Source organism: Labrus mixtus, chromosome 11, assembly GCF_963584025.1.
Source record: "Labrus mixtus chromosome 11, fLabMix1.1, whole genome shotgun sequence".
In the NCBI taxonomy this organism is placed as follows: domain Eukaryota; kingdom Metazoa; phylum Chordata; class Actinopteri; order Labriformes; family Labridae; genus Labrus; species Labrus mixtus.
In genome coordinates this window covers 24,916,196-25,044,028 of record NC_083622.1, presented here as the reverse complement: position 1 = coordinate 25,044,028, position 127,833 = coordinate 24,916,196, and the positions used below count along the sequence as shown (strand labels likewise).

The 127,833-nt window shown below is 39.2% G+C and overlaps 5 protein-coding genes and 1 long non-coding RNA gene across 12 annotated transcripts; 3 read left to right on the top strand and 3 right to left on the bottom strand.

Moving 5' to 3' along the window:
* Window positions 1-6,391: 6,391 nt before the first annotated feature.
* Window positions 6,392-16,419, top strand: zgc:110410 (uncharacterized protein LOC553618 homolog). Of its 2 annotated transcripts, none has more exons than XM_061051048.1 (11): window positions 6,392-6,512; window positions 7,338-7,489; window positions 8,278-8,443; window positions 8,869-8,947; window positions 9,395-9,448; window positions 9,742-9,832; window positions 9,985-10,022; window positions 10,640-10,727; window positions 13,579-13,668; window positions 14,277-14,324; window positions 14,929-16,419. In XM_061051048.1, the coding sequence occupies exons 2-11, from the start codon at window positions 7,385-7,387 to the stop codon at window positions 15,079-15,081; spliced, it is 912 nt and encodes a 303-aa protein (XP_060907031.1). In that variant the 5' UTR covers window positions 6,392-6,512; window positions 7,338-7,384; the 3' UTR covers window positions 15,082-16,419. The 2 variants fall into 2 exon arrangements, with proteins under 2 accessions (XP_060907031.1, XP_060907032.1); XM_061051049.1 differs by lacking the exon at window positions 6,392-6,512 and adding an exon at window positions 6,545-6,678.
* Window positions 15,512-47,230, bottom strand: LOC132984273 (ankyrin repeat and IBR domain-containing protein 1-like). Of its 2 annotated transcripts, none has more exons than XM_061051036.1 (20): window positions 47,073-47,230; window positions 44,101-44,384; window positions 42,823-43,123; window positions 41,577-41,759; window positions 40,755-40,872; window positions 37,005-37,213; window positions 34,101-34,189; window positions 33,871-34,015; window positions 32,904-33,070; window positions 31,129-31,217; window positions 30,177-30,307; window positions 27,424-27,558; window positions 26,053-26,139; window positions 25,581-25,647; window positions 24,831-24,976; window positions 24,149-24,327; window positions 23,937-23,988; window positions 20,375-20,486; window positions 19,649-19,692; window positions 15,512-18,693 (listed from the first exon to the last, which is right to left on the bottom strand). In XM_061051036.1, the coding sequence occupies exons 2-20, from the start codon at window positions 44,286-44,288 to the stop codon at window positions 17,779-17,781; spliced, it is 3,357 nt and encodes a 1,118-aa protein (XP_060907019.1). In that variant the 5' UTR covers window positions 44,289-44,384; window positions 47,073-47,230; the 3' UTR covers window positions 15,512-17,778. The 2 variants fall into 2 exon arrangements, with proteins under 2 accessions (XP_060907019.1, XP_060907020.1); XM_061051037.1 differs by lacking the exon at window positions 47,073-47,230 and adding an exon at window positions 44,558-44,636.
* Window positions 24,290-29,186, top strand: LOC132984281 (uncharacterized). The gene is made up of 2 exons (XR_009674910.1): window positions 24,290-24,374; window positions 28,727-29,186. It is a non-coding gene; the product is annotated as an uncharacterized LOC132984281 (long non-coding RNA).
* Window positions 47,231-48,631: 1,401 nt separating the features above from the next.
* Window positions 48,632-53,712, bottom strand: eomesb (eomesodermin homolog b). Of its 3 annotated transcripts, XM_061051034.1 has the most exons (8): window positions 53,508-53,712; window positions 51,654-52,342; window positions 51,350-51,504; window positions 51,011-51,132; window positions 50,332-50,490; window positions 50,072-50,133; window positions 49,500-49,825; window positions 48,632-49,421 (listed from the first exon to the last, which is right to left on the bottom strand). In XM_061051034.1, exons 2-8 carry the CDS (start codon window positions 52,175-52,177, stop codon window positions 49,057-49,059), a joined length of 1,713 nt encoding a protein of 570 aa, XP_060907017.1. In that variant the 5' UTR covers window positions 52,178-52,342; window positions 53,508-53,712; the 3' UTR covers window positions 48,632-49,056. The 3 variants fall into 3 exon arrangements, with proteins under 3 accessions (XP_060907017.1, XP_060907015.1, XP_060907016.1); XM_061051032.1 differs by having other exon boundaries at window positions 48,632-49,825; XM_061051033.1 differs by having other exon boundaries at window positions 48,632-49,825; window positions 53,576-53,702.
* Window positions 53,713-67,502: 13,790 nt separating this feature from the next.
* Window positions 67,503-73,897, top strand: cmc1 (C-x(9)-C motif containing 1). The gene is made up of 4 exons (XM_061051050.1): window positions 67,503-67,635; window positions 68,011-68,103; window positions 72,933-73,023; window positions 73,103-73,897. The coding sequence occupies exons 1-4, from the start codon at window positions 67,608-67,610 to the stop codon at window positions 73,221-73,223; spliced, it is 333 nt and encodes a 110-aa protein (XP_060907033.1). The 5' UTR covers window positions 67,503-67,607; the 3' UTR covers window positions 73,224-73,897.
* A 2,062-nt stretch (window positions 73,898-75,959) lies between these two features.
* Window positions 75,960-88,099, bottom strand: azi2 (5-azacytidine induced 2). 3 transcript variants are annotated; one of them, XM_061051029.1, is made up of 8 exons: window positions 87,949-88,099; window positions 84,977-85,220; window positions 84,214-84,330; window positions 83,863-83,968; window positions 82,967-83,100; window positions 82,537-82,601; window positions 80,634-80,758; window positions 75,960-78,242 (listed from the first exon to the last, which is right to left on the bottom strand). In XM_061051029.1, the coding sequence occupies exons 2-8, from the start codon at window positions 85,193-85,195 to the stop codon at window positions 77,812-77,814; spliced, it is 1,197 nt and encodes a 398-aa protein (XP_060907012.1). In that variant the 5' UTR covers window positions 85,196-85,220; window positions 87,949-88,099; the 3' UTR covers window positions 75,960-77,811. The 3 variants fall into 3 exon arrangements, with proteins under 3 accessions (XP_060907012.1, XP_060907014.1, XP_060907013.1); XM_061051031.1 differs by having other exon boundaries at window positions 83,869-83,968; XM_061051030.1 differs by lacking the exon at window positions 87,949-88,099 and adding an exon at window positions 87,143-87,563.
* Window positions 88,100-127,833: the final 39,734 nt, after the last annotated feature.

The window sequence follows — 127,833 nt, the reverse complement described above, 5'->3', positions numbered from 1 at the left end:
GGAAATAATATTTGGATTTGGAAGTAAACTAGTTTGTCCAGTAAAATATCAGGCTACCTTGGATTTAACCATCCAGTGTTCATCATCAGACACAACCCTTCACTTCACTGGTGTTGATCACTGGCTGCTTCTTGTTAGATCACACAGCCTTGTTAAATGCTGTCCCCACTCTGTCTGGTTGATATGTTACAAATAAGTAATAAGTTAATAATGATAAAAGCTCCTGTGAGGACTTTTTAACTGGTTATGAAAGAGACAGAAAGCCATGCTGTTGTCTCTATATGACCTAAAAATTTCAGACAATCAACAACAAGGTTGATCATCTCTGTACGGTTTCTTTAAGTGCTTGTAACCAGTTCTGCTTGGTACAGTAGGTGTCAGATAATGTGAGTTTGAGATTCAATGGCAGGGAGTAGTTTGTTCCAAAGCCAGTTTTAAGTTTCATAATTGGCAACCCCAAGAGATTGTGGTCGGATTAACTAAGAGTTCGATCCATGATGCAAGGGGTTAAAGTTTCAGAGATATAAACGTTGGGCTGAGCTGTGAAATACTGATGTTTTAATGTTTCAAATACTGTACATGGGCCAGATGTGGCCATCAAACAGCACCGTGTTGTTCCTATAACCTTGCGGTTGAGTAATTTATTGCTTTAAATGTAATTAAGGTTTCTTGAGCTCATTTCTGATTTAGATTGGCAGCCAGTGCAGTGTGGCTAAAGCTGGTGAAATGTGAGATCTGTGATTAGTCTTCATAGTCTGGCTGCTGCATTTTACCCAAGTTGAAGTGGTATCAGAGTGGACTGACTTCGGCTGGTAAAAAAGAATTGCAAAAATTGAGCCGGCATGTCAGCAAAGAGATAATACGCAGCACTTTTACCACAGTGGGTAACCAAATGAAAATCATCTCACAGGAGATTTGAACAACATGATGTTGTTTTTAAGACACATGACATACTTTGTTCTATTTCTTAAAAAAGCAGAGATAAGCCAGCAATAGTGTAAAATATCATCACGCCCTGGGTTTGTTTTCCGCCTGTCCCTCTGAATTTTATGGGTCACCTGCCGCCACAGGTCTGCAGGTCTGCAGCAGGAACACGTAAGAACCTGGAGACTTTCCCTTCATGACGCTTGGTTTGGACCCTGAGGGATTTCACAGAGCTACGGCCTATATTTGACCTGGCAGCATGTAGCCAGCCTGTCAGACACTACCGCAGCTTAGAAGAAACTTTCCCTAAATCCTTTCTTGGCATCATGACTCTTCACTCCACTCTGAATGAGCTCCAACATCCCAAACTCAGCATCCCAAAATCATCAGAAAAAGGAGCAGTCAGATTGTGTTCAGAGCCATCTGCTGAGGGTAAGATCAGTTCAATCAGGGGAGGCCTTTTTCAACAGCGGCTTAAAGAGAGATCAAACAAATTTATTGACGAGATTGGAGATATGTTGAAGATATGAAGTCTGCTGTGATTAGACCCCATCGAGACGTCATTCTTTTTAAAGCATATAGAGATGCATGAGATGAAAAGGAATATGCCCCCTTGGAGTCTAGACACTGGAGAGGTGATGAAGGGGTGAAGAGCATTGCTTGAGATTTGGATGAATGTTGTACGGATCTTCTTCTGAGCTTGTTGGAAGGATCCCTGGGAGCTGAATGTGATGTGGATTGGAGGTGAATGTGGTACAAAAGGAGAGTTTTGATTTGCGTAAAATGTCAACTGACAGCAACAAAGAGAGGAAAAGCTTTCAACCTTGACAGCTCACAGGGGCAGAGGCTAAATGCTATCTGTTAAAGTGAAAGATTGAAACAGCTGAAGTTTGCTGATAAGTTTGGAGCAGTAAGAAAGTCAGCCTGAGGATGTCAGGTCATCCTGTTCTCAGAAAATACACACATTTTTATGTCCGGACAGACGTGTCCGAGAAACACAAAATGGATAATACATCTGGTGCTTGTTAAATTGACTTGTCACAGTAAAAATAATTTCCACACAACACTGTTTCATCGTTGGAAACAAGATAAAAGAATTTGAGTAGTTAGAGATGCTGGTGATACTTTAAAAAAATAACTAACACCACACTCTTGGTCAGCACTGTGTGTTGGACTGAATTAACTTGAGACATCTTTGAATTCTGTTTAGCTGTCTCATTATTGTATATGAAAACTTGTGGAGTTTATTTGCAGTGAGCATGAATAATGCAATAATGGATTTTATTATCAGTGATGATAATGTGACAGATTTCAGTTTTTGTTTGTAAAAGTAGCACACTGGGGCAACAACTTTATCTAGAGTTGAATAAAAAGTTAATTTGATGGTGTCTTTTGGAAGTAAAAACAGAATTTTAATAGTTTATCTATTTCCTCTCCGAGAAAAAACTTTAGGTTTTATAAATGAAATCTTTCTATGGATGCTTATGAAGAAGGACTTCTGCTGTCTGACTCTTTGTCTCACAGCTGACGTCAACACTGACATCAGCTGTGATACATCACTTTACTATCATACATATCATCACGCTGTCAATCTTAATCATCCGTCACGGTGTTTTATTGTTCCACATAAAAAAAAGATCAGAATATGATTAACTGGGTAAAATACCTGAACATTAAAACAACTGTGATACATGGGGCGCCACTCTCACCGATCTCAGTGCATCATGTTATATAAAAATGGATGCGTCCAGGAGTACCTTTGTTGTGTTCACTAATACCAGGCGATAAAAACACACGTGCTAGTTTGTGGGTGAAAATAAAATGACATGTCTACAGATAAAACTTTCACAATACAATTTGTGTATATGATTAATTTAATTGCACAAAAACAGGAATGAGTTCCCATTTTACCACTATAGTGTACAGCTTAAACCAGCAGCCATGTTAGATTTTAGCTGGGGCTACTGAAGGTTCTCAGAGTTTCCACGTCACAATTCCCACTCCAGGGGGTTTTCCTGACGATGTGTCAGACTGGCAACTCAGAATTTACGACTTCCAAGATCAAATGGAACACGCCATAATCCTAACAGGCATACGGTAACTGCAGGCTCATGTTGTCAGTGTGTTGCAACGAATGCTGGGCAACAGAGAGGGCATATTGTTACATTGTGAGGTAAGCACAATAAAACATGTAAGTTGAAAAGAAAGCAGTTGGACCAGCTAACTACTAACTATCCCCTTGTGTCAGAAATGTCCACACTGCTCTAAGGAGTCCTTTAGATCTTGAAAAGATGTTCTTTGCTTCTGACGCTTTCCTTCGGAGACACAGGGTTATACTTGTAACCTAAAGTTCTGTTCACATCATAATAGACTCCTCTTATTAAGTCTGTGTATTTGGTTACATGTGCTGTCTTTGGCATCTCACTGTAATAGCATTATTCAAAAACCTGATCTTTGAGTTTATGCCTTTCACAGATCCACAGTGATATCAGATAGACATCACATTTCCTTTTAATTTGGTTATTTTCCAGACATATTGTGACAGAGCTGCAGATGAAAATACTTCTATTCTCCAGGATCACATCAATGAATGTGGTTAAGGGTATATCTGCGACAGTTGATATTAATCAATCAGGCTCCTTATTATATACTTATGACTGAGATTACGATCATTTTTTTCTATAATTGAGTAATGTAGAGCTTATTGTAGACACAGCTAATGTTAATTCTGACGCTAATAAGATAAATACGTCTGCAGTTTAGTGCTCTCTGCTACACTAATGTAATATATTAAATCAACAAATGGATAACAATCATTTATTCTCTTAATTATGTCCATTGAGTTAAGCTGACTGCAGTTGGACCTTTTGTCTTGCACTCACTTGCTAAACAAGATAACGACAGTCTTTCTGGGAGACAGTGCAACACTATTTAAACCTCACAGTAAGTCAAAATATTGTGTCAGGATTGTTCATTTAAATGCAATAGTTTTCCTCCTTGACAAAGTTGCACCAGCTGATGTTATTAAAAGGAACACAGTGCAGCGTGTCTCATTATTTACAGTAACACTTGCAGTTCCCTTGTGCAGTGCGAGACATTGTGGAAGTCTCCAATCAGCCATACATCCTGCTGAAACTCTGCATTAGCAGCTCCTGGAGGGTTGTAAATTAGAAATGAAGAGGCATCTAGTGACACGGACCTCCAGACCTGCACCAGGGCTCTCAAAGGCCCCCCACACGAAACACCACTTCAATTCTCCAAATAAATCCTTCTGTGGTCGGAGTGACCTGGAAGCAGTAATTCACGACTGCACGCAGTGAAAAGAGAGTCACATGACTGCTACATCTCTGCTTCTCCTCTGACACCAGAACACTCCCCTCTGTGATCCCGTCTCCCACAAGCCCTGAAGAGCATCACGTCAGTCTGACAAAACAGAGCTGTCACGGGCTGCATTGAGACAGAAAACAGATCCTCTCTGTCTGTCTGTCTGTCTGTCTGTTACAGTTTGTCTGTCTGCACCTTGACAGAGAACAAGTCCTGTCTGTCTGTCTGTCTGACTGTCTGTCTGTCTGTCTGTCTGTCTGTCTGTCTGTCTGTCTGTCTGTCTGACTGACTGTCTGTCTGTCTGTCTGTCTGTCTGACTGACTGTCTGTCTGTCTGTTTGACTGTCTGTCTGTATGCACCAGAGAACAAATTATGTCTGTCCTTATCCATCTATCTATATATCCATCCATCCTCTCATGGCATGTATCACTTTGTGTCCACGGCTCTGTGCTCTGCACACGTTCTGCTCCGTGAGGCTTCATGTGTGTGCCTGCTGTTTGGTCAGTGGTCAGACCATCAGATCTGTGTTAAACGTAGCCTCACTCTGGGCTCTGCTCTGGCTGCTGTGTCAACACAGGCTGGATTTCAACTGCCTGCTCAAATGTGACTGTTTGTTGTGTCGTCCATTCAAATCCCATTCAGATCTCATGAATAGGTGAGAGTGGGCTCGTCAGATTTGAGCAGGCGCTGTAAATCCAAGCCGTGTTGACTGACACACAAATCAGCAGAGAACAGAGAGAGAATGTCTATTTGTCACACAAAAGCTCTCTTTCCTTTGAAATATGATGCTCATGCTGCTTTGTGGCAAGACTTTTTTGGTTCTTCTGTCTTAAATGAATCTTTATATCTGCTGTCAAAGTGGAAAAAAACAAATCCTTTGTGTTAGCATTACTGAAAGAAACAAAAAAGATCACATGTAGGTGAGGGTGTTGAAGGATTTGATCCAGTTTAAGTGATCTCTCTGGAGGATTTGCTGCTGCTGCTGCTGCTCGTGTATGGAGGTGGCAGCAGTTGAAGTGGGAAAGCCACAACCAAATCACAGCAATTAGTAGGAGAAGCACAGGAGAATAGTGCCCCCCAGTGTTTGCTTTTATACAGGATGATTAGTTTCTTCTCTGCTGCTGTGAAACAATTACATACAAAACTCCTTCTAAGTAGATATTCTAGTTTTTCATGATGTGCACTTATTCTGTGTATTTTATTTATGATTTTGGCACCAGTATACCATGAAAACTCAAATTTGATTGCTTGTCCATTAATTTAGAATCCATTTTATCAATCTGTTGTAGCCTTATTGTGTTTGAGTTTGTGTCAAAACCCAAGCAGTTTCTGAGTGTTCGGAGGTCTTTTAGACTCTTTGTTTGATCATCTGTGACATGAAAATGGGCCAGCTGCCATCTAGAGGTATGTAAGTATGTCGTCATTAAAAAAGTGAAGTATAGTCCCTGTGAATATATCATTAAAACATGAAATGTTTTGACATGTAGGTGTAATCAAATGTAATTGAGGCTAAGAAGGGGCTTATTTGAAAATGACTAGATAGAATTGAATAATCCTGCACTAGTAATTCATTCATAGATTCAGTCTGTAGTGGATCTCTTCTAGTGTTGATCCCTCATGGAGAAGCACGAAGACTGTTTTGACCTACATTACTTCCAATATGTCTTTACCTATTTCTCTGTGCTGTGACTCAATACCCATGAGCCCTTTGCTTTGTTGTATTCACAGCATTCTTCATTCATTCTGCTGCCCATCAGTGGATGCTTTCCATCTGCAGGTTGCCATTAATGTGTAACCAAGGTGAACCCGGAAGGTCACATGACTCACAGGACTTCACAGGTTGCCATTCTGTTCAGCATTTGCCTTTTTGTTTAATACTGGATGAAACTTATCAGGCGTGTCACGCACAGCAGCCTAATGATATATCATTACAGGAAATTGAAAATTTTAAGCATACCATTTTTGAAATGTGTGAAAGACAGTATTAATTTGCTCTTAATGCCTGTGTAGATCAGTATCAATGAAAGAAAAAAGGTGAGGACACGATTTGCTCTGATAAAGTGGCAGGCAGCTTGGTCGGTTTAATGACATTTTAAGAACTTCATTTGAATATCCCATCGAGCCTAATGAGGGATACATCCTCTCCCCCGGAGCTAAAGTCCTGTCTCTGTGGGAACCGGCTGATAGCAGGTAGACTTTGCCCTGAAGGGGAAGAGACGCAACAGGAAGAGCAGCAGGGCAGATTTATGGCCGTCACAGCCGAGGTAAGACACAACACAATGGATTAGAGGCGTAATTCATTGATTTATCTGAACAGACTTGGGTGAAACAACATTTGATTACTTTATTAAAGACATGTAACACAGCAGGGGATATTTTGAAAGCGATTCATTCTTCATATTACGAGAGTCATGTTCAAGGGCCATGTTGGTATGTAAGTCTACCTTAAGTCATTGAAATGTATTTATATTTACTTTGCTCTGTTAAACACTTGTTTAAGTTTGAAGCTGAGACAGTGAAGCACAAAGTAAAATGTAGTTTTAGTTGGGAGAATATTAGTACGAGTTAGGGTTAGTCAAGACTCACTCTACAGGGAGTTTATTTTGTTATGCTTAAACCGCCATATATATTTTTAAGTGCTGATGTTCTTTATAACTTGGGTGGAGGCTCTTTTACTGACTTTGTGACAATGTCGTTAACTTTAACTTTATTTCTATGAATCCGTTCCTCTCATGTCTTCACTCTATTTAAAACAGAATCCTGACAGAATGACTCCGTGTGTCTTTCTGATGACAACTAATTTTCCTAAGAGATCAATTAACCACAACCTATTTGGCCATTAAATATACATACAGCTCTATTAAATGGAGGCTTAGGGCCATAATTATGGATGTTAGTCATGGATGGCTCTCAGTGTTTGTGTGATGCATCATTTTGTAATTACCCATTTATTTGTTCCACTCTGACATTGCCCCATTTGGCAATTCAACATCACTGATGAAAGCGCTGATGCTGTTCCAAAGGGTGCTTTTGTTTTCGGAGCGAATGACCTTAACTTACCTGTAACTCTGACTGTTCTTGTCTCTCAGTTTTGTGCTTCAGTTGAAAAGAACATCTGAAAACTTTTCAAAAAGGGATGGATCAGAGTAAAAGCAGCAGTGATGAGGGTTATGGACCTCGCCCCCCTCCGTACAACGCTCAGGACTATGGACAGAACTCTTACCCGGGGATGAGCTATCAGGTTGGTTTTTGTTTCAAAACGTCTTTGTCTGCCTCATTTGGGAAGTAAATTCAGTGTAGGTTATATGTCCAATTATGTCCTACTTAAACAGAGTAGCTAAATCACACCCGATCAATCTGAAGGAAATGAATCATCAAATAGTTTGATATAGGATGTATTGTTTTGGTGAGTTTCTTCTTTAAAGGCTTTATATGTGATTTTTCACACTTAAATATAATATAAATCAAGTATATCCTCTGAAAATAACTCTGTGAGTCATGACTGTCTACAATGGGTGTAACACCCGAGTCCCGCTGTCTGTGATGTTTTCAGAGTTTTCAGAGTCCTATCTTCAGTTTGTTTACATCGCCGGGACGTCCGGCTGACTCCTCCCCTCACGTATAAAAGTTGTTTAATTGAGGGACTAGAGAAAAGAAGAATAACATACTGTACTCACTGCTTAACTGTGTTTCTAGATCACGTTCATTTCAGGTAAATTTACATGCAGTGTGAAGATACGAGCATAATAAAGATCGCTAGCATTAGCATGCTAACACAACAATGCACCGCAAATTGTTTTGGTTTCATGCTGGTGCTCAAGGGCGACATCTGCTGGATCAAAAAATCACATATGAAGCTTTTAATGTAAAGATTTGCTGCTTATCATTATTTTGCAAAGTAAACATTCAATAACACTTTTTTGACTGATGTTCCTCATGCAAAGAAGAGAGTGATCATTAGGAATCAATGACTTTGTTTGAAGGGTTTCTTGACCCCTTGTGTGGTTGTTCTTGGTTGTGATGGACCAGGTGGGGAAAGGGAACATTGCGGTGGTCTCCCCTCCTGCCACCTATGACAACATGGTCCACCCTGAGGCCATGGCTGCAGCTGGAGGTGACCAGCACTACACTCCTCCACCAGACTACTCCAACGGCTCTGAGGACAACGTCTTCAGTGATGGTGCCATACGAAGAGGTGAAGATGGAGAAATGGGAATAGGATGATACAGAAAATGAGAGAATCTTCTGTGTTTTTTTATTTCCGTTGTAAGAGCTGAAAAAAGGATGAGAAAAGTTGACTCCCTCATTTGCTCAGCAGTGTTTTCTTGAAATTGATTTGAAATTGAAAATAGTTTTTCCTGATCTCTGCGGCGGTACCCTGCCTCAGCTTCTCACCTCCCACGCAACACAAATCAATTTAAATGAGAAGATGAAATGTGGGTTTGGAGAAAACAAAAGCATTTTGAAATGTTATGCAGGATAAACAACCTCAGCTGACTGTCTCCTTCACTGTGGCAGATTTTATTTTTATTTTTTTAAAGATGTTGTTGTCTGTCTCCTTCCTGCCTGTCTATCTCTTGTCCTGTCTTGTCTCACTCAGTCCTTTTTTTTTCTGCTCAGGTTTCATAAGAAAAGTCTACTTGATCTTGATGGTTCAGCTGTTAGTGACTGTCGGGATCATCTGTGCTTTTCTTTACTGGTGAGGCACCACCACATACTCAAACAAGACATGAGTCCATGTCAGGCACCTTTCAGTCTCCCACATTTTGAGCAGTCTGTCCGGATGTAAAAGAACCCAGAGTCACACAGTAGCACTATACCTGTCCTCACTAAAACTTTTGAACACACACGCCTCCAGTAGTCAAGTCGTCATAAATATGTGAGGTGAGACAAAATGGTAGATAATAAAAGAGCATTTCTCACACATAATATTTTTGCTCGCAGTCAATTGAAAGCTTTATATGTTTTGTATAATGGATGTAGCTGAACGCTTCTACAGTCATTCCTTTTCATAAATTGTATGCAGCTCCCCTGTGCACAATGCTCTGTCCTCTGTTAATATTTAATACAATTATTCTACAAGCCGTTTAAATAAACAGCACCTCTATTAAACCCTTCCTCCTTCTCTTTTCTTATCGACTAACAGGGAAGATCTCCGAGAATGGACATTTGACAACTACTGGTTTACCTATGCTATGATGTAAGTCATCAAAAACATACATTTTTAAGATCTAGACGCTGATTCCTCCTATCAATCCATTTGTTCACTGCCAAACTGTATTCCCGGTTTGTGAGGCACATTAATAAAAATGTTGCTCATGGAAATCTATAGCGGTAAATCACAAACTGTCGCCCAATCCGAAGAGCTGCCAGCAACACTGTGCATAAATAATGCACTCAGTGATTCCACATACCCAACACAGTCATTTTTTCTGCTGTTTATAGCCTGTTTATTTGCTATTTACGATACACTCTATATTCTCTGTGAAACAGGGCGACAACGCTGGTGCTCATCTTGGCCATGGCCTGCTGCAACAACCTCCGCCGTAAAGTCCCCTTCAATTTCATCGCCCTGGGCCTGTTTGTGAGTCGACGCAGTTCCAGCCAGGCATCAAATTAAACCCCCAGCTCACCTGCTCTATTCCACACTTGTTTTTTTGTCTTGTATTTACTTTCCATTTGTCTCTCCATCTCTCTCTCTCTCTCTCTCTCTCTCTCTCTCTCTCTGTGCCTCAGACTATTGCAGAGGGCCTGATGCTTGGATCCATTGCAGCGTGAGTGTTTGTTTCCAAGGATGAATCCCCACCTGATGCTGATTCATTTACACAATAATAACCAGGTTTGATCCGTATCTGATGGCGGATTTCATTCCAGCAATGAAGCCATCAAACCTGCTAAGATGTTATCATGGCGGCTTCACTATATCAGAAAGCTCATGGAATACATTTTTTTTTAGCTGAAGATGAATAAGAAGCGTTACAAATACTTTTCTGTCCCCCTTAACCCCTTACCATCTGATATAGTTATTCTCTCTGACAGAAAATGCATTATTTAGAGTCTGACTGTCAACATAACAGCGAAGTTATTGTATTTATGGGACATTTCTATAACTGATGCCGTATTATAATTGATATGAAATAAAAATAGGAAATGCATAATGCACTGCACATCCAGGGGGGATCCCTGCCCTCCCTATAGTTGAAACACTACAGACAGACTATTAAATGCAATAAAAAAAGGACATTTCTTATAAAGAAAGTTCAAAGTTATGTTTCCCTTTCAGAGGAGCACAACACCCTGCTGTTCGTCTCCATGTTTGCACTCTGACTGCTGAGTGCATTCATTTAATATTTCCCCACTGCATATATGTTTTTTATATTTCTCTCTGCAGGTTGTTTAATGCTGAAGCCGTCCTGTGGGCAGTGGGGGCCACAGCGCTGGTGTCGTTCTCCTTGACTGTATTTGCCATGCAGTCAAAGGTAAGATCTGTCACACACTCTGAACTCACTTTCAGAGCAACCAAAGGTGAAATTTCACAAAGTGCAGTCAGTGGTAAAAGTCCTTACAGAGAGTTTGAGCTGTGTTTTCTGTGCACTCAGAGGGAAAAGTGATAATCTGAGCTGTTGGCCAGGTTTCCTCATGCAGTGTTTGCTTAATGCAGCCAGCAGCAAAGGGGTTTTAAAACTCTGATGCGTATGCTGTCCAGGCAGAACTATGATTACTGCTGAGATCAGAGTATTTGTCAATCAAGTTAATTCCTGCTGTCCATGATAGGGACAAATTTAAACCTCTGGCTTGTCCTCATTCTGGCAAAGGCTCCCTTGCCATAAATCTTCACCTCAGAAATGGCCTGCCGCCTTTTGTTATTAGCTAAATCCACAAGTTTTCTTTTCTTTCTTTTTTGTCTTTCTGTTTCTCCATGAACAGTCTCATTAGGCAAACACAGTCAAAAGTGGTCCTTTCAGGGACTCACTGAGATGATTTCAGATGCTTTTTGTGCAGTAAAAGTAAGCCCTGAAATAGATCCAAACCATTATTTTGTGAATAAAAAGTTTGCTATTTCTTTCGTTCAGTTGACAAGTTGAAGTGTTTAGTGTTTACTGTGAATTGTTTTACATAAAAGTTCCCACTCCTTTCTTGTGTGTGTGTGTGTGTGTATGTGTGTCTGTATGTGTATGTTTGTATGTATGTGTGTGTGTGTGTGTATGTGTGTGTGTCTGTATGTGTATGTTTGTATGTATGTGTGTGTGTGTGTGTATGTGTGTGTGTCTGTATGTGTATGTTTGTATGTATGTGTGTGTGTGTGTGTGTGTCTGTATGTGTATGTTTGTATGTATGTGTGTGTGTGTGTGTGTGTGTGTGTGTGTGTGTGTGTGTGTGTGTGTGTCTGTATGTGTATGTTTGTATGTATGTGTGTGTGTGTGTGTGTGTGTGTGTGTGTGTGTGTGTGTGTGTGTGTGTCTCTGTATGTGTATGTTTGTATGTATGTGTGTGTGTGTGTGTGTGTGTGTGTGTGTGTGTGTCTGTATGTGTATGTTTGTATGTATGTGTGTGTGTGTGTGTGTGTGTGTGTGTGTCTCTGTATGTGTATGTTTGTATGTATATGTGTGTGTGTGTGTGTGTGTGTGTGTGTGTGTGTGTGTGTGTGTCTGTATGTGTATGTTTGTATGTATGTGTGTGTGTGTGTGTGTGTGTGTGTGTGTGTGTGTGTGTGTGTGTGTGTCTCTGTATGTGTGTGTGTGTGTGTGTGTGTGTGTGTGTGTGTGTGTGTGTGTGTGTGTGTGTGTGTCTGTATGTGTATGTTTGTATGTATGTGTGTGTCTGTGTGTGTGTGTGTGTAGGTGTGTATGTGTCTGTGTGTGTGTGTGTGTGTGTGTGTGTGTGTGTGTCTGTGTGTGTGTCTGTATGTGTATGTGTATATTTGTGTGTGTGTGTGTGTGTGTGTGTGTGTGTGTGTGTGTGTGTGTGTGTGTGTGTGTCTGTATGTGTATGTTTGTATGTATGTGTGTGTGTGTGTGTGTGTGTGTGTGTGTGTGTGTGTGTGTCTCTGTATGTGTATGTTTGTATGTATATGTGTGTGTGTGTGTGTGTGTGTGTGTCTCTGTATGTGTATGTTTGTAAGTATGTGTGTGTGTGTGTGTGTGTGTGTGTGTGTGTGTGTGTGTGTCTGTATGTGTGTGTGTGTGTGTGTGTGTCTGTGTGTGTCTGTGTGTGTGTCTGTATGTGTATGTGTATATTTGTGTGTGTGTGTGTGTGTCTGTGTGTGTGTGTGTGTCTGTGTGTGTGTCTGTATGTGTATGTGTATGTTTGTATGTGTGTGTGTGACATTTGAAACGTCAAAGCTGATAACATGTTGCGATGTTGTATTAGCTACAATCAATGTGCACCAGTGAGGAGACGTTTTGAGAATCACTTGATTGATAGTTTAGCGTGCTGCTTCATAATTGGCTCATATTCAGAAAAAAATGTAATCATACAGTCAGTTGGGCAAAACATTAGACAAGTATAAAAGATGTTGTCCAAATGCAGAGTGCATCTTCAAATCTTTAAAATGCTGTTTCACATATTTTACAACTTATTGCATCTAAATGAGCTGCAGACGTTTAATTTCCACTGCTTAGATTCAATTCAGCTTTTAAGAAAATGATCATACATGGAATATTTCTATTTTAAATGCTCTTTTTTTTAGTCTATGATAAAAAAGGTGTATGAATCAGGTTGAACCAGCCTGCATATAGGGAGAACTGTGATTTGGCTGCATCCTTAAGCCCCAGGCATACTCTTTATGTGCTGAGTGAGGGGTCATAATGGCAAACACTTTTGGTTTATGTTTTTTTTATGAATCCACGTTCACTTTGCAGATCCCTGCACCTCTAACTCTGTGCGCAGAGCTTTTTTTTTTTTTTAATCTCTGTCACTTTGATATAAATGTCATACAGTCTGCCTTGCATGTTTAGCTCACTGCTCCTCAGGTGCTCAGTGTTAGAGATTCTCCTGTTGTACCTGCCATCTTTTTAACTGTCTCAGTGAAAAGGGCACGCAGGCCAAAAGGTCACCTCCCCTTTCATCCTCTGTGCCAGCTTGTTGATTAATTATCCAGCATCATTATATCCAGAATCGTTAGGATTTTCTTGTGTGTTGGACTGCAATATGTCTTCATCATTTAGTAATCTGTGGCGCCTCACAGCACAGCTGCAATGCAGGCGACCTTGAGCGCCCCGGCTTTTATGGCAATGATGGGCGTAAATGAGAGATGTTCTGCAGTTTTCTGTTTTAGAGGCTTGTCACATTCTGTTCTTCTCTCTTCTTCCCCCCTTTTTATGTCACCAGTGGGACTTCACTGCCGCAAGTGGGAGCCTGTGGGTGTTTGCCTGGACCCTTTTGTCTTTTGGAATGCTTTGTGCAATCCTCCGATCGCAGGTAGATCAAGAAGATGCTGTTTACACCTGTGTTTGCAATGAGGACAGGTTTGAAATGAATTTTGAGTCAGAGGCAGACAGTCCATACAGACTCACAGTTTTTATCCCCAGAATGTCCCGGCACTGACCTGTGTGCTCAGCAGACTGTAAAGATGCTCTGATCTCAGCCTGATGCATCTAAATGTACATTGCCATCTGAGGCGCCTGTTTGTGTTGAAGCCTGAAGCAGAGAACAGACAAATGAGCCTCTCACTGATTTAAAAAATCTATTTTTACACAACAACAAATTGACTGGAACACACCATAAACACTGCTTTCTTAAAGCGTACTGTTTGTGACCATTATCAGCCTTTTAAATCATGTTTTCTGTAGGAATTACTACTATGGAAAAAGGGCATGCTCACTTTCACATTACTGATAAGGCTAAATATTTATTCATAACAAGCAGACTATATCCTCTCAAACAAAATCATTTCAAATCCTTTTTCCATTGTGGACTTTTTAGAGCCTCTCTATCTATCCTCTCTATTTGTTGAAGAAATAATCATAAATCAGTCTGTTGTGTTGCTGAATGCCCCTGTGAAACTGTGTCTCTCCTTTCTTCAACAGTATGTTTACATCGTCTATGCCTGCCTGGGAACCCTCGTGTTTTCTTTGGTAAGTTATCACAGACTCTAACAACACAATATGGCTTTTTGTAGCACAGTTTGACAAACAAACGGACTGAAAACGACATTTTTAAGCAGAAGAACGTCGTCAACAAAAAGGTTCAATGTCAAGTCGAAGTATTCCATGGAAGTGGAGAGTAGCCTTCCTCTATTGTCTGTCAGGGTAGTTAGCGTACAGAGAGAGACTCTAATGTCCTCATGCCCTTTAATTTCAATTATTCACCGCTTAACAGCAGTGGGCTTCATTTTCACAGCCACCTCTCTGCTTGCCTTTGGCATTAACAGCAAATGTTGTGACCCTTCCCGTCAGCTGGTGGAACAAACTGCGAGTGCACACAGGGCTGATCAGGCTGTCAGCAGCGAGTCACAACTTATTTTCAGCTGCACGGCTCTCAACTACACGATTATTTACACGGCCTGTTTATCAGCACAGTCGCCCCTCTCTCAAAGATAAGAAATACTGCCCAATTTTTTTTCTCCCCGAACTCTTCTTGTAACCAGCTTCCTGTCTCTTTCATCACACGAATGCTGCTGCCGCTGCCTTCAGACGTCAGTGCTGAAGCATCTCATCTCTTTCTGTCTTCTCTCTGCAGTATTTGGTGTTTGATACCCAGCTTATCCTGGGGGGGAAACACAAGAAGTATGAAATCTCTCCAGAGGAGTATGTGTTCGCTGCTCTGAACCTCTATTTGGACATTGTCTCCCTGTTCCTCATGCTGCTGCAGCTCATCAGCCTCTGCCGCTAACATTCAACTTCAGGACATCTTCCCTACAGAAACACTGACACCACTGTTAGTTTAGTATCATTACACAGCTCTGCAGGACTATCTGGAAGATGTCGTTTTGTAGTCACAAATCACAGTTTATTTTATTCTTAATGAGACATTATTTTCCAGTGTTGGCTTGTTTTTCTATCCAAAACATTGAATTGACTTTAAATCTTGTTTTTAAGAAGATTTTCTGCAGTGAGAAACACAGTTGGACTTACATATCTTGTAATGATAGTTGCATGCAGCTTAAATACTTCTGGAAACCAATTCCAAAATCTGAACTCACTCCATTAAATAAGACAATGTGTCTCATTCATCAGTGCTATGAAACAAGGTTGGTGCTCTGGTCTTTTTTTCTCTCTACAAAGTATGGTATGTACTGTTTCCCAATGACAACGAGGACATGTTTAAACTCAACTCAGTTTATTGGCATCGCACATCAAACAGTTTTCATATAAAGAGGGAATGTATCAAGTATAGACTATGAAAGTGCAAATAGCATTTCAAGGATTAGTTGCTTTACAATAGAAAACCTCGATGAGTTACAAAATGTTTAATGTAGTTTTAAAATAAATCCCCTGGACATAAGAGGTGTATAACAAAACAAGTACAAATTCCATGAAGTCTTGAACCCTTTTCATGCACAGGTTACCTCCTCTGTTTAACCCACTAACATTCACCAGCAGAGTCAGCTCCACTAACACTATGGCACACAGTTTGACAACTTCAAGACACTTTCAAAGCAATCACTGTCTTCAGGTTTAATGTGGCTCAATGTCTGCCCGGAGAAAAAAAAAAAAAAGGTAATTTAGTTCAGACATCAGTCTGTACAGATACTCTTAATTCACAACAGTCACACACTGATCAGTGTGTTTCATTTCATATTGGTCATTCACAATCCACTTTCTTGAATGGATCTCATTTTAAATAAATATCTGATTTGTATTGCAACTTTCCTCAATTTTAGTGTCTTTAGGCCAAATACACAGTATACAAAGAGCAGGTGAATTCTTTCCAATGTCAATAGAGTGATTTAAAAAAAACAACTGTTTCAAAATGTAGGGCAGGAATAAAAAAAATATTTTAAAGTGTTTTGGGAACATGATTAGAAGGGCTACAATAACAATAACTTCAGTGTTATCCATCACATAATACTACTAGAACCAACAAAAAGCCTCATGCTACAATTACTTGAGATGGAAAACAATCAATATCTTATGTTTGCACACTATATGAGAGAAATCATTTTAAGGTAATAGGTGTTTGTTTAGTTTACACTGTAAATATTGTGTAGTTATCACTGAGAAATGTGTGTGAAAATAAAAAGGATAATGGTGATTGACATACAGTAAAGGCACTATTTCTCTAACTATGTAGAGAACTGTTACAAAGACACAACCCCCCCCCCCCCCACCCCCCCGTTCGAGATGCAATTCACAATTATGAATTCTCTACGCACTCCCCTGCAGGGCTTAACAAAGGCTTTGCTTATATTACACTTAAGTAAGACCCAGAGATAAATGACAGTGACTCACACAAGTCTGAAAGGGATTGCTTGATTATCTCCTTTAGCGGCCTTTTCTGCTGTATACAAACCAGACTGCTCACTGTCTCCTGGTCTGTCACGCTCACATCCAGCTGCAGTACTTAAACATTCATTTAAAACATGAAGCTAAAGTGGGATTCAGGATGGAGTGAACTGGTTGACACTGAGCAGCCCCTATGGGCCTGTCAGCGCTCCTTGTTTCAGACAATCAAGAGACATTTCCCTTCAGAGGTGAGTTAGGATTGAGGCCTTGAGATAGTAATAAAAAAACATTGTAAAGTCAATTTTGAAATGTTTTCAGGCAGGCCACCAGCTTTTTCATTTGAATAATTAATCTCAATTGTTCGGTGAGAATGTTTCACATAATAAAGAACACAACCATAATGGTCCTGAACCACAGATTTACACAGCACACTACAGCTTTTAGATTTGAAAATACCACTCAGCCGCAATCTCAAATAAGAATATGGCTCGAGACTTTCAACATTGAAGTTCAGCTGAGTCGTTGAGATTGTAATAAGCAGGCACAATTTGCTTTGAAGGATCCACTTGGTGACTGCAAATTGTGCTTTTGCTAGTCAGTGTTTGGCACCTTTAAAGTAGGCATGACTGGACAGGGGTGAGAAGTACTTCCCAGCCTGCACCCCACAGGTTCAATGTTAGAGCACAACAGTATTCTGCTTGTATGCACAGATGAAAAACCTCCATCAGACCTGATTCTTTCACATACAGTAGGCTTTAACTCCAGTGGAAAAAATATTATACGTGCACTCCTCAGTCTCTAAATCTGCCTTAAAAATTTGTTCAGAAAAAGCTACTTCTTTAGATATCTATTAGCAATCACTGAATCAATAGAGGAAAATATCCTTCAAAACCATTATCTCTCATTCAGTTAGTGCTTTCTTTCAGGAGGGCCTACAATACAGTGAAAAAAGGAAGCCAATCTAATTGCAATGCTAGAGTCTAAATTCTTCTCCCCCCGACTTTCCAACAAACACATTCTTCATTCTGTTTACATTCCACCTTAATAGCTACAACACAATTCCTATACTTGACATCTATAGTGGGTTTTTTTGGCCTTTCAAAAAAAAAAAGAAAGAAACTTCTCCCAAACTCATCCAAACAATTCAAACCAAGTGTATTTGCTCCTCCCACTCAGAGGAGCTGCTGCTGGGCATGTGGTCAGAGTCACACTGTGGAGTGTCGACGTGGCACACCTTTGAGCTCCGCTCCACTTGGCCTCCGCTCGCATCCAGGTTGGCCATGTAAGGTAGTGCTGTGGTGTCCAGGCCCACCAGATCTAACTGTGTCGGCCTCTCAGCGACGACACACTCCTTCTCCTCCACGTCGCTCCGTCTCTGAGAGCGGAAAACCACGTCTGACAGCAATTCCTGAGGTTTCCTGCTTTCAGACGGATCAATTCCGATTTTCTCTTCATCTTGCAGGCACGCCCCACTCCCGCCTGCATGGAGTGTGCCGAGGATTGAGTCAGTGTCAGAGGAGGAGGGGGTGGCAAGGGTGATGCCTTGGGGATTCATGTCATGGAACCAGGCCATGATGTTGCCCAGCAGGTTAGCATTTGCTGCTAAAGCAGAGGAGGAGGAAGGATCGTGGCTGCCACATGTGGTCGAGTCTAATGTGTCACTGGAAGAGGAGAAGAGGCCTGTGGATGAGTTGCTGCCGCCTGGACCCACGGGTATGGGCACAGAGGCCCTGTAGGCCCGGTGGTGAGTGTCACAGTGCTGCACAGAGGTGTGAACACCAGCAGAGTACTGGCTGCTGATGTTGATGTTGCCTAGTCTGGCTAAGTTATCTCCCAGCTCCAGCAGTTCTGAGCTGCTGAGAGAAGCTCTAGGGAGTACGTCTACACCTGAAGCACTCTGTTCAAGTCTAGACGGCAGGGAGGTGCCAATAGCACCAAGTGAGGCTTCATGGGAAAGAACGTCAAGGTTTGATCCGTTCCCTGCCATCCCCGACTCCTGGAGGGAGAGCTGAATGGCCAGAAGAATGTTAGGGTCATCATCATCCAGAGAACCCAGACCCTGCAAGAAAGTACACAATGTACAGTGTCAGCACTGCAGACTGAACTCATATGGATCAGCAGTTCCACACCAAATCCAACCTGTAACACCTATAGGCAAGAAAAGTTAAAGCAGCAGAAGGTTAGAATTACAGACATCATTAAGCTGAGCTCCATCTGTGGACAGAAAAAAATAAGTTGCTGCACTTTCTACAGTTGTGCCTCCTTTAGCAGCTGTCTTAGTCTTTTTTATTTTTTATAGTCACTTTGTATAAAGTATATTTCTCAGAATTTTATCAATCCAGACTTTGACTCAGCCTTAGTCCATTTACAAATATGCACTTATATCTACATATATATATATATGAGAAGACACGGTCATTTCCTAAAACAGTAAAGAACTGAAGTATCTTACACATTACTGTAACCAGTGTAAGTCGTGCATTAGTGGGAAATTATTGTTATTACAGCTGCTGAAAGTGTCAGGAAACAAACTTTCGTTTTTTTTTTTCCACTTACGCTAGCTCATTGACTTGGATTGAATCTTTTTCACACAACAATGGAGGTCTTTACATCCCAAAACTGCGCACTCTGTTTAAACTTTTTTAGTATATAATGTTTGTTCTTTACCATCGAATAGTGACACCAAAGGCAGGTCCAGACTCCTTGAGAATTCATCTTCTAGTCTTGGACTACATGTTTAAGTTTTTTCAGTATTTAATAATCTTTAGTAACATCTCCCCTGAACACCAACTATTGATTCTATTTGGTATCTTTGTTATCGTTCTGCAGAGGGCAAAATGGAAGTCTTAGAAAAATTATAAAGATTACATTTACATACAGAGAAAAATGTTGTTAGTGTTATGAAACCACGGAGTATGTAATGAGGAAAACGTCCTTCAGCTAAACTGATGCTGAACTTTATCTTTGGACAGAAATGTTTGAAAGGCTGATGTGATAATGGTAACTGCACTCACCATCAGAGGACCGTGTCTCCGCCCAACTCCAATGTCCTGTGTGTCTTTGAGAAAAAAGAAATTGACAAAAATGCCCACAGTCAAAAAACCGTCATTAGACAAAATGTCGATAGAGGTGGATAGCAATAAGCCATTGCTAATTACCACTTTTAGGAAATCATTAACATTTCAGTGAACACAGCAAAATGATGAGGTAATAACAACCTGACAGCATTTGTGCCTTCAGCATTTTCACAGGAAATTCAATAATTCACAATCTTTATCTGAAATCAATTCATCCTTCCTGGCACAAGAGAGACTGGCTTCAAAACTGCAAACTCTGTCCATCTTTAACTCCACATGGACAAAAACAAAGAAGAGCTGTGACAGACAAGACTCATGGATTAGAAATATTGGCTTCTTAATCTTGTTCACTTTAAATTGAAGCCAAGAGGATCAATTGTTTGAGAAGTATATTCATCATTTTTACTAGAAATACAAAAAGCAGACATTGCATTCAAGTTTTACTTTATGTTCATGATAATCACCCTCAACCTTTCATTCTCTCACCCGCTCTCTTATTTTCTGATCTCTCCACTGTCAGTATCACAAAAAACAAACCAGTCAGAACCAGAAATTGTTAGTTCACTAACCTCGCAGATATAAGTGAAGAACTTGTGCACATAAAACCCAGTGGGAAAAAACCTGAAGAATGAGAGGGATAATCCTGTTTGTCCTCTGGCATACCTGAAGTGCTGTCGCTGGGGTCATCGGGGTCAGGTGTGTTGCTACGGAGACTGGACATGTCACCCCGTCTCCGCTGCCTATGTCTCCGTCTGTACTGGAACTCTGCATACTCCTTAAGCAAAGAAAAAAATCACAAATCTACTGATTCAGATATATCATAAGCTAACTGCAATTTATCCAGTCCAGCTCGAAGTCAAAAACATATTGCTTTCTGATTCTGAAAAGTTGCAACGTGCTGCTGATCTGAGGGCTCTGGTTATTTCCCTTGATTCACATCAAAGCTTTTGTTATAAACATTTGATAGGTGAATTTGTAGAGTTTGTGTTATATGTGGTCTGAGTTTTCTTTCCCGGGAAATATCATCACCAAGAGAATGACTCACTTTCACCTCCGGACCAAACCTTCGTTCATTAGAGTTTAGTCTAGTCTGAAGCCGAGAGGAACACACGCTCGCTGGAAGGGAATTGGAATTGAAGCAACATGAAGACGAGATGTTTGAAAACATAGTTCTGCATGTATGCTCGACTAATCTCAGAAGCAATCAGAATACGTAATCGAAGTGGAAATGTTGTTACTAAAAAAATTAAATCAAATTTTTATAAATAGTGAGTTTTGATACCACTGATAAGAATGAAACTAAATCAAATATTCATCATGTACAGTAGTTGTGTACACATATGTACATATGAACATCTGGTTAATTGAAAGGGATAATTTAGAATTATTTTAATTGGTAGAAATTGTACCTCCACCAGAAAAGAATATAATTTGAGACGCATTTCTGAGCTAACAAGCTAACCTTTGTTTGAGTCGAGAAACAGCCTCCTGCCTGAGTTTCAGTTGGATTAAAGATGCATTGAGAACCTTAAATCCATCAAGAACAGAACGCTGTAATACACTGAGACGAGCTGACTCTATGACTCAGCTCCTGTTTGATCTGTGAGCTAATGGGCAGACTTACTGGTTTAGCTAACTTCTAATTCTGAGTCTTTGAATGTTGAAACTAATACTTCTTTAAAGTTACTGATATATATGCATGGCCACTCCATCCTATATATTATTCTCCCTCATGAAAAATGCCCTGGGATATAATCAAAATACATTCTCTATTCAATCATCTCATACATTTGCAAAAGGCATCGAGTCACATGTAATCAAAAGCCTGTCAGCGACTGTCTTTCATGTTTCCAGCTCTCTAAAAATAGCCCACCATGAAGTGATCTGCCGGCATTGTAAGAGCCACAGACCATCTGTAGCTGTGCCTGTGAGGCAGTGTCATCAGGCTTTGATTATTACTATGCTGTTCCCATTAACTACTGCAGCTGAGAGGCAGAGGCGCTTAATTAGGGGGCCCAAATAAAAACCTGCTTTTTTAGAAGGTGGTTTGGTGTTCAGCATCTGGTGGCAACATTAACTGTGAACTTTCTAACAGATAAATGTGCCCAAAATAATTTGTTGACAACGATAAAAATATTGCAGCCTTGTTTGTTATTTAGATCCTGCAGGAGATGAGGAGGCGGAGGTGAGATGAGTTTGCCATTGATTATTTGTTTTTTAAAAGCCACATTGTTGAAGAGTGCCCTTAGCTTGATTCAATCTTTTATTGTGGCTTGTATACAGTATGTTACCTGTTGAATATTCTTCAGTTAGTTGAGGACTACATTTTTCTGAAGAATTGATAAATGTATAGCACAGTGAAGTAAACAAATAAAAACAGTTTAAGGTCTGACAGGGATGATAGTCAGAGGTGGAGACAGACTGTATTCCTACTTTAACTTCCTTTCATTCCCTATGTGAGACAGCAGATAGGACTGTGTCAGAATCCTGTTCAAACACTGATTGCTACTTCACTTTGTAGGTGTGCTCAACCCCAGCTGACAGTGATAGAGCAGGTAACCTGTAACACAATTTAAAGAGACTTAAGATTGTATAATCTGCAGACAACAGAGTATCTGTCGGGATCATGTGAACTGATTTCTGTTATCTTGTTAAAGTGCTTTATACAGTATAATAGAACTTTCTCTCATTTACAGAAAGAGACATCACACAGCCGCCGAGGATGTCTGAAAACCTTCCCCATGTGTTTTTTTTTTGTGCGTCTTTTGCAGACACGCTTCAAAGTTATGTGTTCAAGCTTCCTAGTTTGCTGCTTTGGTTTGGATAAAAACAATATTTGTCCAGCAGTGAAATGTTTGCTCAGTAAACCTTAAGCAAACAAAAGCTTTATAGAGCTTTGACTCTGCCTGACTGCATGGTGCTGAGCAGGCAAAGAATAAGAAGTTTCACAAGTCATTCATCAAACTGGCAGACTGATCTTGTCATTTGTTTTCCTGTCAATTGGGAAATGCCCGCTTTATGCTGTTAAAAGATGTGCACAATAACCCGAGAGGCTGAAGTTTGATGTAAAATTTGCATATTTGTGTCGTGTTTTTAACACTTCAGACGGAGGCGACACTGAGAGCCTGAGGAGTGATGGAGCTGCTGAGCTGAGTGAATGTGTTCCAGATGAAAAGCCTCCATGTCTAAAAACTGCTGCAGTCGAGAAACTAAACAATAACAGAAACTGCAATGTATTGACTTATACGCCAGTAATGAGTGTGTGCATCAAGCTGTGCAGGAAAAAGCAGGGAGGTCAATAATCAAACCATTATGTGGTCGACAGTTTTATGACTGTAAAAGTTAACTATAAACGCCCGGTGTTAATGCACAATCATTGGAAGCAACCTGCTTAGGTGTCTGCCAGAGTGCTGTGCTTTTCATCACTCCGACTGGGAGCACAGGGGAACACTGAACCATCTGGCTCGCTGCAGTGTGTTGAATAACACGGTGATCTGTTGGTCATCATGGCTTCTCAGTGCTCTGACACAGCCAATGTAGCACTAATAGAAAAGGTATAATGCAGTGCTGTTTCACTACATGACACAACAATCATGATTTATTTTTCTGTAATTAGTTAATAACTAGACCATTCTGAATCAAATCAAGCGCTCCCTGTTTACAGATTAACTGTCGGACCAATCGTAGGAACCTTTCAAGGCCCACTGAGCAGCTGTAAACATGGGTGTGATTGTAGGTGAGAGCTTCATGTATAGTAGAAGTGCATCATTTCTAAGAGTAATAAAGTCATTTTGCTGCATGTATTGGTGATGTTATAAATAATGAGTCCAGTATTATGACTGACAAAAGTCCACAGACAAAGTTTAATGACTTCTTATAGGGTTTTGAATTTGGTGTTTACTCTAAAGTATACTACAGCTGAAATCTGATTTTTTTAACAAGCCATAATTTTTGTTCGAGTCTGAAACATTCCTCTTTGAAAGCGATCTGTATTAACTAAGACATTACTGATTATTTCTGCCGTATTCTCCTCTGTTCCACTTTAAGTTTACAAATATTAAATCCCAAAAAATGAAATTTGCATGCGAGTGCAAAATCTGATCTGTGTCAGGCTGTTATATTAAGTATCAAATCAAGCGTTGGGTTAATGTTGTTGTTTTGACAGCACAGTTGACATTTCAACTAACAAGCCTTCAGTGAAACTAATGAGGGCTTGTTTTGTTACCTCAGGTGATGCGAAGCCTAAATACTCCCAGTCCCACGTCCCGCCTGCAAAACTGCAAGAAAGGAAGAGACAGACAGATTGTTGAGAAGTGCAGAGATGTGAGTAATTGCTGATTTTTGTTAGCTAATTAGGCAATTTGATCACTTTAAACTAATGTTTTTTCATTGCTAAGATTAGATTATACATTAAAGCCTACATTTCTGTTAAGTTACCTGCGCCTGGGGGCCTCAGGAGAGTCGTTAGGGGCCACTCCTCGGGCTACTGATGCCAGGAACTCCTGCCTCTTCTGCTGCACCAGACACGCCGCACGGATTATTTTGTGGCGTGGCGTCCGTAGATAAGGCCGATTAACCTTTTGCGCAAGGTCCTCAGTCACCATTTCCAAGTCCGTCTGAGGGCAGAAAGAGAGCTGGCTGGGAGATTTTTCAGGGAAACTTAGTGAGTCATCTTTATGCAAGTATGAAATCACAATTTAAAAGTTTCACTTTGTCAAATCAAAGAATCTGTTCCCAAAGTGCGTTGTTGAAGGGCAATGTGACTCATACAAGTCTCTACAAGTGGAACTACTTTGAGGGTGACTGTGTACTTCTCAACTTTAAGAAAGTTTTCATTTTACAAACGTTTTTGAAACTGTGAGACCTGTGGGAGCCTTACCAATTCATTTTACCGTATTCAAAAAGGCTAGAGAGAGCAGGTAGTGCAATTCTTATTTATATCAGTGCTCATAAATTACATAAGAGCAGATACTTAACTAAAAGCCAAGATGTGCAGGTCTAACTAGGGCAGACTATTAAAATCAGAAGGTAGAAAGCTCAAGTCCCACATCTCTAATGGCCCATAAAGCAGCTGCTGAGAACATTTCTCTTTTGTTTTCTCAATAAGTAGGGCTGAAACCTGCATAAGCTCGTAGATCTCTTTCTTTGTGCTTTTGGGCTCCAGAAAGAACCCATAAGGATAAGAGCACTTGAGGATGCGGCGAGTCTTCAGAAGTTCTAGGACTGCGTCTTCAATGAATGTTGTGTCAGGTGGGCCTCCTTCCCCTAGGACAGAGAATGAGAGAGCGACACAGTGTTTTGCTTCACTTTTGCAGAACACATCTCTTGTTTTTTGCTTAAATTACCTAAACATCTAAAAATATTGGGACAAAATGATGAGGAATCCTGAATCAAAGCATCATGAAGAACAGCTCCATTGTACTTTATGTATTAAAGATACTTTATTCTATATCAAATGCTGCAGAGAGAGAGAGGGATTGTGCACACTTCCAACTGAGCTGGTCTTATAAACACTGAGTTATGGCCATTTCAATTTCTCTGTCAGCTGCCAGCCAGAAGTATGTAAGTAACATCCTGGCAATCTGAATGGACTGAAATTTAAACTGAGTATTGTGTATTAGAAACAAAAACTTGGCTATGCCAAAGCGGTTGTAATTGCCTGTACAGACGAGGGACTCCAAACAAAGATTACTCACATTGCACAGTATTATCACAGCATAGTCTTGCCTGCTGAATAATAACTATACCCACTGTTAATCCATTATTAAAACACCTTTGTGTTTTTCTCTCCCTCCTGTCTACTTATAAAAGCTCAATATCAGAGCGCTGGAAGTAGATGTGTCTACACGTGTAACAGAGATTGACTCACTTCCACTCAGAGCTCGACTGAGCTGCTCCATCTTCTCTTTGGCTGTTTTTAACAGGCGCTGCTCCAGCTATTGTGAGGAAGACAGGCGCTGTTAGTTTATATTGTTCAGTGAAAACTTCTGAAGAGACTGTCTTAATAATAGGGCAAATGACAGAATATGCTAAATATATGAACAGTGGGAGCAGCATAGTTTTTTAATCAAGGCGTCATGGTGTCTGATCATTGCTGCCACAAAAATCTTCAGTCAGTGAAAAAGTAGGACAGTCTCTAGTAAAATATTACAGACAGAATTTAGACATAGCATACCTTCATCTTTATATTATCCTATTCCCTCAGAGTTTACAGCATACTATGAGGTCAAGTATTAGTTTCACACCAGATCACGTTCCCACTAGCTTCATCCACAGCATGACGGTTACTACATGACTATGCTAAGCAGACATGATTGGGAGGCTTAGCCCGGCCTGTTTACCTGATAGCTGTGCTCATGGTTCTTGAAGCGTGTGTAGTAGTGCATAAAACGGTCCAGTTCCTGAAAGCTCTTGTGCTTCTTCTCTGCCTGCAAAGCGTGATGAGACACCAGTCACAGTTAATAAACTCCAGAGCATGCTGTTCCCCCTCACAGAGGCAAGTGCAGCTACTGTGGTGGAGAGCGGTCACAGCAAGTGAGTAGTGCCACAGGTGAAATCAGCACTTGTGATTGGGAAGAACGCTCGTGCAGGCTGAGAATGAACTTCTTTTCACATTGATGAAGGCAGGCAGACTTGACTGTGGAAGGCTCTATGGGGGAGAGACTAGACAAAGACTGTTTGTGTGTGTGTCTGTGTTTTTTATCTTGACTTATGCAAGCTCATTGGACTCGCGTGCTTTCCTGTTGGAAATTTTTTAAACATATGAAGGTTGTCAAAATTTACAAAACTTTTTCATACCATGTTTTTTAAAAAAGCAAAAGAGAAAGCACGACCTTAACTGCACAAAGTATGCAATTTGGACAGTGTGATTGAGTTCTTTTTTTGGTAATAAGAAATTACCCAATTTTGCATACCGAGGACTTCTATTGTTGTTGCCTAGCTATCAGAACAGCTATTGATATCGTTTGATTTTACAGAGAATCAGATCTAAGTTTAAAAGTCTGGTATTGTGACAACCCTTATACAAATTACAGAATTAGATATAATTACATCTCAATTTACAATATACTGTATATATGTGTGTTTATGTTTTAACAACATACCGGCTTATTACTATACTAATACTATTCTCTGTTTTGCTACTCTCAAAGTCAAAGTTAATATGACAAAAGAGTAAGTAAGTATCAATGTTGGGCTGATTGACAATTCATTAATAGCTGAGGAGGTGACTGCCTACGCTGGTGGTCCTGCCAATTTCAGATGACATTGAATGGGCAGTGGGGGGAAAAGGTATTCATCAGATGTATAAACGTCATAATCACTCTGCTGTTATAATTCATTATTGCTAAATGTGTTTAACCAGGAACTCCCTTCATTTTCACATCGTCTGTTTACAGGTCCAGAGGAAAATATGTTGGGTTTTTTTAAACGTTGCACACATCCTTTTGTGGTTTGATAAATTGCCACTAGTGATGTCACTTCAAGGTCAAGATCAGTTTGGGCTACAGACAGCAAGTTTAAAATGGAAGAAAATGATGCAGTGTAAAGTCAGACACACAAGACGTGGGCAGACTACTCCTCTGTAAGAGTCTCTGCTATACATAACTCATTATTAAGTTGGTTAAATAAAGCTACAGATAAAGAAAAATTGATGATTTGCCACTCCACTTCTTGATTTTATGTTAAATTAAAATGTTCAGATTTTCAGGCACCTCTTCAGTCATCTCCTTTGACTGCTCCTCCACCTGCTGGATGACCTCGTAGCGGGTGCAGCGGTAATAGCCTCCTGTTGATGAGCTGTGCTTCTTCCACTCCTCCAGACAGATCCAGCAGAAGTCATACTTACACTGCAGAGACAAGAAGGAACCATAAGACTTACATTTGCCATGTGATCACTGGAAAAATAGAGTTAATGTGAAGTTCAGCTATACTGGAGTAATTTACATTTTACAACTCCCTGAAATAACAATGTTTATATTTTCACCTCTCCATTCCCCACAATAGTAAATTCACAATATTTGAAAACTCGGCTGTTGTTTAACTTCTCAAATCATTAGGAAGGAATGAGTTATATTACATTAAAACAGATTTTAATATCAGCAATTCCTTTTTTATATCTGTTTGTTATTATTTTCCTTATTTATTAAATCATAACAGAAGGGTTCAGGATATGTCTTAGACTCAGGAATCAAGACCTATGCACTTGTCTCAGTCTTTTTCCAGAATTCTCTTTTCTTAAGCAGCTGGCAGAGTTCAAAGGAGGACAAAGGCAGCTGTTTGAATGTGGTGGTGAATCATTGTTGCCCGCTGCCACTAGAAGGCACTCAGACAACATATGAGATCACCAAGTCCCATCGGGTATTGTAAAACAACAAAACACTACAGCCACTCCAGTCCGCAGCCTACCTGGGTGTAAGTGATTTCTCTAGCAGTTCCACATGTGCTTCTGTCTGTGACAAGTTGGCCAGAGCAACACAAAAACCCTAAAGGCTGAGACCTGAGTTTCCCTGAAATCACCACGCTTACATGATACTTCAGAAAAATCAATACAGAATGAAAGAGTGGGAAGGCGGAATGAATAGAAGCACAGAGAGACACAGAAAGACAGCGTGTGAAATGGAGAGACTTAAGATAAAAAACTGTGAAGCCAGACCGGAGGGAAGGAAACGGCTGTGAAAAGACAAAGAAATGCTCCTTGGCAGTCTCCTGTTTCCAAGCAACAGGGGTAAAACCATTTCTTACCAGGTAATAACAGGTCAAGAGGCTGAGCCCTGCATGGCCTCTCAGCTTGTGAAAGCTGTTCCATTTCTCTCAAACTAATCTCAATCTCTAGTCTCCCTCTTTAACCAGAACAGGGACATTGAGAGGGCTGTCACCGAGACTAAAGGAGCCTGGTCATGTGACTGCTCTGTGCTGATATCATGACCTGCCTTGCGGCCACAGTGGTAGTAACAAAGACCCTGACAGGCAACATGACTCAAATTCTACCGGATTACTCTCACTTTTCTATCTCAGGCAGACAGACGCTGTCAACAAACCACAGGACCTACTAGCTCCAGCTGTTCGATGGATTTTCTGTTAGCCAGGCATCACCATAAGCAGTTCTGCATGATCTGAGGAAAAAGTCACTATGTGCGATAAAACTGTTCACACAGTTCCAATGCCCACCAGCTGTTCTTCATGTTTCACACAACACCTGTGTTTTCTCACTAGTTAATCCAAGGGTAGCAGAACGCTAGCTTGAGCTTCTTCTGACCACATGGAAATGGAGTGAAAGCACCACCAGTTCCAGCTCTCCATATATGAGTGAAGAAGGACAAGTGCTGAGTGAGTAGCATTGCTCATTTACATGAAGTAATTTGTAGCAATAAAATGTTTTTATTGTAAATACTTATATTGTTATGACAATATAACAATAATTGCATAACCCTACTCATCAGCTGCCTCTTTATAATCTAATAAAGACTAAAACTGACTGGTTTATCTTCATGACATTACAATACTATTTTATCAGAACAAGAGAGCTTCTTACTGTCTCAAGTCTAGAGAATAATGTTATGTTAGAGTTAAAACATCTATTTATAAATACTTAATTGTTTAAATATTATAAAAGCAATCCTCAATAGAACAATTACAAGTTAAATAAGCAGAGTAAATACACAAGTCCAAAACCACAACCTGTCGAACAAGTAAATATCAGATCAGTCATACATTTAGATCTTCTGTTCCCATAAGACATGGGAGGTTTACTGATAGTAGCTTTTTACATGATGTTGAGGAAGTCATAATCGCTAGCTGTGCACTTCCAAACTGATACATGCGCCAAATTTCCCTGATCACAATCCCCCCCTAAAACTCCATGAAAGCCTGAGGAAACCTTTGTCACATGTGTACAGGGAGGGAATTACAAAAGCCAGGCCCTGACTAAACATACGCATGCTTAGACCAAGTCGCCCCTAACAGTTGCCCGTACATTGTGCCACTTTGATGTTTACTATGATGTTTAATAACACCTGTAAGGACAATTAATACCCAGGAGGCTGCAGTCAAAAAAAAGAAGATGCTAAAAGTGTAAATAGTTAAGTGTCAGACAATAGAGGTAATTATTACACAGCATGCACCTTACAAATGTTAACTTGCATATTCTGTTTTCTGGTAAAAGGCAGTTTTGATTGAAGAATTATACATTTTCCGAAAGCTGCTTACAGGTTCTTTGCAAAATAAAAACAACACATTAAACCTACCAAAAATCTGCTTGCCACGCTCAAAGATCATTGTGACCAATCCCCAAGGTTAAAGGTCGAGTTCCCGTTTATATGCAGTTAAAATTTTACAAGACAAACACTAAAGAATTGTTGCATCAGAATCTTTTCCTCATCAGTATATAATCAACACGTTGCTGCCTGTGATATTTTAAAAAGTCACCTGATTACATATTGAATTAGTAAAACAGGGATGAACGTACCTTAGCACACTGCATGTGGTTGCAGCCCTCGTTTTTCTGAATTGGGGATTTACAGTTGGCGCAGGGTTTAGCGTTTGAGAGCATCCACAAGCAGTTGGCTGCGTCCTCATACGCTTCGGTCACACCAGCCACTTCATGGAGGGGGAGGGGGTTAAAAGAGAACAAATGGGGGCATAATGAGACAGAATGAGAATGACTATTACCAGATCGTCTAAACAGACCACTGCACTGAGTGGGAAATTGTCGTGCCTGACTAATGTGCATTGCTTATTTTTGTTAACATCTCCCAAGATGCTCATGTAACCCCCCTCCCTCAGTCACACACATACAACAGAATAATTGGCTCTTATCAAAGCACCTCTGATGTGCTGTTTGAAACGCCAGGATGAAACCAAATCCGGGGAAATCGAAGGGGAGGATGGTTCCAAAACAAAATAATTGCTTTTACATTTGGACAGTCACATCAAAGGCGAAGCACTTTGGGGTGACTTGGACCATCTTAAATCATCTATTAGATTACCCACAGTCCAATTACTGCTTATAAACAATGCAGACTTTCAATGAGTGGGCTGTCCATTTTAAATAATAATTTATCATCAAGATGGTTGGTTTTAATAGGCTCAGCACTAAACTGTTTGTAATTACTGTGGTGGAGTTCCAGACCATTTAGCTCCAAATCAATCACTCGGCTGCGACCCAAAAAACCAGGGAAAGTGAGAGGATTACACCTCTGAACTTAGCTTCTTTGTGAGAACAATATTACCCCGAGAAGCTGAGCACAATTCTCCCGGCCTGGAGACTTAGTCAGGTGATGTTAAAATGTGTAGACTCTGACTATATTCTTTTCAACAATTTGACTATGAGTGAAAATGCTGTGAAGTATCTACCCACTAGTACAATTCAGCTTTAACTTCATTCCTTAAACACACTTAATAACTATGTTAATACTTACATTCTTCAGGTCTCATCTCATTGACTTTCTGTAGCCACATCTTCCAGGTCTCACAGTCACAGGGCTCATGGGCCTCGCCTTGACACTCCCTGGAACATATGCAGAGCGATAAATGTGAAGGAGACAGTTAAAATGACGTGTTCGAAGCTCCAAGTCTGTCTGGACTACACATACAATTGAGACAAATGATGCATACACCAATCACACAGCGCTGTCACAGAGGCTGTCAGAATTGTCAACCATCAATTAAACATATATGCCTTTGAACCAAACACCCTTCTCATGTCAAGGGAGAGAAAAGTCCTGCCTGTGCTGCATCCAGTTCCATTAACAAATGTCATGTCAACTCAACTCTTGAATAAACCTGACAAGTGAGCCTGATGACCACTTTCTGGAACCCTATAGTGTGGTGAAGTGTAGTGGTGTGTGTGGAATTGGTTAAGGAAAGGTGGAGGTCATAATACAACAGTGTGTGTGTGTGTGTGTGTGTGTGTGTGTGTGTGTGTTGGGGGGGGGGGGGGGAGGAGGGCGCCAAGGGGCATGCTGCGGGGCTCCAGAACAATGAATACAGAGGACAGAAGGTGGAGGACTACACAGCATCTAGGCCCTTCTGCCCTTGAACATGCTGCCAAGATAACACACGCAGAGAGATAAGAGCAGTTACAAATCTGTGTACATGGAAAATGAATGAATACCCCTGCAAACAAACTGCAGAGGTGCAGGAGTTTGGCATTCAAGGATACGGACGCTGCACGTTCATCATATGCATAAGGGCATGTGTACCATTAAGAAATTATTTATACTAAGTTTTCCTTATTAAGGACTTTAAAAGAGGTTAGATATTTTTTTGTCAATCTGAATACAAAATCCACAATATAAAAAAAGCATCTACAACATTTGAAAAGTTAAAAGAATAGTTCAACATTTATGAAAATACACTTAATGCTCATATGCATTGAGTACAGCATTTGACTTTTATAGACTTTTATCAGCCAGATCATCAGATCATGGCTGGGACCTCGATTTCTCCCAATAATCTTTTTTTTTTTTCATACTCAAATATCTTAAACTGCTTTTTGGCAAACTCCAGGGTGGCTGTCATACGTCTTTTACTCTGAAGAGACTTCCATCTAGCCACCCTGTCATTAAGAAGTAATCGATGGAGAGATGGTCCCCACAGAGCTTCAGAGCTCTCTGATGGAGGGGCTATTAGACGCTCGCTTTGCTCCCTGAAAAGGCGCAGAGTTTCCTAGTTACTGTGTGCTGCTGCGTTGGACACACAACTCTCAAATGAGTCCTCCTAATTTTAAACTGTTTTTATTTCACAGCAATAGAACATCGTAGCGTCCACAAAACACTTTTATATCATTTGAACGTATCTATCATTTAATTCAGTTTTTAATTTTGTTAGACTTTTATATACCTCATCTTTCATTCCTCATTCTCTCTACGTTTGCCTTCTTGATTCAACTCGATGTGAATCATATTTTAAAATTGTTCAGGTTTCTTTGGCTTCATAGTTTTCCAGTCATTGTTTTTATTGCCTTGTTATCACTAAGGCTCTTCTGTAAGACAGAAAACATGTCTACTCTAGAAACATGTAATATCACTTTAAATTAAACCAATCAACACATTTATTTCAAGATTTTGTTGCATTTGTTGATCTTTAATTACTATTAAATTAGATGATCTCATAGGTAAAAGTCAGAATTTTAAAACCTATGAAATCATCTCAAAATTACAGAAACATTCATGTTAACCAGATAATTACTGACCAACAGAAGAGGTGCCCTTTTCCACAGTCCACAGCAGGAGCCCGAAGGAGGGGAAAACTGAGAGAGTCTGAGGTGGAGGTCCCAGGGCCCTGAGTGTTCAGTCTCACCGCTCTTTCACATCCGGCCTGGGGACACCAGCGGATTGCTGGATTGTTCTCTACAAATGCCTGTTGAGAGAAAAGTACAAAGAGTTTTAAAAACTATATATGTAATTCAACAACCTATTGTAAAGCCAGGGGCCCTTTGGTGAGGGTAACAGTATGACTGATTTATCATGTTTCTGCCATCAGTGAACCGTTTTCACCTGGGTGTGGATTGCAACATTTTTTGGCCTTTTTGTGCCTCTAATGGATAGACAGGACAGTGGATAGAGTCGGAAATCAGGGAGAGAGAGAGAGAGGGGAATGACATGCGGGAAAGACGCCACAGGTGGGAGGTGAACCCGGGCCGCCCGCTTGAGACGACAGCCTCCATACATGGGGTGCGCGCACTAACCACTGCGCCACCAGCGCCCCTCTATTTTCCTATTTTTACCCAAACCATCAGTCACAGAATATGCAAGCACTCATATGAACATGATTTCTGTGTTAATGTTTCTGAAACTCAAACTAAGAAGCTGGTTTTAGTGGTTAAAGTAAAACTAAGGAAACGATTCTTCATGTTAAGAGCAAACTAAAGCCTCTTACAGGTTGTGAATCCTCAACAGCGGCGTAACAAAATCCCCTGTCATCACACCACTAACACATTGTGTCCACAACAGCGTAATATTGATATCCCAGTGTGCGGCTTTACATTGTGTAACAGGGGCGTAAATATCTCGACTTCAACACTATAAAGAGAAGGTCATTCTTGACTGGTAATTAAACTCCAGAAGTGTTTTGTTTTTTGTTTCTACAGTTATGTGTAAAAGGCTCAAACTAGCATAAAACACTGTTTAGTGCATGTCTCTGTCTTTTCATCATGTTACCTTGATGTCAAACAGGAGGTAGCGCTTGTCCATCTCTCTAGACACCACACTCTCAATGACTTCCACAGGCACTAGCTGGTAGCAATCAAAGGCTGGGCAGAAGATGTTGTGAGCTTCACCCTCTTGGATTTTTAGATTTAGAAACCTGAGGAAGCATACACACTGTCAAAGTCAGCAGAACCTGGAAACCAGACAGCAGAATCTGAAGGCGCAACAAAAATATGACTTACCCTTCCCAGCATGCTCTGCAGAACTCGTGGCCACAGGACATGTCGACGGGTTCTTCAAAGACTGAGACGGAAGACAAGCAGATGCCGCACTGTTTAACAGAAGAAAAGAGATACAATCAGTCTCAAGGCCAAAGTTGAAATTGCTTCAGATAAATAAAGTCTTCCATAAAAAAAACTATTCTGAAACAACGATTGCAATTTGAAAAGGTCCTCTAGTACAAGACATGTGAGTCAGTGAATGAAAAAACAAACCGCTTTAAATATTGAAAATAAGGCCATTCTCTTGAAATATTAAAATAATTGAAATTATTTTTAGTACTCAACAGAACAACTTGACCAGGAAGAAAATATGTCTTAATAGGTTATTAAGACGGAGCGCTTAAACTAAACACAAGTAGTCATTGATTGATGCAAAACATTGAGCCAAAGGCCAGAACAGGCCAATACCATGACGTCTCATTGGCTCACAGATTACACGTTTTAGCCCACATTTCCAGATGATTGACATACAAACAGACAAAATTATGGACAAACATGCACTCACAATGACTTGCCTTGTTACAGTGAGAGACTGAGTCTTAACAAAGACATAGAGGAGGCAGTGTACTTCAACAATGTAAGTATTGATTTGTGAAGGCGCAGCATGTGATATAATCAACTATAACCTTTAAACAGGCCCTTGTGCAGGCTGGGTCGATTGGCACTGTGCAGTTCAAGTTAGGCCTCCTCAGATCCACAACAAAATGTATTAACACACAAACATAACCTATGATTCCTCATGAAGTCATTGACAGTTTAAGTCTGTTGGATTCTCCCACCATCTACTAACTGTTTAGTTAACAAACTAAAGACTTTGGATTGAAAAAACCTCAGAATAGACAAATCATGGGGCACCGGATAGCATGTGCACCCCATGTACAGAGGTACCTCTCCCAAGTTCTGTGCCAGGGGCCAAAAACCAGTCAAAAATGACTCAATGCAAAACTTTTGTTGAGAGGCATTTACAAATGCAATCAACTTTCCATCATAATTATGAACTAGCACATCCATTTAATAGCCAAAGAAATTCTACCTTTATGTTTTTTTTGCTGAAGTTCTAACTTAATTGTATAATACAATTCACTATTAATAATACCACTGCAGTGTGAAAAAATCAATAATGAATTGCATATTCTGTATAAAGTCAGCACATCGACTTTCCTTTCTATGTGTCTGTCTTCCTCTGGGACTCCCTGATTGTTATCAGACTCACTTGATACCTTCATTTGCCGTCTTCTTTAGTGAGTGGTTGAGCAAGACAAATTGCCAACAGCAGAAAGGACATCTCACATTTCCTGGCATAATTTCCATCTTAACAGCTGTTCACAAAAGAAGACAGCTGAGGAAAATGTCAAGCATGTTTGATAATTATCTGGAAATTTCAGACAAGGTCAGGTTAATGGGAGTGCAATCAAACAGGGGGTGTGCAGACCCTCATGCAGCAGGGGGTCAATATGGTTCCTTAATGACCTTGTGGACATGCAGATTCTGTACACACAGCTGAAAATACACCTTACATGAGGTGTAAGTACGTAGTTGTTGCAACAAACATAATTGGTCTATCTTTGAAAAACATTACCAGGTGTCCAAATGTTACTCCGCAGACACTCGATACCTCTTAGCGCGAGTTGGAAAGTGAAAACAATTAGCAGACAGCTACAGAGCAGATGTGTTCTGAACAAACATTAACAGTTCTCCCTACGCAAAATAAAGCAGCCCATCAAGGGAGCAGCATGATGACAAGCATCACAACTTAACTCTGAACAGAGAAATCTGGAGTGAGGCCCTATCGATATGGGATTTTTGGGTCTGATACCAATATTAGGGAGAGAAAAATCCACTATCCATACATTGACCAATATCTTTCTTTGATCCATCTTCGATCTGTAGAGATAAATATAGATATAAATATACACATTTATTGTGTTGATCCCTCAAATGCAGTTATCAAACACTTGTGTAAAAGATAATGTAATAATAAATACAACTGTAAAGTAACTGTGCATATGCGTTCATCACAGCACTCTGGAGAGTGATAATGCTTGTTGTAATCCATATAGCACACTCTGCTGGTGAAAGAGAACTGCTAGTTTAATACAATGAAACTCAAAGAAATGCTTTTTGACTGCTGAATAAATCTTGTACTATCGGCTCATATCTGTGATAAAAGTAACAAGATACTGACAGTTACTTGATATCGGCTGGCTGATTAATCGGCCAGGCTCTAGTCTAAAGAATTTGGGGTTTTCATATTCAAATCCTTCATGTTGACACCAAGACAGTAGATTACAATAAAAATATATTTGTACCTATTCTGATAGTCCAACATGTTGGCTAATGATTAATTTAACAGAGTGCATTAACTAAAAAATGTATGCAAGTAATCAAGTTCTGGAAAATAATGCAGGACTATGCAGAAAGATAGGTGTGGCAGTGAGAATTTGTAAAACTGTTCAATAAACCTGTGGCACCATGAGGACTTCATTTAAATAAACAGTGGTGTACAGTTTAAACAGTACACTGCCAGTTACTATTAGTCTGTGTGCTGCAATGCAAGCTTTTAGTTCTCTGCTGTAGAAACTTCTTGGCCAGGAAAACACACTCCTCCCTGGGGCTTCTGGTCTTGTGGTTTAAACTGTATCTGATGTTTCTTCAATGATAAGTACAGTTAAATAATAAACTTAATTAAAATGATGTGGATCTACAATTCATGCAGAAGCAATAAGAGTTGGAAGGTGTGTTACTTCTAAGTAATTTAAATGGATTTTCGATGTTATAAAAAGTGACAGCCTCATTTTCCTGCTATTCCTCTAAGTCTGCCAATTTAACAAACATCAACAAATGGAACCCAAAGTCCTCTCTCACCAGGGAGGACTCCTCGTCGGCAGGCATGAGGCTGATTTGGTCAGGGGAGGTGATGGAGGAGCGGGTGGTGCGTGGTGTCCGGGGCGAGGGCAAGGTGTCCCAGGCATTGTAGCCACTTGGAGGCGGGTTTGGCATCTGGACCCCTGAGCGTTGGCAGCATTCCTCCGCATTCGACATCCAGGCCTCTAAGAGTTTCTCTCTGTCCCAATCTGAGGGGGGGGGGGAAGGTCCAGTTAAAGAGAGATTTATTCTAACAGCTTGAACCAAAAAGAGAAAAATAATCACATTGTATGAGAAACATGTCTACACATCACAAAGAGGTCAAACAAGTTTGGATGCGAGTTAAATAAGAAATAAGCTAAAAGTGGCAACATGAGAAATAATAAGAGAGATCAGGTTGGTAATGGGCGCTGGTGGCGTAGTGTGCGTGCCCCATGTGTGAAGTCTGTAGTCCTCCAGGCATACGGCCCGGGGTTTAGATCCGACCTGTGGCTCCTTTCCCGCATGTCATTCCCCAACTCTCTCTCTCCCTCCCTGACATCCGACTCTATCCACTGTCCTATCTCTACAATAACCCCACAAAAAAACAAAAACAAAAGAAATCTAAAGAAAAAGCAATCAGGTTGGTTTGGCTTTTAAAGGGTTTGCCTTTAAAAAAAAAAAAAAAGATCAAAACAACTTTTATTTTTACAACTTTGAAGACTTTTTTTAAACCATGTGATAAGAAAACCAGCCCGGTTACAAAGAGCTTCTGAAAATCTCTGCTCTGATATAGTATCACTGTACTGAAAAAAAACACAAAGACCCAGTGTACTTTCATTTTGAGATATTTTTAAAAATGTTCATTAATCAGGGACAACAAATGACAGAATTCCCATTCAGCCTGATGAAACAGACAGACTTGCTGTCATCTCAATTCTAATTTCTTCGGAAGAAACATAAAACATTTGTTTCAAATCATCCTTTCTATTATCTGTAAGAAATGGTAAGCACAATGCTAAATCTACCAAAGCCCACACAAATCCCTCTCCAGTGAGAACACTACCACCTAAGCCTTTCAAAGAGCCAACAGCATAGACCTGCTGCCATCTGCTTTCCTGTTGTAGAATAGCTGCTCGCTCTCACATTAGCAGAAGAGCAGGTTTGAGAGCTTTTGAGCATGAATGTTGAACAACTTGTGGACTGTGCCTGAATCCAAATTTTCTTTGACAAAAAAGCCCCCCCAAATAAAGACTATGACCCGGTCAACTGTGCAATTAGGCCATTATCAGCCCCCAGACACGTTTCACCACCAGTCCAATGCCTCAGACTCTAAATGGCCTCGTTTAGATAATGAATATTGCAACATTTCCTCCAATCTCCATTCAATTACAACTCATCAATGAGTATGACCCTATCTTCGTGCTTTTGGCCATTAAAAGGAGTCTGCAATTAAAAGTCTTCACACTTAGTCTTAAATATCAAGTATTAGCAGGAACATAAAAATTCTCCAATCAGAAAAACCGACAGTCTGCTAAGCACCAAGAGTTGTGATAAGAAAACTAAACAAGACCGATATATAATATTGCAATAAAAAAAGTTGGTGTGGAAATGAGTGAAAGTTTTTCTCAAGAAATTAATAATACATAAGTCCAAGAATCCCTTCTCCAGGAGATTAACAAAAATCCTGAAATGTGCCGCCCACTATTAAACAGACAGACTGCATTCCCATGCTAGAGGTGCTTATATATAGCAAGAATCTGGAGTCACTCTCTCCTCTCTAATCTCCCAAAAGTATGTCTAATATGTAGCACACACAGCTCAGCAGCCAGCCACTTGGTCCTCTGAATTAGAGGAAAGGGGAATACTGAAAATCAAACCCAAAGTGTGACACATTTTTGAAGTCTCATATAATCCAAACCAAGTTCAGTCTAGGTGGGTCGTGAGCTTCGAAGGATTCTGTTTTAAACGTTTGGGGGTTCTTCACACACAGCACATAAGCTTAGTTTATGTGAATGAGTGGCTTAAGGCTGCAGTGCAAATCAAAGCCAGACTGTGACACTGTGAGTCAGAACTTTTCCAAGACTGCGTAACAAGAGCATCACTAGAAAATCCAGGCCAAGTGACTGATGTCTGCATGGACATGAATAATGTGGCTAAATGAAATGATTTCACTCTCCCCAGGTTACAAGGCTTTAACTGATGTGGCCGACTGGTGACAAATGTCTCTTGGATCCATGTCTTGTCAGGAATGTTAATCTGTTTTTAATACTTGAAGCTGACCGGACTGAATCATTAGTCCTGTATTTTTGAATTGTGTGGAATTTTATAAAACGTTTCCTTTTGAATGCAGATGGTTTAACCTCATAATCCAAACAAAGCTTGTTAACTGGTTTTTAATTCTTAGGTACAAATCAATATCAATAGGTCTGTTAGGGTAACTAAAAGTTTCCACCCTGTGTTATTGTTTTGTTAAAATCTAAGGAAAGAAACAGAAAATTAAAATATGTTTAAAAAACATTTACTGGTTCACATGTAATTTGATTTATTTTGTGTTAAAAGGTTAAGCAGCTTTATTATTAACTATCAGGTTATCTGTTGTCAGTCCTTATTCAAAGTTTGTATTGAACACCGGAGAGCAGCACTGAGCACAGGTCAGTAACCTTTCTGAGCCAGGTGTGTAAACCTGCTGAGTGGCTCTAATTGACAGATAGGAGCGTCAGTGGTGTGTGTGAGAGCAGGAGTGAGGTGAGAGGCTGAATTCAATGAAAGGAAGACAGCAGCGATACCATTGATAAGTGTGCTGTGTTCTTTGTTAATTATCTGTTTAGAATGTTTACATGTACTTAATTTAGGCTGTTTGTTTCATAGTGATGCATTCTGGTTTTATTGTGTAGTGTTCACATGAAACTATTAAATTAGAAGGGTAAATGATAATTTTATTTTTGAAACGTTCTACTCAATATTCGGTTATTGCATCAGGTGGTCCGCGTATGAGGAGGCTTATTGATGATAAGGCTTATCACAACTATCATCCTAAACTCTTACTGCATGACAGCATCAACAGCACAACAAATACTGACAAAGGCAAGAAAAGCTTCAGTTTTTGAGCATTACATCTCAATCAGTGCATTTACAAGAGGGCTAATGGACAGTGGACCTCTCTATCTCTCTCACACTCTTTTGTGTGTCAGAAATATACTTGGAGCGGTCATAAATATACCTGCTATGTATGGGAAACTCTGGGACAAGCATTCTTTAATATCATTTAGAGCATGTGGTGTGTCAATCACACTTTCCACCAAAACCTTAAGACAAAGTCTGGTGACCTTTTGAATCTCTTACTGCAAGGAAATCACTGGAGTGTAGCTTGAAGTTTATATGAGATATGGCCTTTCTGTTCCCAGAAATAAAAAGAATGATGACTATACAACAAATCTTTTTTTTTTTAAAGGCAACAGTGGAATAAGGTCTGCTAAGTGGTACAAAGTCAGAAATATCTCAAGTTTTGTAAAAAAATAATCTCTTTAAAAGTACAAGTTTGGACTGTAATATTAACTGCCTACTTTATTCTGGACATTGTTGCTTTTATCAGACGGTGAGCATGTAGAGGAAACACATGGATACATAAACAAAGACTATGATGTGCTAAACTGGTCACTGAAAAGAAAAAAATCCTGTGAGGCTCATTATGTGGTCATGTATGTAGAATGCTTTTTACCACCACAAGGAGGTAGATAGTGTTTTGTGTATTTGTGTGTTTAATAGTACCATGGGCACGTAGCAGCCCCTCTGCAGTGAAGAGAGGGGCCTGCAGCATGTCGGCTGTCTCCACTATCAGCATGTCCTTCAACCTCCGAAGATCCTGAGGCCGCAGGCCCTCATACAGCTATAGAGGAGGGCATGTCAGAGGAAAGGACAGAGACAGGAGAAGAGGAAAGGTGGAGAATGACAAGAGGAGGATGAGAGGGGAGGTTAAAGAAGGCAAGGCATAAAAAAAAGAATAAGGAGCAGGTTTGCAGAGATAATGAGTAGAGAGAGAGAAAGGGTTGAGATGGGGAGAAGAGGGGGAAGGGGGAGGAGAAGGAATGAACGGGAAAATTGGAAGACGACAATAGAAGCATTAAAAGCAAATATAGACAATTGCTGACCCATGATAAGGCCAGGCCCAATGAGCTCAGAGGCTGATGATTATCAGTCACATGCTTTATCGCAGACTTCTTTATTTTTGTGTTTGTTTTTGTCTAACAGAAGAATCTGAAATGTGGAGGCTGGCCAGCTGGATTCCAAAATGTGGACAAAAATCTCCTTAAGGCAAGAAGAAACTTAACTTTATCCCAGCTACATACTGTACAAAATATGATCCTTATTTTCATTCCCTATAGACCCTTCAGAATATGGTTAATCGGTGAATGTTGTTCTTAGGTTAAACTTTTGAAATTGTACTCTAGGTCTTATTCAGAACCAATTTTATCACTGTACAGAGGGATCATGTAAAGGTTGGCATTCTGGTATAACGATGTAGGTGACACCTGTTGACCGTGACAAACTTAAAGCTGTGTACACTCTTCATCTTGGCGTGTTTTTCTGTACCTCTCTCCGGTCAAGGGCTGCATACTCTGCCTCTATACCCTCAGCCTCGGGGGCAAGGGAGAAGACCATCTGTGACTCCAGGCACAAGGCCAGATCCTTGTGGTGCTGCTTCTCTGCACAGTCACATGGAGTCTCGCGGTTTTCATTCTCCGCAAACAGGTCCGCTTCTCTCTGCACAAGGAACTAAGTAAGAGGAAACAAAGGGAGAAATTGACGAGCACACTTGCATGGATGGACATAAACTTAATACCTCTAGTCTAAATGTGTTTGTTTATTTTTCTCTTCTGTGAAGCACATTGAGTTTACATTTGTATGAAATGTGCTATACTAATCAAAGTAAGTTGAATTAAATACATAGTGCAATGGTTTTCTGGTCACACTAACTTAGTGAATTAAAAGGAAAAGACTGAGGATGCCCACCCCTGCTATTCCTACATATATACAGGGATCATTATCACCAGTTCTGCACCAAATATACATTTTGAACTCTTTCAACTCTCCAAAAAGCACAAGCAGAGAAAAGAGTTAATTAAGTTTCTGAGCAGAATTTAAATAAGCCGCAATGAGGCAAATGATAAATACATCTTTTTAGCTCTATGAATATGTAATTTTAACTACTACTTATTAAACCCATTTCTTTCATTCATGTCTTTCCTTAATTTTCCAAAGTTCTAATTTAATTAAAAACAGAAATAACAACATTCAGCAGTAAAAAAAAAAAAAAATACCAAATTAAAATGTTGCCCATGCGGTGGATAAAAATGTGACTATCTTCAGTCAGTTCTAATGGCATGGCTGAATCCATCATCAAGGGGACACCACAGCTATGGTGGATTATACTTTAAGACCATTTCAGAATTAGCATCAGGTCTTAACAGGCAGATAGAGAGCTGTTATCATTACCCATGTAACTCTTCTTTGTAGATCTTCCTGCTGCAGGGATTAATAATAATATGTTTTGTGATTTCCCAGTATCTTCCCAAAAGACACAAGGGGACTGTTGTTAAAACATAATGGGATGTGATCACACCCTTACCCAGGGTTTTTCTTGACTCTATCTAGCACCACACCACACACAGGCTTGTATTCTCTGAGTATTATTTTTTTAAATTGAATAATTTCTGTTAACATCAGGGTTACTTTGTTGGCTTTCTATGAAGCACTGGATGTATGCCAAGACGTCATTACTGAGATTATTTTGCATATGCCCAGACTGAAAAATATCCACAGGATTTTGGTCTCTCACCTCAACACAATTCTTCATGCCTGAAGCAGCAGCATAGTGCAGGCAGGTGTTTTTCTTGTTGTCGGTGGCATTCACATCAGCACACTCATACTCTCCATGATCCAGCTTTGCTCCGGTCCATGCCAGGATAATTTGTAGACATTCTGCCCGACGCTGTTTGTCTTCATATGGCCGCGAGATCCGGGGATGCAGTGCCCCCTCTGAGGTCAGGATCCGGGGCCCCATGCAAAGAAGGTGCAGAGATGTCTCGTTGTGCACATTACGCTTATTTGGATTGCCATCTTTATTGAGGAGAAAATACCTGAAAGAATAAGACAAGAACAGGTTGATTTCAAAGAATAACTCATTTTTAATGTCAGCTTTGTTCAGAATGGACACTAACATGGTCAACAATTACTAGTAGACTATATATTTAGATTTTGTAAGCCATGATAGCATGTTTTAAATACAATAGCAAACTCTTTTTTTTCATTATTCTTCCGAAAAACAGAAAAGGAAAGTAAATAACAAATGTAACTAATTTCAGTTGAATGCGTGTGTCGTTTTAAAGTAGACTACACCGACATTTTAAGCATCATGGAAGTTAAAATTGCACACCAGCTTAATTATTATTATCCAAAAATGTCCCTTCAAGTTCAACCTTGAACCATCAGGATCATTTCTATACAGCCATCCATCCATCTATCAAATAACCTTCACGTCCTGTTTGGCTTCCACTTGACTTAAATATAACCTGCTCATATTTCATAACTCTACTGGCTTTTGTTTAAGTCTTTTATGAATGCAAAATTGAGCATCCTATTAGTGGAGAAGTGACAGCGCCTTAGAGGAGTGAGAACGAACACATGCGAGGTTGGTAGCTCATGGGAAGGGAAGCTCTTGGAAACCCATCCTATTCAAACACAGCATGTTTCATTCCTGATAGCTGCTAACAGATGGCTGTGTGGAGAGACAGATGGGACTGAGACATATAGAGACGAAATATAAAAATGTTATATTATGATGCAGCAATACAGTTAAAGTGGCACCAGTTGATCTGTAGAGTGCCAACTGAAGAATATAGGATGTGCTCAAGGGATCTTTCTGAACAGGTGCAACATTAGAAATAGGAGTAATACCATAAAGCATTTCAAAAAGCAGGTGAACAACAAACTAGTACCTCATCTTACTGACCCTCCAGTTTCAGTTTTTCTTTAACACTGATAGCAGCTAGTCCATAAATATGTGACTATGAAAATGTATAGTTCTTGTTTGATTTTATTTCAGCCACATCCTGACCTGAGTAGGCGTGTCATGCCATGCCGAGCAGCATAGTGCAGTGGAGTGTTGTGCTGGTAGGACTCTCCGTATGTAGAGTTGGGATCCAGAGCCTCCTTGAACTGCGGGTTGCTTTCATACAGTTGGCAGGCCAGCATCTCATCTCCATTGATGAGAGCTTTACGGAACTTTGTCGCTGTGTTTCCCATCTCTGCCTTTCTGTAGATCCGAGCTCTGTCTGACACAGCAGCCTCTTAACTCGTCATCAAGCTGTTCAAGTCCTAAAGGCCAGCATATTGAAAGTCCTGAGGAAAAAGTAGAAAGAAAGGAGTGAAATTCCTTTCTGGCTGAGTCTGAATCCAAGGCCTTACCAACTAAAAATGTTGACTGAATTCATCTTTCACAAAAAAAAACAAGCCAATTCTCCCAAATACTTTAAGCATATTTTTAAACTCTGTTTAAAAAAAGCAGCACTTACTCCCTCTGAATCACAAGAATGATACTTGCAACTCCAAGGTTGCTCAGTCTGCTCTGCATCAAGCCCCTGTGTCAGCTCTGTAACCCACCTTCCTGTGTCTCTTTTTATTTTTTTTTTGTTTTGAATATCTAAAGATAGTGCCAACAAGGCTCAAACAGAGAGAAGGACAAGACTTCCTCTGGCATCACCAGGAGCTTCCGCAACTCTGTGCCAATGATGCCCGTCCCACAGAGGCCAGGAGTCCTTGTGGAGCGAGATATCCTCGACTCACGAACAACACGCAGCGAGTCAGCATTTCGCCTCCACCAGAGCGCCATATGGTCATGACTGTTTGGGCTATGTGACGCTTTTATGTCATTTTGGTCAGCTTCGCCTTCAACACAAATAACGGAACACAACATAAGTTCATTCAACACAATTTATCAAAAGAAATATTCAGACTGAATTCTTAACATTATTGCACCAAATCCTTCTAGAGAGCGACTGCCTCACATCCTTCAATTTTGCTCTGGTGAAGGTTTGGTATCTTAAATAATTTCACAGAGACAACCTTCTTTGTTGCAAGGATATTTATTCAAGTCCAGAACTGAATTTTATATATATATATCTCATCTTTTGCATATCATTATGATTATGATCATTAGGTTTCCTCCAACCCTGATAACCTGATACATTACTCCCCAATGTGAATAAGTTATGTTGGCAGTCCAAATAAAAAAATATCCCCATTTCTAAGCAAGAAGTTGTAATTTATGAATTTCCATCATCATACTCAAATATAATGAGTAAGAACCTGAGGAAAATACCAACATGTAAACACACAGGGGGACAGTGAAGCTGCCTGAGGGGAAAAAAGCAATAGTTTGACAATAAGTTGCCAGTTCACATGCCTAAAACTATTGCAGTCTACAACACTCCTGCAATAAATCTGACCTTCATGTAGAATACAATGATCAGTTTTTGCTGAACCTACAGAGATCAACAAAGAGAGGCGTTGTACGAAGCGTCATCATTTCAGAGGATGAGGTTTCTGTGGCAGATTGAACATTAGTGTATCTTATAGAGGGGTAAAAATGCTCTCTTACCTTACATAAATGGGGTTGACAAAACAATAGAAACACCTGTCAGTCCAAAACAATACTACAAAAAACTACACCCTCAAATATTATTACAGAGTATGTCGCACTAATCCTCCTCTAAAACAGTTCCAACATTAAACGCGATAATTGAAAGGGCCATAATTTCCAACATCAGTGAGATAACCCCCCTATGAAAACATCTATGTGAAGAAGGTTAGAAGTGGAGCAGAAGATGGACTAAGACGGATGAGACTTTGACTCCTCCTCAGTCTCTGTACCAGATTTTGATGACATCAGTTTACCTGCATGATTAATAATTTATTCTTTATTCAGCCTTTCTAAATGACTGAATATTGTACACTCATATGTAAATAAAATGTGTACATGTAATGTTAGGATAGGGCATCGTTTCTAGCCATCCTTGCAAAAGGAACCATTGAAATAACATTAAACTACCTGATGATAATATATTAAGTCAGATGACACAACTTGTTCACAACTTGCCTTGCATCACTAAATCGTGTCAAGTTGTGCCATAATAATAACAATAATAATAATACATTTTATTTATAAGCGCTTTTAAAAACTCAAAGACACTTTACAATAGTTAAAAACATAAAGAACAGCACAGTAAGGACAGACTAACAGACATTGCAACATTACACACAAATCATAAAGATAACAGCAATAAAGGTAAAACTACAGAAAACAGAAAATACATCATAATCATACATCAAAAGCTTTTTTAAAGAGGTGAGTTTTGATCAGTGATTTGAAAGTAGGAGGGTCGGTGCAGTGTTGAATGTGTGCCATGTAAAAAAAAGACACCTTCCTCTGCACATACAATCAGATGACAACACAAACAATGTCCCACCTTGGGGAACACTTGTAAACACCTTACCACGAGTTACATAACCCCAGAGATAGAAACACATATTACAAATGTTTAACTAACTAACCTCTCTGACAATAGTTAACGACACTCCCCGATGACAGCAGTGAGTAAATCTGTGTATCAGTGAGCAGCTAATGATATAAACATGTTACTGCTTCTCTGCGTAGCTTACCACTTGTTACTAAACTCCTTCATGGAGGCCTTTCCTTTCCCCACGCTGTCCGGTGTTTACCGTTTCGTTAGCTAGAACCGACGTGTTGTGTGTCAATGAACGGTCTGCTACCACGCTTTGTCACATGGTTTATAAACACATTTAGCAACACACTGACCTTACATAACGCCAGCTTCAACCCAGTCCGTGAGTTAAAAACAGCTAGTGTTTACACAATGCTCAGTGTCGCTCGCTGCATGTTATCCAAAAAGATAAAAACATCATGACGCTAACGTCAGTGCAGCTAGCATGCTAACCGCGCTGCTAGCCAACTTAGCTAACACTTTGATAAACTCACAGTAACAATGAGTAACAAGTATTCAGACTTACACAGATGGTAGATCTCGTTGTTGTAAGACCTGATGTTTTGGATTCACTGTCATTCACTGGCAATATAAACAGAGGCTTTTCTTGTTGACTGAGGCAATCCATAAATAATGTGAGCTCAGAGCAGTGATGTTGTTCCTGTCAACTCTCCGGTGACTCTGTGCAGCCTGATGGACGGGTTGCCAGGTATCTATGAGGGACAAAACATGACTAAAGTATAAATAAATGTTGGGAGAAATGCATACAATAATGTATAAATAATTAAATAAATGCATCAATAAATAATTCAATAAATGCAACAATTCATATAAAAATTAATAAATAAATATATTCATGTATTTCTGTGTCCATGTTGTACAAGGAGAAGTAAATATGTAAATGAAGTGGGCCGTCCTAACATTACTGAAGTAGGATTGGTAAATTTTGAAAAACAGACAGAAGCAAATTTATATATACTTTTCCTCTTACTACCTGGACACAGAAATAAATAGATGTGTAAATGTAAAAATACGGAAATAAATTAATAACTCAATTAATGTGGAAATGTATGCATTGATACATATATAACTGTAGAAATACGCTAATAAATGAATAAATACATGTAAAAATAGATAAATAGCCTTTTCCATTAACAAAGTGTATTTATTATTTATTCATTGATGTATTGTTTTCAGCATTTATATATTTATTGATGCATTTATTTAATTATTTAATTATTTATACATTATTGTATGCATTTCTCCCAACATTTATTTATTTATTTATTTATTTATACTTTAGTCATTTTTTGTCCCTCATAGGTTTCAGCACAACCTCCCTAAACAGGCGGAGGAAGTTGGGGCTCATTGTTTATCGATTACATTATATGTGTACCCACAGATTATGCTGGTACAACACATACTAACCCCCTTTAATTATTCTACCTTATATGTTTTTATTTTTATTTTTATGAAATCCCACTTTATCCTAGGCTCTCTACAGGTGCTCAGCATCATATTTATTCATTATTAGGGTACAATTTGAAAGACATAAATCTGTCATGTGTACATAGGCTACTCCTACTTCATTTTATGTGTCAAATGTGCGGGTTCGCATGTTCAGAGAGATCATTCTTCAAAAAAAGAACATAAAAATGATACTTCCATTTTAATTCTATAAGCTGTTATGATATAGTTATTTGATGAAATAAAGATTTATGTTAATGTTTTGACAGATGCACTCAAGTCTATCTCCAGTCAACAGGCTGCTGTAGGAAATCATTTAACTGTGAATACAACAATGTGCCACTAGAGTGCGACAGAGCCCACAGAAACAAATAATGAATTTGATAAACCACAAGTTGTGCTTTCTACACATGACTTGGTTTCATATAGGCCTACATGTCAGTCCAGTGATAATAAATTATTGTATAAAATAAAAACTCTGAAAATGTGTTTAATCTTGAGACTTGGAAAAAAAACCCTTAGATACTCAATAGAACATATACCTTTTTATTATCAAATATCTGAACATCGCATGAATGTATATACAGCATATTAACTTCACATTCAGGAGTGCACACGTTTCATATCAACAGGCCTTTAATAAATAATCTGTAAACATGTATCCTCAGTTTAAAGGCAGTTACAGCAATGTATTCACACAAAAAAGCATAGGTACATATTACCATTTTAAAAAATTGACAAAATCTTTAAACAAATGCTTTGGCACTTTCAAATAGAGGATGACATACCTGTGGAGCTCTGTAAATAAGTGTAGATTGACTGAACAGGTGTAAAAAGCACAGGATGTTAATGCTCATCATGCCACAAAAACATTCTGGTTTTGATATTACTTAAATGAACCCTTGACATTAACTGTATCATCATGAAAAGGAAAATCACAATAGAAATTCTGATTGATCAAATGAATGTTCTTATTCATGGTGACAGATGAAGAACAACATCATTTGCTAAATTAGAGACAAAGTGTTCAAAAGATAATGTGTTCAAGGGTTTGTGTAGAAGGAATAGTAGGCTGCCATGCCTTTGGATGAAGGGGCTTCTTTGCTGTAGGAGCTACTGTTGGGTGCAGCAGAATCCTCACACTTGATGTCAGCAGGTGAGTCCTCTGTACTGGGGCCATTAATGGTCAAGCGCCTTCGTTTGCAGGTTGAAGAATAGGAATCAGCTTTGTCAAGGCACAGAGCTGTGTCTGTCCAGGATGAGATCAGGCCTCCGCTACCGTTCACCTCCTCTATCTGCGGTTTCACTTTGTTTGAGTCTTCTGAGAAAACGGCTGTGGGGCTGGGCCTAGGAGACCAAGGCAGGCTGTGAGTAACCTTCCTCTGGTATGCCGCTCTGGACCCCCACCCTGCAGACATGGTAGTGAAAGGTGATTCTGGGTAGTAGCTGAGAGCATGGGATGTTTGCATGGACAGAGATTTGATACCATAAGGCAGCAGGGAGCTTGAATATTCCCCCTCATATGGTGTGAGATCTAGCTTGTTGCTGGTGCTTGTACTGTTTCCTCCTTGCTGCATGGAGGTGACAAACCACCTCTGTGATGCTCCGTCTTCAGGCTGAGGTGAGAGGAGGTTGTTAGTCTGCGGCACAGCTCTCTCGCTGTTGTAAAAGCGATGCTGGGGGAGGTTGTTGACAAACTGGTCCTGGAAGAGGGGCTGCATTGTGTAGCGGGCGCTGGGGACAATCTGGTGTGCACGGGGAGAGGCGGTGGGTGAGGGGGTGAGGCGGTCGTTCTCTGGAGCTGTGTACATCCTTAAAAACCACAAATGGGGTAAATGAGAGGATTGGGTAAAAAAAAAAAAAACATAGTGTGAAAATGTGTTTTAAAATGAGTTGCCATACGAATATAATATACGAATATGTTCAGTTGGTTAATTTGAAAAGGCAATTACAACCATAAAAGACTATCAATAAAAAAATGTAATTTAGTCCTACTGTAAAACAATAATTATATTAAGTTTATGGCTTGTATGCATAATAATTAAGTCAAATACTCACGAATCATAGTTGTCTCTGAATCCTTTGGCAAAAGGGTTGTGATCAATTTTCAGCTGTGTTATCTAGATGAAAGAAATCGGCAGAAAAGAATATAGAGGGGGGAAACAGCGGAAAGGTGATTAATTATGGTTTTCCATTCAATAAGATATTAAGCTATAAATATATTCGAACAAGATGTAACAACCACAGAGATTTTGGTTTGAGTATATAATAATAGTAGGCCACCATAGAGAAAACAGGGAGGAATTGTTCATGCTCACATCAGTGTTCTGGTAAGCAGTGACAGCTATAAACTGGGTCTCTGGGAAGAGGAAGCTTTGAGTCTTCACGTCACTGCTGATGTCCTCCACCCCGTCCTCCACCACCTCCACGATATGCAGCCTTGGCTGGTACTTATGCAGTGATTGCAGGACGATCATCTACATATCAACAAAAAATAGACAGTTAAACTACATGTTTCTATGCTTTTTTTAAAACATGCACTAATTTCACCCGGGTTTTTGTGGGTTTCTTTTTTCTTAAAATATTTCCCAAATTGTGCAAACTGGCGTGTCGCCAATTTCCTCTGCGTTCTCAATTAGCAGCTTCATTTTATAGTATGCGTTTGTACAGCCTCTGTGGACAGAAGGGGCATCCCCTGAACGCAGAAAATGTAATCGTATTTGAATGACATTTTAAAATCAAAATGACATATTAAACTCTAAGTTGTGCGCGATAACGTTGTCACTTATACGCACAATTTCTCCTGGTTCTGAGATATTTTACAGTTCATTAAAAAATAAACAAAAAAAGGTGATACTGCAGTTGATCTCAGTTCAATTAAATGAAAATTGTGCAAAAATTACAATACAGTTAATTGAGGTAGTGTATAGTAATTTTAAAAATCTTAATCATGGTGTGCGTAAAGGTCTCGGGGGTATTTTTTGTAGCATGGCATACCTGTGAAGTACTATGACTGTTGCCTTTGTTGTTGGTGAGTTTCAGTTTACTGAAAGAGATTTCTTGTCGCATCCAGTGCGTCCCTGTGTTTGGAGACTCCGGGTGGATATAGACTTTATTCCCTGCATTAAAAAATAAATACATATTTTTAACATCAAACTCCAATACACATCTGTTCTGAAAGTTTTTACGCAGAAGTAGGTCTTATTTTTTAGTGAAATATTAACTTTTCTATAAGAAAAACAAATAATCGTGAAGTTTGATTTCATTTGGTTACATATAGGTAGGCTTATTTAAACTGTTTATGTTTACTATAAAATCGACCTGTGTAAGTACTACCTTGGCTGCTATTGTCCGCCTTCCCACAGGTGACCCACTTGCCACCTTGAAACCTCCAGTGGTTTGGATCCGCAAGCACCACCTCCACAAACACGTTATACTGTTTTGTCATGTTCAGACCACTGATATTAAAACTGAGGAATGGAAACATCCGTCTGCAAAAACAACACAAAAGGAAAATGCATAGAATTCATTATGGAGAAGGTTTAATAGCCCACTGGTGAAAATCAGAAATAAATGTAGCCTATTAAAAATCACAATTATAGTAAAGTTGCATCCTTTTCATCTTTTCCTGCACCCTCACCTGCCCTGTTTGGTGATAATCATCTCGGTCTGGTGCCTGTGGAACTTGAGCCACAGCGGCCGGTTGCACAGGAAGACCTGGGCCCTCATCCCGGGGCCGCTTGTGGGTAAACTCATGTTGCTGAGAGCGGACCCTGAGCCGGTGTATGGCGGGTAGATGCAACTGGGGCCCTGGCCGAGCTGGTACGCCGAGCTGAAGTGACTGCGGCCAGCTGTGGAGGGAGAAAATCCCGCTGGTGGCAATACGGATCCCAGATGGAGAGATGAGGGGTACCTGCCTGCGCTGGACGGGCTGTAGACAGTCCCACTGGGAGTGTAGGGGATGAAGGAGCAGGGGTTTGGTGTTTCTGGACTTTGTTTGGAGACAGTGGGTGGGATGTAGTAGCGCTCAGCTCCCATCCCGTGCTCTGTGTACCTACTGCCAGCAGCCGGGTCGTCTCCATCCACAGCCGGAGACTTACACCTCTCATCCACTGCGTCCTTGGAAGAGGAAAAGGTGCTGCTCTCTCCTTCGCCCCCCAGCATGATCAACTTTTCGTTCTTACCCAGACTTGATACAGAGTTGTTATGCTTTCTTCTTTCCAAGTTGAGACCGATATTTCCAGCGTCTTCCTCCCTCTCACCGAACAGTTTTCTTTATGCCAGGTGTCTCCCGATAAAAATACAATTTCAGTCAGCAGAAAACGACTCCTAAAACAGAAACAGCTTATGGTTAAGAAGAACCAATGCTACGAGTCACCAAAACGTACAGGGCCTATAGGTGCCACGCTGTCAACATGCGCGTAAACGAAAATAAAGTGAGATGGCAGAAGAAAGTGGCCTTTATATGAAAGCCGAAAACCTCTGGAGGCGTATTGGGGTGTGTCTGTGCACTTTGTTAATCTTAACTTGTTGAATTTAAACATTTGCAGTCTTGTAAAAATCCTTGGCTTTTCTATAAGTCAAAAATGAATTCCCATTTGGCACAGGTGTTCATTGATCCATTTTTGTCTTTGTTTGAAGATATTGTTTTTGGAAAATCATTTTAAAACAATTTTGGAATTAAACTATCATTATTATTATTTTCTCGTAGGCTATTACATTTCTAAAATAAAACGTGGTGTGCAGGAGGTGATCCAATTTCTTGTAAATCATATGACAAACTTTAAGTTTAGAACTGATTTTTGTGGTGTGAAACTGAACTGAAAGCACGCACCCACGATGCTTAAAATTCACGGCTCATGTGAATCAGAATAATGTAGTCAAAACCACACACTTTTCAGTGTAACAAATAGTGATATTTTGCTTTCGTATCTATTTTATAACAAGGTAAACCTGATTCGTTACAAGACAAGATCTCCAATGAATACAATGCACACATTGCTCATATTTTTATTGTAAAAGTAAAGTGTAAAAACTTGATTTCTTTGCGGCAAAACACGCTGCGCTGTTAATCCTCTAATTTTATTCAGAGATAATGAATTTGCATTCATTCAATTCGGACGCGGTTCTGAGTCCCAACGGGATACCCGACGTGAAAAAGGAAAATAGCTAATTATTTTTCCGTGTGAAGAAATCTGTGATGTTGCTTGGATCAGACAGTTCAATATGACATAAATAAAAAAGATCTTATCGAGGGGAAAAAAGAATAAAGTAATATCCCAGAAAATAAATATATAACCTATATTAAGAACATGATCTCAGGTGGCTTAATTCCCGATTAATTATCCCTATTGTAGAACAAAATCTAGTTGTATGTATATATAATTATTATATTCTAATTAGCAAATGTTTCACAGGACATTGTTCTAGTATGTTTGCATCCAAATATCGCCCGAGAAAAACAAAAGAAGAAAGAATATAAACAAGAACTTACCAAGCGATTCTTCTTAGTTTGGTTTGCAATTCAAGAAAACAAATTGAAGTAAATAAAAAAAAAATCACTTAGGCAACATTTACGCGCCTAACAACATGCGAGTCTGAGTCCATACCGGCACATGACATCATGTTGTGTTTGGGGCTGAGGAGGGAGTTTGAAATCAAGCCTTAGCCATGTGGAGGCAGACTGATCACAGAATAGAAGAGCACAGCTCTCTTCTTGTGGCCATGACGCACAGATAGCAGCCTATTATCAGATGCTCTTCTGATCTCCAGGGGAGGGGAGGGGGATCCTCAGCATCATAACCGATGGGAATAAGAACCAGACTCTATCCCAACCCACCAGTGTCTCCAGCTCATCGTCCTCACAGCAATCAAAATCAGAAAATCTGAAAATCAAAATCCCTCTTATTGAAACAGAAAGAGTAGGTCATGTTAGTACAAATAGGTAGCTGGTGTAAGTTTTATACTCTACTGTCAAATATTTTAGCACACTGGCAACATTTTCTTCCAAAATGTCTCAAACCACAAAATAAAAGTTGATCATATTATGCACAGTCCTGGTAACTTTGGAAAGACAAGAGTCAGTTTTTCACTTTATGTACAATAACGACTTTTAAATAACAACAGCATTTAAATCAAATAAAACCCAACTCTAAATTTTAAACTATTTTGTAAAACAATGGCCGACCTGATGGAGCCTGTCATGAATAAAACTCAGCTCATTTCAAACCAGTGCAGGTATGGGGCTGAAATAAGGAGCCCATTAAAGGAACAAACGATTTTTTACTCAATTCTGTAAGAGAAGATCAACAAGTTAAAGCTGGCACACAAATCTTTGAATCCTTTGTCTTTGCCAAAGCTTATGATAAATGTTGTTCTTTTTTTTTGTTGTTCCAATATACATCTAAGTTTGTCACAAAAGCACAACAAATTCACAGATGATCAGGGCTTTAAAGACACTCATTTGAGATTGTTTCCTCCTTGGTCTGTTCTCAGTCTACTCCCTCAGTTCAAAGGAAACACAGTTTAGACTTTAGATAGTGCTGTATGAATGTGTTAATGGGGCTCCTTTCAACAGTTTAAAGACCCGCTCTCCTCTCAGGACCAGACGATGCTCAGCTGCTGCTGCTTGAGGGGAAGTTAGCATGATAAAGACAGTGAGAGGATTAATGAAGCAGGTCGCCACCTCTGAGATGAACACTGCACATCAAACAGGACAAATCAACTATTTGGGTAAACTGTTTGAACAGCAAATGGTCTGAAAGTTAAATCACCTCTGATTGCTCTGATAAACTGATTCTGTTGTTTGATTGCTTCAGGAAGTCATGAATATAAAGTGGGAATTGTTATTTCAGTGGTCCTGTATTCCCTTCCTTGTCTTTTTCCCTTTTGCCAAGATCATGGCATACTTTTTGTGATGTTGTTTCTTCTGTTTTGAGTGTGTAAATGTACGATTAAACGTGTTCCCACTGTGAAGTTTAGTTTGTGTTTGTTTGAAAGTCAAGCAGATGAAAGTCTCTCATGTGAGCTTTCTCTTTCAATATTAAACAGCTACCCTTTTGACACACAAACACATCCGATCATACTAAAAACCAATGAGTCAGCAGGGGGAACATTTTGAGTCCCAATAAGTTTCTATGTAAGCATTGATTTGTCTCAGCACAGAGGCTTGCATTCACTCCACACACACACACACATGGAATGATGTTTAATTTCCTGTCTCTGGACCTGGATGTTGATGCATGTGCAGAGTTTGACACTTTAATGCTTTTCACATGTATTTGCATTAGAGGAATCTTTCACATGTCTACCTTGAATCTTAATTGATCACATGAACATTCAGGGTATGTTTACGTCAAAAGTTTGGAGCCAATCAAAGTCCGGTATGAAACTTTACCAAAGTGTAATGTGGGAACTTAAAACCACCTGCTGGTCCTTGAAGCCTTACAAGCTATTTACTGTCACTATAATTCCATATACTAAACAAAATTACAAGACGTTTCACCATATTGGCTCTGGGTTTCATACATTTTCTGTCTTAAAAAATCCTAAAGATTGCGACTTTTGACATCATTCTTTTTGTCTTCGTCTTTCTAATGTAGCTATTGTGTGTCCGATACACCTGTACCTTATATCATGCAGTTTGTATTATGGTTACTTATTGTGTAAGGCCTCCATATACCTACAATTTACTACCACGACGAACATCAGAGAGTAAGTAAAACAAAAGCAAGGATCTAGAAAGGACCTGCACCTGAACATTTAAAAAATGTATTTATTGTATATTTTATGTGTTTTTTATATACTTGTCTTTTACAGTGTTTATAGCATTTTATAATGTAGTTTATGTGTTGTCAGGTGTGTGTCTGTACTCTCCTTTGATGAATGGAGTTTTATTGTATGTCTTGATTCACTTTTATGTTGGATTTCAGATGGAAATTAGCAACTCGTTAAATCTGGTGCAACCATCTTTTTTCCCTTTTCGTTGTATGTGTGATATTAAGATTAAGTGTCCGTATTAAAAAAGTAAATCTCAAACATTTCTACTACTGTACATCACATTTTTCTGTGGTGTTATAATGTGTTCATTGGGCAGCCTGTCTGCATAATGGCCTCTCTCCTCTCTCTGTCACGCTCGATGAGCAGCTTCCCCTAGCTGTGCCTGCTTTTTGACACGTCTAAAGGGCTGTTTCTGACATGTTGCCATCCTGCCGGCCACCCCTCCCGCAGTGCTCCTGCCAGGCAGGAGGAAAAAGCTGGTGACCTGGCCACTGCCGCCCTGCCCTAGGCCACTGCCACCCTGCTGGCAGCAGAAGGTCTGTTGGTCCGAAGCCATGGCAGGAACTCTGCTCGCCGCTGCTTGTGATGTCACGACGTGCACTCTGGAGAAAGAGTTCTGATTGGCTCTGAAGGTTAGCCTTTCTCACTTCCTGGGAAATACCCACTCAACAACTCACACACATACAGACCTAATTAATTAGCAATTAATCACCTTTGATCAGCTTTCGGACCACCTGAATGATCTGCTGCCTTCACTGATCTCAAAGGAAGACAAGAAACATGATCTAGTCTGGTCTGAGGTCATCTGAATATTTGCAATTTAAAAGTTTTTACAGCCCATATTTTACTTCCTTTTATTAATTAGACATCAGTGCATAAAGAACAAATTTCAAAGTTTTCTTCAGATGAAAACAGAACTTTCATACTTGGATACAATTGAAGAGTTAGGGATTTAAAAAGCAAAAGAGAGGTGATGTAATGCAGACAGGTTTAAAATATATTTATGTATGTTAATTATGCAGGAACATGTTGTTTAGTCAGTGTTGTTTAAGAATAAGACATGTTATAATCTATTTTGAAGAAAACTAAACACACATATCATCATCATGTTTTGACTAATTACTGATATAGAAGCTAACACCAAGAAGTCAAATATGGGAGTTTTTACATCAGCGATTCAACTGGCAGAAGGTGAAAGCCCCTAGTGACCCACTTCCTCGTCTCTCCCCCCACGTGTACATTTATGGTTTGGTCCTACATCCTGTTAAGAGTAGCAGCAGGAGCGGACCATCACATTTGGTGCTCAGCGTGGGGGCGGTTGGTGAGCTGTCATGTTCCAGCTATCCCACGGAGATACACTTCTGCCTCTCCGCGAAGATTTGGTGTTTTCTCATTTGCATTTGCTAATGAGATCCTGTTTGCATGACTTTATATACTATCTCTCTGAATATCCCTTTACAAATAGGAGGGCAGGTTAAATAAGTCCTGTTTGTTTTACCTTTATCTACCAATTAGGCTCATTGAGATTAAGGATGATGTCTTGTGGGGAGGGCTGACCAGGTAAGCAGCAATAAGGAAGTAAAATGAGATGACACGTTCAGGGAGCATCTCCCTGGTTACCATATAATTATCCTATTTTTTTTTACTTTTTTTAAATCTCAAATTTGATGCATTTAAAGACCCTTTTGGCATTCTTAAGTTTTGTGAGTCTCTATTGGACCAACAGCTGTACTGCTTCTCCTATACTGTAAAAGTTATTTATTAAGGCGATTTAAAGGTTAGCTTCATATTTCTTGTCCCCCCCCCCTTGTCTTTGCTTCAAGAGTGCATACAAATTGAGCATGACCAAGTTTCAGAGCCTGCCCTTGCCAGTTCACCCTGATCACAACTTCACACAAGATTCATCTTCCTCTGAGCTTTCCTGAGCCAAGATCCATGAGTCCCAAGTTCCACAAGCCTCAGGCCAATTAGAGCACTTCCTCGTTATCACCCAATCTGTACTGTTAAGAGTTCCATGCCCACCAATCTGCCAGCATCAGCAGCCCCATCTTGATCTCAGGTCACAGTAATGAGCTACTGCCTTGATGTAACCAAGTTAATTTAACAAGAGATATATGTTTAAAGATATAAAACAAGTGAGGAGCAATATCAACACATATTAACATTTGTTTCTTACTAGTCCTGAAAAGTCGACCATTCAAATCATCAGTTGAGAAGACAAATAATCTTAATTCACACATACTGCACAACACTACAGAAATTTTAGGCACATGATCCGATTTGGTGATCCATTTCTAGACACAACAGTTTTGTCGACTAGAATTTCAACAAGCATTGACTGAAAACTATGTGGGGAGGAAAAATGCTTAATGTTGTGATGCAATTCAAGCACCCATTGACCATCTCCTGACAGCCATTTCTCTTTAAAAAAATCTCTTTAAATCGACATCTGCTTGCAAGTGTCTCTAGTTTTAATTTCTCAATCCCAACTCTACTCCAGTGTTTCAATTTGCCAGATGGACTGTAAAAAAAATGGGACAAATGGAAAAGGAAGTTGTTGCCAAAAGTCCTTTATTGGCTACAAAGGAAGACCCAAAAAAAAGTATGCCGTCGCCCCCAGAAGCCACATCAATGTCAGGCATTATCCGATGGGCTCCAAGAATTAGAAGACAGTGAGTCAACTTGCAGTTTGTCGGGCAAATATCTGCAGAGGTCTCTTCTTCAAAACAAGCAAACAGACTACTGATTTTACACCGAATTAAAAACAGGTCCATGTTAAAAAAAAAAAGTTTCTCCAAAGCTCTTTTTTGGGATCATCAGGGGTCTACCTGAAAGATTGGCAACTAACATAGGGTTCCTCCAGTTTTCATAGTTTCATTGTGGTTTAGCTTAGTCAGTAGAGCAGGCGCCCAGTATAGGAGGTAAAGTCTTTTGCACTGGTTGCTGGCCTGTGACCATTTGATGCATGATCCGCCCTACTCCCTGCATTTCCTGTCTCTCTTCTCCTGCCCTATCCGTAAAGGCCAAAGGCAAAAACAAGTACAAAATAAATGAAAAACACTAGATGAGGCAGTTTGAAGTTAAAAATCTTCATCTCTCTGACACTCTGCAGTGTGAGCCAAGATCATGGCGGGAGCTGAGTGGCATCACGTCTCTTGACAGGCTGTGAGCTGAGATGTCACTATCTTTAGCTCCTAAATGACTTTAGTTCTTCATCTTAGTGTTTATGGAAAAACAAGAGACTCATTTAGACTCATATAAGATATAAAAAAGAAAAATAGCCAAAGCTTCAATTTGAAAAGCAATCGAAACAAAAAACTGGGTTGGGAAAGACACAAAAAAAGCTAATACTGCATTACAACATTGTATTAATTGAGATAAAGGTTGTCTAGTAGGTGACTTGTTTCCACCTTTAAAATCTTTATTAGAATATATTTAAGTATTTAAGCAGCTTGTGTTCTAATATCTCATTAATATTTAAACATATCTTTTCCCCGACTGAGTGTACACAGAGGTTTTATGGACATATGTCTGAGCATCAATATAATAAACCAAAAGAACAAATCCATTCTCTGTATTGTTCAGAACAGCGGCCCTCTCTCCACTGGAGTGGAAAGAATAGTTTCTGCATTATGTCCTCCTTTTCAGCCAATCAGCAGGACCCTGAGCTGTTTTTTTCTTCATATGGGGAATCTGCTGACTGTGGTATCACATTATGATTAACAATTTAACTATGATCCCCTTCTTTGCCCATTGTTATTCTACAGATGACTTAGAGTAAGAGTGAAATGCCAGCGACGGCACGCAGGCTTCATTAGATTCATTGATTGATTTATTGTTTTCCATGGTTGTAATCACTTCCCCCAAGGTAATTTGTAAGCTCTTTATGGTTCAGAGGTATAAGCCTGAGAGTTAATTAATCGGCTTTGTTTAGAAGTTTGAAAGTAGAAAAGGCCCGTCTGAATTGGCAACAACTAGCAAGGCAACAGTCCCTGAGACTTAGAGTTTTTTTGTTTACCATGATTATTACTGGGTGATCTACATATCTTACTCACATCTGGATTCATCTCCACCTTGTTAATTTGACTTCTTGTCACATGCAAATTTAGTAATTTGTTGCTTCCCTTTGTAAAAACTGAAAATCAAACACTAAACATAGTTAACAGTAAAAAATGATCCAAAAACAAAGAATCCAACCCTGAACACTGATAGTTTGATAGACATGCATTGTAAATTGCTGATCAAACTGAGATACATTTATATTTTTTTCCAATTAAAACAACCAAAAGCCTTTTTTATAGTGTACTACCCCCTTGTACCTTTTTTAGCGCTTGTATTTTTGTAAGCCCCTTATTCAGCCTTCTTTGTCAAAAATAAATACATAAAAGGCATTGCCCCTCTTAACTGATGTTAAGTATCATCACCCAAGATCTTGATAACACTACTGATGTGTTTTGACCCAGATCTATTCCTCTTCTCAGAAGCTAAAGTGACACACTTCACTTCTCTTCATCAACAAAAACCTGCGATATGGTCTGGCCTTGGTTAGTCTTAATTGAAGTCCCGGCTTGCTTTAATTGACTTTTTGATGGTATGTGAATGGGGACTGCTGTTTATGGGTTAAGTGCATCTTAATCAGAGCTTTAATCCAGTCATTAACAGAGAAACATGAGGTGTTGAGAGGAGTGGGGAGAGCTTGATAATTGAGAAGCTGCTTCTTTGCTCCCTGTGCTTCGAGTGTGTGTATGTGATCGTGAAGGCTGTGTGTGTATACGTGTGTGTGTGTGTGTGTGTGTGTGTGTGTAAAATCATCAGGAAATTTAGGGATTGTAATGACAGAAACATTTGCTTGTCATACTTTTCACATTTACCTGCAGTTATTCTTTGGGTCTGCAAAAATGCAAAAGATTTCAAAGATGAATAACACAAGCTACAGGCTTTGCAGACCAAAATAAAAATGACATGACAAAAAAATTGTCTTTATTTCTTACCATGCATTTGAATTTTGACAAAAATATATACCTCTACCAGAAATAGATTGTTATTGTCTACAAAACATAGCTCCCCCATAACCGTCCTATTGCTCAGCTGTCACATTCTCACCAAGTTTTTCTCACTGTATATTTTAGCACCTATCCCCTGCGTGAGGCCTGTGTTCTTCTGTACCCCCACTCTTCTCTCTCTCTCTCTCTCTCTCTCTCACACACACACACACACACACACACACACACACACACACACACACACACACACGCACACACACACACACACACACACGCGCACACACACACACACACACACACACACACACACACACACACACACACACACACACACACACACACACTGCATACTCACGCACAGATGCACAGCGCTTTGAACCAACAAGTCTATAATGAATAAACATGCTGTTTTTATACGGGGATATTTCCATCATCCTTTGCCAGGTGTACTTTTCACCATTTTCAGTGTAATTTACCGCTGACGTACACACACCTACTGATCCTATAAAAGCACTGTCAATTGCTTGCAAACTTTTGGTGCTAGAAAACCTTCTCTGGGAGGATCATTGAGAAAAAAAAATTAAAATATTCCTTTCATAATCTGCTGTTGGTAAAGAAGCTGAGATATGTGTGATATGTTTATATAAGAAATGTCTTCCATATTTGGGGTTTGATTGTAAATGTGTCCAAATGTGATCAAGAATGTAATTTGATTTATGGACTTCAAACCAGTTTACATATATATTTAACCAGTTTTCCATATGATCTGCACACTAGATCTAAAAAAAACATTATAATATATATTATACAGATGCAAAACGCAGATGTCTGGAACCCTGGACACTTACACATTATACACATTTGCAAATGTTTTGTGTCTTTGCATCAGTCTTTACTGTTTAACAGAGAGACAAAGGATAAAACAAATTTGTTGGTGTGAGATCTTGATAAACCTCTCCTTGGAGCCGTATAAAATTGACTGACTCGAGAAACAAGCCTTTGTGCCCACAGGCAAAAACAACTGTGAGGTTTGTGTGAAAAAACCTGAAAACAAGAACAAATACTGCTGGCTTAGCTTTTCCTCTCCCAAAGCTTAACCACACATGACACTCCCTGTGAAAGTGTGAAAACATTTACAGGGCCATGTTCAGCATGAGATGGCACTCCCTCTCAGGTCAGCGGGTCACACACATACTTCACACACACACACACACACACACACACACACACACACACACACACACACACACACACACACACACACACACACACACACACACACACACACACACACACACACACACACACACACACACAAAACACACTCAGATCTGACAGACAGAATGCAACATCTCTCTAATGCTGAGAGGAAGACGAGACATTACTCTTGTTCCGATTTCATTTTATGAGGAGGAGAAAAAAGAAAAATGTGTCTGCATATAGTGAGAGGAACTGATGAAGATCTCTGATCATTGTGTGCAAAAAGCTTTGATTCAGTCCTCTGTATGTGTAGCAGATCTATACCAAGGCATACTGACTGTAGGATTCAGAGTCACAAATGTGGTTTTCACATGAGCACACACACATACATACACACACCGATGCACATATGATGTTACTTCTGAGATGTTATAAAAACTTCTCTTTTATCCATTAAAAAACTATCGATCTTGTGCTTTGCCTTCTCTACTTGATGGGTTTTTTTTCTGTCATAATGGAAAGTCTCCCCCGCCATTTCTCCAGCCTATTCTTCATTTGGAGTAATTATAGATGGAGAGGTAAAAGATGTTTTTTTTTTCCCCTTTTCTTTTCTCCTTCCTGCCTATCTTCTATCCTCTCCCCTGCATGCATTCAGAGGAGCTCTCACCACTGCATTCTTATTAGGGACATGTCTGAAAGGCTCCCGCAGCATGTGGTGTCCTCTGACCATCAGCTACGGCTGCTTATTGTTGGCATTAACAAGCCAAGCAACCGAGGATAGCTTTTCAACAGGTACAAACTTTTCCTTTTAGATAATTAACCGCATTCAGACACTCAGTGTAGGTAATGTGGGTGCAGAAGCCTAGAGAGGATCATACACAAGGAAAAAAGGGACAGAGAAAGGAGAGAGAGATGGAGAAAAAACTTGATCAAAAGACAAGATGTTCTCTTTGGTGTTGTTTAGCGCGAGTGGATTCTATACCAAACTCCTATTCAAATGGTGTGGTCTTCATTTCTGCTCTCCTTGTTGTCCTCCCCATCGTCCACTTCATCTTTTTTTTTTTCCATCAAGATGGACCGTGTAATGAGGGAAAACTCTGGTCATTGTGGGACGGTCAAAGGTTTGCTACCTTAATGAATGGGAGAAACACAAGAAGTGCTGAATGCTGCGCCTCGCTCCTGTTTGCCTCGCCGCAAAAGCCCCAGGATGTCTACTGAAGAAGGCCTCCTCCATCAGTTGCCGCCTCGTCTCTTGTTAAAGGGGGCAGAAAGCGAAGGCAGAGGGGAAAAGTAATTTTCTTCTCCTGTCTATCCATTCTTTGGTGGGTTTCTTCCACTTTTTGCTGTGTACTTTCATAAAGCTTATAATTATCTTGGCGAGAGCCCCTCAAGCGAGAACGAATGGGGCCTTTGTACCATTCTCTCTTCAGCCCTCTCCTGTTTCTGGCAAGATGGAAGTCATATTAACATTTGGTCTTCCCCTTTTACAGATGCAGTGAGAAAGCCAGATGTGTCTCCTGTAAAAGAAGCCTTTCAACAACTTAGTCTCAAAAACATGTTTTTCTGAATCACTGCTGAGCCAGTCAGAACAGGAAAAAAAGCAAATGCAGTCATTGGAAAAAACGTTAGCGTATTGAGCATTTGAATTGTTTCGTCTTATTTGTATGTGCTGGCAAAACAAAGGACTGTGAAAATGCTATTCTCACACTTTACTGTTGCTCTTTTCTTAAACACATAAAGCCCTCAAAATCCTCAACCGGTTCAAAAACAACCACGAGTCAATCTCGCAGTATCTCTTTTCATACACCTGTCATCAGAGATCACAGGTTAAGGGTCTTAATCTTCCCCGCCACCATTTATGCACAATGTACCTTCGCTCACCTACCCCTCCCTCCAACCCTCGATCCCTCTGAACTCCATCCCCAACTCTTCCGACTGATTACTCCTAATGTAATTTTAATTAAAAACGGTGGTGTCAAAGGGTTTAGCCTGCTTGAGAAGCGGGTGCAGATTGTGGCACAGTGGCAGACCCCTTCACTTGCATGAGAGGAAATGCATCCTGACATCGCTCGGGTGGTGCCAACACGACCAGAGCCAGGTTCAGCAAAAAGGATCCACGGCCTATTTCAATAAAACGGTAGAACTTTATTATGGGTGATTTATTGTGGTAATTCAATTAATGCTGCACCCCTGTATCAATTGAGTTGGATTAAGGAGTTATATATGCATACTTAAATATAATCTGAATATCTTTCTTGTTCTGTGCCACATCAGGTTGAGGTAAAAGAGCAACTTCAGCAAGCAAAAACATCGGAGAGATTGTTGATTGATTTGACTTGTAAGCAGTCATTATCCATCACAGATTGTCATGACTATCAAAGCAGAATTTAAATTTTACAATCCAAAAAAAACCCAGAAGCCACCAAGCTGTGACCCACTCTTATTCAAAAAATACACATAGTTGACATTGACGTTAATCCCCTCAGCTGAATTTCACAGAGGTGACCTGTGAAGGTGCCCCTCAGCAGGACTCAACAGCAGAGGTCTGCCTGTAGGTTTGTAATCCCCTCACCCTAGTCGTTGGATTATCTGCTCTCCATCGACCCTGAAGAGGCTCCCCGTGTTTCGGGCTTAAACACTCTCAGAAATCTCATCTCCACACCCCATCTGCCGGCCGTACAACGTCTTGGGAGACACGGAGACTGAGGAGTGGGGACTGATGCAGCAGTGGGGATCTTCTCGCTGTGGCTGTTTGAAGGGGTAGAGAAGCCTTTAGAAAACACATGGTCTGCTCATCATTACTTTAAGAATCAGTGTTTGGTTATCACATGTTACTGTCCTATGTGATAGTATCTGTCCTAGTAGGCCTACTTGTTGCAGTAAAGGTTCTTCATGCTTGGCGCAACTCTTTTCCTTCCACTTTTAACATTGCTTTTAGTAAACTTCACATTGATAAATTTAAGTTTAGGACATATGGTACATAAATCATACAAAAAAAACTGTTACTCTTGAGGATCTTTAATGCAATAGGTGCCAGTGGCCCTTTACATTCTCCGACAGGGGCCATGTTTTGAGGCCGTCAGTGGACAGTTGGAGGAGCTGGTGGTTGGCCCTGAGCACTGAGGCATGTTGTAAGAGGGTTTAACTTTGCTAACCTCCTTCTGCCAGGTTCATGGGGCCCTGCTGCTTGGGTAATATTGGATCAGTGTTGGGAGCCCTTGCTCCTGCCATATCAACCAGCACGCTACCTGGGGGAGTGAGCACTTTCCACTATGAAACCAACTGTGCTTGATGCATGCATATTTGCTCTACTCCTCGTATGCATGATTGAAGTTATATGGTCTTTATCTTGAACAGTATTTAACATAAGATAGGCTTTAAATGTACATGCATTTACATTTTTACTCTTTCATGATACAAAATAAAATAATGTGTTAATCAGTTCCCCAGGTGTTAGTATTTGTATCGTTAAAGGCTGACCTCCGTCTTTTAAAATACAAACCATACCTGATAGATGATGGGCTACTGCTTTTCTTTTCTCAACTTTACCATTACTGAAAAAAAACAGAAACCCCTCAATAGTTCAAGCCTGACATTAACAAGAATCTAGTGTTTTGTTTTTATATACTCTCCACTCATCAACATTTGTAAAGAAAAAGTGTAAAATGTATATACAGGAACATTATCAAAAATAATGAAAGGAATCCATTTAGAGAATTATGCAGGCTGCAAAATTAAATGCAAGCTACAAAAAAAATATTTTCAAAATACTATGTATTCTACATAGATAAAGACGCTATTCTTGAGTATGAATAATAACAACAGTTTGAGTAAAGTGACTTTGCATAAAAGATAAAAAAATATTATCCATTAATTAACTAACATCTTAGATTGCTTTTGTATACGCATTGCATTTTCTGTTTGCTGCATGTGTGTATCCATGTGCAATTTTAAGGACTAAACAAATTATTTCACCTTTGTTTTTAAGTCATCATTAAAGAATCAGATTTTTTTGTTGCCAAAAACATATACAATGGATTCTTATTTCTAACGCTTCATTTGAACCCCTCAAAAGACTAAATGTTTTTTCTCTGATTTGGATTTTGTCTTTCCCACAATTTAATAAATGTATTTCTGCCACTGTAATAATTTGCACCAGCTCCACTTGGCCTTGTTGTGGAAATTTGACGATTGCAGTTTGGAGAGATCTGCTGACATTAAAACCTGCAGATACCTACCTGGTGAAAGAAGAAATGGAAACACAGTTTAATGTCTGTTTGTGTAAAGAGTTTAAAAAACATATGCAGTGAATGCAGATCATGGCTTGTGGTTTTGTTTCTTCTTCCTAGTCTTTGATTTGAAGATGAAAAAAGTGCTTCACTGTAGAGGAACGTGGCAGTTGTAAGGCCAGAGAGCCGTGAGAACTTCAGGCAGAAATGTTAGACATTCACTATATCCCCTTTGCTGGTGGCAACACATACACCTTCACAGGCGTGAAGGCGCACTGGGTGTGTATGTGTGGTTTGGATGTGTAGGTGAGCAGCTTACACCTGCTTCTTACTTAAAATTACAGTCTCATTGTATGTGTGAATCTTGTCCTTTGTGTTAGGACAAAAGGACAACATCTAACATCAGGTGTGTTAGTGTGTCTGTCTGAGGGTGTACCTGTTGCTACGTCTGAACAGGTGTATGGGATCCAGACAGCCAGTCCTTCAAACAACTGACTGTGGTCAGGCACCTCATGCAGTCCGTGGTGCAGACTCACAAACATTGCGGTTGGATGTTGATTCACTTTCAGAGGAGCATTTTATTCACCTTTGTGATGGCTCTGTTCCACTTATGATCCAAGTAGCAATACACTGGTATGCATTTAAAAATGAAAACAAAAAAACAAATACATTTTTTATTTTTTAAATTAAACCATTTGTAAATTAAATTTCACAAAACTAAAGTAACATATTTTAGCTAATACCTAAATACTTTTGAATAGACATTGGTCAAACAGAGATTACAGCTGTCACTGCCCATATACCAAATGAATTGGGACATTAGGGATTTGTAAAACTATTAACAAGTAAACTGGTTCTCACTGAATTAACTTGTGATATGGTTAAATTTCATATTTATTTAATATCGATATTATTTCACAACTTTAATCACTCACAAAACATAATAAATTATTCTTGTGATTATTATTGTGATGATGATGATGATGATGATTATAATAATAATAATAATAATAATAATAATAATAATAATAATAATAATAATAATAATAATGTATTCATCATTTATTTTTATTATCATAATTTTGTATTACATTAGAAAACGTGTTTATTAATATTATGGGTCGCTGTCAATATAAAAAAGTAAATTTAACTTAATTATTCCGTCTTTGACAGCACAAATATGAGCTTCAGAGTGGCAAGGTTTCCTGCCGTGCCTGGGAAGGTTTGGTGTTGAACGACAGTCGGTTTTGTTTCGGTCTGTCCGAATGTGACTCTGGGATTTGTAGTTTTTCACACCGCGTAACGACGTCAGCGGAAGTATTTACCACGTACGTAAGATAGCCAGCTAGGTCACATTGCTAGTGTTTTGTAAGGTTTGAAAACATGGCTACAATGGAGGCAGCTATTCCAGGTATTTTATTCTTCTATTGTCTTAAGGGCTTTACTTCTTTGATCAAATAACGTAACAAGTCCGCTCTTTGCAAAGTTTTATTCCTTCCCGAGCATCCAGGAAAGACTACAGACTCAGTGCTGCCTTCTCGTTAGCTAGCTATGTAACCTCACTATGATGTTTATTCATGTTTCCACTTAATATAGGATAACTTTAGCGCCTTCTAAAACGGGTTTAAGTTGACTTTTGTCATGCATTCGGTCGTTTTTATTCATTCATTTTTATAAATAACAGTGACAAAGTTTAGGCTAAAACAAATGTGGGCTAATGACGATGCTCATCACAGTTACAATGGCTCACCTGCGTTTCTTTCTTCCTTTTGCCCTTCATCTTTAGAGGAGATCCAATTGAGGCATGTTGAAAAAGATGTCCTCATTCCTAAGATGATGAGGGAGAAAGCCAAGGAGCGCTGTGTTGAGAAAGTTGAAGGTATGTGTCTGTGAGACTGATGACATTGAACATCTTTCTACACCACAGGTAATAATACTGTTGTAGGTAAGACGCACAGGTTCACAGCCTTCCAGCAGGCACTGCTATGTATTTTACAATCAAGGCTCATAAGAATGATTTATAAAAGTAGTAACACCTGTGTATTTTTGTACAGCAACTCAAAATGTCTTCTGTCAAAAAGGAAAATCATATCAGTTTCCCAAATAAATTAAAAACTCTTTTCAGTTCACAATAAAACAATTGAAAGGTAAAATAGACTACAGCCCGATTCCACTATAAAGGGGAATCTACATCAGTCCAAGTTTGAACATTTTATCAGTTTTGTATGCTGGTTATGTTTATTTACTTTTATTCATTTCACACTATGCATGTGTTTGCAACGTGTTACTCTTAATACCAATTCAATCCAAAAAGTAGTTTTTTCACCAGGTAATTGAGCTGCCTTTTAAAAAAATAATAATGAATGGGTAGCTGGTAGATAAGGTCGGTAATAATGGCCGTCAACACAGGGCGCTGTCTGATAGTTAAATGTACTCATGTCACATTTTGAGTGAGAAAACATTGCTTATTTACATAAACATATTTTTCCTATTTATTGCAATGAAGTCAGACTTTTGCTGTGTTGTTTTATTGCATATGCTTATTTGTGATAATGATGATATCGCCTTTTATTGTATAACCATAATTGAGAATTTTGTAAACCATCTATAGCACAGTATATTTGGCAGCAGATTATTTTTTTTGATTTGTTGTTCTTGTTTTATTTATTCAAGATATTGACACCACTTGTGCCAACTTTTCTTGGTACACAGATTTTATGTTTACGTGGGAAAGCCAATATATTACTTTTTATTTAAACTGCCTTTCCACACTTCTTCTCACCTCTCTGTTTATGTAACAGTTACGTTTCTAGAAGGGAAATATGCTTTTTAACGTTTGTATGCTTTCTTCACCCTAAGAGGAATACTAACACTGGGATATGTTACCAAAGCACAAAAACATGCTCATAGCATTCACACTAGTGATTCTTTGAGGAGTTGTTGGGAAAAACATGAGAAAATTCCTTCAGAAAGGATCCCAGAAAATGCTTCACGTTTGAATTAATCAATTGCAACCTATTCTTTATATTGGAATATTTTTGACACATAAAACACAACACAGCTAAACATCATTATTACTATTAATGAAATGCACAGGAAATCTAAACAAAACTATCACTCCAGGTAGGGCTGAGCGATATGAAAAACAATGTTATCATGATAAAAAACATTTCATATCAGTCGATGTGGATAATTATCACGGTAAAGGTCAAATCATTATTTCTTTCAAAATGAAAGGCTGATTTTTTTTCTCCTGAGTGAAAGTTGAAGAAACCAAGGGGTTGATTGTGGTTGAACCATTCTTTATTTTCAGAACATGACAAACTCTACATGAACAGAGGAACGTTTCAGTATCATGAGCACAGTGCATGGTGATGGAAAATGCTGATATGACAGTTTCCCGCTGTGCAGTAATACCTATATATGTATGTATGTATGTATATATGTATATATATATACATATATATAACTGGCCCGGTGCTTGCTGAGGGTCCACTGAAACTCGTTTGGGACGTTTGGTCATCTCTTGCTTTGGGTGTTCTAAAGGGTCATATTGTTTCAAATGTTTGTAGTGTTTCCCATTTTAGCCTCACATGTCTTCTTGTGTAATTATAGGTTTAAATTGATCAAGCATTTGTGATAATTACTTATCACAATAAATAATCGTTATTGTTTTATCGCCCAGGCCTAACTCCAGGCAGTGATGTATGTTGTGTTATCTTGATAGCAACCTAGTCACTTCATCCAAATCCAAATGTTGCTTTCCTTTTAACACAAAGAGGAATTTCTATGGTATATTTTAAAAGGGTAAAGTTTAAGTGGATATTTTCTTTTTCATAATTTCTAGTAATGTAGGATCAGGCCATTTTGCATAACATCGGCTAACCTTTCATCTGCATGGAAATGGTCTCTGCAGCTTTGCAGTGCAGCAACACATCAGCCAGATGATGATGACGATGATTGTGTGGTTTCTAGAAATCTGATGAGTCTGTTTGAGCCAGTGTGTGCTGCTCACTCTGAGAGACAATGCAGCTTGAGGTGATGGGACAGACAGTGGCTGTGTGGGTAGTGGAAACCCCCCTCACATCACTAGCTTCTTGTCCCACTCATTTTCACACCTCCACGCTCGCCCTCTATCATTTCATTCTGTATGATTGTGTCTGCACTGGGCTCTCTCATGTGTGTATATGATTCTGTTCTGTGAAAAAAACAAAAAACTACAAGCACGTTTTCCTGTGTTATCTCACTTGCATATATGCCTCCAACACCCTGTGTTTTGTAGGCTTTGTTGTTGATGCAGACCTGCACAACTGACCTCTACACAACTTCTGTCTGCAGAAGTGAATTATTGGAACAACTTAAAAAAACTCAATAAGCATCTCATTTCAGGATTGATTGCTATTAAGCGTTTTCAAAACTTTAATTTAAGTTGGCCATTTCATTTAAGTACACTGCTCTGTAAGAAAATAACTAAATGGAAATTCTGATAATTCCTAGGGGCTCTGAAATATTTGAATTTACTGTTTCATCATTCATTCATTTCATTATTCAGAAAGCAAAATGTGTTCTCCTCTCTAACTAATTCAGTATCAGAGATTCATCATTTTATATCTCTCTCAAAAGATGCATGCCTCCCTCAGTGTTTTAGCCTCTAGCTTCTTACCAAAGCACACTCTTGTGTCTCAGAAACAGCCTTAAGCGAAAGTGGAATCACACCTTTCTTTGAAAAGGCCTCCTCTGACATTAAACTAGCCTTATAGCTTTGTCGTTTGTGTCGCTGCGATCTGAAAGGCAACCCTCTGCAGCCTCTATGAGTGCCATGGGACAGGGATGAGGCGTTTGCTGATTAGATTAGTTGCACTGTTCTGCCCCTCTAAATTGGTTTTTGCGGATGTTTTTTCACATCTGCATTCTGATGAAAGTATCTGTGTGATAACCATACTGATGCCACTGAACACGGTGATTATGATATCAGTTGTTTGAAAGCAGACATTGGAGGGCAGGGTTCTTTAATTAAATTCTTGAGAAGGAGCTTGCTAACAAGGTGAAGGCTCAGAGTCCTCACCACCTTGTTTACCAAGAAGACCTTGGACGTTTAATCTGGATTTAGCACCAGACAAGACACAAGGCTGTTTTTCAAACCACCTACTATACTAGTAGTACGTACTGATTTGGCCAAAATGCAGTTTGCAAACAAATACAGAAAAACCTGGATGTCGTACTGATTGGGGAAAAATCTACAGTATGCATCAGACCAGTCTCCCTCGCATACTGTTTCCCACAATGCAAAGCGCCATGTCAGAGATTGAAATGACGGACAGTGACGGGAAATTATCACAATCAGACCAAACCAAACCAAACACCCCACCGATTTTTTTTTTTTAATAATCAAAATCATTCAAATCAAAATGAATTAGTTGTGGATGCTACACTGCAGTGACGTTTCCTGTCAGCTGGGCTGTTGTTAACTTTCCAAGACCGTAAACCAGCTTAGCCGTGCCGGGCATACTGCAAAATAACCACCGTCTGGCAGTCATACTACATACTAATATCGACCACAGCATGCAGAATGCACTGCATACTGCGTTTGATTGTAGTATGTAGTAGGCGGTATTGATAAAAAAAACACAGGGTCACTGATGCATCCTTGTCAGTGGGCTTTCTATCTAGATTAACAATCATAATTTCATAATTAAGTCTTTATCTATTTCCCCATTGTTCATGTAATTATATAGATGATAGCAGACAGGGAATGTGGTGGAAGGTGTCTATATTTATTTGAATCTTTATAAGCTTCAGGCCTTTTCAATATGATCCTTCTATACAACTCACATCTTTACAAACCCACCATCATTATAGGACATTTCTCCAGTCTCTTGTGGTTTTCTTAAATCCACCTTATGATATCATTCGGCTTATTTCGCTCTTGGCCCCCATGTTTGATGAGATGTGAATAATATCATAAAATTACCTACTTTATCATCAGATATTAGGAAACAGGCTGTGTTTTAGTGCTGGCTTCTCTGACAATAATGCAGCAGCCAGTATGTCCTCCTCCTAAGTTTTGATCTTTGAAGGTTTAAGGCCCCCCCACACACGGCCATTGTGGACACCAAACCAGCAGGTGTTGCAGCGATGGAAGCAAATTGGTTGAGATATAACTGATTCTACCCCGACCTAATAAGCCTCAGCATTTATCTAATAAGCTCCACAGCCAGAAACGTATGACCCCTGTTGAATAAACCAGTAAACTAAATAACCCATAGCTATCACTGTCAGACAGTCAGGCATGAAACAGAACTTTAATTGTCAGAACTACAGTCATGTTAATATTTGGGGGTGGTTGGTTGACTGTTTTAAAGCTTGTGTGGAAGCTGGGCAACCTCAAATTCCATCCTGAGCTCACTATAGCTCAGATCAGTTCTAGTTTAACTCCTGAAACATGGCTTTCAGCTTGATAAAGGGCTTGGTAACGTGACCTACGACTGGTCCTTCTTGTGGTGGAGTGCTAAGATGAGGCCCACCTCAGTCTGCTTGTGGCTACATGTTTTATATCTGGGCTTGGACTCCAGGATGGCACAAGGTGAAAGATGTGATATTAATACTGTAGATTCAACGTAGATTTTATGAATTCATTTATTCTATGGCCCGTTTCTCTTTTGTGCTAGATTCACCCTCTTTGACACCTTTCTTCTCCACCTCCTACAGCCTTCAACCACTGCTGTAAAGAGTCTGGTTTCTTCATGGTGTTTAAGTGTCGAGAGCAGAACGCTGCACTGAAGGATTGTCTGACAATACAGTGAGTATTTTACAGTTTCTTCCCCCTGAGGCCACATTCATTCTGGAAAATAAATACTGTACCTTCTGTCTTCCACCAGCTACAACGACCCTCATTTCTTTGAGGAGTGTAAGCAGGAATACATCAGGGAGAAACTGGAGTTTATGAGGACTGGGATCCCAACAAAGAACAGGAAACAAAAAGTCCCAACAAGCATGTAATAAACACAATGGTGCTCCCAAAAAGATCTGCCCTCATTAAAGGAGCAGTGTGCGAGGCTCTGGCCAGAAATGGCACCAAATCCACTAAGAACACGTGGTCATACCTAAGAACTTAATTCTTATGAAGCCACAAGCTTGTGCATTTTATTGAAATGTGTTTAATTTTGACTGAAACTACTTTGGTATGCAAGAGAGGTTTATAATCAGAATGTCTACTTTTTATGTTCTGTATATTTGCAAATGTTCTCCATCAGATTACCTGAATGATCTCCTTCACAACATCTGCATCTGCAGCATTTACAAAGCATATACCCATTCTCTTATTGATTGATAGAACAGAAATCCCATCAAGGTACAGCTAGCTCCTGTATCTTAACCTTAACCTGAATTACTTCAGAATACAGTCAGACATTTGGTAATGGTTGAAATATGCTGATTACAGTGTTGTACATGAAATTAGAGCGCAGGTGTTAGGAGAGTCTTGCTTGTTTCTTTTGCTTGATCTGTCAGTTTGGTAAATCACCTGCAGAAGACAAAGAATTTCAGAAGGATTTGTGCACTTATACAATGTAAGAGAAATGATTTCTTCCATTCATCCATGAGCTGTCTGTGTTCATGTGACTTTTGCAGTGTAACGTGGAATTGTAAATAAAAGATATTCAGTAGCAGTAAAAGCTGTACGAGTGGTAAATGAGAAAAAAAACCTTAAAATGTTATGAATGCAGTTTGTTCCAGATAAACTAATCACCTCTTCTTTATTCAGTCAAAAACAAATGACTTTATTACTCAGAGGTTGGACATTCTCTGCACTTATGATAATGTTAATAATAGTGATGATTACCAGGCATCTAACACACTGTATTGTGTTTGTTGGTTCAAATGAAATATATTTAATTTAAACATAAAAGATATTTAATCAATGTATTTTGTTATTACTTAGCTCCCTCGCTTCATATAAGCAAAGCTTTGTGTTCTTTTTCCATTATTTTGTATTTCTATGTATTTTGTGCAGCAGGGTGGTGCAGTCGTCAGCGCTGTCGCCTCACAGCAAGTAGGTTATTGGTTCAAATCCCTTGTTAGAGCAGGGCCTTTCTTTGTAGAGTGTTTTCCCTGTGTATGTGTGGTCTCCCTCTGGCTTCCTATCACAGTCCAAAGACATGCCACTTAGGTTAAATGGTGACTTTAAAATGTGTTCCACTGTTTGTCTCTATATATCAGCCCTGTGATTGACTGGCGACCAGTCCAGGGTGTACCCCGCCTATCACCCAATGGCAGCTGGGATCGGCTCCAGCCCCCCAGTGACCCTGTCTGTGATAGATGGTATAGTAATAGATGGACCTTCCCGCAGAAAGTTTTTGGTCCTCACTCCATGCACAAAAAATAACACTTACTGAATCTGGATGCATGTGCAGAGTTTGACACGTAAAGGCTGTTTACACATTTATTTGCAAAGAGGAGAATCTGAACTGATCACAAGTACATGCATGATATGTTGACGTCACAAGTTTGGAGCCAATCAAAGTCCTTTGTGCAGCTTAACCAAAGTATAATATAATACTTTAGTCAAAACATACTGAAGAGACATTTACATGAAGTGATTCAGAATGGAAGCTGTAAACTGTGATATTTCTTTTAGTAATTAGTAAGTAATGTCTTTTCTGTTAACATTTAGTTTTTTTATTGTCATTTACATGAAGCAGACTGATCAAATAGACAGAGGACTTTATAATTCATCAAGGGGAAATTGATTTGCCTATAAAGAGATGTGATGGGGCAAACGTGTCTCACTAAACAAAGTGTAGAAGTTAATGGCTGTGGTTGGAATCATTTTAGTGACAGCAGAATTAACTTCACAGTTATCATTGGATTTGAATGAAGTTAGTTGGCTTACATTATATTGTTGAACTACAGTTGGCTGGGAAGTGCAAAACGAAATTACAAAGTGTAAAACACTTTGTAATTTTTATTTTTTTACATTTTATAAAACAAAATTACAAAATGTTTTTTCCAAGGACAAAACACATTTACATTTGATAAAACAAATTGAAAAGATGTGAAACGCTTACAAGTGCTGAGACACTTCCAGTATTTGGTACACACTCCCTTTCCGTCAAGATTCTGTCTTTTGTACATTTTTGTTGGGGACTGTTTAAAATGTTCTGCCACTTGTAAATTTTTCTCAGCTTTTGTAAAAGTGTTTCAGATCTTGAACATTTTTTTTGTCCTTGGTAAAAGTGGTTTGGGTTTTGTCATTTTTTAAAATAAAATATAACAATTATTTTCAAAATGTAAATTTGTCTCAAGCTTTGTAAAAGTGTTTTGCACTTCCTTGCCCCCTTATTAAACTGATAAGAAAATTAGGATATATATTTTATCAACCAATATATTTTTGGTTATTTTATTTGTTTTTAAATAAATACATTTTTTTTCTACTCCTGAGGCATGCAGTTTATTACAATATAACTCAGGGGAAAAGTGGTAAATAATCACATTGAGGAGGCAGTACTTCAAGTTGAGCCTTAAAAACTACGTAATAAGAACCATTGGTTATCATTAACATGTTCCTCAGAAGTGCATTTACTATGGCATGTCTTTTTCTGTTAAGGAAAAAGGTTGCAGAATAAATGTCTCAAGACAAGTCAAAAGATGTTATTGTTGATTATAGCTGCAAGGTAGCTTCACAGAGCGTCATTGTTTAAAATCTGCATAAAAAATAAGAAAACTCACACAGTCACCTCCTGTCCTTTAGTTTAATTGATCATATTTACAAACAGTCTGAAATGCAGTAAATCTAAAATATAATCCATATCTACTGTACATTGCATTTTGGTTTGCAAATCGTTTACAGAAGTATGAAACTACTGCTGTAAAATAACATTTCTTAGAAATTAACAAAAAGACCAGACCACAGTTATCATGAAACAGACTGAAGAAAACAAAAAACAAAAAAAAAACAACCATGGGTCTTTGTGATTTGTGCACCTACTTTTCAAGTCAGAGCTCACATTTCTTTCTTCACGTTAAGAGACTTATTGTCTCGCCACCACCGCAGACGACTCGTATACACATCAGAAGTCTAAAGAAGTGGAGAGAAAAAAACAAAACATCCTATGGTTTGAAGTGCAAAACTGCATTTGGCAAAGTACTGAAGCCCACCATTTACATTTATACAGGTTCACACCTTCTCCCCTCCAGGTCTCTTATCCTCTAAGCATGTGTGTCCCTGTTGTACATACTTCAGTTGTTCATACTTATCTGACCCTAAAAAAAAAAACCTTCACACAATAACTTACGTCTTACTGCAAAAGAAGTGCATCCTAGATTAACATCAGCACAGTACAGAGTTAAGATACATGTTCTGCAATTTTGAATTATCCACAAACCTTACCAGGTTTCCAACTTATTAAGAGTTTCAAATAAGGGATTGTATGCATGAGGCCTATACAGTGAGTCCTTCACATTTTAAGTCCTACAAAAATGCACAGCCTTACATTGACTGGCATGTTTGCAACAGAGAAAAGAAAAACAACACAAAAGAAATGTTCAGTAGTTCTGAGAGAATCGATTTTGTGAATAAAGGCAGGTTTAGAGAGGCTTGTTTGAGTTGACTAATATCTATAAAATCAACAACAGTTGAGTCTTTTCGGGTGCAAGTGAGGGTGGAGTGTTTAATTCCATAAAGCTATACTTTTTTTAAAGATTTAGATATTACCTAGCCATTTAGCAATGTCCATAAAAAATACTGTCACCTCATTCTCAAATGATTCAGTAGGCCTATACATGTTGATAACTTTGATATTGATCCATAAGATCACTGATCAAAGTTAAAGCTTCCAAAGGAAAGATAAGATGTCAAAGACTTAATTTGGTATCTGAAAAAAAGTGAACAAAAATGATGGGTGATTATCCTACAGTTACTGAATGTCTGTCTCCACCACAGCACAAAACAATCACATTGAGTCTTCATACTTAAAAATATCATCCACATGATGGTGAGACATCAGACTACATACTTTGTATACTTTACAGCGATCAAATGTAAAAAGACTTGTATTGGAGGGAGGACACTTACAAATTATATTATTATGCTGTGGCCCCAGTGATCACATTAGGTCTATTATGGTGAGATGCAGATACAGGCAGGCGAACAATGCCAGCACATCGATCTGCACACACAGGCACACTGATGTGTGTATATGCACACATACACACACACACACATTAAACTGCTTGTATATGTGCATAAAAGGACACATACACACGGACAAACTATTTATTTCTGCTAGGATTCTCATCCACTTTGTTCCTCCACAAAGTCCGATATGTTCACCGATGTGGTGTGCAGAGATGACTGATTAATGAGTTCATAGAGTCTTTACCTCGAACAAGGCCTCCTCTGGCCTAAATCAGGTCCCACATTCAGCAGGAGCAGTCCAGTCCAGCCAGGAGGAGTGGTCTTATCAACTTAAGGCAGGTTAGGTGGTAGCTATGTGGCAGAGTTGGAGAGTCCAATCATTCATCCATTGGTTTATATTTCCATCCAACTATTTTTATTCAATCATCTATCCCCCCGCCCTCAAAATTCCCCTCAGTAGGGCTTGGTCCACTCGGCATTGGGAGGGCTCCTTGGAGTGCAGTTTCCAATAGAGGAAGAGGAATTGGATGTAGCAGAGTGCCCTTCCCAGAACATGGCATCACTGGGTTTTGGGGGGCTGGGGAAGGACCGCGAGCTGTCATCCAGGGAGGCCTGGTTCAAAGGGGGCGGGGGCAGGACGACAGAGCAGGTGTCACTTCCAAGCAGAACCTCTCCTGTGCAGCTCTGGGAGGGCCAGGGTCCGTTGTACCAGCAGTCCTCCCTCAGACTGTCGGGCAGAAGGGCACCTGACGGCCCACAGACCGGGGGGCAGGGGCGGCCGGAGCAGGAGGGGAGTGGGGGGGCACTAGGGGGGCGAGGCACTGACACCCGAGGAACAGCGTGGTTATTGTTCTTTTCCACGTCATCCCGACACTGGATTGGAACTGTTGAGGCAGAAAAAGAGAGTTGGGGTACAAGTGGAAGGAGGAAAGATGAAAAATAGATTAAATGTTTCCAGAATGTTTAGACCACACACACTGTGAACACACACACTGTGAACACACACACTGTGAACACACACACTGTGAACACACACACTGTGGTGATGTCACTAATTGAAGCTGCAGCATTTGAACCAGTATTATATCTGTATTTAAAACAAACTAAAACAGTTATTGATGATAATATTGAAGTTACTTATTTTAACATTATGATAAGTGGACTTGGTTATACCACCTTCAACAGAGGTTTAGAAAAAAAAACACAATCCATCAGGAGTATTCATGCTAAAGCTAAATACAGAGTCAGATTATATACAGTATATAGCAAATATAAAAAGTGTTTAAATATATAAATATAAAATATATTTTGATTTGAGTTTAAATGAAGGAAACATTTTTTATTTGTTTCCTATGTTTAAGGCTGTGAAGAGTGTGTGTGACAACATGTGCATTCTAAATCCTAAGCTGCCTTTTAACCGAGGTGATGGTATAAATGAAGCCATCTTTTCTTTCCTCAAACAGCAGATTGAGTTTTCCGTCTGTATTTGACACCAGGATCGCACCTCTGTATTTATTCCTACACATATTTACTCTTGAATTAAATGTAGGGCTCTGAAGTGATTTCAAATTCCAAAGGTGTGTTCAACAAAGCCTTTGATCCCTGACAGAACAAAGGCCTCAGAGTGTAAAAACAGAGAAGAGAGGTAAATATCTCACACCATGCAGAAGGCTACATGTCGCTCAATAAAACCTCTCCACCGCGTAAAAATGACTGCCTGCGAACCAGAAAATATACTAAACAATAATGAGGTTTTGCTCACAATAACATGAATCCAGGGACTAATCAGTTTCTCCTAATCTTACACACACATCATTACTTTGCAAACAAATCCTCATCCAGAGCAGAGAATCAAGTTGAAATGAGTATCTCTTCCCGCTTCTCTCCTATCCTCTCCTCATCCTCACATCATCTGGCCACCCATGCTCCCTGCAACTCCATCCACGAGAGGGTCTCCTGGGTCTAGTATTTGAATAAAAAAGGTTTCAAAGGGGAACATTAGAAGAATACAGATGCACAATATGACTGAGTGAATACATGTTCTCTCTTCTCTTCTCCTCTTTTCTCTTCCTCTCCTCCTCTCCCCTCCTCTCTTCTCCTCTCCTCCTCTCCTCTCTTCATTTTCTCTGCCACTCCTGCTTCCCTTACTTCTCTCGATCTCTCATCTAAGTTACAGGATTACCCTCTTATTCAGTGGAATAAATAGGCCGAGATTTATTTTCTTGCCATATTTCAGTCTAATTTTCACCTCCTAGTCTCTTCTTCTGACACTCGGAGGGAATCAACAACAAGAGGTAATCTCTCCGAGGCTCGAATGCATCATCACAGAGGGAGAGGAGAGGAGGGCCAGACCATTTCACGATGTCCTTTATCAAAGTGCTTGAGTACTTCGATAATATCCACAGTCTTATCACACCCTTATACAAATTGCAACAAGGAGCAGCAGGAGAAATCTTCTCAGGAAGTAGTTCTTCTTCAGAAAAGCCTTCCTTTCACTGGCGAGAGGCAGCAGTAACTGAATATTGCTTTTGATGTTAGCCACAGAAGTTTCTGTCTCTAGAGAAGCAAGATTTAAAGTCTGACTAGTATACTTTAATTAAACGTTGAACTACAAATCCTACACTATCTGAGAAACTTGGGTTGAAGATAAACTTCCCATAGTGTATTCACCTCACTTCTTCATGTTGGCTTTGAAAGTATCACCCTTGATCCATAGCCTCCTGTTTTTATCTATTTCATTATGTCTCCATTAATCGGTTAAGGTTTTCCAAAGTATTATGGACAAACTGCTGCTCTCAAGAGCATAGTCTGCCTGCTTATACAATCATATTGTCAAGATTTGTGTTCAAAATAATGGAGTATAAACAAAAGAACAACAGGCCTTATTCAGAGCAAAATGTCATTTATGAATAATATAGCATTTTGAAGGTTTTCAACTGTCTAATGTGAAACTGTTTAAAATACGAAACTCAGTTTTTGGTAATGAATAGAGGTAAGAGAATAATTGCCTTTTTTAGTCTGAATTACATTAAGAGCCTTCAAAAGATCTCAAGGATCGAGCCACTGCTCAGTGGTAACCTGTGAGACACTGCTATAAGGGGATATTGGGGCTACAGGATGCTGCCCATGCTGAACATACTGAGGAGGTGTGAAAAGGGCAACAGAGCTGCTGAGTTAGCTCACACACCAACACTTTACAGATGGAATGATTTGAATTCAAACAACAACCATGAATGGTACCACCACATGTGTGTACGTGTGTGTGCATCTCTCACCTTGTCTGGTCTCACTGATGAGTGGCCTGAGTTTCCTGATCAGGCCAGTTTGGTGCTTCAGCTCTGAATGCAGATGTGTGACTTCGCTGCACAAAGCCTCATATGTCTGCTGCATGTTTCTCTCCCTGCAAAAGAATATTAAAATAATCTAAAATGTTATGTTCAAGGTCTTTTTTCTGTTCTTGACAACTCTGTTAAACAAATGACACTATGTGCCATTCTGCAGGCCAGAGCATCACTGAAGTACCGTTCTAATTTCCTTGAGAGTTTTGTGTTTTTGTTGAAGTTAAAACAATTTGTAGTTTTAAGTATTTCATTTTGTATAACGAGAGGGTTTATATACAGTTTCCCTGTTTGCTAAAATTCTGAGATGTAGAACTAGGCTGCGAATTTGCTGAAAGGACGATAAATCATCATAGAATATTTATAAAGTTGCACAAAATCCCAGAGCGGCTTGTTAGCAGGCCAGTGAAAACTGTTAATCCGTCAAATGTTTCATTTTTTTTTTACTTGACAAATTTCTTTCTGTCACTTACTGTGGTGATTTGAAGCCACAGAGGATCCCACAGGTGTTGGGCAAAATCACACAACAGCATATGTTCAAATTAATCAGCAACATTGTGAGTATATTTCAGAGTCTTGCAAAGGGAAATGATTGAAGTTCATTTATAATGAATCCATTGTTAACTCAGACAGGACAAACTGTATAATGGTTTGAATGTTAAACCGACCAGTAAAATCAGCTGCATTAAAAACTAACACCACAGTTTAAAAAACAAAAAAGTGAGAGACTTTTTGGGTGACACCTTCAAACTGTCCTTTCCACACCTTATGTGGAGAAGTTAAATCTCATCAACACTTTGCCTTAACTTCACACACCTGCCTGAAAAAGCAACAACAATACAATACAATACAAAATCATGGAGCACAAAAACTGTGAAGGAATGAGAAAGCTTTTTGTGCTGCTAAGAACTAACACCATCTAAAAACTGCTGACACGTGAGACAATTAAAATGCTCCATAAATCGCTTTTTGTTTTTTCATTCAACGCGAGGGGATATTTATTTAAAGGAGATTATCCTCAATGGAAGTGTAGCTGGGAGGTGATTGTATAAGCTTTAAACCGTATACACAGTGAAACAGTGGAGTGAAAATGTAAACTATTAGCTGGTGCTGATCGGGTCTAAAGATCAGGTGAGGTTATCTGCATGTCATGCAATGTTCTGCAGAGCTGCACCCTCCTCTAGTGGCCAGAGGGTCTAATTACAACACATGAAAGAAACTGCAGGTTTTAACAGTGGCATCCACATCCATTTGTGACAAGACAACTCACTAAACAGAAATGTATCTCAGACGTTTTTCCCAACGTGCAGCTCCTCATGTCACTTCTTTTCTTTTCTTTTTTTGAAACTTTTAAAGCCTTATTCTGTATGCTTTTAACCAGAATACTTTGCAAATCTTTTTTATTCTAATTTTCGCAGCAATAAAATGAACTGAATGCCCATTAGGTGCAATGTTAATCTGTGCCTGCAGATACTCAAAATGAGCTGCAGACATTATATTGGAGCAGACAGAAAAAGGCAACTGCTGGGTGTGCATTGAGAGCATTACATTTACAAGGTGCATATAAATACAGGAAAAAAAGAAACATGGGCATTTTGAAAAGGATCAATCAGATTCTATAGCAGCCTGCTTCAAATAGTTTGTAAGCGTGTGACTTTGAAGTCTCTGATATCTGCATTAAGTATAAATTCAAACTGAGAAAGAGAATGAAGAGAAAACTGAATGGAACTTCACATTTTCATTCTTTATATTGAAGGCTGCTTATGATGACTTCCATTAATGAAATGGTCAAGTAAACAATGTTGGAGCACTCTTTAAAGATATTCATAAACCCCTTTACCTTGCTTTATACTTGGCGTCACATGTCTGGTCCAGGTCTGGTCCATTAAGGCCATCAAGTCCCTCCTGAAACAGAGTGAAGTGCAAAAAAGAGGGCTGAGGTGATGTCTGAAGTAGTTTTTAAGTATCTCATTTTTATTTTATGCCATTCTTTCTCCATTTTTATTTTTATCCCTCCTATAGCCCAGGTCAGACCTTAACCCGGGACGCCAACCTGGAGGACTTTATTCTCTGTACATAGAGCGCAAACTAACCGCTAGGCCATCTACGTCCTGACTCCTTGGATTCTTAACCTCAGCTTGTCTTTCTGCACCTTTTTCCTCTTTTCTTGTTCCACATCTTTTTTTCCAAGATTCTGCTGACGTTCAGAGCTCCTCTTCTTCTCTCCTGCTCTCTCTCTACTGTCCTCCACTCTTCCCACCTTTACTTACCCCACTTCTCTCCAGCAGTCGACTGTTCTCCAGTGTCATCCTCTCTAGCTCGTCCTGCAGTTTGTGGATCTTTTGCTCCGTGCTGACCCTGTCCACCTGCCAGTAGTCCTGAGGGCTGTTCAAGCTCTTCATCACTGCACAAACAGAATGAAAAACACAATGACACTGTTATTGTTGATATCAGTGAATAATGGTTCATTGAAATACTTTCAGTAAGAAGCTCTAACCTTTACAAGAGCCACATTATTATGACTACCTCTTTGATGTTTTTTTTTGCTGTAGAAAGAATCCACATTTAGTAACATGTGGAAACAGTTTAATTATTATCATGACATTATAAAAAGTAAAGCTGATCTTTAATATTACACAGACATTTAAGAAGTCTTCAGATTTGCTTTATGCAATCAAAGGCAGAAATACACGTTTGAAATATTCCAGTACAAGTACTGCATTCAAACTTTACAGAATGAAAACATTAGTGAGTATTTGAACAATGGAGTGACATTATCAGTCATATAATAGTTTCTAATGCAGTGACCTCAGCATTATTATGTTCTGTACATTACATTACTCTACTATGTCTTGTTATAGCAACAGTAAATACTCTAAATATTAAAGGTGGAGCTAATCTATAACATTCTAATACTGTATAAGCTGGTCACAGTTTTAAATGCTAGGTCTTAAGATATTTCTAACTTTATTTTTGAATATTTAGAATAAGTATAAAAAACACAATATAATGGCTTGAAAAAGAAGAACTCCCTGTGAAACATATTGTAGGTGGATTATTAAAAAGTATACAATGGAAAAGGACAAGTACCTCAAGACTGTGCCCAAGTACAACATTGAGTAAAGCCACTGGTTGTGAATGATTACATTTTAAATGTGTTGTCTACCTGTACCTTGGCTGGTCTCCATGTCCGTCTTCAACTGAAGCAGCTCCAGCTCTTTGGCCTGGAGCTGCTCCGTCAGCTGCCTTTCACTCTCACTCTTCTCCTTTTTCTGAGGGAGGAAGAGAGGACAAAGCAGGAATCAGCACTTGAAGAGATACTAATCAATCAAAAATCAATGCAAAGATAATGTAAGTGTTTTAAGTTTTTTGAAACATAAATATTACAGTCGAAGACTTTGTTGTAGAAAACTATCTGAGTCACCTAGATGAAAAAACACAGTGTTTGCAACATACTCAATCTCTGTGCCAGGCTCTAGTCAATGTGCCAAAGGTTCAAATAAATCAGTAAACTCACCAGTTTGTTCAGCTCCAGCTGCAGGTCCTCCTTCTCTATATAGATACCTCGGTAAGCACTAAAGGCCTTGTTCACATACTGGGGACCCTCCGACGGAGGAGCATCTGGCCTGAAGAGCTACAGCGACGATACATAAAACATACAAAGACAAGATCAATCATTTTATTTAACAAAAAACTCCAATATAGATTTTTTGATTCCCAGCACATCCCATCTTGACAGATGAAAACTGCAGCATTTTCACAAAAGACCACCATCTGTTAAAGACCCTCCCTGTTTAAATATTTCACTCTGTATTGTACTCCATCTCTTCTTTCTTTTTTAATTCAATTTCAGGAGCCTTTTCCCAAGTGTGGTGCTGCAATGCATTGTTTGGCAATGCCGTACTTTTCTAGGCAACCTCTCTGTTTTTAGACAGTGCAGATTTATGTCTCATTGTTTTCTAGCTTTGACTATCAGCCAACAATATTAATGATGCTGGCATGCAGACTCTCCCAGAGGCAACTATTTTGTAGTGTGCTGTTGAAATTGCTGACTCTTTCCAAACTTTCTCAAAGTATTTTGGGTTTGTTCATAATTCTGATGTCTGGTGGAAATTGGAATTTAAAAAAAAATCGATGTTCATTGATAACCGCACACTCTCTAAAACTCACTCAGTAAGTTTTTAGCAGTCTCTATGTTCTTCGACTTTATTCTCCACACTATTTAAACTCTCTCTGCAATCTTCTCCCTTCCTCTCCTCCACAGTCACTGCTTTATTTACCTTATCCTCCAGCTGCTTAACCCTCTTCCTCAGCAGCGTATTCTCTCGCTCGGTATCTCTCAGCCTCTTCTTGATGTCCTCGTAGGCTGTGACCAGTGCAAAGTGAGAGGCGACAGACTCGTCGCCGGCACACACCGAGACAGGACTCTCGCCAGCAGCGGTGTAGGCCGTCTCATGTTTAAGGATGCAGATGTCATCATCGACTGCCAGGGGCTCCATGCCTGCTCTGTAGCAGAGTGAAGACCTGAGGATCACATGAAGAGTTTCACTTTCAAAATCTATGTATCTTTTTTGGTTGTATGTAAGACAACCAGATGAATTAATTAAAAACGCTGAACTTTGAACATAGGTAAGCATATCATAATGCATTGGACATAACTTACTGGAAGGTTATTGATTGTGTAACTTGCTTGTGACATATGAAGGGATAACCTGCCACCTTTAGGTTTTATGCATCCTATGTATCATTCTGCAATCAACCCATTGCAGTTTTGTTCGATGACAAATTTCACAAAGATAAAAACCACAAAGGTGACATTATTTCATAATTTATTTCTCAGGGGAAACAGGTTGTGTTTGCTTTATTCTGAAAAACAATCCTGTTTGTCTGTGACACAAATAAACATGAGGTAAAGGCATGTTCATTCAGAGTCAGTCATAGTGATTAAAACTTTAGAGACAGCCCTTTAAATACTGTATGTTGTTTAGTTAATATAATAAAGAGTACAGTCTAGACCTGCTCTTTTTGTAGAGCATCTTGAGATATATATATATTTTTTATGTATTGGCACTATACAAATAAATATTGATTGATAGTCTGGATTTGAAAGGATATTATTTCATTCCTGTTTAAATTTGACATGGTTAACTAATTCAAGACCTGATTGTTTGATGTTTAAGAGCTAAGCTGAGAGGGTCTATAGTGGATTCGAGCTTAGATTACAATGATTGAGATGACCTCAAACAGCAGCAGGTCACATGAGAATGAGCTCATTGCAAGGCCAACATTACAAGTACAAATATATTTCATGGCAAATTTGGATTAAGATCCATGAAGCTTCCCTCCTACAGTCATCTGAAGCCACAGACATTTCTAAAAGGTTTAAAATACAGTATGTTACCATTTGGCTTAGGCACAGTGAAAGTTAGAGTAAACATATGCACACACATCTTAAACATTATAATGAAAAAGACTTGGAAAACTGGACTTAAGTTTGCTAAGACATGTTCCTAATATTTTGTCCACCTAATATGCGTATGTGAGAAACTCCAGTATAACATCAACACTCCTGCTACAGCCAAGATAAAAACCAGTCGAAATATTACCTTTCTAACAGTTATATCCAAATAAAAACAGCCATGATTTGACAAAATACACCTACAGTAGATCTGTTTTATTTGATCATCTTAGATAGTGAACATGTATTACTGAAGAGGCTATTGAGGGTTTAAAGATCATTTTAAATGAAAATGGGTCTCTACATTAGAAACACATCATTGGATCAATTGATACTTGCTCCAAAATCATGTCCGTGAAAACTACATGTCCAAAAACACATTACTTTATTAATTTTTGATGAAAGGATAATCCTGATCACCCTCTGCACACCCTACTGGACAAACAGCGGAGCAGCTTCTCCAACAGACTGATCCAACTCCGCTGTCACAAGGACAGATACAAGAAATCTTTCTTACCGAAGGCCATAACTCTGTACAACAGCTCACCTCATGCGAGCAGAGAACTGTCATCATGATAATATCTGTCTCTCCATACTCTAATCTGTTCTGCACATGTGAAATTTACAAATTATCCCTGCACTCATGTTCACTTCATTTGGCCGTCTACTCACCATTATATTGTATAGTTTCTGCTGATAATATGTCTACACTCATGCACTTTAACTTATGTCAATACTGTCCATTTACAACTCTGTTTTTGCACATTTAATCTTCCATATTTAATTTACTACCATTTATGACTCTGTTCTTGCACATTTACATTTAATCTTCCTATTTAAGACTAGTAATGCTTAGTTAAATCCTGGTTGTATATATTCACATTCTTAGTTTTGATATTTTTAGTGCTTATTTACTTTGTATTTAATATTATATTGTGTTTAAATTTGCTAACGGAGTTTGATTGTGTAGAGGAGTAATAAGTCTTACCCTTACCTGAGTCAAGGCCTATTATTATTCAGTGTTATCTCAGAGATAAATGTAGCAGTCCACAGAAACAGACATAGCCTAAAACTTCCTGTGCACCTTCCTGCTCCTCGACAACAGAGACAGTGCAGCTGGATGATGATGTCAGCGTGCAATGATGCAGCAAACACTGAGGCTCCAAGTTTTAAACACTACAGGCCGAACATTATCCAATAAGAAGTTTTAGCAGAATCCGTCAACCGGCTCGGTGGATTTAACCAATGTTATTGATGTTATTAACCTAGAAAACCCGACGTATAACCGACGACATTGAAGGACGAGTTCAGAAAATGGTATGAAAACGAAAGTCAACCCAGCAAGTGTTCAAAACGAAAGTCAACTTGAATCCAAAACAAGACACGTAACGTCGTAACTCAAAACTCTCAATAAATCAGAACAGGATTATGAAAGCAACAAAAAGATCGTATATACACAAAGAGGGATTGAAGGGCAGCAATAATCGAAATGTAAACAATCAATGAATCTCGTTTATTTATGTTGCTATTAAAGTGCTAGCTTCCGTAGCTCTTTTGTCAACCTACAAGTCACATTAAAAGGTGTTATGAAAAACACATTTCAGAATTAAAAACACAGATGGTAGACGATGACCAAGACAATCATACCACATTAACAAATATAATACACACGGTGTTTACAATGATCGATCTGTTGTGATAACAGTCAGCTAGCGCTAAGCTAACGTCTCCTGGCTATTTGTTGCTAGGTGAAGCAAAAGACAGTCGATTATTTTAATCTCGACTTTCACTAACCGTGTTAAGATGCTGTCCTCAAAAAGGTGTCAGTTGGCAAGATAGTATAATCATTTATTTTTGAAAAAAGAAGGCATTTTTATCGGAGAAAAACAAAAGAGACAAGGCTAGTCGCTGCTCGCACCGTGTCAGAAGTGACAGGTGAGGAAACAAAAACTTCCGGGAGTCAAAGTCCTTTCAAAATAAAAGCATAATATTGGTGGAAGTGTAAAACAAAAAATATTGCACTTTCGAGGCAGAAATTATTTCACAATTGAGTGAAATTGATCTTCTAGATATATATTTAAAAAAACAGATGAAAAAATGTAACAGTTATACATACACTGTCTTGAGTCTATAATCTATAAAAACATCTGAACTGTAGGGGAGAGTTAGTGTCGCACTACAGCTTCCTGCCCTCCACATCCCAGAACATTAAGCGAACAGTAAGTACATTTAAAATAAGAGAAAGTAAAAAAAGATGTGAAATAAAAACTACTACTTCCCTCAAATAACTTATACGATTGACAAAGGTAAAACCATCCTTTATTATTATTTTTTTTTTAGTTTTTTAAAATGTTGCTTACTTGAACACATCTTCACCCGATGCTGTCAAAATACCACTATCAATTCCTTTGTCAGTGACAAATATAATTAACATCATTTTTAACATAACAAAAGATTATCTTAAATTGTATGTGCCAGTAAAGCTTGGTATGTTTGTAAACATTCAGTTAGCTAGCTTACAGTTAGCTAGCTAACTTCTAATTAACAAACAAACAAAATAAATAAATAACGGTAAGAGTTATCGCTTTCGTAGTTGTATCTTTAAACTAAACTTTACTGTTGTAAAATTTCCCTTTTTTATGGTTTACTTAATATTTAATTGTATTTTAGAAAACGTGTTTGCATTTATCGAGGATACTGTTTTCTCTTGTTTGCACAGCTAAAGAAAAGTCAGGAGACATTCTGCTGGATTTGGAGCTTATGTGGTTATATATATAACTATAATATATATAACTATACTATATTAACTATAATATATATAACTATAATATATTAACTATAATATATATAACTATAATATATTAACTATAATATATTGATAGTTGAGAAAAGTGGTTTTAGGGTTTAGTTACTCTTTAATATCAAGTCGTAAACTGTTTTTATGCAGTCTATGTTGATAACTGAGTAACATACATGATGAATGGTTTTGGAAATTAACATTTTGAAATGTTTTCATTTATTATAGATATACTTTGATAAAAAGAATCCATATATCTCTGGAAATTCCAAAATAAAGAGAATAAAATTGTGTCTTAACAACTTTCTATCAGATTGAATATACAGTAAATGGTATAACTAATTATACTAATTATAACACATTACAATAAATCATCAAAATGACCTACTCTTAATGAATTTAGAGCAATGGAAAATGTCATTATACTGTTAAAGGATCAGGATACTAATGGACACATTTTAGGTTGAACTTTTATGGTTGAATATTTAATTATTATACCACTTTGTGAACTATTTACTGTTTGCTACAGAGGGACTCAAACACACTGAAACGCCTAGAGTTCAATGATTATTAAATCAGGATTGAAACAAATGTACAAAAAGTATGTTATTTTTGTTTGCGTGCAGGCTTGTGAAAAAGACTCATGCCGTCTCCAAATACACTGCTCCTTCTGAGAGCTTGTCCTCCAGACCTGCTCTTCACAGTGTACTCTAAATCTAATTCTCATTCTACAAATTTCATGGAAATCGAAGCTGATCTTATTCATGTGCCTTGAGAATTGACAAGTTACTTTTCTGATGTTTAATGCTGACAACATAGTCCATTTTAACATTGTAGGAGGAGGAATTATCTTTATCTTATATCAAATTCACTAGGACTAAATATAAATACTTTCCATTATTAACTGTTTTATGTAATATTTCCTTAGTTTTCTGTTTGATTTAAAGGCCATTGGAGTAAAAGTGCAACCAACAAACCACCTTCTTTTGCTGTGGGAGAAGCTGAAAAGATCAGTGACATGACATGTGAAGAGGAACCTGAGCTTTTCATCTCAAAGACCCACGAGTGTAAGATAACAGAAGAGATGCAGATATCGGCCAATAACTGATATTTAATTCTTAGACTTTGGGAGAGTCAAAAATGTGCATCAAATACAGAATAGCTTTTTCCTTTGTATTCTTTTATTGATATGATTCATAGTTATATAATTTTCTGCATATACCTTACAGTCAAAAGCAAATATCTAAAGGTTTTTTACATTGGCCTTGATTTAGGGCTACTGCGGTGTAAGAAAATGATATGAAGTAACTTTTGTCATTTTAATTACAAGTATTCTGGTCTTTTTGTTCATTATTTTCATGTTTTCTACAAAACATATAGGCATACATGGAAATTCACAAAAACTATTTTTTTTTTTTACTTTTACTTTTTTTTATTGTAAACACAAATTCAGAAAATCTAAACCTTTTTGCCACTTAGGATTGATGCTCATGTGTTACTGAATATTCAATCAAATCATTAATGTCATGCACAATAGCATGCCATTGCTTTTTGAGCTGCTCAGTGAATTTTATATTAAGTTATATTTTTGAATGAGTTAAAACATCTCTGCCATAGATATGAAGAATCAACATTCCCTCCCGGCTGATGCAACACTCTTGAAGATAAATAGTTAGAAAAATACTACATGGTTTGTGGACTGTAGAGATTGGGGACTACTACTGGTTGTTTTGTGTCATTGCAGTGTCGATAAAGGCTCAGTTGCTGATGAGAGGCATAGAGGAGCTGCTGGACTCGTGCACATCAACAGACCCATCCACCCACACACTGAACAGAACGGTATGCATTGAGGCAGGGGTGTGAGTCCTAGGACAGACCGCATAGAAAAAATGTACTATGACTAAACCCCAATATGTCCATAATATAACCAAGTAGTTTTTAAAAAAATCTTTACTCCTTTGCCTTTTGGTAATTCAGTTGTTTACATGGCTGCTGGAGATGTGTCTTCTTTCCCTGCTTAAGTTATGGATCAATCAGAGAGGTGTGTCTTTGTAATCCATTTCATCCTGTCCTTTAATGCACATAATGAAGCAGATAAGACTATTACATTCATTCAATACTCAGGTCACAAGTGGTCAGGTTACAACAGTTCCCTACAGTTGCGTAGCAACACAGTTAATTTGCCCTCACAGCTCCGCAACACTTGCTGGAGATGTAACCTGAATTGCCATCAATGGAGTTGTCAGTTGACATAGAATCAGCCTAACTTTTTATTTTATTTTATTTTCTCTGCACACCAAGCAAAGCCTCTCATCTTCATTCACGTGGTCGTTCATCAAAGTGAGGAAAGGACGAAGGGCATTAAGCACCAAATCCTCTAGACCAATTTTGTAAGGAGCCAGAAGGGTCGAGAAATAAAACAATTTTTTTTTCCAAAACATCTGATCAGAGAGGAGATAATAAATATATAAGCCTTAACGTGCCTCCAATGCATAGTGCTCTGATGTAGGAGCTGCTGTTTTCCTCCAGTTGATTTACAACAGCCTTGATAGTTGCATTGATTTAATCCTCGCTTGTCATCGTATTTCTTTGAATTCTGGCTGTGGCCTAGTTAGATGACACTCCCAACTTCAGTCCCATCTACAAAGGCAGAGATTCACTCAGTTGTTTCTCTAACTGGAAAAACAGCTGTTCATGATTCTGCATCTCTTTCAACAACATTTTAGACATAGGTGGTGCTGATCTTGAGTGCTGAAACCATGCTGGTTAAATATGTTAGCATGGCAGGGAGGACTGCCTTTAAATGGTCTTTCTATCAGTAAACATGCAAGCATACACACACACGCTAGTCGACACATGAACCCATGTACCTTTCCTTCCCTTTATTGCCTGTGCGGCACAGGGTCGTTTTTAACAATGATAGATGTACAAGCGACCTTGTTATTATTTTATGTGCTCAGGCATGACGTGCACAGCATGGTCGAGTGTTCATGATGTGTTGTTGTGACAGATTCAGCCGGAGTGTCAGGCGAGCACAGAGCAGCAGGGAAAGACCTTGGTTATCGATGGCATCAGGTTTGAGAGTGAAATCAGCCGGGAGGACCTGAGGAGGCTGAGTTCACAGGCTGCCGGTGCAGGTGGATGCAAGGGCGTCAAATGACTGATGGCTACTCACGTGGTTTCACTGACCAAGGCCAACAAGATCAAGCGACTGACAGAGGTAACAGTGGGAGACAAAGAGCCAACATATGACAAATGATAGAGAGAGGATAACAATTGACACGTTAAGCTCTTAACAACAGAGTGGTCTGACACCCTGTTTTATAGGGTTAAAAAAACATATAGGTTAACCTTGCTTCTTAAAGTTCATGAAGGATATTTTTTGTTCGTTGTTGCTAGTTTGATGATATTTTAACCTATTTTATATTTGGTCAGACATATGAGTTTAAAAGTTTAAAATATAGACTTACAGTCAATTTTAAATGTTTAAATTAACAATAGTGAGAAGTTAACATTCGAGGAGGAAATACAAGTTAGAGTAAGAATGCCATTGTTCAGGCTAATGTGTTTGTTTGCAGACTTTATTTCACTTCTTGTCCAACTTAGCGTAATACATTCTGCAGTAGCACTGGTGTGTTCTTGGACAGTATATTCCATTTGTTTAATTTATTTTGGAGTTGTTGCCGTTTAATATAGTGTGGGTCAAGCACAGCTGCAGAATGCATCAGTATACAACACAATATGTAGTTTAGATGTAGACATGGCTTCCTCTTTGGAAGCTGCCAGACTGTCCACTGTCTTCTCTGTTGTCTTAGTGAAGTTTCACAGCACCACACACTTTATAGTACAGTCGGACTGAAGTATAATCATATTTGAAATACATTTTTCAGAGTCACACGTAACTTACTGAATCTTAACTCCTCAGTTGATTTAAACATATTTTTAGTGTGACTTGCATTTCACTATAGCATGGATTCAGTTTTTGGTAAGAAATATCGTACTCTAAACATTAGAATAGGCTGAAGTGTTTTTTTAATGGAAAATTAGATAAAAAAATGTGATTTCTGTCACATGATTACTCACAGTATTCTTCCAGCAGAATGTAAACACTGTTACTGTAGATGTCCATACAAGTTCAACCTGCTGCAGAAATAGAATTATTGAAATGATTATCTAAAAGCTTTAATGTGATTGTTTAAAGGAAGACAATTGGAGTGTCAGTGAGAAGAATAAACACATCAGCCCTTTATTTTCGTGTATATGCATTTTTAACTAACATGTTTTTTTTCTTTTTTTTGGGCCTAACGAATAAGAAGATCTCAATTTAGCACTGCAGCACAGCACTTTGTAGCATGGTACTGAAGATCCCTAAACAGAATATAAATAAGCCTTGCCTGGTCATATATGCTGTGCGTAAAGAGGGGAAGTAAGCTGTTGTGGTTCTGGAGTGAACAAACAAGACCTGCTAGTAGATTAACAAGTGTCAGAGCATTAATGTAACCAATTAACCAAATCTCAATTAGAATGTCTGCTGAACGATTAAGCCCACAAGTTGACTTAGCATTAACATACCCAGACTGATATAATATATGCAAATAGGGTCATTATTATGCATGTACTAGTTCAGTGCCCAAATGAAGTGCTTGTTTGGAGCACTCGGTATGTGTTTGCAAGCATGAGCTCTATGACAACGTATTACAGAAATAATGGTCACTTGAAAAATCTATTTCAATTAACATTTGGCTTTAAGCTACAGCCATCACTAGAACCCAAAGACAGCTTGAGTCAAACAAAGTAACCCATAGCAGTGAGATATCCTTGTTTATTCAGAAGGGGAGAGGGTTTGATAAATAGTTTTGGCATTATTATAATGCCGACACACACACACACTCCCACTTTTCACACAAACACATGTATCATGCAATCAGGCCGAGTGGTAGAAATAGTGGGAGAAGAGCATTCAGCAGATGCTGAATTAATAATGACAGAAGTTGCCGATCGGCTGTGTTGATTGTTCTGTTGTTTTTGTCCTAAAGTGCTGCATGAATAATTGATTTTGCAGCCCATGTAATTAGATGTTGATGGGAAAAGACTGGACGAGGAAAAGTTGAGGGCTTGTTGTTTCTTAAGAACTGATTAATCAGTCACTTGGCTCTTAATCATTTCCAACACTTTGAGGACTATGAACCTCTTCAAACAGCAATGGTGACACTCGCCACCTCTTCCCAGCTACTTACAACAGATTGACTCTGCTGTACTGGGTGGTATTTTCTGGTTTATGATTGAAGTTGTGGTTTGTTTCTCTGATCATCTCATGCCTGTTTTTCATATAAACATCTGTTGCCCATAAATCTACATAAATGGAACAGCAGATGCTTGTTTTGACCATTTTCCACCAGAAGAGGGTGCTATTTATTTTTTATACTTCTCTGTCCTTGCAGCCACTCTTCTGGTCATTGTAAAATTTGACAATGACACATTCAAAAAATATACAAAATTAATTCTAGAGAAGTAAAGAACCTGGTTTGATTCTTCATTTCAAGATATGTTTTACTACCTTATAAACCCTTTAATTTAAAAACATTAAATGAGTATGGAATATGTACTTGCAGAATCCTTTGTCTCTTGGCACAGTATTAAATGTAGTTAATCACCAGTGAGACCTGTATGGGTGTTGGGGGTCACAGTATGATTCCTTTCTCTGCAATAAAAAAAAAAACACCCCATCAACTACAACTGCACTGCTGCAGTTAAAGTTAGGAGCAGTGATGCCAGCAGTATGGTCATACATCACGCTGCTGTCTCAGAGTTGTTTCACACTGCTGAACTAAACTGCTGCAGCACAAATTACACCTACAGTCGACATGACTCCAGGATTTTTCTCGCTTTGTTTCCAAACACCGGGGAAGTTTGACAGCTGGTGGATTGCCGTGATGTGGTGAAGACTTATTGCCCGTCCAATGCTTGTCAATCTGCACAGAGAGGAATTTTGTCACAGACCTTTGTTGGAGACGGATCGGTGTACGGCACATTTCAGCCTGGGATTTTTTGATAAACACTTGATGAGAGTGTTTGTCAAAGATTGTATCACATATTTGTGCAACTTGTGAGATGCTCAGCCCCAGAGCACTATTTACAAGTAGAGACGCCCCTTTGTTAAGAAAGAACTTTGCAACCAACAGGGAGCTTTTTATTCGGTGCTTCAAAACTGAAGTAAAGTGCCTGTTTACTGATTCAATACAGACCCTGAAACTGTGCCATGTAATCAAGAACTGGCCTTCTTTAAACAACACGGGGTCAGCCTAATCCAAGGCCCCCTGTATATGTGTTGGTACAGCAGAAGACATCCCTGTAGACTGAATGAGCGTTGCTGCAGCAGGGCATCCAAGGCCTTTCCTTTGTTTTTGCTGAGCCAATTAGAGAGAGATAGCATCTGCTATGAAGGCAGAACAATGGCTTTTTCAATGCGTGTTGGGGTACATGTGTGTGTGGATAAAGTTTGTGTGTGTATGTCTGCCGGCTAGTTAGAGCTTATGTGTGTGTGTGTTTCTGTAGCTACAGTATACGAGCATGTGGAGTATGTGTGTTGAATAGCAATAAGAGAGGGAGAGAGGTATTGTGTATAGCAGAGCAGAAACAAGAAAATGACTGGCTACAAAGTATGACAGACAGCATATGGCTTCATCTGCTGTGATTCAGTTAAGCCCCACACATAAAAAACACACACAAATACACACAGGAATTCACCAGAGGGGTAAATATAAATTAAAAAGACTTCCTGCATTTCTGCACTGAGGCACATACAATGCCTGTAATTAAAAAGTCACCGCTGTTGAGTGACACCCTGACTCATGCACGGTTAGTTTGTGTCCTCGCTCCAACTTCCGTGAAACTTTTTGACAGGAAGTGCGGTGATGATTTCACAGCACGCCATAACACTCCATCTCTCGGAAGGACCTGGAGGTCATTAACCCCTACCCGCTGTTGTCTCGAGCTGTGCAGAGTTTGATGACTCCTCTTTTCTGGCTAAGGAGTGAAAAGAGAGAGAGAGGTATGATGATCTGTGAGTGTGTGTGTGTGTGCATGTTTAGCAGAGCTAGCTAGCACCCCTGGCTTGGCCAGCCGGCTCCACCATATGGCCACATTTATCATGTGTTTCGCTATTCATTAAGACTGCCCTTGCTGGCTGCAGAAGCACTGCTGGGGGCCTCAACCTCGCCTCAGAAACACTGCGGACGACTGACTGCAATCCACTGTAATTTTGGGTGTGAATGCTGCAAAATTGTATAATTATATCCTGCAGAACACCATGAGCCAAAGGTTATTTTGCACCAGAGGAGTCATTGATTAAAATGCAGGTCTAATTCAATTATTTATTATAGTAATATAGTCGTTTATTTACCCAAATGTGTAATTTGTGTTTTTAAGCCTTGCTTGGATGCAAAGATCAATTGTCTGTGTACAGTCTCCCACAGTGTGGCGTTCACACACACTGTGTGACATATCTTTGAAGCAACACAATCCTAGCCGTGCACTCACTGAATGCAATGCTTTTGAAAAAATGGTCCTTCCTTCATTTTTACAAAGATGCTGCTGTTTGTGTACAGCAGTTCAAAGAAATCATGGCTGGCCATGTTATTATTTATTAACATATGTTAGACTTATTATATTTACATTCTATCTTCTCAAACTGCTGTGTGGCACTGGTACGTTTTGAATACCGTATATCTTTACAATAAGACATTTACATTTCATAACTGACCAACAATGATTAATAAACATTCATGATCTTATTGAAATTCTTATAATCTCTAAGTTCCCTTTGTGAGAGAACTATAAAACCCTGCCTTCTTTAAAACATTACCTTTCATCATACATAAGAAGAAAGTAATGTACATTTTTAAAGGATGGTTTCCTGCCTCAAACACAAATAGTGCTCTGATTATCACATCAGTCTTGTTCCCTGAGCTCACTTTGGCAGAGCAAAATGATTACCTGAGTGGGGGAGTTTGCAGTTTGATTTGCCTCTGTGTTTGTCAGACAGTACTTACACAATGCAGACTTTATCTTTGATTTATTTACTCGTGGTTTTGTTATTTTAAATTAGAGCTATTTCCACTCTTTCTTGTCTTTTTGACATGAAACAGGACTGACAGTGAGAACCCAAAGTCTTCATTGAACAGAAAACACTAGACCCCATGCTAAAGCTTAAAGAGAATCTTCCTTGGTTAGTGGTGTGTGGTGTAAAGTCTGAAGGGCACTTTAAGTTCTATTTGGAGAAGAATCATTTTTGTGGTCTTTCTTTCTCTTTTTGTGAATATCTTTTTTCTCTCTCTCCACTTTCAGTTAACTAAAACATTTAGACATAGATAACTTTAAAAACTGTGGGCTCCAAAAACTTTGGATGTGCTGAGCTACAGTTTGTGTCACTTTGTGAATATGTACCAGACAAAACAGGTGGGGAGCTCAAACCTAACTCTGATCAAATGTTTACTTGTTGAGCGTCCATCTGCTGACAGCCTCCTCACTGGCAACAATTTTAAACTATCCACTCAAGGAATCTGCACAAGTGGCAGATAGAATTAGCATGGGTGTAAGAAAGAACGATTGTTCTGTATTTCCCTTCCTTTGATAATATAATATGAATATGGTGCAAAGCATTTCTAACGTGAGAGACTTCGCACAAGAGGAGAACTCGAAGAAATATGAGCCTGGCAAATAAACCATTTCATGACATCATTTTTATAGATAGTCACGACATGAGCTTTGTAGTTCTATCTACCGCAGGGAGGTCTAGACTGTACTGGTGGTGAAGAATCGAGGAACATAAAGCCTAGCTGGAGATCTAGATTGATGTGATCTGGACGAGGTTTGTGATGAGCTCATTGGACACCTGGTTCAAATGAAAACATGGGCTGAGGGGTAGGCGAGCTGCAAGCAGCAAAGAAGGACATGGAATTTAAGTGTTGCATGTTGGCTCTTTCATGCAAACATCACATTTAAATGGTTTATTTGGCCAAACGACAACCTTACCAAAACATTAAGAAAGACGTTGAAATCTGTTTGATCAGTCGTGTCAGGAGTGTTTGTAAGATCAGGTGGAGAGCTGTTGTGTGGCTAGGGAGAGCATGGTGTCCTGGCTTCTTAAGTGCAGGTGCACCATGTGATTATGATTCTTGAAACTGCCCTGATGACCCCCCCCCCCCCCCCCCCCCCCCCTTCGCCCACACACACACACACACACACACTCCCATTGCCAACCTGGATAAAAACAGCAAACAACATTGGTAACAAAGACACACTTACCAGTACAACCTCGGGGGCGTCGCATTAGTTTTGACCAAGCTGTATTGGGATTGCATACTACAAAAAGACTTTGGGCTTTTATGCCTTCATTGAATAGATAGAGTTGGAAATCAGGGAGAGAGAGAGAGAGTGGGGCTTGACATGTGGGAAAGGAGCCACAGGTCGGATTCAAACCTGGCCTGTCCGCTTGGTGGACCATAGCCTCCATACATAGGACATGCGCACTATCCACTGCGCACCCAGATGTGGTCTCTAATTGGTTGGATACAAATTTAAACTAACAATTTCAGGGCACTGACTCTTGGGCTTCTTTCAATGTTCTTTAGATTCTTAATGTACACTGATGAACTTTCCTCAAGTTCGTTTATGGAGAGCCCTGTTGAGTAAGTGGTATGTCTTATCCCTTTGCTGATCTTGTCCTGTACTTGTCTGTCAGATTGTTAGAGATTTTCTGCTTTTTCAAAGTATTAAAATACATCACTCTCTGTGAACTTTCCTTTGGAAAATCTAAAAAAAAAAGGCTCCTCTTGTCTCTGCTTGTAAATTGCATCGTCTGACACTAAGCTGGCGTCAGTGGTTATAACCTTAAAAATAAACTATATTGAAATGGCCAATCTACTTCCTGATGGTGTGGCTTGCTTATGTAGTTCAAATAGAAGCATCAGTATCAGTGTTGGCAGCTAAACCAGCTTCATCGTTCCCTCTGTAAGGTTAAGTTGGTGGTGTGCTCCTAAAGCAGAAGGACTATCTTACCCGCTGCAGCCTGTGTTGGGACCGTGAGGCCAGCTGCTATTTCAGTGTCTCTCTTGTAAGCAGCAAAAACATCAAGCATCAAGCATGACTGAACTGCCCTCAGAAAATCACACACTGTTGTTGTGCCTGTCATTTTTATCTCAGGGAGAAGTCTTTGCATTTCTCTCCCACTCTGTGAAACACACTTGATTTTCTCTCGTCCTGCCTGTCCGTCTTCCTCTTGTCTCTTCTTGACGGTTTGACAGCGTGACAGCGGTGGAGAGACGTTTCCAGTCTTTATGGGGGGTCGGAGTGAGGGGGGGGGGGTGTTGGCAGGAGCTTGATGTTTGTCTTGGCACCACTGATTGCTTTGTGTGTGGTTGTGTGTGTCCGTGCTCGTGTGCAAATGTTTTGAATATCGTTGGGTATATTCTTTTGTGTGCATCTTTGTACCGTCTCTCTAGATTTCTTTGTTACTACAGTATGTCGCAGTATTAAAGCATCAAAGGAGGAACCTTGTCATTCTCATTATTCCCGCATTAAAAAAAGGCTCTGATGATTTAGCACATTCCAAAAGTGTACACAACAAATCAGATATATATAGTCTATGGTTTTCAAATAGCTTCCAGGAAGACTGAACTAGCACTATATGGTAGCAAAAGATTTGAGCTAAAAGCTTTATTATAGCGCAACTCAGCACAGCATGGTACTCCCAAATATCTTCTAATCCTAACAGCTCACTGTGCAGTAAAATCCTCTGGTGATTTTTACCTTCTAATTGCTTGTAAATGTGAAACACTTACATGATTTTAAATACAGTACATCTGAGGGTTTGTAGAACTAAGGAAAGAGGAAGTGTGGTTTAACAGTTCTGATAGTAAATGCTTTTATTTCCTCTGTCTCTCTTCTGCTGCTGCAGTTCTCATCATGTAGAAATAAATCAATCAGAACTATCTCTCCTGCAGCTGGTTCAAAAAGCAGTCGTTAAACTCCTCAATGTTACCTAGAAGAAATCTCATATCTCCCATCTGCTGGCCTTTCTTTAGCTACAAGTGGAGAACGGAAATGATTTAAGGATTCTTTAGTTTAATTGTAAATAATTGAATAGACTGGAGTTAGGGTACATGACGTTACAGCTCATCCTGTATACACTCCTCGGATCTGCTAACCGATCACTGCTATCTATTTCATAGTTTGAACCCAAAACATTTTGTCCATTTGTTTTTTGTTTACGACTGAAAATCATGACTACACACTTTTTTTGTTGTTGGTGCTATAATGCTATAATTCTATAATTTAGTTGTGACTTTTAAGACTTCTTTAATCAATTCCCTGATATTGTCTTGCTCATGTCTATGTTCATATTGGATCACTCGTGTTGTGTTTTGTCTTGTAATGCTCTTACATTATCCTTTGTTGTCATGAAATGTGCTCCATAATCAGTTGACTTTACCAGTGTGAAAAAAATCACATTTGATTTGAGACTTTTCAGATAAAGAATAAGTCAACTACATTAGAATCTTTTCATTTGATGCAGAGGTTTACGTCACACAACATACACATACGATTGCAGTTCTTTTATCCTTTATCTATATTCCTATATTATACCATTTAACAAAAGGTTTCTGGTTAAAGGTTTATCAGGAGTTCAAATGCCAAGAAAGCAGCATAAATCTTTACGACAAAAACAAATATTACCATTACAAAAAGGCAAATACAAATGTTACCAACTAGAAATGGATGAACCCATTTTCATGTGGGCTAGGACAAAATTCTAGTTGTGACACATAACCATGGCAAAAACTATGTATATAACAGTTTCATAGACTAATACTAAGAGGCTATAGTGATCTTTGTTGTGTATTTATACACAACCTAAAGTTATTAAGTCTCATCATCATCATGACTAACCCTGCAGTTCCCATCGCTTATCCTAAGTGACTTTGTGAATGTCTCTTAATGTGAACACACTTCAACACTCTTCCCCTTTGCTAGATGTTTCATGAATACTAAATATAACCGTCGTAGCCTAAAAACAATAGCTTCTGGATTCTCAAAAGTGTACTCACATGCCATTAATGCAGCAGGACAAAGCAGCTGCAGCCTTTGTAGTTTCAAGAAGGATGTGACAAGAGGGACTTTATAGTCACACAGCAGACTCTGTATTTGTAGATCTAATAACCCCGTTCATATCCTCTGTTTTCCTGGACTCATTGTTTATGAAGGTTATTACTTTTATTAGTGAGACAACTGCACCATATATTGCACAGTGTTTTTTTTTATTTTTATGATTATCTATTCAACCTCCTGGCTTCAATGGAGAGGTGTTTCAAAAATAACTTTACTGTAATTCAATTTGTGCTCTGGTTTCTGAGCTTATCAGAACAAAAGTAAAACAAAGCAACACTGTTTGGATTGTTTTTTAAAATTGATAACGCAAAAGAAGGCAGGCATGTATGCTAACAGTCAGCTTTAATTAGGAAATCAAAAAGTGCCATGCCAGGAACCCGAGCGTGAAGCCAGAGTAACTGAATCACTAACACTGTCAGTAAATGTATTTGCAAAGAAATCACTGAAAATTGAAACATGTAAATATTTACAGACATAAATATATGTCTGTAAATATTTCCACTGTGCTGCACTTCCTACTCCTGCGTAATAACCTTCCTTATTAAGATGTGGACCGGCTGGGTAAAGCAGTTCAAGTAGTTTCTATACAATAAAGCAGCCAGCTGAGAGACATGCAAGGGCATATGAAAGCAGCAGAACCAAAGGATGTGTGGACAGAGATAAGGATGAGAGGGAAACCATGACCATGGCATATTTTAATGACAGACTTGATCACACACACACCTTTGATGACAAAAGAGGCCCCTTTATTACTACAGGGAGGGAAAACCCTACAAGGGGTTATCAGCATTCTGAAAATAATAAACCAATCAGATTTTAGATGTCTGAAGGGGTTTCCGAGTGCAGTGGAAATTCCCTGATCCTTGTATTCCTATCAGTGGAATTACCCCTCCGGACACCTGATGCTCATAACATGTCTGACACACACACACACACACACACACACACACACACACACACACACACACACACACACACACACACACACACACACACACACACACACACACACATCCCAAGTCCTGTCAAAGTGACAGAGGATTATTTGTCTGCTCGTGTCTCTTTGGTCAGAGGCTTGTTGTTGGGTCACAGACTTGCCCCCATATGTCAGACTTGTATGACACATTCCTCTAATATAAAGCAACTGTTGTCAGTCTAATGCTCTTCTTCATGTTTCAGATCATACAGAAACAGGAAAAAACATCTCCATTCGCCCATGCAGTTCCCCCCGCAGTTAGATACTGTACCTTGAAAAGCCATGCACAGTAGCCTTGTCTCTCTGTTTTATGTTGTTGTGTGTATATTAAGCATCCAAGGGAAGAAAAAAATGGTGAAATCCAAATTAGAAATATAGTCTTTAAAGTTTCTGGAAGCTTCTCTGATTGGGCATGGTAATGCTTGTATAGTTAGTCCAAAAATCACCCATAAGAAATGATGTGAGCCTTTCACAAGAATGGTGAAACAGCTGCTCAGTTGTTTACCTTCAGTGTGCCTTCTGTTAGTGATTAGTAACGACAGCTGCTCATTTTGACAAAAGTAGATGTTGATGGTAGCTATTGGTTTTCAACCATTGACTCCAGGAATTGAGTTCACTTTGTTGATGATCTATTTTCATCCACTGGTGTCATCGGAGGGATTTAAGTTGTTTAATTATATTTCATTTTATTTAATTTTAGGCACTAACTAATGCTACAGAGCCATCAGTTATCATTCTTAGCTTTGAGAACAATAAGGGAATCTCATATATCCTAACTGCTCACTTTCATATGGATCTCAAAGCATTTTTTAACTCACCATTGTGGGAGCAATTGATATATTATTTTCAGATGCCACAGCTTCAGCCTTTTTTCTCATTCAGACATCTAAACACTCTGCTAAGTGCTAACTACCCCTAATTGTGATATTGACAGGCAGATGTCATTCATAATGTGATGGGCCGTGCCCACACCGTCCAAATAGTCTAAACAGCTAAATGTGTTACTGAATGAGCTTTTGTGAGGGTTACAAACTTTAATTTTCTCTCAGATTTTGGATGCTTATTGAAACTCTCAATTTGATATCATGTAGGTATTTGATAGCTCCATTTCCAGAGGCTTAAAGCTTTTGAAATTGTGAAAAAACCGAAAACTTGTTTGCACATTCATGTCTAGATGATCATTTTAAGGGTGTAAATAACTAATTAGAAAACAACCAGAGAAGGTCATCATGTGATTAACATACTCATAGTAGTTTTTTTTCAAATAAAAGTCCTCACTTGAAAACCCATAACTGCATATAGGCGTATGTTCTGATGCTTGTTCTACATCATAAGATGCCTGAGGCGTTTCAACGTTCAAGCACATTTTCTATACAGGGCCCAAATCAAAGGCAGCTTCAAACGTCCTTCTAGCACCCACACACAGACACTGTGGACTGGAGTATGATGTTATTTTCAGGGCAGAGCTAATTGTCTCTGGGGCTCAGTTCTCTTCTTTCGGGTTTGCAATCGGACTTTGCTCTGTTACATGATGCAGCCGGGGGTCCCTGGGATGGCTCTAATGAAGAGTTATGAGGAGCGGGATGCCTCTTGGCTGAAAACAGAGGGAAGACACTGAGAGATAGAAGTGGTAGAGAAGAGTGAAGTGCGAGAGGAGAGAGAGGAGTGAGACAGCATGCAGTGAGGCAGAAAAGGGATGGAGGCTGTCCTTGAAGACAGAGCTACACCCTCGGAGGAGGCCCGAGCAGCCTGTTACCACTGTAGACATTTCCGCAGGCAACATTTACACAACACACACTATGCATGCCGTACCACGAGCCTTGTCAAAAAGGAGGAGACTTTATTGGTTTGTATAAGTGTTGTGAAAATTAAGGTATTATCTCACTGAAGTCTAAACTTTTACATTGTTATCGAGGGAGATGTTTAGTGTTCTGTAACTAGAACAGAACTGCAGTATGTGCATTTTTATGTAGCATTTGGGGCTTCAGCCTGCTGGCCAGCATTACACTTTTACTGTCCTCCAGAGTGCTAACATGAATTATCTTCCGGTTGTACAAGTTGTGTTTACGTCGTCTCTCCCTCAAGGTCTGCCTGCATCAACAAGCAGGTTTTTTTCCCCCCTCTTTCTCTTTCTTTCTGATAAAAATACGTGTGTACAGTGATTACTTTTGTGAATGTTTCGACCTTGGAGGCTTCTTTTCTCACTGCTTGTTTGTGTCATTGCTTACGTACTTTTCCCGTTAGTGTCTGTGGGAGGAAAGTATCTGGTTTTCACTCTGACCCATCGTGGGTTTTCTGGAAAACATCTCAACGATTTAGAAAGCCGTCTGTCAGTTCCAGTTGTGATACTGCCTCTGCATATTGTGTTTATGTTAATCAAAGTATTATCTCCTTGTTGTGTTTTTGATGGTTCAATAAAGCTGGAAAGAGATCCTGTGAATGAGTGTGAACAGTAAATATTAAACAGAGTCAGGCTACTGGTTAGTGTTTCTTAAATACAGATATGAAAGGTAATGTACACCTTTAATCTACATGTCACTTCATGCAGCTACAAAGGAACTTCTAGTGGCCTCGTGCCATCGGGTCATGGTTCATGTCACACCTTGTATTGTCAAAAATGTTAACCGACCATCAACCTTTTTTGTAACATTACGATGGTGAAAACAATCAAGAAAAACTGATGGAAAGTCCTGGCAATGAAATGTGTCCTTTGAAAAGCTTCCTGCTTCCTCCCAGGTGAAAGAAAAAAGAGGCAAAGAAGGCCATTTTGAATTTTTCTTGCCTGCATAACAAAAACCTATTACTTTTGTCCATGGCGCGAGCTGACCCTCTATATGGATGACGGAGCAGCTTCAACCATTTTGGTTTCAGATGGGGATGACCGGGGTCAGGCCTTTGGAGGGTAGAGGAGTCTCTTTCTGTCCCATATTCAGGGTAGAGTCCTTTCTTTGACTTCCTCTCTTCCTTCTGCGATCACTCCAGTCTAAATGTCAGCCAGCCTGAGAGAAAGAGAAACGGAAAGAAAGAGAAAGAGAGGGGCAGATCTGTGGTCTGCTGGGAGAGAGCCATTGAAGGCATACATGATGACACAATTTCCCCCATTCAGCGTGATGAGCTATTGAAAAGCAGATTGACATTTTGCAATAATAAACCATATAGCTCCAGAGTTTAGTGAGATGAAACATTATTCATAAATATGTGATGCCTGGCATTTATTGAAATTTGTGGCTAGGTTTGCTGTCATATCATTCTGGCGTCGAGCTTTATTTGTGAGACAATATTCCACACCTTGACAAAGCATTGAACCATAACAGTGAGCTGTAATAATCGGCTATATTACAACAACGTTTAGCCTGAGGAATGTAAAGAGATTTATATGACATCTCCTGCATAATTATGAAGAAGGGCCCACTATATATCTGTGCAAACACAGTCGTGTGATTGTCAAGGTAACCGAGTGTCCTCCTAGTTACAGATGAAATTCTGCTACATGATGCGTCTGCCTGCACGCAAGTCTGCAAAATCAGTTTTAGGTGATGAGAAGAAATTATTTTGTTGACGTGGCTTGTTAGAGCGCAAAATGTAACAACTACCCGAAATGTTAAAAAAAAAATGTAACAAAACCCGAAATGTAATAACTGGTCAATAATGTAACAAAAGTGCTGAGCCTGAAATGTAAAAGAATGTACAAGAACTTCTACTAACACCAGAGTATTTCTCGCTCAGGTGTACATTCAGTTTCCAAGTATATTACAGTTATAACTCCTATAAATAACAAAATATTTGTTAATGTACAGATGCTTGCTGCTGATGCTGTGCTGAACTCCTATACATAACGAAATATATAAAAACAAAAAGTATATTGTAGTGACTATCTAATGTCCAAATTTCTTATCTTTGCCTTTAGTCACTTGCATAGGTGTATGGAAAGTTCTTGACGCATAAAAAATAAACAAATGTCCAAAATTAAAGTACTTTCTCATGTTCCAGTTTATTGTCACATATGAAGCAGACAAACCGTGATGATGATATGCTGAGTTGTTATTTCCAAGATTATACTGTTGGTTGTCGTTCTTGTGTTATGTTAAATAGCCTACTTGCGTTATCCTGTGTTACGTTCTGTTATGGTAAGAACCGTATGTTCCCACCACCTATGCCCCGGTTTCCTGTTCACCTGTGACATATAAACACTCAACCAACCACCTGACCAATTAACCCAAATGATCAATTATCACCACCTAGTGTTCAAATTGAGTACATAAATAAACATATAAACTAAAGCCATAGAAATAAAACACATAAATACACACACACTAAATTGGCTTCTACATATATGTATATATATAGGGAATGGGGACATGTGTATGATACTACACTCTACATTAAAATAATATGCCCTTTAATCCATAAATGATTGACTCCCTCTATGATATAATAAAATTATTACACTATTAGGAGAAAAATATTTTGCCTGCCCCATAATGTAATAACTGACCAAAGAGTTACTACGTTTTGGGCTCAGCATCTTGTTACATTATCGACCAGTTATTACATTTTGGGTTTTATTACATTTTTTTTATTACATTTTGGGCTCAGCATCTTGTTACATTATCGACCAGTTATTACATTTCGGGTTTTTTTTACATTTTTTTTATAACATTTCGGGTAGTTGTTACATTTCGGGCTCTAACATGACTTCCCAAAGGAAAGTGTTTCAAAACTTCTGCTTCTTGTACTTACTGCTGAGAGATGTGAGTGTGTTTGTAATGCAGTTTATGTCAGCCGCTGTTTGCGACATCAATACACTGATTGGGGAAATCAGATTGGTTTTTTGGGACCATCGCTGGAGATGATGCTATGACACTTGTCCTCTTTCCTCGCCTGCCTCTCTCAATTTTTACCCCTTTCACCTTCCTCTCTGTGTCGTCCTCCTCCATCATTCCTTGCGCTGTCAGTAGAGGCGCGCATGTTATTTCCTTTTATGTCCCCTATTCGGCGTAAAGTCCCCATGAAGGGTAGTAGATTAGCACTATTCTCATCCAGACAATTTTAACAGCTGCAGAGATGGCGATGCCGCCGACATCTGAGGCCTCTTGTCTCCTGAGAGACACTCTGGCTGTTGGTTGAATTTCTGTCGCTTCAGATCAGCCCAGCTGGAGAAACACTAAACAGGCACATTTTATTCGCTACAGGCCCCTACGGATTTTCTGGCTGCACAGTGCTAGAGCTGCAGTATCAACAGAGTATTGACTGTTGCACTCAGAGGAGCAGCGAGGAACCGAGGAAGCTTGATTAAGTTTATAGAAAAAAAAAAGTGGGTTGTTTGAGGAGAGCAAACAGGCGTGTCTAAGAGGTTTCTGCATTCTAACTTATTAAACAAAGTGTTGTCATTCATGGGATATTGTCACTCTTCTCTCTCTTCTCTTTGGGGCGGCTGTAGCTCAGCTGAAGACCTGGTCATCTAACCCGAAGGTCGGGGGCTCAACCCGCCGGCTCACATGTTTCCTTGGGCAAGAACCCCACATTGCTCCCAAATTGCTGGACTTAGTCAATACTGATGGGCACTTTACTCAGCAGCCTCTGCCATCAGTCAGTATCGATACATGGTGCTAGATATTCAAATTTCTGATCGTATCAGACACTGTTTGGACTTTTTAAATGCAAGTAAACATCTTAGTCCGACCTACATTGGACCATTGGACCATAATCGGACCATAACGGACATCTCATAATCGGAAAAGAACACCTAGATAAGTCGTTCATAGTCGTCAAACTAACCGCATGTAAACTCAGCCATCGTATCGTAATCGGATTTCACGTTCTGCGCATGCTCGAGAATTTCCGCCGGGGCTTTCACCCGGAAGTGGAAGGAGACGACGTATTAAACAGTAGTGTTGTTGCCGGAAACTATAGTATGCATTATTAGAATCTATATAATGCACGAAATGTACGTAGCTGTAGCGTCGTCCATCTCCTCGTACGCCATCTTTGTTTGAATGCCGCCAGATAGTTTGTTGTTGCTGTGGCGTATAGGTCAACAGGAAGTGGCTCTATAATCACTTGTTGAAAGGGGTACAGCGCCACATAGCGTAGCGGAGTCAGCCATGCTCCGGCCATTTATACGATTCTCTGATCAGCATATATACTCAGACAAGTGACAGCTGACTGTTCGAGTAGCAAATCGGTATATGGCTTAATCCGCGTTTTCAAGCTATCCCATGTAAACGCACTGACTGTGTATATACTGTGTACTATACACTATGTACTGTGTGTATGTTGTGTGAATGGGTGAATGTGACATGCGTTGTTGTAGCACTTTAAGTAGTCAGAAGACGAGAGGAGCGCTATAAGAGCCCAAGTCCATTTACCATTTATCTCATCTAGAGAGAATTTTGTAAATGCTCAGGTGTTGACTTGCCATAGGGTTGAACTCCTTTAGGGAACTGGGTAGGTTTAAGTTGTTAAGCCCCACGGTGTACAATAACCCTCAGACTTTCCAGAAGAATCACTTTAAAATACCTTAAAACCTTAAACTCTATGGTATATATTATAAGACACATAAACAACATAAATTATAAAACAGAACCTAATTAGGGACAACATGAACAAAAGTACCAAATCTCAGTGTGAGAGGCCTTAAACAGCAGTCCCCACTCCTAACACCTTTCCTCTCTTCAGAGGTCAGCGCTGGACTTGTTGATAATCAGTATCACCTAAAACCTTAAGAGATTACAGAAGGGGAAAGGGACAAACAAAACAGAGAAAACGTACAGCTGTATAACTGGAGGATAAAGGATACTTGAGAAAATCCTTAAAGGAAGTTTATTTTTTCACTGACAAAAGTATTTAACTGAAATGTAAAGAACAGCAACCTGCTGGTGGTCCACCAACAGAAGCACTACAACATACAGGCCCCGGTACAGTTTCATCTTTGGTGGAAATAAGACTAGTGTCAGATAAAGTTTGACATTTTGGGAAATATGCTTATGTGCTTCATGCTCAGTGACATAAGAAGGCAAAATGACGCTGTAACCAAAAGTGTTTGTTTTGTGACCTCATAGTAAATTATATGTTTTTAGTGTTTCAAAAGTACTGCGTTGAAGAGCATTTCTAATGGATTTTATACAACCAAAGAATAATAATAATTATTATTTATTTTATTTTTTTTAGTCGCTTCAGCTTTGTATTCACTGAACTCAGTTGCTGCAGAAGGAGCCAGCGTCACTGGCAGATCTGCAGAACTGCCTGTGTGCTTTGTTTGTGTTGGGTGAGTATTGATTTTTTGTGTTTGTCCTGGTAAATACTGGATTTTTGGAACCCAGTGCTTCACTAAAACCTGGACGAAGCTGTTGGATGGTAACACAGGAGAGGGAATGACACACATGGGAGAGAGGTAAAAGAGTGCTCAAGCACTACAGAAAGAGAGAGAGAAGTGAGCCTGAGGACAGAGGAGGGAGGAGAGATGAATGAAAAAATAGTAAAATTCAAAGTTTATGGTTAAGGAGAGAAGAGAAACAATGGAGTGGGGTTAAAAAAAGTAAAACAGGAAACTAATAAAGGAGGAAGAAGACTGCAGTTTTCATACTTTCTTGGAATACGTACAAACACACACATTAGAACTCACCTCCAGCAGAGCAAAAAAGATTTGTGGCCAATTATCCCACACACTCCTCTCCAACTCCCTCCCATTGCTGCTCAAGAACTTAATTACAGAAATAATCTGGCCTTGTTTGTTGTAGTGATTATTACATTCCATAAGTACCGGTCAGCTAATGAAAACACAGACACCAGCTCAGAGTCATAATCAGGCCCCCGTCAAGAAACCCCTGAAGAAAGCAGAGAAGAAGATAAATAAGTAAAAGACAAGTGTTAGGTAGAGTATCTCACTGTGTCAAGTTTAATACACCAAAAGCACCAAAAACACTAAAGCCTTTCATATGCTCTCTGATGCCAGCAGACATGATAAGTAAAAAAAGAAAAGCTAAAGTTGGTGCTTAATCTTAGTTGTTGACGGTGGTGTGTCAGTTTAGGAAAATGAGACAGAGGGAGATAAATGATCCCCTTAATGCTTGCTTTGTCTTTAATTAAGTGAAATTACAGACTTTTCTCTCATTTAAACATTAACTCAAGACACTTCAAGATTTAGACAAGCCTAATTACAAAGAGAGGCAGCATAGTAGAAAGCTGCTGTCCCCTTCAGCTTACAGCTTTAAATACAGTGTCGTTTTATTCACTTTGATGTTGCTGATTTGGACAATGGTGGGAAGAAAATAGTGAAAACGTAAGGCGGAACAGATAAAGCCTATGAAGACAAAAGCAGAACATAAGGCAGACAGTTGATTGAAACTTTTTTTTACTGTTGTTGTCTTTCAGGCACTAGTCAAGTTGTTCAGGGGAAACTGTCCTCTGCTAGAATTTGATCATAATATGAAATGATTTGATTTAAAATGTATTTCTAATAACATGTTAAATAGAAATGAACAAACAAGCAGACAAACATAAACGGTAAAACTTGAAAACAGTGAAAAGTATAACGCAAAAGACGTAGTTGTCAAACAACTTAATTTAACTCATCTGAAAGGAGTGGCTCACATTACGAGTTCGCCAAATTCACACAGAGTTGGGATGATCCGCTCTCTCTTTCTATGCCTCAAATACTTGGAATGTGCTAAAGACATTTTAAATTGTCCTCATTAATTCCTCTGAGATATATTCATCTATATACAATGTCTTGAAACCTTTCTGCATTCTCACCTCTCTCCATTGTTCAATAGCATCTCCAATATTTATCCTAGATTTACCATGTTTCTAGCAAAGCAAAGTGCCGAGGCTTTTTAGGTCGGGTAGAATCAGTTACCTCTGAACCAGTTTGATCGCCCGCTTCCATCGCTGCAAGACCTGTTGGTTTGGTTTTCTGGTTAAAACAATAACAAACCATTCCGCACCAGAATCCAAAATTAGGAGGACACACTTCAACACAAGCCAGCACTTCAACGTTGCATGTTTCCTTAATGTCTGATGATTTAGTAAGATCATTTTATGATTTAATTCAGTAAATATCTAACATATTGCTCCTTTAAATAAATAAATGAATTAATAAATGTTAATATTCCAGTCACCTTCCTTAAAGAGTCCATTTAATAATGAACTTAGTTTAGTTTTCAGCTACATGCAAAACAGTGTGCCTCCAATTGTGATTCACCCGTCGACTTCAACATTAAAGAAATTGTGCCTATTACATTTCTAAATGATACCAAATGCTCAGACATCAGCACAAAAATCCCTCTGCAGAAATGGCCCTAAATGGAAGCCAGGGTTTTAAGTGAGATGAAAGGACTGCCACAGTTGGAGTCTGCATTAGTTGAAGTCCTGACTAGATAAATTGCAGACTAAGCTCATCCTGAAGCACTACTCAGTCTCCTGAACCCCGAGGAGGCATTCAAGTCTGCTGGGATGCCCTCCTCCATTTATTAAATGATTTTGCTGCAGTTACATAGCTGTATAAATGTCAGCTGACATGTGGGCGAAACTCCATTTAAAGCTTGTCAGAGAGATTTATCAGGGTATTAAAAACTTTTAAATGTACTGTTTGTTAGAGCTGTGGTGATGCGTCATACATCTTCAGAGGTTAGTGTCATTACAGTGAAATAGGTTCCTATGACACTTTATATTTACCTCCTGCACAGGCCCCCACTGATATGCAGCATCAAATAACAGTTTATTTACCAGTGTTCATTTAAAAAGACCTGACTATGGGAAGCCCGTAATAGTCTGTAAAGAATATATTAATACATGATGGATATAAACTTCCAATGCATTTATATGTCTGACTGACTGTATAAGGATTTGACTTCAAAGAGATCATTATTGCTATGCAACTGTATTCCAAAAAATTATGACCCAAGACTGGTCTACTCAACTTTATCAGTAAACCACTCCTCATACAAACACACTACCCAAAGTGCTTAACATAGAACAAAAATAAGAAAATTAACTCTTTAATTTTACATCACTATAAAATCAAACCAGTAAAAACAATACAAATATATATCATTTATAAATTCACATTCGTAAAAAGTTAAATAAGAAACAGACACTAGGATTAAGCTTTGGTGAAACAAACAACAATGATAACTCAACTCAAATAATCTGATTCCACAGTTACTGTATGGCCTACCATTCAAACCATGCAGTGCGAGTATTTTACTTAGAAACTGAAATAAATAAAATCTTGCACAGGGAAAAAAAAAACGGTTAATCACTGTATGACCTCACATGTGTAAGTATGGGCCGCTGGCCTAGAGACTTTATGTGCTACACATATCACTCTTTTGTGACAAATACACAACCTTAGTTGACTAAGCACAAATGAGCCAGAACAAGGCCATCACTGACCCCCACTTTTCAGGCGAAAAACCGCGCTCATATGTTCCAAACGCTGCATTGCCTGTCGTCTGGTGCATAACATGAAATTATGACAGCAGTGTCATTTTTATGATCCTCATTCTAGAATTAGGGCTGATGCAACTGAGCCAATTGTGGGGTTTCTGTCATGGTGGCTGCTGTGACCATCATAAAATTTCCAATGGTGCCGTTGTACAAACACACACACACACACACACACATACGCACACACAATAAACCTTGTTTACTCTCAACCATAGCCGCAGACTGGACCAGTGATTTATGGTGTGTGAACAACCGTTTTTTGTTTTTTTTATACGGGGCTTAGACAAACAGTGTTTTGAGCCAATTGATTGTTATGCTGTACATTATCCCATTTGCTGGAAAACATTTCTCTCTTTGCCAGAAACACAGACTAATACTGGGCAACATCAGACATTGGACCAGACACACAGGGTCAGCAAAACAGTCAAGTTAACACACAAACAAAATATTGGTAATACTCAAAAAAAGAAATCCTGGAGGTGTTTTAATTTGAAATAAACACAAGATACTTGTGCTTCTTAGTCTAAAATATTACAATCTATACATAAAGGCCTATCGTAAACATGCTGGACATCTACATGTGTTTCTCGTACCAAATTTGTATTTGAACATTACTAAGGTTTATACGAATATGAACTTTGGAAAAAGTACAGTATATAATAAATATGCGGATTGTCGTTTTTAACTCTGCAAAGAAACCCACCATCTACTGCTCAAGAACGCTTCTAATTAGAGAGAGAGGCACACATTTTTTTTAGACAGTCCTGACTAAATGTAACATGGACATTTCAAGGTCATCTGTGTCTGTTTACACTAAACAACACTTAATGTACCTGCCAAGGGGCGCTGTATAGCCTAGCAGTTATGACGCACCCCTCATGTACAGAGGCAATAGTCCTCGTCGTAGCTTCCGTGGGTTTTCAAATCCAACCTCGGCCCTTTGCTGCATGACAAAACCTCGCTCTCTCCTCTCAACGTTTCCTGTCTATCTTCAGCTGTCATACCCAATAAAGTTAAAAATGGCTCAAACAATATAACTTCAACAAAAAGAAGAAATATACCCGCCAAATGTTTATCAGTACATTGCTGTAAGAGCATGTCGGTAAACTAAGTGGAAGGGAGGAGGACGTAGCAATATACCAAGGACACAAAACATCTTATATGACCATGTCTGTACAGTAAATACATCATCTATGTACCACAGTTAATACAAGAAATATGCTTCAGTTACTCACAAACTTTAACAAAAAGAATCTTTGTTCTTTAACGCCCATTTTGCATTAAATAGCGTTTTGTAATCAACAATTGTGAGGGGATGTGTTGTCAGTTGAGCCGGCAACTTCTTTTATTAATCACAGGAGGCAAAAAGTGTTATTACTCACTATAGCACATGCAGACTCTCTGTTTTTCAGCAGTGTGAATGAAGAACAAGCAGCCTAAAGGTCTCATGGATTATGTATCTGGGGAAGTTATGGAGGCTTTGGAAAGCTTCATCAAGTTCAGGTTGGTCATTTTGACAAATATTAGAGCACCAAGTTTCATCTTTTCAGAAACATCAAATGTGATTGTGCTTGGACTTTGGTGCTGACCTCACTTGCCACATTAGCAGCATTCATCCATCCTTTTCATACTGTTAAGCACTCCGCAGATGGAGCACACACCCTTACATCTGACTGGCTTGGCTAATTCAATTAACTCAGCAACATAGGATCAAATAAAATTCCATTCTGGGAGCTTGATTAAATACGGGGGATAGGAAAGTGTGTGTGTGTTTGTACATTAAAAGTGCATGTATGATGTCTGTTTGTGTGTGTGACTGCAGGTGCATGCCCTGATTCAGTTTGTGTATTCATGCTTGCATGACTGTTTTGGTGTGTGTTTTTAAGCTGGTTTCTAGGCAAGGGATGAGATGAAGTCTTTAAGTGAGACACGGGAGATTTCCAACATGCTCTTCTGCTGAGCTGCTGAACACACAAAAGGAGCAGGTTCATAAAAGTTCACGTGCACCACTCCTGACTGTTCAGTCAACGAGACATGAATATGGATATGTTTTGGTTTGTTTTGTTCTTTTTCTACACAAATTGAATTAATTATTCAAAAAAACACCTTGCAGCCAAAACAAACAAACTGCAATATTCACGCAAAAAGGAAGGGCCACACATGCCCCAAAGAATTTGAACTACGTAGCTGACATCAACAAAGACAGGGCACAAGCTGGGGAAGAAGTTAAACTCTGTAATTTACATCTATTTATTTAAAGTCAGCATGCAAAAAACAAAGTCACTGTTCTCACAAAAAGCCTTCTTCAGTGCTGTTTCATTTCCATGTGCATTTTCATGTGTTTATTGTCAAAAAAATCAAGACAAACTAAAGTACAGAATCTGTACACAGTAAGAACACTAAATACATTTTGAAAATGTCTCTGCTTTCATCCCTCATGAAAATGAAGCAGTAGAGGGAGGTAGGCTCTACTTTACTACTCTACTCTACTATTACATTATTAGAAGTCTGTGAAGTGTGCTTCTGCAGTATGAAGGATACTAGAGAGAATGGGTGCTTTAAAGGTGGAGGCACTAGTAATGTTTGTTTGAGCAGCTCACACTCACTGCAGGACGTAGTGTGTACGCTTACTGCCAACTCCGAGTCCGCGGGTAAAAGCCAACACAAGGTTCACCCTCGATTTGGAAAAAGATTTATCCGCTTGGCTTTTAGCCTCACTGTGATTATACTTTCTATTATTTGGCGCTACTTCCACATGCATCATATTTGCCAGTTGGAATTGCGTCCAATCGCTGAATTGTATCCACCCCTAAACTCACCTTTGCGCTGTCATTGGTTGGGGAAATCACATCAGCTCCCCGCCAAGAAATGTCCCGGGTCAACGGAATCAAAACAAAACATCAAAATACAGGCAGAGGACAGGGTCTCTGCAGACACAGTCACCACCACACATGTATGGAGGCCCATTAGTGATGATTGAGTGTCATTACTTTTGTATAAGACTATATTTTATCTTTTAGTAAAAAGCTACTGACTCCATCTTTCACTAAAGAAGCATAGCTCACAGCACAGTTTCCTGGCTCCCTACTATGTGTGTGTATCATGTTCAATATCAGAGTGAAAGAACTGAATTTCCCCTCAGGGATTAATAAAGTAGGACTTCTTGATTGGGACCATTGCCAGAAACCATTCACTGCTGCTACGGTCAGAGTATCAGAGGACATCCACATGTTTCTCTATCCATCATCTGGATGGCACCAATAATTGTGGGAATACACTTGGACATAATTTTCACTGACTGAAAGCATAAACCCTGATCCCTGTTCATGCACCACTTCTACACTTACCTACTATCTCAAACTCTGTCTTGTTATAGCTGGTTAGCTCCTGCTGTCTAAAGAGATTATTGATGGTAAAATGAGAGAAGAGCAAAGTTGCCTCTTTTAGCACAAGCCTTGGTCTTTGTGAATTGTCTTGTGATGACACATTGCACCGTGTCTTTGTCTATGTGATTGTCTGCGTAATTTCCTATAATTGTTATTGAAGGAGGGGTTTGTATGATGTAAAAGTGGTTCCAAAGGTCTGGACTATCCTTAAACTCAGTCTCCACAGAAAGAAGCCAAAAAATTGGAAAAAATAGGTATAAATTCCTAAAAGAAATGACCTAGAAGTTACTGAAACCCTACTTACCTTCTCACTGCAGCATACCTGGACATTTCCGACTTGAAGTGGTTGTGATCATTGTGAAAAAAATGGAAAATTATTTCTTGACATGTTCAGCCCCTCCCCACAAAAATCAGAAAGGTTTTGTTAATCAGGTTTCTGCCTTGTTTGATAATCACAAAAGTCTGTGATTATTAAGCTGGGGAATAATGATGTTTAAATGAAGACAGAGAGAGTACATCTTAATCTACAAAATAGATGTGATCTACAAAGTCAATGTGTTGCTTTTAGTTAGAAATGTGTTCCACATAGGGACATCTGTTATTCAGTGTGCAGAAAGTATCTAAAACCTAGAAAGGACTTCCCCTTTTGACCTGCTGTATGGACATAGACCTAGAGGTGTATTTCATATACTCAAATAGAGCTTTAAGGGCTGCCCTGGCAGTAAATGTGATTTTTGGTACATCCTTGACATGCGAGAAAACTCCTTTCACAAGGTGGAATTGCACAGGAGAATGTGCTTCAGGCACAGGAACCTCAGCAGGAACTGTGTAACAGCGACAAATCTCACTCAGAGATAAAGTGCTGTTATTGAACCCATTTTTACTCACCTGGTGTCTGGGGACATTTATGGTCACCTGACAAATGAAGGATGTTGTTTATGATTTAATCCTGGAGGGGAAAAGAAAAGAAAAAAAAAAGACCATGTCAGACTCCTTAAACTTGCAATGAGGCAACGTAATACCTGTCTCTCTGCTGAAAAAGGAGAATGAAATAGATCAGTTCAGACCAGCGGTTACAAAACCATCCAAGCTTGACTGTGCCCTTTGAGATCACCATTTCTCAAGAGTGAGGAGAGTAAAACCACTAAGAAACAGAGGCAACCTTAGGGGCATTGGTTCACAGCCATCCCTCCTCCTATCCTCATTGTATAGTGATGGACCAATTCTTTAAATCGTTTTTATTTTGGTGGGTTTCCACAATGCCTTAACTACTCCTATACAAAGTTGAAGCACCTTCACAACTTTAATAGCAACGTACTTCCTGCTGAGATAAAATCATTACCTTTAGTGAGTAGTGACAGCTTGCGGCAAAATGTACAGTACTGTGCACCATTTTGGAACGATGGAAGTGAAGGGTCTTGACATCACTTGAGTAGGTGTCAACTGCCCCTTCAGGCTCCTCACTCCGCTCTACCCTGGATATTGGAAATTATCTATTCAAGTAATGAAAATTTTATTTCCCTTTCAAAATGCCATGAGGGAAAAATATGTGCAAGGCATGCAAGGAATATCTAGCAGTCATCTGGGACACAAGTTCAGAGCTGCAATATGGCCTGTTGAGTACCGACTTACTGCATTTATAAAACAATACCTGCGCTGGCCTTCATAGCAGTATGCGTGTGCATAGTAGGCAGATTTTGTGGTTGCCTCTACATGAAGGAGCCATATGTTACCCAGTATAACAAAGTAGAAGAAGAATGCCCCCCGCAACTGTCAAGTTTAAGAGTTATTTTCCCACTGGTGCCGCTCAGATTTAGCACAAGAACGCAGTCTGGCTTGTGACTCTGCACAAGCGGCAGTGTTTCCACTACCATTATATTAGGGAGGCGGCCCGCCCCCCCAACTCCCCCCTTGAAGGTCAAGTTAATTATTTTTCTTTTTTTTGGGGGGGGGGCTTTTTGTGCCTTTTGTGAGATGGGATAGTGGATAGAGTCGGAAATAAGGGAAAGAAGTCATTTAAGGATACCGTTCCGATAGAAAAGGACAGCTGTCATTAAAAGTAACACATTTTTGTCGATGTCCGTCTGCCCGCACTCACCCCCCCAAAGCTGTAAACCTAGGGGAAACACTGCCTCTTCACCAATTTGCAGAGAAGCTGTTATCTCTTAACTATGCCTTTGCACATTTTTTTTTAAAGGTTAACTGTAATTAAATCTACATCATTTAAGTTAAATTAGCTTGTCTTTCACATGACTTTGAGTGTATGTTATGCTAACTATCATGATGCAGCTAACGCTCATTTACTCAGGAGAGCTGTTCCTGCTCCTTCCCCCCCTTTCCTCTTATCTTTCTTTCTGCCTCTTTGTGATCTTGTTCTTCCCTCGGTCCTGTCTCTTCTTATCCTCGTTGCTACCCTCCTCTCCTCTCCTCTCCTCTCCTCTATTTCTAGGACTTTTTTCCTCTCCTCAGGTGACAGGGTGATGGATTAAGCCCAAATAAACTCGTTCATCTTTCAATTAGAGCCAGTGTTGAGGAGGTGCCAGCCATTATGAAGCTGTCTGGAAGACTGGGAGCGAGGGAGTGATGAAGCGAGGGGGGGGGGGGGGGGGGGAGATGGGTGAGAGTGAGTTATGTTATGTTATGTTAGTGTGAGAGACAGGGATAGAAAGATGTTTGTGAAAGGCCGAGTGAGAAAAGAGGTGAGAGAAGTAGAGACTGCTGAATGTGTGGTGAAGAAACGTAATGGCTGAGGGAGCAGATCCAACTATTAAAACATCACTCCTGTGCCGCCGTCAGAACAGAGCTCCCATGGCTGGTCGACCACCCACGGTCTAGCTCCTCATGTCATCACCACCCCAGCTTGCGCTTCTCGCAACATTACCTTTCACTGATTTGATTTTTTTCCCCCTGATTGTTGTCGCTGTTGTCGTTGATTCTGAGGAATTCGTTCTGAGTGACTTTTTCATAAATTTTTAGGCCTATGTAGCGTGTGTGCGGAAAGTTGTGCTACCCCCGACTGATGATTTTCCAAGTTGACTAGTTGTTGTTAGATAAAGCCGTTAGTCAACATTTGTCGTGTTTATTGTATTCAATTAATTATTTAAGAATATTATGGGTTCATCAGAAAATGGTTTGAGTTTCAATGCTGAAAAAGTACAATATAAGAAAAGTTGTTAACGCTGTAGTAAATTACAGAGACATACAAACACATATAAGCTGTAATATTAATTTGAACATCTCCAGCTTCAGTAAACTGGAAAGTTCAAAGACAACTGGTTTCTTGTTGATTAACTTTACTGAAGCCTGGCTCAAATCTGCTAACTAGCTAGCCTCAGTCGACTGCCAATCCGAGTCGCACACAGCTAATGGCACAAGCATCATTACATTCCAGCCACATGGGGGTGCTCAATGTCTAATTTTACAGTGATTTGTGTGTTTTCTACTTGTTCAGAAAATAAATCTTTAGAGAAAATACGGCATTGGCAAATACATTGATGGAAAAATATGAAGCAATCCATGTAACTTTACGCATGTAATGTGTTGTGATTGAATAATTCACTGGATTTAGACCGTGTGGACCCTTGATGGTGCAGCAGGACCATTTTTGTTTAATGTTATGATGGGGTGAGTAAAGTAGATCTTCAAACGATAAATCAAAAGACAGTAACAATGTTTTTTTTCTTTGTCGGTGGTCTTACAGATGTGTAGATTGTTGCTGCTGTGATGGTTGAATCTGCATACACACACATCCCACAGGTCAGTGTTCTAGAAGACAAATAGTTAACTTACATGTGGTTCATCTCTTATGTTGCAAATGAAAATATGAATGAATGAGCGCAAAATAAATGAGACAAGAGCAATATCTAACAAATCAGGTATGACTATGTAAATCCTTAGTCGGGGTCATTCCAGGTTGTTTGATGTTGTGATAACACAGCACAGGTGTTTTATTCACTCAATCTAGCCAATACCACACACAGCCCTGTTCACTACCCTTTAATTAAACCTGAACTTTCTGCTGACTGCTATAATTTAACAACCCACTGAAAGAATGCACAACACTTTGTCTACAACATAACATAATTGTACCTATGCTAACTTACACACAGGAGAGATTAATTTCCCCATTACAAACCAGTCTGACTATGTTGCATCCCCTTTGACTCGTTTTTTATAGATAAGTCAGCAGACGCTCAAACAACAGACAAGGCGCAGCCTCTGTAAGAAGTTTGACCAATCGGCTGAGAAATCAAGCAAGTATGAAAATGCAAATAAACTGCATTTCCTTGAGTGCTCCAAACACAATAACGCCTCAAGCTGCTAATCTTTACAGCAGAATTCAACATGTTTACAGTCTTGTACAAAAAATGTCTTTGGCTTCTATAGCACATTTTCAAGTCATGACAAATATACAGGGGGCTTAACTTTGATAAAAAATCATGTGTTTAAAGTAATAATGAGGCTTAACGTTGTGAAGAATTATGGGCTTGGGGGTTTTATGACAAGTAGGTGGAGCTAGCTGCCAATCCAGTCACTGAACTCAAACTCTTCTAGGTTTATGTAATTGGTCTTGTTTTTAGATTGGTTCCTGCAAATACCAGGCTACTTCCTCAATGGATTATTGTAATAAGAGAACGTCCAAGAAGTCTCTGTTAACTTTTTTTTCTGTATTGAAAATGTAACTTATTAGTGGGTATCTGGGCTTGCGCTTAACATGTGTAGTTTGTAAGCTTTTTCAGTTTGTATTAGGGATGGGTACGAGAACTCACCGTTGACCCCATTATTCAAGTAACATTTCGTTACTCGCGCGCCTGTGCAAGCGCTGCTTTTGGCTACAAAACTTGAACTCATACAGTGTTACATGTGAGACCCAGCTTTTTGTTTTCGCCTAACTGAATATACTAGGTAGGAAAATAATTAACGGGATACAAATGTATGACTTCTCCGGCCACGGCTTCAGCTTTAGTACACACCGAGCCAGATTTCAGCAAAAACAACTGTTTTACGGCAGCTACAGCAACTCTCTAGGAACATATTATTACACCGAAAGCAAAAGCACAACAAAAACAGAACCGTCTGCTACACCTGCAACATGTCAGTCAAGAAAAGTGACGTGTGGAAGTACTTCGACAAGAACGATGAAGTTAATGTGCAGTGCAAGATATGTGCCGTTAAACTTGCATACCATAGAAATACTAGTTGGATGCTTAACCACATGCGCTTAAAGCACAAGTAAAAAACAGCAGAGACAGAAAACAGGCATTCTCGCATCACATCATTTGCTAGCCCTGTTAGCACACGTCGTTGTTAGCGACGTCGTTGAAATTGAAATCGCTTTCTGTTGTTGGTTATTTATTTATATTTATGTTTAAATATTGGATGTTTATGTCATTTTACAGGCATAAAGTCTACAATTCCGGCCTGGGAGGTCCGTGTCTGACGGACCCTTTTTTTGTTTACGGTTAAAAAAAATAAATAAATCTGCGGGTACTCGAGTACTAGTTAGTTAGGTAATTCGAGTAATCGAGTACAGGGATTACTGTAAATTCCCATCCCTAGTTTGTATCACACTGTTTTATGTGGGGCGGCCAGACAGTGCATAGGAGTCAGGATTGTTGTTTGAGTTTTCCTATTTTTCCTGCAAACAAAACGGTGAGAGCAAGAGAGCAAGAAGGAAGTCTGATACTCTCCAAAAACTCTCTTAACTTTTTTTTTTGTCGGATATATAAATATCTCCAGTCAGCAACCATTACTGATAGAATCTCATACAGTTGGACACATTATAAATGACTCAAGTTTATGAACCAGGCTCAAGCAGACTGTTCGCTTTGATAACCTGGCGTTTTCCAACTCTTCCTCTCCAGCACCACCCTGTCATCAAAATGTGCTAACTTTTGGCTCCAAAAACCAAAATAGCTGAAATGTTTAACTCAAGGCTTCAAAAAGACAGTCAGCAGATCAATGGGCAAAGCAAAGGGGCCATAGCCAGTTATGTATACATTAAATAAGTAAGATAAAGACAATAAAAACTTGGTCAACTCGGAGTCCTTTATACTTACTGTATGTATGTGTGTTTTACTCTTCTGGGGAAGCCCTAGCTTTCAGGCTCCTACGTATCGAGTGGATGTAGAATAGATATTTGTCTGCATATGTTTATATTTATTCTCACACATTATTGTTTAGGTGCATATATATTCATTATTGTTTATGAATACACTATGTGTATTCATAAACAATATGTGGGTGCATGAGAGGGAGAAGACAGTGGGCTATATGAAAGCAATAATGACTTAGTACCCTGGCGTTCATTCTCTCCCAGAAACCAATACTGAGTTGTGGGCACATTTTCATTTTTTCTAGTTTTACTTCTTCTTCTTAGTGAAGGGAATATTATGTACTGTAGGCACACAGGGACGAGTTTTAATGAATTTGAATGAGCGTCTCAATTTATTTTCCATGTTTTATTTATTTTTTCAGGGTTTGGGGAGTAAATTGAATCGACAGTGGTGATGCGTGCGCTAGTCAGGAGCAATATAGGGACCTGCTGTTCTGATTAAGTTCCTGTTATGGAGCCGTTCATTATTGATTTCATTTCTCCTCACTTCTCCTCTCTCTCACATTCGCATTCCCTCCATATCTCTTTCTTCTCAGCAGGTCTCTCCCTTATTCCCTGTGCCTCTCCCTCCTCTTTCTTCACTGTCAGCCTCAGTTTATAAGCAGAGAGTTGTTATTTAGAAAACGCCTCACTTTTATTTTATCTCTAATACGGACTTCTTTTTTTCCCCTCTAGTATTTTGGCTTTTGGCAACATTGGAACGTGGAGGCTCGCTTTTTTGTTCTTAATGGAGCAAAAACCTGTTGTTCAGCTGTTTTACTCGCCCTGATAAATGATTTAGACAACATCTATGCTTTATTTACAGACAGTTAGATACAGAGCCCAAGATTTAAGCTCAGTATTATTTGTTAAAACACTTAATCAACTTTTAATTTGTGCTTTTAAATAAGTGGAAAGAGGGCTACTAACATGTGAATGGATACAGGATTTGACATGGCACTATACTTTTAGAGAATCCAACATTCATTTTAAAGTCTTTTAGCTAATATCATGTTTTAGGTTGGCTGTGGTTAAGTGGTAGAGTTGGTCATCTCTCAAATGGAAGGTCAGGGATTGGATCCCCAACTCATGCAGTCTCATGTCGATGTGTCCTCATGGGCAAGACACTGAACTCCAAGTTGTTCCCGCTGCTGAGTCAGTGGCATGTAAATGTGTATGAATGGGATTAGTCAATATACTGATGGACAATTTGCATAGCAGCCTCTGCAATCAGTGTGTGAATGGGTAAGTGTGATCTGCGGTGTAACAGGCACTTTGAGTAGTCAGAAGACTACATTTACCAACTAGAACTGGTGGTCTTTTGAAGTGTTATCTTGCTTTATAAACATGAACAAATCAAAGCATGTGATTCCCTGTTAATCCCAGTTGATTGTTCAGTTTGTCTTAACTTAAAGGCGTCATGTGGACCATTATAAACCACACCCATGTATCTCAAAACTGTAGACAGGCTTATCAAGCACTAGGTGATCCAAAGCATTAATGTTAACCACAAAAACTTTTATAATTTATTGAATCATTACCTGTTTGTAAACCTCATAGAACCAAATTATTCTCATAAACATTGGTGACATTGTGTAAAGCCAGAACATTTTTTGGTTAACTTCACCCGTGGTTCGTTCAAACATGGTAAGCTACATGTAGAACGCCAACAGTGTAATTGATATGAATACTTTCCTTTAAAAGGCAGGTTCCGATTCATCACTACAAAATATGGCAAAGATCCAGCTTTGCGCTTGACGTCAGTTTGTCATTGTCTTATTTGTCGTATAATTCACTTATTGTTTTATATGAGTACATGTTTACATGGGTAAAATCACTTCACAACAGATAAAATTTTTGCACCTAATCCTCTTAATACATACAGTAGGCTACTTTGTTTGATAAGATGACTCTAATGCCAACCCCCCAAAATGGGGAGTAGTCCTTACACTTGTTCATTTTCTTTCCCAGTGCTTACTAACTCAAAAAAATTGTGCTAGCAAAGATCTGAATGATCTGCATTTATGTCACTATGACGATTGCCCAGAAGTTAAACTTGGGTGGCTGTACCTCCAATGATGTAGCTGTAAATGTAAATGTAATCTAGAACACAATCATCCCATCTTTTTTTCCAAGAACAACTTATTCTTTTTATGTTGGTGCCAATGCCCAAGCAGCATTAGATTGGTTCACTCTGATTCAGAAACAAACTTTTTAGAACTGCCAAACCTTTAAAAACAGTGCCTGGAATGTAAGGTATTAAAGAAGTTGGCTACTAGCTATGCAAGAAGTCAAGCAGCCAGCCTGGGACCCAGGTCACCACTCTTGAATGGAAACTGCTGATAAAACAGCACTGTAAAACAAAAAAAAGTCCCCTTCCTTTCTTTTTAACAATTGGACCCCTTTTGACCCACAACAATAATAAAGCAAGAAATGGACAACAGAAAAGCAAAGCTTTTTTAATTACAGTTAGTCATAAACAAAAGATGAAGTTGAAGATTTCTAGTTGGCTATTGACAGATTGTTGGGAATCATTTTATGTGGACAATATTCTTATTTTATTATAACTGTTGTAAAGGTTTCATAGGTAGCCTGATGTGAACTTGATCTACTTTAATAGTGTAGCAATAACAGATATGAAGCGCTTACTATTTATATATGTACATGGTGTAAATTATTGGGTATTTTAACAATCTCCTGAAATCCACCATGGACCCAGCCCTCTGCTGGGATTAGTTTCATCCTGGTATTTTGGGTCAAACGTATCGCAAAGCTATTTAAAAGTTGTGACCAACACGCTGTAAAGGTTTGATCCAGATAAAAACCCAAACTGGATTACATGACCTCATCACACATTAGAATACTTTCTTTTGAACAACCAATTTTCATGATTATATCCAATCTTCGAGGTAAAACCCTACTCAATGATTACTTTTAAATACCTGGGCATAGGCCCTCCTGTAGACATGTTAACAGTCTTTCATTAAGAAGTTTTAGTTTGTAATGACACTCACAGGAAATGATCATTTACAAGTCTCTTTCAAGACATTAGTATGCCCTCACATAAAACTGCTTTTTCCTTCAAGGAGTCTGTAGTTAAATCTCTTTTGTGCAGGATTAAGAAATGCAGCTTCACCAAAGTCAGAGCCTGCAGCTGTGTTAGGGCTGAGCTATGGTTTCGGAAGCCAACTGGAGGCCTCTGTCTGTGCGTGTTATTATGACTAATTTCCTCTAACCAGACCTCTCCATGAGTCAAGAGCCACCTCACAGAGAGAGGAATGCAGCGACAGGTTCCAGGGAAAAAGGAAGAGAAGAAACTGTTGCTTAATGACTGTCTGGACTCTTCGACCAAAGCTGTTTTGCTTACCGGCAGTGTGGATGGCAGGTTGAATCACAGACATACCGACTATAGCAGGATGTAGTTTATTCCCAAGTTAATATTCTCTTTTCTGGGGTTCTTGATTGGCTTGGATGTTCAGGATAACATAAAGTAGTTTTCTGTTTATAGTTTATAATTCAGATAATTTAAGCACCTAATATGTCAGTCTGACGGATTTATTTCTAAAATATTTGAAATGTCACCATATTTTAGCTTTTGTCTGACAGCCTCCTGCCTTTAAAGGAAGCACCCTGTCAAATTCTGGCCTTCTTAACCCAAACTGAGAGAGAGTGAGAGCGGCTTGTTGAAACATCTGTGGTCTTGGACAGGAATGAATGGCTGCAGATAGACTTGGATTAAGGATCCTGAAAGTTTGCTCTGGGATGGAGAAGCTGGCTGGGGCCAGGGGGGTTGTGAGTTGGAAACAAGTGCTGGGGTGAGGAAGAGGGTAAGTGTTATGGGTGAGGAAAGCGGGAAAGCTAGAGAACTAGAGTTGAAAGTTTGGGATAGGGTGAGTTCAGGAGTGAGGGGGGGAACTGGAGTTGAATGCGGTTGTGGAAACTGAGCCTTAAAGAAACTAGCAAAAGAACTGTGCTGATTTAATAAATAACGCCTTGTAGCTTTAGGTATTTCTACCCAGGCAATAAATGCAACACTGAACAGATTTAAATCAATTAAAATAGCCAATGCAGATAATTATTTTAATGCTAAATCAATACTTTTGATTTGGTATAAGGGAGACTATGAATACGCTGGGTAATGTGGCTGAGAGAGAAATACATGTGTATTTGTGATGTGGAGACTGTGGGTTAGGGTCAAAGGATTGGGGTTTGTGGAAGTGGAAATATGTTAGGGTTTTTATTTTTTGCCTCTTTGTGACACCAAAGTGGGAGTTTGATGGATGCTTTGGCTGAGACCGAACGAAGAAAGGGATGTGGTGTGTTGTTGATGTATTACACACTGTTTGGAATATGAAAGAACTTCGGCGGCGCTTGAAAAAGCAAGATTGGAGTGAGCTTACTAGCCAACAAGTCCATCTTAAGGGTTTGGGAAGTGTTTGGTTGAGGGTCATTGGATGTTATGTTGGCTTTTTGTGGATTCCATAATGAACAGATGTCTAGGTGTTTTTTCTATTCTTCTCTCTCTTAGACACAAACTCCTTCCATGCTTAGCCAATTACACTTTTGGGAAGACGATATTGTGGACGATATGGAGCACGAGATGAGTCAGCCACAGGAATCCCAGAAAACCCTCAGTGGTTGGCTGGACTATGTGAGACAAAGGGTTGTACAGTAAGTGTGTGTGTGTGTGTGTGTGTGTGTGTGTGTGTTTGAGAAATATGAAAGCCAAAAAGAGTCAAAGGGAGTCATGGGAATGTGTCATTGGAAGTTGTAATTGATGTTTCCTGGAATGCAAATCTTGAAGTTTTTTGGCCTCCCTTAAGCAATCCATTAAAATAAGTTGACTTATTACGCTCATATTAATCTTATTTATGTTCATAAATACATTAAAGATTTGAATCAATAAACAACTCAAACTTAAAGTTGATTTACGCACCGTCAGAGCTGTATCCTGTTGATTGAGACAATACTGTCTTTAGCTTGTGTGCACATGTGGTGTTATAAGAAACAAAAGAAAGTCTGCTGCTGTAACAACAGAAGTCCTGCTGCAGTTGTTTTGATGTAAAGACTGATTGCCAAAAGAAACATTAGCATTAATGAATATTTCATTACCCATCAGGACTAACTGTAATGATTGTCCTCAGCCAAATACAACAAATGCAACACATGAAAACTGTTGGAGAGGTTTGAAATGTTAGATTTTTTTTTTCTAATTGTGCCTGCCATTATAACTTTTATGCGTTTCCTCATGTCACCTTAATTTAAGCTATTTTCAGATTATGCTGTTAGTTATCTTGTAGTATGCTGTTGGTATTTATTGGTAACAAATAAAGTCAACTTCATCCAATGCACAAGGCTTTTTTCAAATGTATTTGTTATTGCTGTTAGTATAAAATAACCAAAACCTGCTTATGGCAGAAGTGAGCATTGCTTTGGAATAAAACCCATTCTGCTTGTGGGACATGTGATCTTTATTTTGTGAAAAAAACACCAGAAACACCACTGTCATAATTCAGACCTGATTACTGGACATATGTAGCAATATCTAAGGCCAATGCTGCTACTAATTTGGGAATGATATATTAAGTATTAACTATCCAACATATTCTATATATAAACATGTCCTATTCTTTTTTTTCCTCTTCGGCTCTGTGTTGTTTTTGGGGCTCATATTGCATCTCTGTTGGGCTAGTTTGTCTGTTGTCCTGCCAAACTGCATTTGGGGTCCAGAAACAGGCCTGGGATCGGCTTGAGGCTAAAGACCCAATATGCTATAACTCTTTGGTAACTAGGCAAACACAACTGGAGA

What these genes read in the sequence shown, in the direction of transcription:
- zgc:110410 (XM_061051048.1), top strand. Translation starts at nt 7,385, where the DNA reads ATGGATCAGAGTAAAAGCAGCAGTGATGAGGGTTATGGACCTCGCCCC. An exon ending in TGATGGTGCCATACGAAGAG is followed by an intron (nt 8,444 to 8,868) that starts GTGAAGATGGAG and finishes TTTTCTGCTCAG; the next exon opens with GTTTCATAAGAAAAGTCTAC. An exon ending in GTGCAATCCTCCGATCGCAG is followed by an intron (nt 13,669 to 14,276) that starts GTAGATCAAGAA and finishes TTTCTTCAACAG; the next exon opens with TATGTTTACATCGTCTATGC.
- LOC132984273 (XM_061051036.1), bottom strand. Translation starts at nt 44,288, where the DNA reads ATGGGAAACACAGCGACAAAGTTCCGTAAAGCTCTCATCAATGGAGAT. An exon ending in AAAGGGCACCTCTTCTGTTG is followed by an intron (nt 31,218 to 32,903) that starts GTCAGTAATTAT and finishes CATATGTTCCAG; the next exon opens with GGAGTGTCAAGGCGAGGCCC. An exon ending in ACCATGAGCACAGCTATCAG is followed by an intron (nt 25,648 to 26,052) that starts GTAAACAGGCCG and finishes TCCTCACAATAG; the next exon opens with CTGGAGCAGCGCCTGTTAAA.
- eomesb (XM_061051032.1), bottom strand. Translation starts at nt 52,177, where the DNA reads ATGCTGGGGGGCGAAGGAGAGAGCAGCACCTTTTCCTCTTCCAAGGAC. An exon ending in ATTATCACCAAACAGGGCAG is followed by an intron (nt 51,505 to 51,653) that starts GTGAGGGTGCAG and finishes TTGTTTTTGCAG; the next exon opens with ACGGATGTTTCCATTCCTCA. An exon ending in CTGCTTACCAGAACACTGAT is followed by an intron (nt 50,134 to 50,331) that starts GTGAGCATGAAC and finishes TCTTTCATCTAG; the next exon opens with ATAACACAGCTGAAAATTGA.
- cmc1 (XM_061051050.1), top strand. Translation starts at nt 67,608, where the DNA reads ATGGCTACAATGGAGGCAGCTATTCCAG. An exon ending in CTGTGTTGAGAAAGTTGAAG is followed by an intron (nt 68,104 to 72,932) that starts GTATGTGTCTGT and finishes CACCTCCTACAG; the next exon opens with CCTTCAACCACTGCTGTAAA. An exon ending in AAGGATTGTCTGACAATACA is followed by an intron (nt 73,024 to 73,102) that starts GTGAGTATTTTA and finishes GTCTTCCACCAG; the next exon opens with CTACAACGACCCTCATTTCT.
- azi2 (XM_061051029.1), bottom strand. Translation starts at nt 85,195, where the DNA reads ATGGAGCCCCTGGCAGTCGATGATGACATCTGCATCCTTAAACATGAG. An exon ending in GACTGCTGGAGAGAAGTGGG is followed by an intron (nt 82,602 to 82,966) that starts GTAAGTAAAGGT and finishes ACTCTGTTTCAG; the next exon opens with GAGGGACTTGATGGCCTTAA. An exon ending in CATCAGTGAGACCAGACAAG is followed by an intron (nt 78,243 to 80,633) that starts GTGAGAGATGCA and finishes CTGCCTCAACAG; the next exon opens with TTCCAATCCAGTGTCGGGAT.